Genomic DNA, 144,179 nt, shown 5'->3' on the forward strand with positions numbered 1-144,179 from the left:
GGCTACATCACAATCCTATATATTGTCTATAACCAAAAACAAGTAAAAAAAACAAAAACAAATTTATGCTGAAAGCATTTACACACATGGTAAACAAAAAGATATCTAGAGTCACACACAGATTGTGAAAAGCTTAGCGATAGGCAGGAGGATTTGGCCAACTGAAAAGTATGATGAAGAAGATCCCCAATACAGTCACATTCAATTCAATTCAATTTTATTTATATAGCGCCAAATCACAACAAAAGTCGCCTCAAGGCGCTTCATAGGTACAGAGAAAAACCCAACAGTCATATGACCCCCTATGAGCAAGCACTTTGGCGACAGTGGGAAGGAAAACCTCCCTTTTAACAGGAAGAAACCTCCGGCAGAACCAGGCTCAGGGAGCCAGTATATTCTTCCAAATGCCCAGTACTGGTCCACAGAGACCTAAAGCACAGAAATACCATTTGTCTTTTTACTCAGCACCATCTCTATTGAAAATATCTTTCTATCATTTCATATCATTAACAATATGTGACCAATGAATTCTGGTATTACTTTGCATTGATCAACTAAATCCAGACATTATATAGAACAGAGGGTGGATGCACACAGAAAGGAATATAATAGAAAAAAGTGAACCTCAGCACTTTAAATATGGATGTAGTCTATCATCAAAGATGATACTCACTCTTCATGCACATTTCCTTTTAACTATGACAGAGATTCTGTAACAGACACGGTCTGATCCCTGCAGTCAAGGACAAATTACAGTCACCCTTTTAAAGTTTCACTTCATTACTGTTTGGTGTCACTGACATTTCACTTTTTTAAAATGCCGGCTGTCTAATTTGAAATTAAAAGCTGTCAGAGTATTGCTCATTACTCCTGAATTAATTTACAAAACCAATTGCTGTTAGTCTGTTGGCACAGCTAAATTACAGACTCTGAACAACAGAAGAATTGTTAAAATGTTTTGCACGGTGCATACAAGTTTGGGAAGTGTTTAAATGTAAAACAGACAAACAAATAAAATTGATAAAGGGTCTGCAGGAGGTTATTGATGTGCAACTTAAACAAAATAAATCGATTGTTTAGGATTTTATAACAATATAACAACAATAATTAATTTAATAACATTTACTGACTTAGTTTGGCCTTGAGACGTAACAATGTTGGATTTCTGTGCCAATACAAACCCAATATTCCTATCCCGAATTGAGAACATGAACTTTGTGCACAACCCTGCTGACATGTAATACATTTTCTTTATGCCATAAGTCATCTGCGCAGGAAAAGCATGAATGGTTTGTGTGAGTAGAATTTAAAGAAGTAGTGATCAGAGTCCTGCTATAGATTCAATCAGCTCAGTGCTGTGGTGTGATATAAGAAGTGGCATTCAGATTGAAATGGTCCCATAGGTTTTATCTGTGTGTGTGTGTGTGTGTGTGTGTGTGTGTGTGTGTGTTTCATCTTCAGCGTACAATGACCTGATTACATAATCATATGTAAGTGAGCTAGTGGAGACTGATGCATGAATGTTCACTACAAAGTGACTGCAATCATGTGACAACACATACACACATGCATGCTTGCATACACAGCTGTCACGCACAATTCCAGTTAGATCACTGAAAAATTCCAGATGTTATTCAGGAATCAAGTATATAATTTCACACTGGATCACAAACAAAAATAAGTGAGAATAAAAATAACAGTAACATTAGTGATATTGGCACTACCGTTTCTGAAAAATGTTACAGATTGAATCACAAACTTGGTGTTCTGCTGTAAATTGAATCTCCCCAAACTGGCCTATGTTTTCTTTTTTTTCTTTCTAAACATAAGCCAAGCCAGTAAAGTTAGCTTATATCCCTTCACTGTATATTCTGTTAGGTACATATTGCTAGTACTGCCTTAAAGCCCCTTTTGCCTTCACAGCTGCTTTACTTCTCTGTGGCATAGATTCAACAAGGTGCTAAAAACATTTCTCTGAGATTGTGCTCCATATTGACATGGTAGCATCACACAGTTGCTCTAGATTTTTTAGCTGTACATCCATGATTAGAATCTTGCATTCATTCAGTCATCCGGAAGGTATTCACGATCAAGAAACTAGTTTGAGTTGATTTGAGCTATGTGATATTGCTCATTAGCCTGCTGAAAGCGACCTTCAGAAGATGTGTTCATGTAGTTATGAACATGCTGTGCAGCAATACAGAGATAGGCTTTGGCATTTAAACAACATTTATACAGCCAAAACTACTCTGAACTTTCAATAATAGCAGGGTGGATCCCAGTTTTCATGTTATTTCTGACCCTACCATCTGAATTTGGCATCAGATATCAAGCCTCATCAGGCCAGGCATCATCTTCCTGAAGTTCTTTTGTTGAATTTTGCGGAGCCCATATTCCATTTCTTAGTTAACAGAAGTGACATTCAGTGTGGTCATTTGATGCTGCAGTAGATGCACCAGTATGCAGAAGATCAGAGATGCTCTTCTGCCTACCACGTTTGTAACGAGGGGTTGCTTGAGTTACTGTTGCCTTCCTGTCAGATCAAAGCAGTCTGGACACTACCTTTGACATGAACAGGGCATGTTCACCCAGAGAACAGACGTTGTACTGGATATTTTCTTTTTATTCTGTAAACCCTAAATACTCACACCAGCCTGTCTGGCACCAACAACATTGCCACACTCAAAGTAATTTCTTAAATGACCTTTTCCCATCTTCACAATAGGTAACATAGGTGAAGTTTATACAGTAAAGAACTGCAAGAATGTATGGTTAAATATATATGTTATAAACTAGAACGTTCCAGCATGATGACCCTGAAATACCTGATGTGTTTCACTCTAGGTGAACAGCAACAGTGTAAGTGCAAGGTTCAAGGTTCAAGGTTCTTTATTTGTCACATGCATAGTTATACAAGTATAACACACAGTGAAATGTATCCTGACACGATCCTCGACATGTGCAAAAACATGGGGGGGGGGGGGTAGAGGAATAACATTATAAATATATATATATAGTATATACATTGGGTGAATGTGCAGTAGAAGCAGCAGCAGGTGAATTCTGTACATTAATATGAATAGACATCTGACTATTTTACAGAATGGACACTATAAACATATTTAAAGAGAGCTGCACTGTTCAATAGTGTGGTGTACATCAAACACTCTACATGCCTGGCTGCAGCCACTGATTCTATTTTTTTATTTTTTTATTTTTTTTGCTGTCAGAATAGACAGTAAATAAAAGGACTGAAAAATAATTTCTGCCAAACTTCCCTTAATTTCCCTTTAAAAGATTGCTGATTTGCACTCAGTGCATCTTTCTGTCTCTTGCAGTGGTTTTTATCTAAGGCAGTTGGATGCCAGCTGTCATTCACTTAGATAACTGGCCTGACCACAAGCACACAGACAAACACAGGACCACCCAGGGCCAATCTTTTAATGTGTGTGTGTTGGTGTCGGTGTGAGTGAGAGAGAGACAAGCCAGTTGTTTTCCATCCAGCTGAAGTCACTGGCCCTCACCCTGAGCCATCCATCACTAGACAGATAAAGATAGAGATCTAGCCAAACATAGAAAGAGACATAAAGAGAGTCAAGGGCTACTAAATGCTTGGACAGAAGGAGACAGTAAAGGAGGCAGAGGAGTGAGCCAGAATATGAGACAGAAACACAAAACCACCGAGTGAGAGTGAACTTACTCTACAGTTTAGCAAAGAAGACAATAAAAGAGGAGATAGCGAGACACATACCAAGAGAAAACTGTTTGTTTACACAACCCTTCTTCAGTTTGGGGCCATGCAACTGAGCATCAAAAATGTTTGTTTTATAATTAAGAAGTCAAATGCCAAGAATTCTTTCGAGGCCAAGCTGTAAAATGTCTCTCATTTGTGTGTCATGTTCCAGCTGGGGACTGCAAAAACAAAATCCACTGTTGTAGGGAAAGAAAGAAAGAAAGAAAGGAATAACCATCTATGGTATGTGACTGTATTACAGTTTCTTTTCTTTATATTTGTTTGTATTGATTAGTTCTGAGCACTAACAGTGTTATTAGTTACACGAGAAATTAAATTCTAAGGAAAAGAGAGAAAAATCTTTCAATGTGTAAATATGAGAGTGGTGATGATGTCAATCATTTCAGGATTTGAAAAGTTGATCCAAAAAGACAAACATCAGATTCAGTGTGACTGCTGACATTCTTTTAAGCAGTCATTGTACCCAGAATATCCCCACCTCAGTCCAGCCAAAAATATTCCTCACCTGATAAGCCAAGGATAGTCTGGGAAAGTGCCTTTGCTTTTATATATCTTGTTTCACTACATACATCTTTGACCACAATCAACACTGATCTCACTCACTAAATTTGACTTGTTTTCACATCTATCTATTCTACTTTTAAAAGGCAGACATAGTTCCTGGGCATAGAACAGGACGTCAAGGAAGCAATCAAATATTACCAGCTACACTGAAAAGTTTCAGGTGTGCAGAAGAAGATAACCTTGTAAGGGACACTCGCCAAATCTAAATTAAGTAACGTTTTTTGATTTTTACCATCCAAGTTCAGGAATTTTATAATCACCCTGTACTTTTACTGAAAACTACACTGGTCTGCACTTTGCTGTTTGTGCCCTCTCAGAGACCACTCATTGTAGCACCAAAGCCCTGGTACAGATATGTTACTTACAAACAACTGTGATATAATTTACTACTACAGATGAGGAACACTTTCAAACAAATATAATACTTTTCCCTGAAAAATAAGGTTAGAAAACGTGTGTGTATGTGTGTGTGTGTGTCGGGGGGGGGGAATCTTTATATGAGAAATAGACAATTACATTCTTACAACCTACAGAGAGTGCTGAATTATGTATTGTAGCCTTTTTGTTGCTAGGCAAACGAGTGCTTTCAAGTCCATTTACAGTGAGCCTTTCATAGTTAGTCAGCCATAGAAACATTTCATTAGCCTAGTTGAACCTCCAGGAGTTTCTGAAGGTCTAAAACGTTTTTTTTTGTTTTTTGTTTTTTTCCTGGAAATCAGTTCATGATGAATGCAAATTACTTTGTGCCGTCTTCTGTCATCTTTCCTGCAGAAAAGAAAAAAGGGTGAAATCAGTGAAACAGACGAGAATTACAGTTGTCACCTTTGGTGATCAGGAGGCAGAGCTGATACAAAAAATACAAATTTACAAAAAAATTTATTTCTCAAAAGTCATAAAATTGTCTTACAGACAGAAATCAAATGGCTCAATCTTTTTTCATTGTATATTATACAATGGGTTTTTTTGTTTGTTTGTTTGTTTGTTTGTTTTTTGTGGTTTTTTTTATCTTGGACACTTAATAAAATAACTAAAATATCTGTTAATAGAATATATTTGCCACAAGAAGTTTTTCTTGTTTTGTATCGTCCTAACATGTTTGATTAGGAAGCTTATCCAGAATAGGGGCATTTATCTCCTCGTTGCTATCAGCACTGGAGATACCAAAGTGCACAGCTTTATTTTAATGGTCTGGTATTTCGATGGTCTGCAAAACAATCAGCCCTACAATGGTTAGTAGTGAAAAACCCCTTTCTGTGCCCAAGATATTACATGTTAACAGTATGTTCTGAAATTTTTGTTTAATTATAGATTTTAATGAATAAAGAATAGCCTCCAAGTCCCTTTACTCCTGATGTTATATTTTAAATGACTGGGGCTTTGGCAGAGTAAGTGATGCAACTTTTCTGGGGCATTTTCTTCACTCATCTGTTGCTGGCGATACTGTTCTTGAGAAGCAGACAGCTATGGTTAAAGAAACATGTTTAAAAGTGCTTGCTGAAAAGACACACAAAGCTGTCTGACAGAAACACTTCAGGTAAATGGGAGACATGCACATTGCTGCTTCTATCACACCTCGTGGCACTTGAAAACAATATCAACTTCTGATTCGATTTTCCAATTGACACCCATGCAATTCTGGCATTTTTCCTTTAGCAGTGGCTGTCTGACATTTTCTCACAGTCACTGGGTGCAGCGAGAGGGATGAATGCTAATCATTTCAACACTGCACTGGGATAGTCTGCGTCTTACACAAAATGTCGACACAAAGATGAATTTTAATGGATGAAAATGAATAAAAATGGCTGATTTGCTCCTACAGCCCACGTTCTTTTTCTTTTTTTATACTTAAAGCTTTCTTGAGGGTCTGAGCTTTTGCACAGAGGCGTGCTCTAATGATTTCACATTGTCCTGTCATCTGATCAGTGGCCTGTGGCAGGCTCATGTACCCAACATGCCACTTTTATTTATATACTTATTTGTGGATATGTGTGTGTCAGACAGAGAGAGAGGGAGAGGGTGTGACTTCTTATGAGGTTCTACACGGCAGCTTCATAACTCAACCAATTCCAGTGGGTGGCTGTGTTATGCTATTGTGTTACAAACATGACAAATCGCTAACGCACTGCTCGCTAATTGTCCCTCGAGCCTGGAATACAAGCGCTTGTTGTGAGCTAATTGTCACCCAAAGGGAATGCACAAATCCGCTGAAGTGAGTTGAAACAATAAGCACATGGCTAAAACACTGTTATTAAAGGCAAATCTATAATAGATTACTTATAACCTGAAAACAAATTTGAACCATTAATACACAAGGGATCTAATAGATTTTTTAAAGCTCTTAATGTAATGCAGCTGGTTTGATTGTACTGACCCTCAAAAATTAATTGAAGTTGAGTTCAGCTGAACAGTTTCATCTAATTTGCACTCTCATTCTAGTCATCTAAAGTGGCAATTAAGTGCTGCCCATTGGGAGATGCCTCATTGGAAGTAGGAACGGTTGACTTCAATACTTTGTTCAAACAAAAGCATCTTATCTTTAACATAACCCATAATATGCTGGATTCCTGTATAAATCTACCTGCAGCATCATTTGGGGGGTATTCAATATAAATGGCATGTTTCTGAGGAATACCAACCAGTTCTAATTCTTCAAGATCAAATGGGTTATCGTGCGTAAAAGTGCAACTAATCTTTTAAATGTGACCTTTCAGACTTATTCTTTGTTCCCTTGCAGATTTGTATATTCACTTATTACATTTTAATTGTCTAATCTTTCCCTGGGGTGCATCAGTAAGTAGCTATTACATGTCCCCTCTTTTCTGGACAACAAATCCCACACAGCACAATGCATTAAAACACAGATAGAAACATGCTTACAGAGTATAACATAAGATAACTTAATACAAAAAAAGGTTTTTCTGTTACTTCTTCATTCCTCACTGTTTTAGGGTCAGTCTTTCTCACACTGACGTGGTCCTCTCTTCTTCTTCTTCTTTGTGTAAATGTTAGTTTTAACCCAGAGATGTCTACATCTTGCAGTTCTTAATAAGTGTGATTGTTTATGCGTGTGTGAGTGTGTTTGTACAGTTTGGTGGTGTCTTGCTGTTAGTTGCTCTAGATGTGAGCCTCAGAAGGTTCATGTTATACAACACTTCATTAATTATTCTTTGCTACAGCATCTCCCACAGATGTCTGCCGTGATAAAAGTGTAATTCTCAAATTAAAGAATGAAAGAAAACCACAGGATTAGATTCAGAAGATTTCTGTATGTTTATATGCCGAGGTTGCAGACAAAGCTTTCAGCGGATATCAGAATGAGTCATCATTCAATCACTTTATGTAGGGAGAACATTTTCTTAGTATAAAATCAATGCCATTTTATTATTCAGACACAAGACCTAAAAAACTTTGTCACATGGTCCCAGATAACCCTGACTACCAAGGCTCTGTTTCCACAGGTGGTGCCAGAATCATCAAATCTGCATTTTAGCTTATACGGTTAGGTCCATAACTTGATTGGTAAAGACAGAATATTTTAAATCAAACAAACAAATCAATGAATTAAATCAAAGTGCAGATTTCCAGTTTTAATTCAAGGACTTCTGCAAAAAAAATTAGCATTAACTATTTAGGAATTACAGACATTTTTCTATAGCCTCTCATTTTCAGAGCCTCAAAGTTAATTGAATAAGTTAACATAATTTTAAATATAAGAACTGATTTTAATATACTTGGATGGCAATCCTTCGTTGTCAGTGACTGCCTGAATTCAAATCCCACGGACGTCACCAAATGCTACGTTTCTTCCCTTGAGATTTTGTTCTGCAGCCACCTCCAGCTGCTGCTTGTTTGTGGATCTTGTACTGGAAAGCATGCCCTACTGGGCTGAAATCAAATGACTTTATTGGTCACTGAAGAGGAGTCATTTTTTTGCCCAAAGAAATTCACGGGTTACTCTTGGAGTACGCTGTTTTTCCTTAACCATGGAAAGAATTCTGTCATCACGTACTTTTGGTGTAGCTAAGCAGAAGTTTATTGATTTGGACACGCCTCAAGTTTATTTTTTCAGCCTAATGGCAACTGCTCAACAATCTAACTTCAAATCTAACTTCAAATAAAAATTATCATCTTACTTGGCCATGAAACTGTTTTCCAGTCAGTCAGTTATTTGGCAAATTAGTTAAAAGTTCAAATTGTTCATTCTGAGCTTCTGAAAACAGAGGTTTAAAAATTACTGTAAATCTTAAACCTGCAATTTTTTTTTTTAAAAACCCCTGCATTAAAATCTGCAGTTTAATCACATCTTGACTGTTTGATTTAAAATCCACTGTGGTCGTGTACACAAGCAAAACTGCAACACCGTTTCTTTAGCCAATAAATCAACAAACCTAACTGTATTATTTTCCACTGAGGCATGTTTAAGATATGACTTTTCTAGAGCTCATGCATAAATTGTGTGATTCAATGGGTCAGCATCTGTAGCTTCAAAGTGATATTTATCTACAGAGTTGAAATAACAGTCAGATGTTTTAGTTGGAGCAGTGGTCAGTGGCCAACAACACAGACCTGAACTCTTTTTAGGAGTTTCTTTATTTGTCTTTTAGCGGTAGGAGCTGTTTAAAGAATTCTGCTTGACCACAGGTATTAGAAGTTTCTGTCTGGGAAAAATGTGGGTGGGGAAAGTGAACAATTAACATCTAAGTGCATCTGAGCAAGGCAACACACCAGTGCAGTTGCTCAGAGGCCAGTAGGAGTGGGCGGTAGTTACACTGAGCAGTCCAAGGGGCAGTGATTTGCAACTTTACTCTTTGCCAGGAAAATAAACTGTGATGTAGAGAAGAAAGGGCATAAATGTGCTATAAACTAAGTGTTCATGAAGCGAGCTAGCCAGACAAACAGAGAAGCAGACAGTTTAAAGGAGGAAGTGTAGCAGCTCTGATGGATATTAGGAAGAGGGATCAAGGTGCCTGTGTTTACTCATTCATTTCTTTTTTTATCAGCTTCTCTCGCACATATGCAGGCATGCTCCACTCAGCCATCAGTGAGGGATAAGATAATGACAGGAGATGGACGAAGAGAGGAGTCCTGCTGTGAGAGGAGATGCAAGAAAAACACAGGAGTGTCTGTGTGAGTGTGTGTCCTGTTTGGCCTGTGCTCAGCAGGGGGCTACATCTAAAGAAAACAGAAGTGTTTTTCACACATTAGCTAGTAACATACAACACACACACACACACAAGGAAGCACAGGGCGCTTTCACACGTTAACTAGCCTAGTGGAAAATCAGATTTAAAGGAAGGTTTTTTTTTTTTGCTAGTTTGAGGGTTATATTTCTGATTAACCTCCAAGTTTAATCAAAGTTGGTTCTCAAATTCACTTTCCTGCTTTTAAAATACTCTAAACTCACAACCTGGTGAAAATCAAAACACACCTTTCACATCATCAAACTGAGTGACTGATCATGTGATAAAAGGACCTGTGAGTATTGTGACAGCTTAAAGGTGGGCCTTCTGTTTTTCAAAGCTAGCTCACCAGTGTTGGCAAACACTGAAGAGTTTGATTTTAGCTGCTTGTTATTTATTGATGAAGGCAAAGAAAATCTCCCCTAAAGGGAAGAGTGTCCAGGTCTTAGCATGAACCTCTTTGTCTCCAGGCTATTTGTGATGGTGGGATTCATAAATACTGACTTGCACTTATGTGTAGTGATTTACAGTGTCAGCTGAATGCCTGAAAAGCAAATTTGCTTACCATCAGCTTAAGTGCAACGCAGTCTTTGTAAGCAAAGCCTTGACTTGAGCAGTAAACTGCACTTCTGCCCTAAAAGTGGTAGATTGCAACAGATCCAACAAAAGTTAATGTAGCTCTTAACAGCACTTTATTATTATTTCTAACCACATAAAATGTTTTAATTATTTTATCTAACTGTGAACCAAATACCCTGTGGTGTTTTTATCACCTCCAATTTTCTCAAAGACCTCATCACAACAGGCTTAGACAAGAGCAATGTCTGTTGTATGTCACATATGCAGCACACACACAAACCCCTCATTATTTATGCTAAAGTGAGAAATAAGTTAGTATCCATGTTGACATTAAGCCACTGGCAAAAGTTTGTTTTTCAAGGTTATGCAGAGTATCAGCAGGAATGAGCACTTCCACAGGAATTAGGAGTTGGCAACTGTGGCTCGATCAATTTTGGAAAACATTTACATCTAGTTTGTTTTTGGATCCCCATTGACTTCCACTAGAAAAATGCCAGCCACCTGCTGAAAGCTGGTATCCTTTAAATAAGTTAACCTTTGTTGAAGAAATGGAACAACTGAAGAGAAACCAAAGAGTGTAAATGAAACAGCTTGCATGTGGCTTTGAGAGCGAAACACTTTGGTTCCCTATTGACAGTGACTACCAAATGCAAATTGACCACTGCTGCCAACTTCTCAAGCACAACAGCGTGAAAATATTTTGCATGTCTGGAAGAAAAGTGTGGTTTTAGTGAGGGGGGGGGATCATCATGGTAGGAATCTTTTCACGTGGACTTCTAAACATACCCCCAACCCGTTGCATAACTCCAGTGAGTATCAGCAGCGAGGCCCAGTCAATATTTTCTAATTGGGATGAATTGAGGTAGAAAATGGTAAAGGTCATGCTGTGTCTCTAAATGTGAGAGGAGCGAAGGGGGAGAAAAAGTCAAAGGGAGATAGACAGAGAGAATGACAGAGCAAGACAAGGAGAGAAGGGGGGGAGGCTGGATTAAGGAGAAGGGAAAGAGAGTTGCTATGCAGAGAATAATACTTAAACTGTGAAATCCAATTGTCAATATTTTGTCAGAAGCCTAATCTCCCATGTCTGGTGAACATATGAGAATCTCTTTTTTGTACGGTGTGGTGTGTTTCGTTTGGTTGTGTGTGTTTGAATGTGTGTTAAAGGAGTTTGTTTATTATGTCCCTGCTTCTTCTCTCCCTCTAGGATTTTAGTTTTATCTTGTAAGAAAGCCAGTTCTTGTTCTAACCCCTTGGATGGGTGAAACCTTGTAAGAAGTGTTATTTTTATAAATATTATACTGTGTTGTTTTTTTAACGACTCACATTAAAAGTGTGAGGTGAACACTCAACACCACATGTATATGTGCAAATGTGTTAGAATATATAAGTACACCATAGTGTTGTTTGCTGCTTTCTGCTTTAGGAAGCGCTAGCTTAATTCTCACACTGTCTAACCAGCCATTACAATAAGAAGACAAGAACAGAGAGAAACAGACAGACGAAGAAACGAGTGCACCCACTGACCGTCCAGAGCACAGATTGTTGTGCAGAACCAAGCAAGTTTTACTAGAAGAAAGAATAATTTAGTCTAAAAGTTAGGCACAAAAACTAAAGCTGAAATAAAGCATATGTGAAAGCACCTGAAATGCATTGCTGGAAAAAGCTGACAGCTTAATTGCACTGCTTAAAACAAACTATAAAACTTGCTGAGGTGCATGAGTTAAAGAATGCACTCCAGAGGGTTGAATAAAAGCTGAAATGCATGGAAACTGTTCGAGTTTCTTAGCAGTTGGACTGTAAATAAATGGATCTGGCTAAATCACATTCTCAGCAATAAGGTCAGAGCGACCTTGACCTTTGACCTCCAATATCCTGACAATTCATGCTTGAGTCCAAGTGAACATCTCTGCCTTTTTTGAAGAAAATTGTCCAAGGTGTTCAAGAGCGGGGTCTCCATACCTCTATAAGGGCTTAAATATTATACTGTTGTATATAGATTTAGAGTGGGTGACTTAAGCCGCGCAATGTGTGTTAAAACAGCTTTAAAGATTAGCTAGACTTACTGTATAGCGCTTAACAGTTGAAGAGACAGATATTTCTGTTAAAAGCTGGTGGAGACCAAAAACAGAGCTAAAAATAGTGAACACTGAGGTGGCCAAAAATGGACTGCATTTTAAAATCATTCACTCTAAAATCTCACTCACTCAACTTTGTCTATTTTAAGTGTCCTTTTTTCTCCAAGGTGAAGATCTGCCTTCATTTCCAAAAGCTGCTCCTTCTTCTATGTGTTATACTGAATGCTATCCTTTAAATGCATCATTTAACAGTTTTAATCTGTATTATGTATTAAATTTATTTGTTTCACACCATAAACCGTATTTAGAATTTGTGTTTAAGACTACCCATTATTGTAACCATTTATTTACTCGTACTTCACATCAGGTTAACTCCTTATTCAACTGGTAGGCATGTTTAGTAAAGAAGAGCAACAAGTCAAAAGCCTTTTTTCTCTCTGTCTGTTCCTTTCACTCTCTTTTTTAAAAATACATCTCTTTAAAGACCACTTCTCCCCTACACTTTCCATGAGGAAAAAGAGAAGACTTACACATAGTTAAAGTTCTTATTAAATGAGCTGAGAGTGTAGGAGGAGAGCTAATGTTTAGCGTTGTCTGTCTGATTAAAGCATAGCGAGCAAGTGATTGCTATGCAGCTCTGCTCCTCACTGCTAACTCATACACAAGGCTTCTCTCTGTTCTCTCTCTCCACATCTCTCCATCTCTTCATCTCTGTCTTTAATTCTCTATGTTTGCCCCTCTGCCTGACTGATTCTCTTTGTCACTCTGATTTGCTATCCCTAAAAAGAAAGCTTCATTTCCATCTCTCCATCCCTGTTTGCTTTTTCTGTTGTCTTTTTGGGTGGGTTGGGGGGTTGTAGTCTTTATAAACTTGATTACATTTTTTTTTTTTTAAATACACATAATATGAAGATATGAATCTTTTTTCCCCCTTGCCCTCTCTATTACTACTTCCTGGCTTCATGATCAATTCTTATGTGTCTTCCTTCTTTGTCTAGCTCCAAATGAAACTCCATCTCTCTCCATTGCTCTGTCCACTGACAGTCCCAGCTCCCTCAATTTCCTAAGCTCAGTTACCGTGCCGGCAGCCCAAATTCAATTACTGCAAACTGTGTGATAATCCCAGGCTACTGATTGGTCACTGCAGGCCTCCATTAAGTTAACACAGAAGGGAGGACAGAGGGGGATAGAGGGTTAAGTCAAAGAAATTGTAAGTAAAATGTGAAATTTGACAAAGAGGGAAGTAAGAAAGGACAGAAAAAGGGAAGGGGTAAGTTAAGGCATAGGTTAAAGGAATAAAACAAGATTTATGTTCCACTCTTTTGTTTTTATCCCCTAAATCTCCTGGTATCCTTCAGGCTCAAGCTTAAACAAACAACCTTGCCCTTAAAAGCCCAGTTCATAATCCTTGTGTAATCATTCATGCGGTCTCACCACATGTAACCAAAACATTAGACTAAAAACAGAGAAATACATATGTGTTTTTGTTTAGAATGAACTGGCTGGATTCCACATTAAAGACAGAAAAGCTGAAACATTATATTATCCTGAACATTGGTTAATTTGAAAGCTATAGTTTGTTTTTGCATGCAGCATTTGCAAAATATCAAAAAAGGGGAAAAAAGGAGGAAAAGGCTATTAAAACTACAAGTTGTAGGGAAAAAATCTGAAAGCTTCCATCTTATAGACCAACTGGGAGCACACCATTACTTCCCCCCACAATGCAGTCACCTGTATTAAGAGAAAGTTCAGTCTTTTTATAGAAACATATGTCTAAATGACATCTGTTTAGGTATCTGCAGAATAATAGGAGAACATTTTTTTTTCTTATATGGAAATATAAGCAAAGAGGTGGTGAAAAGGGTTAAAGACCACAATGGCAACATAATGCAAAGATGTTAACTTAGCAACAGATTGGTACACTAGTGCATGTGGGTTTTTAAATGATTTTTATATAACTATGGTTTCATTCATCAGACTGTTGTCTTCTTAAGAATCTGTCAAAAGAAAAGCTTTTAGGTTTGAAAGGTCCGGTAATGCCTTTTGCAACAAATATTATTCTTTTGTAATATTTATGTCCCATTTTAAGCACTTTGTGTCTAACAAACATATCAACTATAGTAAACTCAGCTTGCATAAAAAATAGACCTTTTAGGAAACCACTCAGCACTATATCGACTGAGCTTTTATTCAAATAAACTAAAGCCACATAAATAGGTTCGAATGTCATTTCAGCCCAAGACAAAAACAAAACAATGGGGAACACGAGCTAGTGTCTACGGTCTTTTGATCAACTATTCTGTTCCACAGGTTAAGGTGTTCAGGCACAAAAAGGTGAACATTTTAAAGTGCAACTTTAGACTTCAACAAAAATTTCCTTTATCTGTTTTTTTTTATCCATTTGTCAATTTTGAGATTTGGAGCAAATTTTATTGCGTAATATGTCTTTTTTTAGACCAGCTACATTTGGCTGCTCCCTTGTCACAGGGGATCTCCACAGTGGGTCACTCCATGTGTTTGAGTTTGAGTTTTATGCCGGATGCCCTTCCCAGCACAACTCATATTGTTTAAAAGTACTGAGCCATCCCTCATTCCCTCATACTTTCATCCTAGGGAGCATGTGATCAGTTCAGTTTGTTTGTTTGCATGCTTGTTGGCAGTCTATCATCCAGAGTTTTCAACATGTCATTTTCAAATGTTTTACGATGGCACATACCAAAAACAGTTCAAGCTGGTTTCATTTTGGAGGAAATCAGGTCAAGAACAAAGACAGCGATCAGTAAAAACTTTATATTACCCACGTTTTTTATGGATCATATTCAGATTGGAACATCATTACTGAAGCAGTGTGGAATCAGAACAAAAGGAAGCCCACATTCAAAGAATTCATTTTGAATGGAAAAAAAGAATCCTGAGAACTCTTCCTGAAGATTACTTAAAGAAATTACAATAAGGGATGTCTAAGTGAGTCTAACTGAGTTCAGGATGTGTTGAAGAATTAAGGCGGTCATACCAAATACTGACTTTCAGGTTCAAATGCACCCATTTCCCATTTTCCTAGTAAAATAAAAGAAATAAAAGGTGACTTGAGACTTTTACACAGTACTATATATGATTGTTTTCAGAGTTGGCAAACGTACAGACATTCTGTACTTAAGCAAAAGTATAATTACTACTGTTTAAAAATACTCCAGTAAAAGTTGAAGTACTGATTCAACTTCTTTACTCAAGTAAAAGTGAAAAGTAGCTCTTTGAGCAACAAACACCGGCCCACTTTAACCCCTGACTTTGGCACACGTCATCTCTTTTTATGCAGGATCCTCCGGTGATTAATAGACGAACAGGACTGCCATTCATATGTTACCATTTAGGATCAAATCGGTTTGATGTTTGAAGGCGGCTCAACGTGACAAAATAGCTACCCTCAAATGTGTTAAAGCAAAAGTAATGAGCCTGTTCTGAAAATCTAAGGAGTAGAAAGTACAGATCTTTGTTTAAAAATGTAGGGAGTAAAAGTAAAAAGTAGAGAGGAAAAAAAACTATTCAAGTAAAGTACAGATACCTCTTCTTAAGTACAGTAACAAAGTATTTGTACATTGTTGCTTCCCACCTCTGATTGTTTTCATTCCAGCTGTAAAGGGATTTCAGTAGTCATTCTCTGCAGCAGATCAATTAAAACTCACTTCTGCTTGCACCGTACAATGATCCATAAGTAAATGGCACATTTTTTTTAAACTTTGTCCAAAAGACTAGCAAGATGGTATTAGTGAATCCATCCATTCGCTTCCGCTTATCCTTTCCAGGGTCGCAGGGGGCGCTGGAGCCTATCCCAGCTGTCATAGGGCGAGAGGCGGGGTACACCCTGGACAGGTCGCCAGTCTGTCGCAGGGCCAACACACAGGGACAGACAACCATTCACACTCACATTCACACCTAGTGACAATTTGGATTATCCAATTAACCTATCCCCTCAAACTGCATGTCTTTGGACGGTGGGAGGAAGCCGGAGTACCCGGAGGGAACCCACGCAAACACGGGGAGAACATGCAAACTCCACACAGAAAGACCCCGGCCTGATGGTGGAATTGAACTCAGGACCTTCTTGCTGTGCGGCAACAGTGCTAACCACCGTGCCACCGTGCTATTAGTGAATCTGAAGCTTAAATATACAGACATGACAGGATTAGTTTCACATAAACATACAAACATATCACTGTTTATTACTTAATACCCCCTTTTTTTAAATATATCATGGATAAAATAAAATAAAATCTACATAGCTGCAGCCAAACACCCAAGCATACAAACATTTACTGGCTCTATTGATTCATCCATGGGTAACAAATTTAAATAAAATTCAGCATAAAGTGTTGGGCCAACATGTGCTGCAAGACTGCTTCAGTGCATCTTTTACTCGTCTGTGAAAGTCTACTAGAAGAATGACGCCTTAGTTTTCTTTTTGATATTCCCTCATTTTGCATTTCAAATGAGGGACCACAGCAGTTCACAGCGGTCCAAAATGTACTATAAGTGTTCAGCTGGTTGATATCAGGGACCTGTATCGAGTTCAGCATAACCAGGGCATGCAGAACACATTTCCTTACTAGGCTTCACTTACCCAAACATCACCAAACAGGTGAAGCTGTCACATAATGAATGCTATCACCTTGTCAAGTCAATCATGGTTTCATAATCCAGCTACGAGGGAATTCCCCTGAAAGGAAGATTTTTTTTTTCTTTTACTGGTGTCATCAAGAGAGATGAAAAAAGCAACTTCAGACTCTATTACTATCACTGTCCATATCTCATTTTCCAGGAACAGTGATGCTGTTTTTCCAGAGAAAAATTTTATCTGCTGATCTTTTATTTCAAACACAACCTGCTTTGGAGCAGGTTATGTTCTGGAGCAGGTTAGGTCTGTGGCATCAGTTACCATGATGATGAACCCCAGTAAGAAGTAACCAGTGTTGGGAAGGTTACTTTTAAAATGTATTCCATTACAGAATACTGAATACATGCCCCAAAATGTATTCCGTAACGTATTCCGTTACGTTACTCAATGAGAGTAACGTATTCTGAATACTTTGGATTACTTAATATATTATCATGCTGTTTACAACTACGTGAATGTACTATTGCTGTGATTTATTACTGTTACTGAAGGTCCGCGGCTCCGAACAGTAGTAAAGGGACCTCGGGCTAATACGTCGGGTTCCGTGTCGGGCTGGTAGCCGAAAACTAGCTTTACTTTGTTGTCTGGGTCAACTTTGCTTGCCAGAGACAGAGAGAGGCGTTGAAAGGCTCCAACGGAACTTATTTTTTCCGGAGGAAAACACGAACACAGCGTACAGTCGAGTCTTAATAGCTTACTTACAAATGGGCTCGTCAGGCACTCTTCTTGGCTGCAGTGGTTATTATTATATTTACATGCTTCCAGCTCCCGTTTTTGCTCCGTGACAGCTCGGACTTTTCCTTTCTCTCCCTCCCTCGCTCACAGACACATAACGTGTATGGCAGTCCATTCTCCCTGCAGCACGGACTACACTGCCCATCAGGCTACATGCTTTAGAGCTATGCCTGTAGCATTCTGCCTTTTAGCTTAGCACAACAACAACAACAAAAAAGCGCTCTCTCACCCAGGAAACACGCAGAGAGAGAGCGTCACCCTGTAACCATGGCAACCGTAACGCTGCCGCCTGGAACAACATTACGTAGCTGTCAAACAAACCCAAACAATCCTGACCCGCGAGAATATGAAACAGGGAAGTACCGCCGTGTAATCCATTTATTTCAACAAAGTAACTGTATTCTGAATACCACCTTTTTAAACGGTAACTGTAACGGAATACAGTTACTCATATTTTGTATTCTAAATACGTAACGGCGGTACATGTATTCCGTTACTCCCCAACACTGGAAGTAACCCACCATCATAACACTGAAAACCTAAGGTTAAGCATGAAGTTAGTCACCTTGCTAAATCCTAAGCCTGGTTACAGGGCTCTTGTGACTGCAAAGGCCATATGATATGTTTTACTTCATTTTCATACTCATTAAACCTCTCATGCCCTTTGAATTGGGGAACTTTCATCCTTGAAAGGGCCACTGCCATCATGATAGAAATGGTCCATAATAGGATAAAGGTGATAACTCAAAACAACTTTGTATTGATTTGCAGTGACCCCTTCGTAAAGAAACTACTGAACCCAAACCATGCCAGCAAAAGACCCCAAAAGTCCAAAGTATTGCCTTACTGTAGGGTCAAACACTCATGTTTTTCCATTTAACTTACCGGGCTGTAGCTTAGCGTGTCACCCTTTCACATCCTCTGTATTTATTTTGCCTGTTCTTGCACTATTTCCTTATGTCTATATTGATTTTTATCTTGTGTTTCTGTTATTTTCAGTAAGTCCTAGTGTCTGTTTATTTATATGCATCTTTGTATGCGTGTGTGTGTGTGTGTGTGTGTGTGTGTGTGTGTGCATCCTGTGGGTGGCCCAGCTCACGGTGAATAATCCCTTACTGTTTGGGGTTTGTGGGTCAGCATGTACAACAACACACATCTTTCGTCTCCAGACCTCTCAGAAGTGCTGCCTCAGCTGAATGCTTACAACACAACACTGCAGGCTCTCATTGTGGCCACTGCATATAGCATTACTGTTCTTATGAGCAATATGCTCACAGGTTTTAATTAAGCCCTCTTCATCACATACATTTAGCATAAGCACCATGTCTCCTTAGAGTCAGTGATCACGTAAAGAATTAACAAAAAAGCTTGGAGTCAATAGGTGGTATTGAATTTTCAGGGAGCATTGAAATACTATTTCATCTTTCTAGCCATCAGTCTGTTTTTTTTTTCCTTTTTTATTGAAAAGATGCTGATTAGAAAATCAGTTCTATCAGCAGTTCTGTTATTTTACAAAAATGCTTGCCATTGTCCATCACTCCATTATGAAAATCAGGTAAGCAGAGGCTCTAGAAAATCAAGCTCAAAGCCATTCATAGCAATTTGTTCCACACAATGACACTCTAATAAGTCAGGTTTCTATTTAATTTCGGTTTACCCCTGACACAGCAACCCTCACTATATATGGCATTATTTTACTCTGGGGTGCATGTTGATAGACACCAACAAGAAAACAAGTACATGTCAATGTCACACTGAATGTGGCATAAAACCTGAATGAAAAACACAGTTTTACATGCACATGCCATGATAGGGTGTGAGTGAGGGGTGAAAGATTATTTTTTATCAGAATCAGTAATTTTGATGGACATGGTTCAGAAAAGGAAATACAGGCCTACCTTCTGAAAGAACTTTTCTGAAATATTATAGCAAACATATATCCATAGTCTACAATAGGATGGCAATGGTACAAAAATGCATACATACATACTGACATCTCACTGACAGGAATTTATGTCTCATTTCGTACCATATTTGCTCTTTTGTTCCCTTTTCTTTTCTTTCATGTCGGTTAATTAAAATGTATTTATATAGCACTTTTCAAAGGCTACGTTCACACTGCAGGCAAAAGCGCATCAAATCCGATTTTTTTGACCCTATGCGACCCATATCCGATCATGGTATGACAGTGTGAACGGCACAAATCCGATATTTTCAAATCCGACCTGGGTCACTTTCGTATGTGGTACTGAATCCGATACATATCCGATGTTTTAGAAAGCGACTGCTGTTTGAACGGTCATGCCGCATTAATTCCGTCTTTTACGTCACTGACACAGGACAGACGCCAATTATCAGCGCCGGAGAAGCGCCCGAGAAGACTTCGCGAACGCTTCCTGGCCATCCAGTGTAGATGTCAGTGAAACTGTTGGGAAGACAACGTGAACATTTTATTTGTACTGTATAATCTGCAGATTCTGACAGAAATCTGCAACTATCCTTTGAAGCACCGCTCCTCTAAAACAGCAATAAGGATAATTATTAGGTTATCTACATTATTATGTAAATAACAAAATAACTTAAAGCAAAAATTGGGAAACGTAAAGTCCGAAGTCTTTACATTAAGGGCCATCACTCAAACAATATTGTTTGCTCTGGGTCTAAACAGAGCGAGTTGTGTGTGACGTCTTCTTTTGCGCATGCGGGCCGCTTTGAGCGTTCACACTAGAGCGCGTTTGCTGTCGCATTTTATTTGTAGTGTGAACAAGCAGACAAAAAAATCGGATTTGATCAAAAAATCGGAATTGAGCATTAAGACCTGCAGTGTGAACGTAGCCAAAGATAAAAATCACAAAGAGCTTCATGATAAAACCAGAAATATAAATAAAGTAATAATAGTTGAAAACAAGTTGAAAGTTGAAAACGTAAAACAACACATTACTTTAAAGCTTGATCAACAGCAACCCACAAAACTATAAGGAAAACATGTTCTATCCATCATTTTTTCCCCACTTCTCCAGTTCAGGTTTGCAGCAGGGGCTGGAGACTTTCCCAACTGTCACCCACTTTGTCAAGACAAAATTCTGACTTCTTCTAACCCCACTACATCCATATTGCACACTTTAAAAAACAGAGCATCCAATATTGCTGCAGTCAGGGCATTAAAGCTCAGATTTCAAAGGAAATTGGGTTTTCATTATTGTAACAGTAACGGCTTCTGACAGAATGGCAGTATTTGACACACCAGGATGAGAATGTGTTAGTTAAAATATACCATTTTACAGAGTTAAGCGCATGTTACAAAGTTTGTTTTCTGTTTCCAGAGTGACAAGTTCCTCCTCATCACACATTCTACAGTCACTTCTTCATGTGGTCACTGGAGGTCACTTCCCTTACATCTTCTATCATTTTCTTCAGCAAAAAGCACCTCACTGTAAATTTCTAATATGATCTTATCTCGGGGCATAGGATGATGAAGTCTCAGCAGATGTCACCTGCATCTCTCTGCTATGAGCAAGTTGTCCATTGGCATCTGTGCCTGGACACACCAGCCACAGACATATTGGCTGCTGAGAGATAATTGCCCTGCTTTAGAAACCTACAAAGTTCACATAACTAGACTGGAGGAGTGGTGCTGGCATAACTCACAGGTGGCAAAGGTCCCGGGTTTTTCAGCCAGGATAATGGCTTGCGCCCAGCTTGGGCCTATGTATGTTGCACTTGGTTTCTCTTTATTCCACTGTGTGTTTAGTCTTATTTTCACTGTCTTTTTACTTACCATCGTTGGTCTTTGAGCCTGCCCGAGTGAGGCTTTAGCCATCCATTTTGATCACCGGCTGATTCTGTAGCAGCAATTGTAGCAGCTGATGGTTGCCAGTGCGTCACCAACCAGTCTTCTAGGTTAAGCCCGTTTTCCATTGGTACCTTCTCATATCGACTGCCCACGGCTCACCACAACTCGACTTGGATCAACTGGTTTTCCATTACAGTTGAGTACCACCTAATGTATGTGGTCGATCATTATAGCAAAATGACAAAGCGTGCCATAACATAATTAGTATGCGACACGAACCCTACAACAAAGGCGGATGTTGAGATGATGATACACCTGCTGCTCGGTCTGTGGCTTTTTGTCTGACTCGGGGAACACAATGTTATCTTTTGTAGCCATTTCCCTCGTTGCCAGAATTCAAAAATGGTGGTTTTGATTTTCTTGAATGAGATGCTCTCATGACGCCACTGACCAGCCAATCAGTGGCATGCAGTCTGACGATGTCACATTTTAGGACCTACTTGGAACACTTGATCCCCTTTTCATTAGTAATGTCAAAGGATTTTAGGATTTTAGGAATTTTATTATGTTATGCTTAAAAGTACATTTCATCTAGATGTGTTTGCTCTTTCAGTGTTCAGCTTAAATAGAGAAGTTACGCTCTGTTCAACAGGAAGCCTGCATGCAGCACAGTTCTATTTTATCTCTTCCTGTACATGCTACACAAATATGCTTGGGGTATAAATAAAACCTGACAACTGTTCCAGGGCGCGAGTCTCCCTGAGTCTCACCCGTGTACACGTTAACCTGTCTGAGCATCTTTATTCTGACCTGAGTTGCAATACAGGAAATCTCCTGACAAGTACCTACTTGGATTGATTTGACATGGTTTTCAGGGTTTTCCATTAGGTCATAGTACCTGGTACCTGGTACTTTGGTTTCCAAGCGATCCAAGCAGGTACTAAAATGTGACGTTGGCAGACTGCATGAGACTGATTGGCTGATCAGTAGCGTCGCTCGATGAGTCATGAGAGCGTCTCGAAAATCAAAACTGAAACATTGAAACTCAGCAATGAGTGAAATGGCTACAAAAAACAACGCTGTGCTCCCCTGAGTCTGACAAACAACCACAGACCAAGCAGCAGGTATACATTTGCTTCGACATCCACCTTTGTTGTAGCATTTGTCTCCCATATTAATTATATCACAGAACGCGTAGACGACAAGCACGCAAATAAGATACTACTGGGTTGTAATGGAAAACCATACAGGAAAAGCAGATAACCCTTGAGTTACGGTTGGTTTACAAATCCTTCTCTACATCGAGCTGCTAAGTTAAGAATAGAAAGAAAAATATATGGAAGGATTAAGATGAACTGTAAGCATGGTTTGATTCCATGTTTTATTTTTAATTTTAAACAAACAAAGGGTTTGTATATATTTTTTTAATGTTATTTGATACAGTATCTTATATGAAGAAAAATCCAGCTACAAGCATTACCTTCAAAAACTATATATCAAAATTTAAAAATTTAACACCAATGCATTCTGGCCTCAATGTTTGCAGTGCTGAAAAATTCCAAAACCATTTTATCCTCACTCAGCAGCAGTGAGAAAGGTGAGTGTGCATATAACTCCCCAAAAAACATGAAACTTCTCTGTCTTTGAAGAAGAGAGAAAAGTCCATTTCTTTTGTAGCATCACCTCGCTGTCCCTTGCAGGCTGTTGGCATGGCAAAGACTGGGTTTTGAACCAGAAGTCAGTGTGCATTAAGAATTTCAAATACATTCAAAGGCTGACTTTTTTTTATTGAAACGAACTGTAATATGTCAGAGCACCAGACTCTATGAAATGAAAAATTGTGTGCAAAAGGCTGCAGTTGTTTACATTTTCACACATTATGGCCAAAAATACCCTGTAATTACATTTGACAACCTGCCCTTTATCTTAATCTAATTATGTCATTTTGCATCCAAAGTAATAAAGGCCTGCTGAATGCTATAATGAAAATATGCATTATCATCTACTGCTCCCCACTGAATGAGAACCCCTGCAAATGAGCCATGCTTGTAAGCCTTTTTTACCCCTGCCATAGCATCCAAAATACATACAGAAATTTACAAATGGGGGTGAGCAACTGGCAGCTGATACAGGCATTTATGAATGGCTCGATGTGGCACTTATGTGTCATCACTTGTGAAAGCTGTGGTTAAGATTTTGTTGGGACTGGCCAAATAAACAACTTGAGTAGGCTGAAAAGTCATGATGGGATTCAAGTAAAATGAATCTTCCGAGAAAGATAAAACTATTGGAAATGTATTGGTTTAAAGGCTTTAAATTATTGTTTTATGGGTTCTTGTGTGTGTCTATCTTGTGTGAAATCGCTTCATTTAAGCAGACTTTGAATGTTTCAAAATATCAAAACATTAACATCAAAAGTAACAATCATTGGGTTAGAGTAATAGATGCACACACTATCTATTTTTAGCTGAGACTAAGTGATCCATAATAGCAGATGTTTACAAGTCAAGCGTTGCTTTACCAAATACTCCTTCAAACCATTCATAATTTATTTTTCCAGGTGTGGGTTTTTTCAGCTTTTTTTCATGGCCAATTATATCGTTTACACTGGACTTTTGTAGGCGACACTCTCTGTGTATAGCAGGCCTGCCCTCCTCTCCTTTCATTGGCTCTCTGTGCAATTCTAAATCTCTGCTGGTAGCGGTTGGAAGCTCCTCTTAGCCAATGAGGAAATAGCAACTGTTGCATTCAGTTACCCTCCTGCAGGGCTTCTTCTGCTGTAACCTCTCAGGGTGGATTTTGATGTAGGAAGGGTGTACAGTGTTGCAGTACAGATAAAGCTATAATGTGGCCTAAACCTCATTAAACAACGTATCCTACTCGGCGCAAATGCTTTTTGCAACCACGGTCAAAAATAACTAAACAAATTATATTTCTACTGTAATAAAATCTGAAAAAGTTAATGTGTTTTGAGAGGTTTGCCCCACTTGAGTTTGTCATTTGAGGTGCCACTTATTTCATTCCGACGAATAACAAAATTACTACCGATACAGGAGAAAGTATGAGGAGAGAGAGGATTACCAGTTTCCTACGCCCTCCAACGGTAGCGACACCTCTCTCTCTCTCTCTCCCTCCCTCTCTCTCTTCTCTCGCTGCTGCTGCTGCGCGCCGTTCAGTTTCCCTCACATCGCTTCCGATGCTCCAGGAGGGAGGACGGATAAACGGCGCTGACGGTACCGGATTTGTTACCCGAAGGAGGGAGGGATGCTACGGTGATTTCCTCTCTTTTTCTCTTCCAACACCCACCTCCTCACCATCCCCTCCACTGCTCTCCATCACTTCAGTCTCGGAACCTCATCAAGACGCATGACTGCTCTTTCATTTTTGTCCTGTCTTTTCAGTTTATCTTTAAATTCGCTTGGTTGGTTGTTTTTTTTATTTTTTATTTTTTGCCACTGAGCTCCAGCGGGAAACCCACTTGGCTCGGCTTTGATTTCTACCCTCTCATCTCCAAGCGCACGTAAACATAGAAAAACTGGGCTTTTAATCAGAGGATGTGTTGGACATTTGGTAAAAGAAGCAATACTACTTAAGTCAAGTGGCCGATCTCTACTGGCTTGTATGTATTGAGGACACTTGGGTGAACGAGCTGCGCACGGAGTCTCACTTCCAAGGTAAGACCACTGGAGTTTAAGGACTGGGATTTTGCCGTAGTTACATCAACACAGTTCCATCGTATGTCTCTCTTCTCACTATCCGCGCATCTCTTCTGCAGAGGCTTTCCTGAGCGCAAAACACAGGAGAGCCAGCGAAGTTAAATGTTTAGGTTCCCGGGATGCTGGGGAGATTCTGGTTAGACTCTGGACTAAACCAAGCTGTCGCACAAACACTTCTTATACATTATAGAAAGATTACTCGGAGATGATATCGGACTTGATTGTATTTGATTAACTATGGAAAATCTCACAAAACCCAAAGATCCTTTGCGCATTAAAGACAGCACTTGGTTTTATTTGTTGTGCTGCTGCCAGTAACAGTGCAGACTTTATTCGGTCCTCCGGGCCACTGGATGACGGTTGGATCTGTGTGGTTTTCGAATAACAGAGCGTGGATTCACTAAAGTTTCTCTTGCAGTGTTTCTGCATATTTTCACTTATCTGGTGTGCGAGTGCATCCAACTGCGTTTGCGTATTTGTGAGTCTGCCCACGTAGCCTATAGTAGCTAATCTAGGAGTAAGCTCCCTTTCGCTGTCTCCGTGTCTCCCGGCGGCTCCGCGTAACGGCGACGCAGAACTTTTCCTTGGATCACCATCAACAGAGTCTGGATGTGTGAGGGGGAGGGGGGTTACGGTCACATAATTCGGTAAACAGATGAATTCACTGCGTCCCGTCACTCCAGGAAAGAAATATTTGTTAGTGTTACAGTTAATCTGCATTTATTTAACATATTTCTTCCTGTTTCTTCCAGAAAGCGTTTTCCCCAACTTATCCTCCTCCTGTAAAATCAAAACGACATATTTTAAATTCTCAATCCCCAATATTTTCCCCTTTTTTGCCTCTTTCCCTTCGTTCATTCTTTCTCGCTTCCTGGTTTTTGGGGGGGTCATTACTGATTTGGGAGCTAATTGAGATTTTGAAATGTGAATCCCTGAAGACTCCACGCAGCTTAGTATTCAGTCCGTTTGAATACTTGAAGCGGAGCGGCGTTCTTGCCCTTTTGGTGTGCGCCAGCGCCGGTGAAACTGCATAAAAAATGCATACAGATCACTTGCCCGTAGGCTCATTCAGGCTCATTCTGCACTCAATTAGGTCCGTGCGTTTGGCTTAGCATCCCTGTTGGGCCACATTAGATCATTTTGTAAATTGTTGCATAGACATCCAGTGAAATCTGCTCAGTAGAGTAGATTTGTCCGTACTGGTTGGGTCTGTGCGCATGCTGGTCTGATATGAATAATTACAGATGGATTTGGAACTGGGCTGCTGCTCAGCCGCTTTCAGCAGAGAGTAAAAGAGATATCGGTGTGTAGTTTTGGGCATCTGCAATTCCGCTGCGTTTTCAATAGGGGAGCAAAGAGAGCGAGAGAGGGGGGGGGGGGGCGTTAACTCCAGGGCTGTATCTTTGGTATTCATGGCACAACTCAAGATTGCTGCTCTCAAGCAGGCAATAATCTCTCTCTCCCTCTCCCCCTTCTGTCTCCCACACTGTTGCTGTATAAAATGTCTCCCCTCTCTCCCGTACCTTTGCTCTCCCCTTTGCATTTCAACCCCCACCCACTCACCTATCTCCAACTCACCCTTCTCTCGCTCCCCCTTCCTCTCTCTTCATTTCTCTGCACTGCAATCTCCCCGACTCTCTCTGTGCGCTTCAGTCTTGTGGGAGCCATTGAGAAAATCATTTGCTGCTGTTGTATTTATTCGACAGGGGGTTCCTAGCAGCCAGGCTTGGCTGGTTTGCAGAGATGTTTTCTTGTGTTGCCTTAAAAAAAGTCTGCAGACTACAATGGAGCAGGAAAGATGCAGAGAAATGGATCCAATAGATGCTCTAACTGCAGTTTAGTAAATAAGGGGGGAAAGGGTTTGGGACTTATTGTGTTATATTTTCCACAGGCAATTTTTTTTCTTCATTTTTTTAATTCCCTTCTTACAAGTGTTGTAACTGTGCTGTTGTGGTTCCCCCCACACTTCCTTATTATGTGGTTACTTTTCAGAGAGCGTTTCCCTGTTTATTTATTGTTTGCCAATTAGCCTACAGACCAGTCACTGCAGTGAAGAACAGCAGAATTCCCCCTTTTTTATATTTAGTTCTGAGACACTGTGGCTCACTGGCTACTTAAAAGACACATTACACACAAAAAAGGTCCCTAATTTTGTGGTTTTGAATTGCTGCTTCTTATGTTCACTTAATGACATAGCTCAACATCACAGCTGTCGCTCTCTGGCTCCACAAAGGGTTTTTGTAAGTAGCACAACAGTATCACTCAACTTGTGCTTTTGCATGTTTTCTTAATTCACCAATTAATTCTTCAAGCTCCCAATATTTCACTCAAAAAATAATACAATGTGGGCAGAGTAAAAGAGAGGAAAGGATCAAGAGGCAAAAAAAGAGGTGCAGGAAAGGAAATGAGGGGATGTGGTCTGCAGAGGAGATGAGGTGCAGGGCAGAGAGAAACAACGGGGCAGACAGTCGGAGGAGCAGCAGCTGAGCAGAAAAGAGCATGACTCCTATCAGGATGTGAAGACAAGGAGGAGGTGGTGGAGAAGAGAGGAGGGCAGCGTGACTTCTATCAGTAGAGTAGTCAGTCTCATTCCTTTTTGAGAGTTACTGCCGTATGAGCTGAAATGAGACCTGCAAGTAGAAACTGCCTGTCTTCACTTAGCCATTGCAGGAATGAACAGTTCCCGCAAAAATGTGGTTTTATGTCTGCAGAAGTGATTGTATACCTTAAAAGCAGGGCAGACACACATAATTCCCTTGTACCAGTACATCTTTGTGCTATTTAGGGTGAGCAGCATACAGAAACCTGGCTTGGATGACAGATGAAAGCGGGGTGGGAGAGGTATCAGATTTTTCCCTGATGTTCAGCCAAGAAATTGCACAGAAACTGACACAGAAATGTCGTCAGATTTGTTGGTTTTTACTGAAGTGGTTTCAGAACCTGGCACTAGAAATACTGTGCATCATAGCTGTGCTAGTTATAGTTAGTAAAGATAGAATTAAGCTTAACGAGCTTTAGCATTCCTTCTGCAATGTGTGATAGGACATGAGAAGGCCAGAAGATATTTAGGTTAAGTTCAAACTCTCTAACTCAGAATTCAATCTGTGGGAACTTTCTCATGACTTCCCTTAGACACTATGCACATTAGACACCATGTTTACCTATTATGTATCTATAGACTCAGTCCAAGTGTTTAGCAATAATTCCTGTTGATGTTATTTGACGTTCTTCAGGGTTTCACAATAGAAGGAAAAAGAAACAGCATTTGAAAATGTTCTTTAAATTAATGGAAAATGCAGAAAAATCAGACAATCTAAAATTTGCTTAACTGGTGCTTTTTACTTATAAGTATTAATTTTGATCAGCTTTGAGTGATTTTTAAAGATTTGATGGGACTAATTATGTTGATCTTTCCACATTCATGAAATGAGTAAGACTCAATCTTAAAAAGAGAAAGAAAAGAAAACAACCTTGCTTTCTGGATTGAGTTTAAAGGCATCTGCCTCCAAGCAGTGCTGATGTAGCACCCTAGGGAGGAAACAAAATAGAGGGATTAATTTATTACACTGTAATCATTATATTTATTTTTAATTAGGCACCAACTGCTGATCCTCGTAAGTTATGTGATCGTGAAGTAGTTTTTTTAAATAGTGAAAGAGAGGCTTAAAAGATAGAATAAAGTTGTGATCCTGCAGATAAAGAAAGGGACTCAAAAAGAAGACAGCAAAGGGGAAAATAAATGGAAGAGCTACTGGACCATTTCTAGGTGACGACAGAGGGAGCTATTGGGCTTTGCTGCAGTATTGGCTCCACTGCTCCTTTTCCTTCTTTCTGCTCTTTATTTCTAATTCTTTTTCCAATCTCTCTTCTTTCTCCTGCTCTGTCTGTCTCTCTCAGGGGGCCAGTCAGAGAGATGGAGAGGTAGTTAGGCTCCCCAGGGATACAGGATTCAATATGAACGCCCCTAACAGACAGACCCACATGCACGTGGACACGCGCTGGATAAGCCTGTCCACTGTGACTGGTTTCTCTTACCTTCACATTCACGTTACCTCCCAGTGAGAACGGGGCGGGGGAACATTGGTGGAGAATTGAGTTCTGCCTCCTGCTTCTGGACTTTTTTTTATTTTGTTTTCTTCCAGCCTCTTGCTCCATGGGCTCGATAGAAAGCAGAGTCAGCACACGCAACTGGTTAAACGTCAGCCTTTTTTCTCTCTTTCCCTTAGATCGATCTTCATCTATTTAAAACAGCAGAATGTGAGGCCAGATAGATGTTAGGCTGATATATAATTTCCTATGGCAGTGGAATGGGATTATAACTCTAATCTTTCATCTCAACCGGACTAAATGGCAGAGTCAGTAATTAGTGTCTTTGACCTCTAATCCCCATACCTGTTCTCTGGGGGGGGGGGGGGGGAAGCAAGTTAATTTGTCTGCATTTGATGATTTCCTGGGTATTGGTGCACGTGGGGAAGAGTGAGACAACACAGGTGGCTTAGTGGTGTTGACATAGTTCCCTTGCAGCATAACATACTGGGTTTAGTTTCTTTGGCCTTAAGCATGGCGTTTGTATGTTTTTTTTCTTTCTTGAGCTCATGTGGTTTCAATTACTCCTCAATTGGTCTACATGCCAGCGACTTTAAATTACAGTGCACCCGTTCCAGTTCATGCACTTTAGTCTGACTACTCTCTACGTTTTGGCCCGTTTCCCTTCCTTCAACATAGCGCATACTGTGTTTTGATTCCGTTCTCTATATCCCTAAAAAGGAAAAGAAAGCGAATAACTTAAATATCAAGTGAAAAATCACTAAATTGGAAAATGTTTTCAATTTTGTTGACCAGAAACAAACTAACAAGCAGCCTGATTCATGAGTGTGTCCCATGCTCTCATTATTTGATAAGCAAAGTCACATTGAAGTAATTTAGGCAGCGCAGAATAAAGCTGGATGGGATGCATGCAAGTACTCAGAGATGGGAAACTGCACCACAAGTAATACCACAAAACAACAAGGACACCAGTTAGAGCAAATAAACAAAAACATGTGGCAGCACAGAGGGACTACAGCATCAATTAGGTGTTCACTTTTGATTGCCCTCGCATCCTGTGCACCTAAAACCACATGCTGCAGGTGTGTTGGTTTCCAGTATTAAAGCTTTGTTAGCTGAATAGTGATCCTCGGCATGGTCGACCTTCTCACTCCTGCATAAAAGAGCTGAGCATTGGCAGAAAATGCTGCGTGGATTTACTGCTAGGCGATGAGGCTGCAGTGTAATTTCAAAAACAGTGGAGTCTGGATCAATGTTAATTCAGGATTAATGAGTGATTTCATGGATTTTACTATTGATGATCAGAATACAGGGTTGACACTGATATTGATTGTATTGCAATGGAAATTGATTATTCGAAACTGCGAGTTATATTGATCCGAGCACCTTGTATGGGCATATGTATAAGCACCTGAACTTTTCATCCAGAATATGCATTTGTGAAATCTAATTGATTGCAAATGTGATTTTTTTAAATGGTTTTGTGTGTATGTATGCTTTAGATAGATTGTATAGATGTAGGTGTATGCACATGTGTGACAGAGTGGGGCTGAAAAATAAGTGTAATTTGTTTTCTGTGACAGTCCTTGGGTCCAGTCAGGTGCTCTGCTGTCTCGTGGACACCAATCACATGAGAGAAAGAAAACCACATTTGTTATTTTTTTAAACAGCCAAATGTAACTATATTTCTGCTTTGGTAGACAGCATGTCACAGGCACAGACACTGAAAAAGAGTGAGGGAGCGAGGAAGAAAGGAAATATGGGATGAAGGTCGAGAACAAAGTTCATCTCAATTATGAATTTCAGGAGATTTTCTTTACATTTTGCAGTCGCTCTGGTACAAAAGTACTCGGGATTGGGGTCAAAGAGAAATTTGGGCTCTTTCTTTAATGCCAATTAATAATTCACAGCTGAAAAGGCGCCTGGTTTGACAAGTTTTGTATGAGGTACAGTAGAGTCAGTGAGAAAGAAAGAATGAGAGGAACAGTGGCTAGTTTCTGCGTGCGGGTCAAGGAGAGATTTAATGAGTCATTTGCTTCTCATTATTCAGGATAATAATTAACTCTCTCTGTGTGCGTGTGTGTGTGTGTGTGTGTGTGTGTGTGTGTGTGTGTGTGTGTGTGTCTGTACTTGTCCAGCTATCATAGTGAGCACCAGCTTGAGTTTTGGAGCATTGGCATGAGGACATTTTGGAAAGCAGAGGACCTTTTGGGTTGTTACCACATTGTGATAGTTGTTGAAAAGCATGTTTGATACTTAAGACTTTAGGTTTATGTTTATGTTAGTATTAGAGAACGCATTAAATCTATGTCTAAGAATATCCTCAGTAAGATAGCTGTTAAGTATTGTCATAAAGTCATTCATAGTGGGCTTGTCCACCTTTTTCCCCCAAACTGATTATGTTTTGTAAGTTACTACACTTGTCATCAATTAATATGTTGTGATACTACATGCAACAAGTCATGGAAAAAACTTCCATAGCCTAAAGCAGTGTCTAAAATTACTTTTAGGTATTTTTGTTTAACAAATAACTTAAACAGTTAATTGACTTTTAAACTTTATTTTATTTTAAATCACCTGTCAAACTCAAGCTATCAATCTCATTCCCCATCTTTCTTTCTTTGTCACTGCCATCATTTTCTCACTCCCTCTATCATTTATCTCCACTAAACTTGTCAAACACACACACGCGCAGACAGGTTTGAGCATGTACCTGCAGTGGGTGTGCTGTTGATTACCATAATTAACATGGTTATGTTAATTGTAGCAAGTTAATTTTGCTGATGGAACACATTTATAAAGGTGAACTTTATGGACAGTTAGCTATGGCTTCAAGGTACAGTGTGTGTGTCCAAGCGTTTCTGTTTGCAGCTTGTTTGCATCATACTTTATATATGTGAGAATATGTGCATTCTTTTGTGCACATTAGTGGCTGACAAATCAGTTCAAATAAGGTTTAAATTGTGGCAAATTATTTATTTTGCAGGGCACGTGCTAACAAAGACACAGCAAGTGATGCTGAAACCAGAAGCTGAACGTACACACAAACACACAAAGTGTCAGTGGCTGGCCAGAAAAGCAAATGTTGCATATAGCTTATCTGATTATAAGCAGGGTTAGATAGAGGACTCTGCATTAGAGGGGGGGTTGAAGAGACATGCAGATCAGACTGATAAATAGTTTAACTAAAAAGTGGCATTTCAGTAGCTCCGCAGTCTAAAAACCATGTTACTGTGACCTCCATCTGGCCAAGAACATTCATCATTTGTCCCTCCCTGCATATATTTCTGTTGTTTTTCTGCTGTTTAAGAAAATATGAACGTGAGAAATGAAACTGGATGACACAATTCACATGCGGGATAATGAGCTTTCCGAAGATGTAGCTCGAAGGCGGAATACACAAAAAAGTAGTTAAGTTTGCAGTCTTATGTCATCGTGAGAGGAAGGGCTCTGGCACCTATTTGCCTAAACAAGCTCTGTGAACATAAGTAGCGTAATAATCCTGTTGCATACATTCACTTATTTCTTATCTTTTTATTTATGTCACATTGTATGCCTTCATATTTGGCTTATTTATCAGTAAAATTGCTTTCAAGGTTGAATTATTTTAAAACAGTTTAAACAAACACGGTAATGGAAACCAGTTTTTCATGCAACAAATTGGCTCTTTGTCCTGTCTGCTGGCATATGGGGCTATTTATGGCGGAATTGTTTTGCTTGTATTGTGATGTGAATGATGTGGGTGTTCGGTAATGGGATTTTAAACCACGATTTACCTGTCTTTAAGGCACATTAAAGTCATTAGATGGAGACAATCAGAATGCATGTAACTGTTAACGGTTGGACAGCTACAAGACAATTAGATCTGACCATAGGTAGTTAAAATGTTTATCACTTTATAACGCATTAATCTCAATGTGTAAATCCCTATGAAGTGGACAAATATGAGGAGAAGCTTCTTAGCCACACATATTCTAATATTTCAAAGTGTTTCTTGCATTAACCAGTCAGCATGCTGGCAAGGCCTGCATTTGATGTCAAAGTAATGCTTTGATCACACTGAGACTTATCTACAGCTTCTCATCCAGTTCTGTCTCATCCTCTCTTGTCCTCTCATTCCTTCTTTCCTCAGTCCTCGTCTTTCTCCCCTTCCTTTCCCTCTTTACTTATCTCTCTTCTCCTGTCCTCCACGTTTCATTCTCCTCCTCTCCCCTTCAGTATACCTCAGCCCCCTCACCCCCACCTGTATTTATTCCCACTGTGCTTCAAATGAACACAAGTTACTCTGAAAAATTTCCAAAAATAAACCCGGCATGGAGAAATGTATTACATAGAGTTTTTTCTCACTTATATACAACATATAGCAGCTTTCTGTGTAATTTAACATGATTGCTAAATTATGCACCATATTAGAATGCATGAATGATGCTTTTTTCCTAGCTGCATAATTTGTGAGTTCACTAAATGAGCCAATCTCGCAAAACCCTGAATTTCTTTGGAATCCTTGCAGAGATACTGCGATCTGAGAGGCGAAGGTGTGTCTGTTTTCTGTGCACATCCACTCACACCGGTGCCACAGAAGAATCCATGAGATTAGATTAACTAGGTAAAATCTACATTTTACCAGCTTTGGTTTGATGGTGTCACGCCAGATGATGGCTCACTGACACGCACATAGAGAGACATGGGGGGAAAAAAGAGATAACAGTGTACATGTGATGCTGACACATATTGTTGTACTAAGCCCACAGAGAAAAACCCTGTTTTCTTTTCTACAAGACAGAGCATTACTGCAAGCTTGACCTCTTTAGCATAATAACCTCTCTTCATTTTCCTCCCTCTGTCACTTTCTGTTTTGCTTCTATTTCATTATTTTGTTTTATTTGCCTTTCTTTCTCTGTGTCATTACTTTTGGCTAAAACCCTGCATTCCTTCTTTGCATTTTTACTCATTTTTTTCTGTCCCTCTCCTTCTTTCTTAATGTCTTCCACCCCTTTGCTATACTTTCTCTCCTTTTTCGTCTCCCTTTCCCTAGCCATGCTTCATTGACCGTGACACGTATAATAGTGTAATATGATTGAATATGACTGCAGCTTCTTCATTGGACACTATTAATTTCACTTTTTTCCATTCGACTGGTTTGACTTCAGTATATTCCCTCCCCGCTCCGTGCCTTAATCCCTGACCATGGGTCAGTTTTATAGAGCAACATCATTTTTTTTTTCCTGTCATGTCTCCTTGTAAGTTTTTATTTTTATTCCTCTCTTCTTTTACCTGTCTCCCCTCATCTAAATAGTTTACATTCCTCATCCTCTCACTTTCGTTAAGTCTCTCTTATACTTTCTGTTTAGTTGTGCTGTGACTGCATTGACCTTTTCAGTGAAAAGAGAAGCGGTGAGGAAAATGTATTGCCTCTTCTAGGACTGACTAATTGTTATTGCGCTATAGAAGGCCATAGCTATATATAGGGAAAGGTACAAGGACTGATATGAGGCAGATTCTCTTCTATTCAGTCACTGACACTTTTTCTTCACACTTCCACTAATCCATGTGTGAAAAGTATTGCATAGGAGGATAATGAAAACAAGGTTCTATGGGTTCTTTAAAACATGAAGAGAATATAAGTGAATGTTTAATTTCTCTTAACTTTAACATTAGCCAAAGCGGTGCTGACAATAAAGTAGGATTAATGTGTCACTCTAGAATAATACACTATGACAGATTGTTTGGGCAGGTTGCAGATTTTTACATTTAACCCAATATTTACACTTCTAAATATTTAACATTTATTATTAGATGTTTAATATTCCTTGTATTTTTAAATGGACTTTCAAAATGGCAGTGGTCGTCATTACCACTACACCCAGTTGAGGTTATTTTTAAATCCAGTGAAGTAGCAGTTCCTTGGGGCCATTATCAACTATTGCGTTTTCAGTGTTTATGTGGAATGACATCACATTTGTCACAGCCATGTTTATTTGTATTGTGATATCATGAAAGCAAATGTCATCAACATTGTTTAGATTCTAGTGGCAAGGTTGAACAAACAAGGTCACCATGCATGTGTGTGCATGTGCATGCGTTAGTCCAATGTGTCCATGCATGTGAGTTTTTTTTCAGATATTATTGCTAAAGCTGACCACACAAGGTCACACACCCTCTGCACGTTCGTGTGCCCATGCCCTTGCACCTCAGCATCACCATCAGCAACAAATAAAAGTCATTTCAGGCAGTCTGTCTGCATGAGCCCATGTCATCTGAAGGTGCAAGGTCGCTCAGTGCTCAAACCTGTATGCGAGGCTCAGTGTGGGTGTAAGTCTAAGCAAGCATCTCGCTTTACTCTTATCTTTACAGGAACCAGATGACTCCAAAAGCACAGAAAGATTTAAAAAATCCAGACAAGGTTGAAGCTTTGAACAAAGTCTTCTGAGATTGTTGAAGTAATGTAGCATTAGGTTGAGTGGATACTGTGTGGATTAGGAGTCAAAGTGGATGTAGTCTGCATAAAAGTCCCTGCAAATATTCTGTAATAACAAATGGAGTGCGCGTGTGTGTGTGCTTGTGCTTGTTGGCAGGCATACAGCGGTATAGATCACTCAATGTATAGACAGATGTTTTGACCTTTGTATATAAGGAAATACTACTGATGTTTTATTCACTGAGCATGTTTATATTTTACTCAACCAGACGATGCACCAATCTTTAAGCACTTTTTAGCGCAATAAGAGCTGAATGTCATCTGGTTTCATTCTCAAGATGAAAAGAAGTATATCAATTGCTGTGACATTTTGAAGTGAAAAATAACCACCTTATTTATTAGGATTTCCATTTTCACTCGCTTTTTTTTCATATTTCAGGTGGAGTAACTTTAACACCTTCATTCAAAACAATTTACTTTAGCAAGTTCAGGTACTTAAGACACTTTTTGAGCTTCATAAAGGGGTTTTACAATCCTCAAGGATACAATGGAATTTCAAATATAATGTAGAATGAAGAAGAATGAATTGCTTAAGTTGTGTCCACAGAATTTATACAGTTATTTCAGTTCAGTTCATTTTTATTTCAAACATCTGCATTCACAATCATTACAAAATATAATTCCATTCTTTTGTTTGAAAAGGAGTAGGCAGAAGTATACACTTATTAGTCCCTACCCCCTCAAATTTTACCTCTCATTGATTTAATTTTCTTTTAGCCTTGAATTTGTTATGTTCTATGCAAATGCGTGTCTTACTTTATCTCTTTGCATCTCTACAAATGTTTGGCCATCAGTATAAATTTCAAAAAGATCAAATAAACCAATAAACATCAGTTTGGGGGAAATTTTGGAAAAGGGACAACTCTTGAGGAGTCGTCCAGATTGCTGTGATACGTATGGGTGTCTTTGCCTTGAGGGAACTTTGAGAACCAACAGTGTAGGCTTATGGAGGTATGTTGTTCTGAGCTGTTGTTCAGTTCAGAACAACAAAGGGCTCTCTGTGTTAACCTGAAGAAATAAGGGAGGGGACTTGGCTTCACCAACCATGTGGGAACGAAAAACAAAAAAGGGCTGGGGGTTACTGTCAAGTATTCAGCTTGTCCATGTGTTGGTCTGGAAAACAGAAACCGGGGAGGGAGATGAGAATAGAGGCAGAGAAAAGAGGGGATCTTTTAGCAGGGGAGGATGTTTTGGCACAATGACCCTTGTGTCTTCCAGTCTGTCACCGAGTCGAGTGGTTTGTGGGTAATGGGTGGGATATATGAATCAGAGGGGTAATAAGGGTCATTACACATGCATGGTAGATGTAATGGTCTGCAACACTGCTGATCAATTTCTACCGCTTACCTCCACCCTCAGTTTCTGTCTACTTGTTCATCTTTATAGAGTCGATTCCAAATTAAGTCATCATTTGAAAAATACGGGTGTAAATGGTATATATGTTCAAGCCAAGCAACTAGACTCTACTAATATGGTATGACTGATTGATGTCATGTTCAAATGAAGCCTTAAGGCCAAGTCGATCAGGAAGCGAACTATACTGCAAAATATACTCAGGCTTATTGTTCTAGAACTTGTTCTAGAAATTAGAAATTTTTCTAATTTCTAATTTTATTCAATGTTAAGCACACCCGACACTGAGCAGCTGACATGAGAGAATAACTGGCTATTAAATATTAATGAAGATTGTGGCTATCTCGAGGCCTTTACGAGTTTAATGATGCACATGCATCTTTGAAAATAAATCCATCTTCCCACATTATCATTATGAATAAAAACGGCTTCAAAGATCTAAACTCACTAATGACTTCTAGGTGAACAGATCATGACCTGCCTTTGAGGCAAAGTTTTCAGCCTGTAAGGTCTCCATGGGCTAATTTGAATGTAAACAGTGTGTGTCAGTTACTGGATAAATACGATGGGAGGAGTACATCCAAGGCTGAAGGGTGGTCTTTAAAGGCTTAGTGATATCCACTAAGACCTTATGTTCTGCCCCTTGCCTCCTCAATAGTGCAAAGCTAATCTGGGGCTGCTTAGGGCTGCTTTTTTCGTCTGTTGGGGTGACCATCTCCCTCCCTCTCCCTCGCTTTTCCACTTCAACCTAAGAGACTCAGCGTCTCGCTCAAGGACACTCCCGACTGGGCACATGCTTGCTGATGCACATGTATTGCAGTGAAAGAAGTGTTCACCTTTGAGCCAGGAATTCATCTGTCAAACCACTTGGCAAAAGCCTGCTGTTAGTGCACAGAGGTCTGTTTATTCTGTCATGTCTACCTCTCTGTGCACACTGTGGAATACAGGTAATGTCACCCAATTACTACACTGAATCTTTTTAAATTACTGAGTCAGAAAGTACCAAGGCACTACAACAATACTCTTTCATTTGATTTGAGAATGATCCAAGAATATGTTATTCCAATGAAAATATTCCTTCTTATCCCCCCTCACTGGTTCATCGGGGTCACGGTGTCAGATGTTGGACAATAGGACAGCTGTATCCAGATCAGCTAAAGAGCCACAAACCCCTGGGGGTGGGATTAAGCCAATTAGTAGCTGTCAATCACTATGGCGTATCATGGACAGCTAAATCAATACTTGGATGAATGGGGAGAAGGAGGGTGTGGGAGAAGGTGGGACAGACACATGCATGGAGGCTGACGGTGAGAGATGCTGGGTGCGTGGATAAACTAAGCAGCAAATGTGGTAGGATGGAGGTATAAAAAGGTGGAGAAAGAAAAGAGAGGGATAATAAAGATTGGAAGCATTGGTGGACTGAAAAAGGATGGATATAGTGTTGGGAAGGAAACATAACTCTGGAACACTAGTGTTCATTTTTTGAACTGATTTACAATGCAGAAAATTAAAGAAACTCGGAGACAGCGTAAGATATTGTTACTCATGAAATCACTGGGATAAAACACTGGAAATGATTGCTGTAGTACAGATAAATGTATATATGAAACAAAAAGATGGATCCACGAAAGAAAACTGCAAAAACGATTGTTGTTGAAATGAAAGGGGCTAATGCAGAGAATATCCAGAGAGATAAACAAAGACATGCGCCACAATAAAGCTTAGTCTCCACTCAAAACCCCAAGAGATGCAAAAAAAAGAGAAAAGAATAGGTGTGCAAATCAGTACCGCCTCCCGTTTTCCATCTTTTCTGATCATCACTCTGTGTCCCATCTGTTTTGATTTCACCTATTTGTGGGTGTGTGCTCTGTATTCCAAAGAGGTTTGCAGGAGACACAGAATTTGTTTATCATGGCTGGGGACATCAGAAGATCCCATCTCCTTCTGACAGCTGAAAGACAGGGGAAAAGGCCCCAGCAGAGAATCAATAGACCTCAGAGAAAGAATGACAGGCAGAGAGAGAGGAGGTGGAGGATGTGACGGGAATATGGGGGAAGGGGTGGGGGGGGCAAGAAATGATGCAAAAAATGAGAGGAAATGAGAAAAGGGAGGAAATGGAGATGCAGATGGTTAATAAAAAAAACATGCCATGATATTCAAGCAAGGTTTGGGAATGATGTGAAGGATGCATCTATGCAGTCTAAAGCCTGTTCAGTCAATTAAGTCAAGAGAGACCAAAGAATCAAGAAAATAATGATAGACTAGCATAAAGGACGAGACATGAAGAGGAGTGGAAAAGGAAGGATGACGATGTTAATAAAAACTTTTTTTTCTTTTTGCACATCTGTCAGATCCAGAATATAATGAAATAATTGTGAATGGGTATGCTTTCACTAGTAAAAAGCTGCTGTTCCTTTTTAAAATTTCAGCTGATTGAGCGAAAAGTGAATGGACTGTAGAGTTAGACTATAGGGCTGCATTGATAGAAAAGGGATGGGGCGGAAGAGGAGAGGAACTGAAGAGGAGATGGATAGGGAAGGGGAAGAGAGACAGAATAAAGGGAAGGATGAGAAGATGGTTTACAAACAACCAAACAAATTGAAGACGGGGGAGCAAAAGAGGGGTAAGAGTGGAGTATGCCAGAGATACAATGATAACAAAAACACAAATGGAACAAAAATGAAGAAAATGGAGTGAAGAGGAGGCTTTTAAAAGCAATAACCATGAATACAAGGATGGGAAAGGAAAACTGCAAGACTAGGAGAGGGGTTAGAGGAGGTTCTATAAAAGAAAACAAATGAATAAAAGGCCAGATGAGTGAGAAAGGGGGAAGGGGAAACGAGAAAACGAGATAAAGGAAACATGGAAGGAAAACAAGAAGAAGAGGATGTTGTTGCATGAATATGGAGCTCGGAACATCTGGTGTGACTCTCAAAAAGTTCTACGGCCTTTTGAATGTTTGTATGTGTGTGTGTGTGTGTGTGTGTGTGTGTGTGTGTGTGTGTGTGTGAGAGAGACAGAAGTAGAAGTATATTAGGTGGGGGGGTTGTTAGTCTAAAGCAGCCATGCACATAGAGGCACACCGAGCAAGCCTGCCATACTCACTCATATACGCCTGGATGGATACAGAAAGAGAGATCAAAGCTTTAAGAAAGGAGAGGGCTGGCTAGGAGACAAAAGAGATGCTAGATGGGACGAGAGATGGATGGAAAGAAGGGACAGAAATAAGGAGAAGGACAGATGGAGGGGAGGAGTGGGGGAGAGATGGGGAGGGAAGGGGTTTTGGTAGAGAATTTATTTATTTTTTTTGATTGATTTACCTTAGTCTCCAAGGCCACCGAGTCATGTAATCATCGGAAGAAGTTTTGATCGTTTGTCTTTATGGAAGAGATGTGTCATTTCATCATTTCATTCATGTGTCTGCTTGGAGGTGACACACAGGCTGTATTTTCCTTCTCTGACATTTAAAAAATAGTACTCATCACAATCTCATAGAAATACCCTCTTTTTATAATAACGTTGAAACATTTTAAACAATTTAATGCTCTCTGGTCTTAATTTTCCTGTTTTTGGTTGTTGTTGTTGTTTAGATTTTTAATAACCCTTGAGAGTTGGCATTATGTGTTCTTTTCGTCATTCATTTTGTCCTTTAGTAAATTATATATTTAATTATCTTGAATTCAAAAACTTGACAAGTGATATTTTTCCGCCTGTTTTCACTCTTACGGAAGCACTGAATAATTCATTTAGCATATTGTTCTAACTTTTGAAGGACAAAATACTCATCGTTTGTTGCTTTCACTTTGAAACCTTGTCCATCTGTTGTAAATCTTAAAACCAAAAACTATCTTTGATAAAAACCAAAACATTTCTTAGTTTTTGAAAATTTCTACCCTTTTTTTTACCCTTCTTCAAAAGTGTATTCTCCCTGGTCCTTGACATCTTAACAAGCATATTTTCCGCCTGTTTTAACCCTTAAGGATGCGCTGAATAATTCATTGGGTACTGCTCCCTCTAGTTTTGCTAACGGGTCAGTCACAAAGCCATACATTTGTAAATGAGGGTAATCCACCTCTATGAAGCTGTGTGCATGTGTATGTGTATGTGTGAGTGTTGTGTGTTGTGTGTTTAGACGGGTCAGGCTTTAAGACAAGGAACGTTTTGTCCGATAAGAATTGTGTGTGGGGGTGTGTGTTTGTGTGTAAGTGTGTGTTAGCTGTTGAGTGCTGAGGGCTGCTGGGATTTGTAGCTATGCTACCACAATGTCCCTTTCATCCGAAGAACCATCTGATTGTGTGTGTACGTGCTCGTGCGTGTGTCCATGTGTGAGGGAGTGATTTTTGTAGGCCTCTTTTCTGTGTGACCCAATCTCTTTATTTGTCCAGAACAATAAAAGATGGAAGCCTGAAGGCACAGACACTAATAGAGAAAGGAAAGACACATACACACAGCAGGAGGAGAGGCAGACAGACAGAAGCATGACTTAGATATACTGAGGTGTGTAATTCAGGTCACTGGCATGGCCTAAACACACATAATTTTAATCGCAATATGTCAATACATAATTTTAATTATGTATTTTAACTCTGCTCCATTATCTCACCTTAAACTCAGCTGTCTTTAAATGAAAGTGTTACATTGTGTGAAAGATCTCATATCAAAGCTTTTCTATTCATCGGAGGAACTACACAATCTTTGAGAATGCTCTGGGAAAAAAACAAAAAATCTTGTCCAGAGTGTGTGTTTTACACAGAACTGACACTCACAGCAATAACAAAATATTGTAAAATTCATAGATTACAAACATCAGCAGCATTGAGTACTGAGAAGTGTAGTGAGTCAGAGCCACAGGAGGGAAATGAGAGCAACGCAGTGAAGTAGAAAAGCTTTTAGCTGCAAGATAAGAGCATATTAGGGCAAATACAGGTGGGAAAAGACGGGGCTGAAACGCTTTATTAGTTCTTGATGAGGCGGGTTTTCAACCAACAAGAATGAGTGACGAATGAAATGAATGACTGGAGATGTGACTGGAAAGGTTATTTCCACATCCGTGAAGCTAAAGAAAGATTGGACTTAAACCGCATCTACTCAAAATTATATATGGCTTTTTTAATAGCTACTAATCAGAATTTTCCATATAATTTTGGAACAGGAATGGAAGAAATATACGTAAGGGGAAGAGGAGGAGAGAGAAACAAAAATACATAAAATGAGGAAGGAAATGGTGGACTACAGAAATGGAAAAGAGAAGAGACAAAGAATAGAATGATGCAAAAAGGGAACAAAGTGCAGGCATTGCTTGATCACTGGGCATCTGAGTGTGGTGTGTGTTCCAAGTTTCCAAGTTACCAACAGCTCTGTTGAGGCAAACCAAGCCTGACAGCAATCACACACTCCTACTACCTGCTTTGAGCTTTGAGGGGATGCCATTTTGACTTTTTTTTTCTTTCCTTTTCTTTTTTCTTTCCTGCAGACGTGTTTTTTGGCCCTCTCATACTCTAATTTGATGAGTTTTCCATGGCTGGGGCCTCCAGTTCTTCAACTTGCATGAGCGTGTGTGTGGTTTTGGATAACAATCAAGCTATTTTTGGCATTCCTGATTGGTTGGACATGCTAAGCAAAGTCTGGGTTTATTCACCACCACTGTTTCTCATATTTCATACAGTCTCTTGATTTCTTGAAATCTTACCTCTCCACTTACCTACTTTTAGACTCAAAATATAACCATACACAGTGCGGTGAAAGAAGTGGCATTTGCTTTTAATAAATGATAGATGGAACCCATTTGAAGCACATACAATATAGTATGAAAAAAATAATACTTTTAGACCTTAACTAATACCTTAAAGATAACGGAGCACTGTCCTCATCTTCATTCAGTCACTGGTGTGCAAAGTGTATCATGTGCACCACCACTCGGATGTGAACACAAGTCCAGAATCCTCAAGATTTCAGCAATACAGAGGCAAACTTCAAACTGACGAATAGAGTCAGGGAAAGCCTTTATGAGAAGTTTTTAAATGCCAAATCTAATGTCACCAAATTAGATTTTTGCTCTCAGCAGATCATTTGCCTTTTCAACACGCCTTAAAGAAACAATGAAGGTTTGTGCATGACTGACCTATTGGTAACCTTGGCTGCTATACAATAAGAACAATATAATCGATGCTCCTCCAGATTTCACAATAGCAGTACAACAAAACGCAGAGAAATTAGAATGTAACTAAACTTTAGAAAAACAAAAACCTTTGAGTTCACCTGGCCAAAGAGCTGGAACTTACTGGACACTGAAATGCATTATGTCAGTAGTAACAGGAGAGTGTGGGTGGTCTTGCAGGAGGAGGGCTATCGTTATGGAAACAGTGGTTGGTTAAGACTTCCTACCAATTCATATTAGTGAAGGATTGCTATTAAAGACAAAGCTGTAAAGTAGGAAAGAGCTTGGTGTGTGAGAGATGTCACTCATTTACATAACACTACTGCAGTCAAAGGGACACTTATTTTAATAGTATGTCTGTGTGTGGGGGTGGGTGTGTGCCAGACCCGCAGGGAGACACAGTAGGAGGTTAGAGAATACGACACACACACAAATAGTAAATGGGTAACAAATGAGTTGACTGTTATGTAAATGGTTGTCCTTTTCATGGCCTTTTTTAATGTCTGTTTGTTCCTGTTGAACAGTCAGCAGCAGCTCACCCTGTTCCCCCTGTCATTCAACCTTTTCACCCTAAACTTTTACCTCCACAGTGACAGAGAAGAAGCCAGACTGTCTGCATTACAAAGCATGTGAATGTGTGTCTAAATATGAACAGTCTTTTCTATTTGAATTCTTTGTTTGGTCACCTAGTGTATTGCAACACATCAGGAAAGGGAACTTCTTGTTGTATCGCAATACAATGGGATGCGGATTTGAACAGAGGTTGACTGTTTGGAGAAAGCCCTACTGTCCTGCACCTGTACAACCAAAGTCTGAATAAAAGATTAGCCATAGATGTGACAAGTCTAGAAAACTGATGCTTTCATTGCTGTGTTGGCAAATTATTTGAGAACTGCAGCTGCTCTTGTAGAATTACGCTGAAGTTTGGGCTTTTTAATGAAACAGCAAATCAATTTATAGAATTATAAACTCATCTTTTCAATGCAAACAATCAGCTACTGGCTCATTTTAAGGTAGCGTTTGCAGCATATTGTACATCAGTATTTGGTGTAGATATAGGAGATCAGGCAGAGATGTGAATAGATAGGTATTACATATGGATGTCATCATACCTACTTGCGCTCACAGGTAATGATGCTTCTCCCCTTATCTTTGTCTTTGTGTGTGTCAGAAAAGTACGACACAGTAGACAAAGTAGCCTTGTTCTACACATATAAAACATTTCAAAACCGTTTGTACACTCACCACAAAGGGACCAGAGAAAACAGTAAGGTGTGAGTGTGTGTGTGTGTGTGTGTGTGTGGGAGTGTGGAGGTGTATGAGTAGCACAGACAGAGAGCTGAAGATTTGAGTCACATTAAAAAAGCCAGCGTTTGTAATTATAGTGTCCTTGGAGGAGATATTGGATGGCTCTATGCTGCTTTTTCCTTTAATTGTTTCACTTTTCCTATACTTGCGTCACATCTACTTCACACACACACACAAACAGCAAGTTAACTGTGAGGCCATGTTATTCATCATCACAAGGCCAGAAAAATGGCAACTAAAAATAACTGCCAGTTATTGCTGTGATGTTCTGCAACCACTTTGATTGACTCTTCCTTGGGTGGTTACATCATTCTGATCTGCAGTTCAGCAACTTTAATCCAAAAAGAGTGCATAACCTGGGTGTTTGAGCACATCAGTATGGATACAATACTACTAGGCAGATTTTTTTATTTCACTTTGTCCATGTTTCAGTCTCTGTTTTTAAACATGACACACAACTAACACTGTCTCAGCTCTTGGCATGTCCTCCAGGTGTTGGCTATTATCATGGCTACAAGCTGTCCACTGGCTGGATTGATTAGAGTGGAAGACGACTGCCCTAGGCTCTTGTTTTAAGACTACAGTGGAGCAAGAACAGCTTGAGGGATTTAAAATACCTCAAGCTCTGTAATAGCTCAAAAACAATTGGCAGGTCCCCAGAAAATTACGTGGGATTGGGAAAATATGGAGTGAATTTCCTTTAATTCTCTACAACTACAGGTGGAAAACTCTTCATGCTCTAACACATTGTAAAAGAAAACTTTTCTCCAAATTAATTTCATTTATTAAATGTTTTACAGCATTTTTCATCTGTCTAGGTGAGAATTTTTCAGTCGTCTATTGTGAGGCAATTTCTTTCCTAAGCGAACATTATTCCAACTACATTTCACTTGCCTAAAGCAGCCATATCAAATAAAATATTTGGCTACCTTACTATTAGAGATTACATTCTAATGAGCTATATAGGTCTATGTAAAACCACTGAGGTAGAGCAGGGAGAAAATTAGTTTCTTTGTGTGTCTCCGTGACTCCTCATCTGAATTCAGTGTCACTTCCTAACTGACACAGATAAATAACAGCCTTAATATCAGTATCTTCCTTGAAAATGCTTGGACATGTAGGAGTGCGAACCTCCGTTAGATTGGTTTGATCTCTGGTCCTGTCCCTCCATAATCAACCTCTAATACTTCACGCTCAATCAGTTCCTGGAAGGGCTTCATTTCAAAAGGCTGTAGATCAGCACAAACTATAAGAAATCCTAGAGGCCACCGCTAAATCGCTAATAATCTCACCAATGTCTCTTAGCAAAGGTATAGATCCAAACATGCACAATTATTTTGTAGGAAGGAAACTGGCATGTTAATCATGCACTTTTTTATGATAACAGGCTGCCAGATAATGTCACAATTACCCCTAAGATCTGGTCTAATGGCCCACTAAAAATAGATAGTTTTGCTTGAAAACGTAGGAGTGGGAGGAACAGGTGTTTACCCTCCTAGTGTGTTTTGTCCTGATTTTCATTTCCATAGCACAACCTCTCTGTGCTTATCTACAGCCCAGGACACACCCAGGATCTCTGCTCTCTCTTCCCCCTCTTTATCTTTCACTCTCTTCCTGGATCCCCTGAGGCTGTTTAGAAGGGATCTGTGACAGATTCTGCTGTGTGTGTGCGTGTAGCACTAGTAGCTCTAGTAGTAATGACAAGCAGATGGGGTTATTCATCACCAGCCAAGTCTCTGCAAGCAAAGCAACCATCCCTCTCTCTCTCTCCATCTATTTATCTATCTAACTGATGTGTCTGAATAATGACAGATAAAAGAAAATCCTCTTTACTTTACTCCTAAGCTCTTTATATTCTTTGTTCGTCTTACACGACCTTCTGCGGTCGCAGGAGTATTCTCAGTCCACTGCAGTTCTTAACATTACTTTTTTTGTGTGCTGTTTAAAATCAATTATAAGCTTAGTCAATTCCACAGTCACGTGGTTGTAAACTGTAAATTAGGTTTATTATATGCAAAATCCATATGGGACAATTTAAGAAATAATTGTGAAGCATATTTTGTATGTGTGTACATCCAAATCACAGCTCACACACCCTCTCGCGCTGTCCATCTCAAACACACATAAGCACAACTGTCCTTGCAAATAGGTCAACTGCTTTCGTTGACCACAACCATTTATTGCATCACGGCTGTAAAACTACAAAATTGCACATTTTCTCACACAAATGCACGCGCACACACACACACACACACACACACTCAGTTACGCACATTCATAAGTTTAAAAAAAAAACCTCCCACACATAGCAATGTACACTTACATGCTTCAGGGCTGCCACAGCTCCATTATTTTTCTGAAGTGCTTTTCAATTCCATGGCTGGTGCTTGGGGGAGTGTGTGCATGTTTGTATGTGTGTGAGATTGTATGATACTGTGATGGGTGCTGGGTGTGTGTGCGGTGCTTGACAAAGATTGTGACATAAACCATTTATAGTGCTGCCCTAGTGTTTGAGTGCAGGCAGTGCGTGTGTGATTGCTATTGACATTAAATCCTGTGTTCAGGTTAGTTTGGCACGGGGCACATGGAATGATGAGATTTTTTTTTAATGGGAGAAGAGAGGAGAGAAACTATGATTAGAGTTGGGCAGAGGGCTTTAGGACACAAAACAATTTCCTGTATTTTGCTTTGAAGTGAGAAAAAAAAATGACGTTCCCCATGTGTAAACTATGCATTTGCAAAAGACTTCCTACTTGCCACGGTGCATTTAAAAGAGACGATGAAACATATTTACTTGTTTAAGCAAAGGTAGGCTCACACCTGCTGTGTCACCATGTGTAGATAGCTTCAGGTTCCCATTGACACTACAGATGGATAACTGGCAGTTAAACTTCCAGACAGATGAGAAACATGACAAAGTGTTGATGTGAGGCAGCATAATAGCAGCCAATTAAGTGGAAAAATATTTGACACTTGCAGGGTGTTTGGACCTGGCCTGTAGCCTTTTGATCAGGCAAATAAGAAAGAAAAAGAATTAAAAGCAGTGCAGGATAAAGCTGAAGGACACACGCAAACTGAAAGCAAATCTACCTCATACACAAAGTCTTGATTTGGGCTGCATGGTGCAGCAAAATGAGTCTTTGACTTCAAATTGCCCTGCTGTTATCTGTTTTATTCCAACAGAAAACATGTCAGCTGGATATTTGGGAGCAATGAAAGTTGGGGCCTAAAATTTAAAAATTAAAGAGGGTCTTTTATAGCTTTTCTATATATAGCTACAATACTCAGTGTCCATATTAAACACTGCCAAAGTTGTAACCACGACCCATCTGCTGTGTAAATGTTTTTATTTCCGAAGAGGGGCAGTCATATCAGAAGAAATTTGGCTTAAAGGAAAGATGGCCCTAAAGCGTGAAGAGCTGAAATGGCTTGTTTCGGATGATGAACTGAGATATCCCAAGTTCTCACTCGATACAATAAACTATTCATTGTATGTGAATAAGTTTGGGCATAAGTCAGTGATATCGCAGTGGTTTAAATGTAATTTTTTTTTCTGGCGATCTCTTTATATTTAAGCAGCGTTTTCAAAATGAAAAAAATTTCATATGTGGCCGGAGATGCTCCAGTGGCTGATGTTTTATCATTCCAGCAGCAGTTAAGGTTCTAATTGATTACGACGACCCCTATTTTCTAACTTCAGTCTCTTCATTGATCCAGTTACTGCTGCTGCTCAGCTCTCTCCGAGTGATTCTCCGAGTCATTACTGCCAAGAAGACAACAGCTTCAGTGTGGCTCCAAAACCGACTTTAATGCAAAACCACAGTCAAGTCCTCAGCAATTCTTAGGTGGAGTAAAACAGGTCGATCAAAACCCGATGACCTGTTGGTGGTTCATCAAATTAAACACATTCAATTAACTAAAGCTATTTCTTTTAATAATGCCTATAATGTGCAAATGAATTCATTGAGGATGAAAACGTTTTCCTCTTTTGTGGTACATCAAGTAGCCAAAGTTTATCAATTAGTTTGCAGGGAGAAATGTGTAGATAACATGAATTGCATTAATGATTTTCTAGGGCAGATTATATGTGCAGTTTATATAATAATTGGAGAATAGAATACAAAGGTGTGAGATCGCAGTCACATATTCCCCCGGCATTAGCATTATGTTCTCATGTTCTGATACTTTACCTTGAAATCAATTTCATGTTCGGTTACAGTGTGTGTGTGTGTCCTCTAACAGAGGTTATAACCTCTACCTGCTGACTGCATCTCCTTTCCTAAATTAAAAGACTGCATCATATTACATGCAGATCCCCAACACACATACGCAAGTTGAAAACTAAGTGCACACACCACATCGTATTACCTGTATAAGGACAGAACTATTGCAGCCAGCGCAAAGAAACTCAATAGGCTTTTAACAATCATTCAGCCTGGACAGGAGGGCTTACTATAGGTATACCAACTAGATCTGATAGCACATACAGAATGAGAGAGGCAAGAGAGATGGATCACAACTGACTTTATGGTTCAGCCTTCTGACAGGAGCTTATAGAGAATGGGGATGGGAAAAATGACTAAAAATGTACCAACATGCTAAAAAAAGAGAGATACCTGAGAAGCAATGTTGTGTTGGGGTGTAGATCTATTCAGTGCATACTCAAAAAGCCAATAAAAGTAACAGCAAACAGCCTGACGAAGTAGATTTGTTTCCACATTTACTGCACTGGAACACAGTAAACTGTCCTGTTTTAGGCTTTGATGCCTGCAGTGTGGGCAGACTAGCCAGTTTTTCTCACAGCCTCTTTAGTATCTCTCAGTGCATCCTCGCCTACAATGGGTGAACATGATTTCTGTGTTCATCATTGTGTTTTTGAATTTGTCTGATTCTAATATGCTGATTTCTGTCTTTGAGGAACTAGCTAGTCGTGTTATAGCTCTCACTGCAACTTCCAAGTTGCTTCAGTGGCACAGACATCATTATAGGAAAAGATCTGGAGGAGCAATGAAAATACTGGCATTTGCTTCCAGCACTATATTCGACAGCAGTTTGAGAACATGCCAAATTCAATTTAGTTAGGAGTTTACTGCCTGCCTCAGGTTAGAAGAAAGAGAGGGAGACAGAGGAGAAGTATTGCCAGAGATGCAGAGAAAAGCAGGTAAAGTAAAGAGAAGATTGAAAGTAATCAGGAGAGATAAATGAACATCTATAAACGCCGTCCTACTCAGCTGTGCTGCAGTGAGCAGCTGAATTATAGAACAAACATCTATGCATCTAATGGTCCTTTCTCATTTCTACTACTTCTCCAGATTAGGACCAAACATAACTCAAAAATAGTGCGGGTGTGTGTATGTGTCTCTTTGAATGTATATTAGTGTCTACGTGTAGCGTTAGATATCAGTTCCACTCTACATCAGCTCGTTTTCATGTGTATGACTTAGAAGAGGAGATTAAAAATGGAGGGTAGGGGTGGATGGCGGTGAATAGTATAAACTGTGTGTGTGTGCACACTGTGTTGAAGCGTAGTATAATATGAAGTGTAAATATGTATGTTTAGGACATTGAGCTCAACGTTCAGCATGATTGATAACATAATCCATATGGAAAAGAAATAGTAAAGACTTATAAAAGACTTGCATAAGATGTGGCCTTCTTCATATAGTGAATCATATAAGGCTTATATGATTTACTCATGAAAGTGGCCACTTTCTCATTACATTCATATATTGTTTTAGTAAGTATCCAAAACATACAAGTTTCATTTATATAATTTTTCAAGGGATCTTATATCTGTTTTCACTCTTGTATGCTTTTCATAGAAGTTTCACACAAGACAGATACAAACTTTATAAGATTTATATATATCTTTTCCATATGGGAAGAATAAAGTTTTTGTTTACATGATAGAAACTGACAGGAAACAATAAAAGCTCTGATGCCACCATAAAACTCCATAAACATTCAAGAGAACACAATTTGTCAGAGTGTAGCTCATGACGTTCCAGTTTCACCTTTCTCAGAATATTATGGTCGGGATAGTTCAATTATACGTTTTGTTGCACATTTAAAATTGGCACACGCCCAGTTACACACCTACATCTGCAACCTCTGTTTCTTTACATGCTAGACTATTACACTTTTTACAGATGCCTGCAAAATGAAAATTACCAATGAAAACAGGATTATGCAAGCAGGCCATCTGGTTCTGCTTGACATTATGATCAGCAGCTATTTTGAGAAATGACTGACAAAGTTTTCCCTTTCAACAGTCACAAATATTAACACAGGGTGCGACGAGTAAGAGAGAGAAAAAAAAGATGTCATAAAAATACTTATGCTTATCTTTGGTGGTAAATTAAACATGACTAAATTGACCTTAAGAAAAACAACACTGCTGCAAAATGAGTGAGGACTTATTTATGGCATCAAAATGACAAAAGATACAAAAGGCACAAATTCCTTCTTGCATTGATAAGCATTAATGCTGCTCATGGTTGTTCAGCTTAGCTTTCCATTACTCGGGCACGGGGTGGATATTTTTGCTGATTTATCAATGCCACAGGCTTTCAGCAGATCTTAAAATAAATGGCTAAGACGCTGTGAGCCTGGAAAATCACCAGATGTACACTAACTTTCATATCAAGCTACTTATTAAGTCTGCATGTTTTCCATGGTCTCAGCTTAGAACAGAAATCCATAAAACGTTTTGCAGCAGCTCTCTTTTCCCCTTTCGCTCCCTTGCTCTCCTTTTCTCTCCTCTCCCTAGATGCCTTTTAGAGTTGTCATTGGAGAGTGACCTGTATTATCTATCTCTGACTCTCTCTCCCCAGCTCTGTCTCTTTCTCAGTCTGAATGGAGATTTAGATAAGAGAGTCTGAGCTGCAAGAGAGTGGTCGCTGCATACCAAGAGACAGACCAAAAGAACAAGAGAGAGGCCAGAGTGGAGCCGGCAGTGAGAGCCAGATTTACTGAGCCATTTGCACCTTGTTTCAAACTCATCCTGCGGCTAGAAAGCTTCAGGCTTCTGCATCTTGCCTTAGTGGGGAAATGTCATTGTTGTTTGTGTGTCTGTTGGCAAGCCTGTACAAAAACTACCAAGCTGAATTTCATAAAATTTGGGTAAAAGATGAAGCACGGGCAAAGGAAGAACCTACATAATCAGATCAAAATCTAAAGCTTCAAAAATTGCAAACAGGGGATTGGCATCAGAGGAGGATGCGCTCTCCCATCGCTCTCAAAGTGCTGCTTGACTATCATCTGCAGATCACATTCCTTGCCATGAGTTAGATGCACCTTTATCTTTCATTTGCATGCATGGAAAAATTTTGCAAACAACAGCAGAATATATGATCAGAGTGATTGTGTATTCAGCTGCATGTACAAAGTTTGAGCCACTTTGCGACGTGTGGAAATTTCTCCGTATCCTAAGAGGAGTATGTGCGAATAGGTATGAAAAATTAAGACAAATCTGTGGCACATACACATCAGGGTCACGGTAGCAATCTCAAATTTCCGTATCTTCTTTGCACCCATATCTGTCACAATGCGTGCGTGTGTTTAGTAGGGGCACACTTCTTAAACGGTCTGATTCTGCATATCACACACACACACAAAGACGCACACACGGGCCACAATTTAAAACGTCCCCTAGGTGATCGATGAGGTGGTGATGGAAATGTCATCTGGTGCTAATACATTTATCATCGCTCATCCAGGCTCATGAATTTCTCCTTTTGGTATTCAATCATTTTTGCTCTTTTACCATGAGATTATTTGAATGCAGTGATTCACAGGGCTGTCTGCGGTTTTCTCTGAGGAGGCAGAATACGCGTGCAGGCATCCAGCACTCTGACTGGACTCATTAATTAGTGGGCAGGACAATGATAGCCTGTGTTTACATGAACCCATGTGATGGGGCGGTAAATAAAAAGCTGGGTTAGGGCTGGGTACATCAGACCAGCAATCATCATAAAGAAAACAAATACCTACATGATCACAAGTTAATTATGTATTTGCACACTACACAATTTCTGTGAGAAACATTTCAGGGAACAAAAAACACAGTGATTGAATAACATGTTACGTTCAAGTGTTTGCTACTTTTGCTTACTTTAAAAGTTAGTGAGGCATAAATACTTATGGGTTTGAAACTGATGGAAAAGCTGACAGGCTTTTGTTGCTGTTCTGGGAGCAGTGTTCTTATTCTTCAGGGCACTGTATTGGCTACCTGAATATTTGGCGCATGACCCACAAAGTGTCACATATTCTTATTTATGTTATTTACTAGTTGATTAAGTCAAAATATACTGAATATTACACCTATAACCACCAAAGTAGACTGACTACTAAACTATGCAGCCTTTCTTGGATGCACTTAGGAGTGGCTACTGGAGGATTTTTTGATGCTTGCCATTTTCAAGGCACACCGTATCTTTGTCCCGTCTTCCTCCATTTAACCCATGGGGTGGGGTGAGGCACACGGTCGCCCCTCCTTGAGCCTGGTTCTGTTAGAGGTTTCTTCTTGTTAAAAGGGAGTTTTTCCTTCCCACTGTTGCCAGATATCTGTGGATGTCATGTTGCCATATGTTCACACGTGTGATGCTGTGTCAGCCGAAGCTATATGATTGTGGACTTTCATTTTTAAGTCAGATTTGAGGTTGGCTGATCGTTTTATATGCCACAAACAGACTTTAACGAGTAACTGCACACTGCCGAGCTGGTTTTGTGAGAGATTATCATATATTCATGCGAGTACATATTTGTGTGTGCATGTGCGTGAACTTGTGCCTGAACTGCTATATGAGTAAGAGAGCGTGTCATACAATAACAAACTATCTAAATGAAAATCATTGACAAGTGAGGCAAGTCATAACTGGGTGTGCACATACATACATAAGTGGTCCAGCCATGCAGAACTGAATATGTAAAAGCATTTTTTTCCCTCCTGGGTTCTTCTCCTCTTCTCTCTTGAGTTCTCTTTATCCATCACCTCTCTCTTTCTTCGCTCTTCATCCCTCCTTCTCAGCGTGTCAGTTAAATGACTGTTGCTCATTTCTCTCTGTCTCTCTAAGTCAGCAAGTCACCTGCCATGTATCTCTCCCTTCACTCATATTGTCACTATTACACATCTTCATTAATTGCTTGTGTTAGTACTCGCTGCATGTACATTGCGGTCTTTGTACATAAATGCAGAGTAAAGTTGAGTGTAACTTTTGAACGTCACTGGTACCGATAATGGAATCAATAATGATGTGACCACATGGTTGGTCATTTGTTCCACCTACTGAGTCTGTATCTGTTACTAGAGAGTGTCACTAACACACAAGATGAATCTGAGAAACTTGTGTCTGTGGTTGAAATTTTAAAAAAGGCCAACTTGATGGTGGGCGTTGTCAGCTCTGTGACTACTGAGTAGTTGTTTAAGAATGAACTGAAAGCCTCACAAGGATACTTTATTATGCATGTATTATTATTTTTAATACACTGCCAAAAACGACAGCACAAAATAAACCAAAATATATGTGAATTAATTACTCACTGCTTAATTTTACTAATTTTAACTTTAATCCTGTTCAGTTTTTTACAGACATCTTACTATAATATAAAAAATCTTTGTCTGTGTTTGAGCTTCTTTGTCTGCCAACTTCTCCTACACGATCAAGAGTTGAGAAACCAAACTTGGCACACATGCACATCTTAGGCCCCTCAGAGCTCTCATCTATATCAGATATCTAAAAGATGATGACAGCATGTTGCCAAGCAAACTGTTAGTAATGGGCTAAAATAACCTTAACCTTTCTATAAAAGCAGCAACACTATAACACCTTATAAAAATAACATATTTCTATCATAGATAATAACTTCTCATTTATATCCACAAAACTTCAACTATGCAAAACTCTAGCCATCAAGGCAACCACCTAGCAACAGACCACGATAAACTGTTTTCTGCCTTTATGCACCTAGAACATGTAATGAAAGCCTTGTATTGTCTTAGTGTTATATTGTTGCTTAGGAAACAATAAGCAATGTGCCAATATTATTTAAAAAAAATCACATGATTTCAGATATTTGGTGACCTAAAAATCCAATATATCGGCCATTTTTTTCTCTCCGACACATGAAACAAACAGATTTCCTTGATATTAGTTATGTGCTGATATTTTTTAAGTTTTTCCTAAAGCAATATGGCAAGAAAGGTTAAAGATATTCTTCTTTTAATGCTACAAGTCTTGCATTACTTATCTACACTCTACCTGACTCTGCTTAGATCAGTTGCTTTTAATTTTTGTCGTGTTCCAAACATGTTGCCCTCTTGCGTTGATAAAACTATTATTATCAGCACTCATAATATCAAGGATGTTTCCCTTGTCTCTACTTTACCTTTTCTGATTTTCATTTGTTGGCTGTTATAAATGCCAAAACCAACATATCAGCAAATAGCTAGCCAATAAACCAGTCACACTGACATACTGGTCAGGCTATAGTAATAATATATTCTAGTAGCACAATACAAAATTAGAATACAGAAAAAACTAGAGGTCTATCATAAACAGCATTACCAAATGAAACTTTCTTCGAACTGCTTGGTGTCCCACTTTCATATATCCTCCACTCCACATTTACACATAATTATCTTTGAATAGTAAAATGAGAGATTCCTTATTGTAATTAATCTGTGATATAAATGGAAAGGAGGAAATACTAATCCAAGGAAACCTGCAGAAACAACAATTTTGTCCAAATACGAATGTGCAGTTGCTCATTAAGGCTCTGTACATTAATGAAAATGAAGAAGCATTGAAATGCTGAGTGTGAGGAACACAATGACTTTAAAACGGGTTTTTGTACTTTCTCAAAGGTACAAAATCAAATAGGAGGGCAGAATCAATGTAGCATCTCCGAAGACAATACTGAGAGCTCAGGTTTCAGCATAATCGCCCATCAACAGTATGTTGCCATCAAATTGCGAGTGCTCCATGGACTTGAAATGTAATTACAAAGTCTAGGCAATAAAATCAGCTCACAGGACAAGTGTCCTTGTAGACTTTCCATGTCACGTAACAAACCTGCAGTGTCATTAAGACACAGTGACAATTTGCTTGTGCAGTTTGGTAGAGCAGCACATTTTTACGGACAGGGATGAGCAGTTTGCCCACTTTGGTGGAAAACTAATGCATTTTGTGAACTTGTAATTGTGCATGCAATGTACAGTGTTTGAGAAAAAAGTCGTTACAGGTGTTGTACTTGGTCCTAATGGTTTTTATTATTATTTCTTCAGTATTACTGAAGAAAAGATTTGCTACATACCTTAAGAATGTAAAAATAAATCAATTAGAGGCTCTGAAGGGAAAAAAAATCAGTACTCTTGAAACTACACAGTTCTCCATCTTGTCATGACTGTTAAGATCAAACTCTCCTTTTAAAAGCAGACGGCATCAACATGTCTGACAGTGACCTTACACCTGCGCCTGCTGTTCACACCTTCTGCAGATTTAGTGTTAGCACTGAGTTAAGCTTTCCAGTGATTTTAGATTTGTTCAGCAGCTGAATTTTAAATATGCATTTAATTGTATGCACTCTAACATGTACTTGTATTGTGTGCTAAATGAAATTTAAAGCTCTGATATTCTGCAGCATGGCATATAAATTAGTGCTAACAACTAAAGAGTCAAAAGATTGATTTGCTGTGAATTAGCTCAGTATAACTTTAAGCCAGTGAAAATCTAAATTCTGAACATAGGACACGTTCTTGCTGTTGGACATGGAGAAAATATATTGACTAAAGTCTTTCTGGCTTATCTAACCACAGAGATAATTCAGAGTAGCTGACAAAGAAACAAGTGTTTTCAGAGAAGTGGAAAATGCACAACTGTCTAGAGCAAGTGTTGTAGGAGTTGCACTAAAGTAGGAGCAGGCCGTCTGAGCTCAAAGATAAAAAATAGACCTATAGTTACCAACCAATCCCCTGCAAAATGACTGCCGCCACTTGCACCTGCATCTCCTGTGCAGCGTTTTATTTTAGACTCAGTAATGAGTCAGAGTGGAGGTGTGAGGAAGTGGAGGAGGTAGAGGCGAGCTGGAGGAGGATACCTGCCTGAAGATAAAATTTATTAAAAGGAACTGTGCACCAAAAATAAGTTGAAAGAGTGTATATAAAGAAGGGCATCATAGTTTAAACAAAAGCGTGTATTTATTTTACAACAGGATGCCAGATATGGACAGGCATCTAGCCCGTCTGACCCTTTGCTTCAGCAAACGAACATGCGTGTATGTTTAGGTGTGCGCTGACCACTATATGATAATGCATCATCAACTTTTATGCACTCATACAATGTCATGAGTTTATGTGGGCCTGCCTGTGTCCTCATGCACCTGTGAATGCACACTGGTGCATGTATAATACTGACACAGCTGGGATCCACCAGTCCTTGCCAATGTGTGTGGGTATATGTGTGTGTGTGTGTGTGTGTGTGTGCACGATGACCAGCTGCGTCCACTGTGCTGATCCTCAAAGCCGCTATCACATTCTGCTTGCATCATTTCACTGCAGTCATCCTGACAGCATCAAACTTGTGAACACATGCAGTTACAAGGCCATGTTCACTCACATTCATGCATATCACTGTCTCACACAAACCCATTTGCTGACATGAGATATGATTATTACATTTCATTGGTGTTTTAAGCTGTTTTAATGAGTGCTAGAGGGGGGGAAAAGGTTTGTATTTCAGGGCAGTTTGAAATGACAACCCCTTCCCAATAAATCCATTACTGTCAAAATGCTTCTTAAACTTTGAGTCAGGAATATCTTCAGGCTCCTCAGCTGTAGCAGAGTTTCCCCATGTAAAGGTCATCTGTTACACTGCCCTATAAAGCCGGAGAGCAATAGCTATGTGAAGAGTCAGACAGTAAAAAATACTACCTTCAAAGTGTATCTCCTGGCCAGACAAAATATCAAAAATTGTTGGTTGCTTTTATACGACTACATAAAATTGGTCTTTCCTCCACTTTTGTAATGCTAAGATTCCAGTTGGCTGCTATCATGGAATAAATCCTAACATCTTGATTTAGAAACCACATGAAACACCAGATTTTAATCTGGGGGAGTATAATGTGTTTGGATAGAGCTCAGCTAGAGGACTATAATCAGAATAATTATTCTGGTTTCACTCCAGCTTGAGGCCTTTTAGCTAATGACAGACACAACACTGATGACTCGATTTTAAGCTGTCTGCATTTGTACATGACACGTGTGTGTGCACATATTGTTTGTGTCTATTTGAGCAGTTTGACAGGGCTACAGTATTTGCAGACCAGTTTAAAAAACACACACACACACACACATTAAAATACACTTGTGGTTATTTTCTGCAGTAATGGGGAACTGAGAAATGTCTTTATCCTTAAATAATGTCTCTCCTGCTGACAGCTGCAGTCCACGCTGTTTTTTTTTTCTGTTTTAACTAAAGAGAACAGGAATCATGCGGCAACATCACAACCACATTCCTAAAAATGTGTTCGGAGCAAACAAGTAGCTTAGATCGTCATAGAGGCACTGAGCGGTCCTAATAGGAAGCATGCAGACCATGTAGTTTGCATTAATTAAGATCAAAATACACAATCTGTACATCAAAGAAGATGTTGGAGTGTAGTCGTCATCATATCATCTTTCAAAGTTTTTTTTCTTGGGTATTATTTATTGCCGAACTAAAACGTTGCATTCTTAGATCCCCCTTGTGTTTATCTTCAGAAAAATCACTTTTCAGAAATGAATGCAATTCATCAAAATAAATCAATACAAACTATTATCACATTCTAGAGGTTGTGTGCATGCACTGAAACATGTACACAACAGAGTTGCTGGCAGTGGCCTACCAATCAATAGGCCGTTATTCAAGCATTTCACATTTCACACAAGAACCAATTCAAAATGTGACAGTATTGATAGTATTGTCTCGGGGTCCCTAGCAATACCACAACATGGTAAAATTCATGTTCCCTCACATAACGAGCTGTCATTTTACGGTTGGACTGAACTCAATCGTCTCTGCATATAAAGCAGGCAGATTTAGCTGGAGAATGATAACAATAGCACAATTGCCATTGGTATAAATTTCCACCATGACATCACACAATAGTGATTAGTGCAAAGCTTCAGAAACCATGCCTCATTTTAAAGGTACCCCTGGTGTTGTTAACAATGTAGTCCATTGTTGCTTATAAGTACATGTGCAGTGTCAGCACGTGTTGCTCATAATACTCTGACAAAAATCCGTTTTTCTTTAACAAGGTGAAAGGAGCAGGTTCTGTGCATACGAAGCAGGTCGATCAGCTACATGATTCTAATGATATCACAATAATGATTTATGCAGGAGGAATATTACCAACACTGAATAATGATGATTTGTTATGTTCTGCTGATGATGGTGTTTGTGGCATGTCAGTTATGCTGTGATGCTGAGGGTGTTGATGGTGCTGTAACTTTTGATAGCGCCGCTGCTGTCACTTTCACGTAATGCAAACAAGAAAATCCGATGTTTAGCGACAAATGATTGACATATGAGCAGCGGTGTTATGTTATTAAAGTATTTTTGCATTTTGAAGTGTTTGAGCGACTTATTCAACAGTCTTGAAGAAAAAAGAATAAAATTTGCCCCAAAAACAGAATTTTCCATTATGTAATTATTGTGATCAAACCACATTGAGCACGCCATTGTGCATTACTGGTCCCCAAAGTATAAAGTGATATCCTTTATGGTTACACGGGTCATTGTGTAAGCTCAAACCACCGGTACCTTTCAAGGCACCAACATTTTGTCTGTGTGTCTACTTTACAAAAAAATGTTAAGCTGAAAACATCATTAAACAGGTGCACTACATTTCTTGTACACATTTTCTTCCTAAGCTACATGTACTGATCTTTTGTTCCTGTGAAAAAAATATGAAGGAGCAGTTAATTATTGCAGTGTCTCGGTCCTTAGAGCTGTGTGATCTCTCACTGCACATTTATTAAGATGTGGATAAAAGAAATGTGGCACTGAAGATAAAGGCAGTTTTGGCCTTTTGATATTTAGCTATTACGTTATAAAATATCTCCCTCGCAGTATTTTTCTTCATCTCTTAACCCATGTGCCATCACACCCACATAATTACTAGATGGAAAGGAAGAAATTTAATGTTGCTGGACTGCTTTCTACTGGCTTTCACCCTTATTCACCCATGAAGGCTTGCACAAATCACTAATTTTCATTTTCAGCAACACTCTGCTTCACACTCATGCTGGGGAATTGCACTGTACAGCCACTCAGCACCAGCACAGGCCCCGAGCAGCTCCACTGGGACCGACCAGGGTTAAGTAGTTTGCTCAAGGGCTTCTCAGTGCTGGTTACTGACAGAGGCAAGAGCACCTCCCATTCAATTCCCTGCTCAGATAACATTTCAGGTGATGTGGGAATGCAATGGATGCATAAAGGCATTTCCTTAAAACCATTCATTACCAGTTCTGGATTTCAACCTTGCTACCTTTTGGCCCAAAACTCAAAGAGACATCGCATATTGTGACTTGCTGCTCTACACTCACTTCATGACTTTTTGTTTGTCATACAAATATTAGAGCACCTGTGGCTCAGTAGGTGGAGCAGGTCATCTATTGATTGAAAGGTTTGTTCGATCCTGAGCTCCTCTTGTCTGCATGTCAAAGTAGGCAGGAGTTGCCCCTGATGCTTCCATTGGAGTGTGTCTGCATTAAAACATGACATAAAAGAGATAAGGGATAGAAAAAAGAGGGGGCGGAACAGTAGCGGGTGGTTAGAACTGTTGCTTTACAGCATGAAGGTCCTGGGTTTGAATCCACTGACCGGGTGAGGCTCTTCTGTGTGGAGTTTAAATGTTCTCACTGTGATCGTGTGGGTTCTCTCCCAGCCTGTGTGGTGATTTTTCCAAGTAATCAAGACATGCATGTTAGATTAAGGTGGTTTTGAATTAGCCATGTGTGTGAATGTGAGCGTGAATTGTTGTCTGTCTCTCTGTGTTAGCTATATAGATAGATTGCCAAGCTATCCAGGGTGTGCCCCATCTCTTGTCCAGTGACAGCTGGGATAGGCTCCAGCCCAACTATGAACATGAATTGGATAAGTGGAGGAGGACTGATGCACAAATGGATGGAAGCTACAATGATGTTTACACATCATCATACCAGCATTATAGCAATCAATATGTCAAACAGTTATCGGTTAATGTTCTGAGGAGGAAAACTGTTAGAGAAACACGCCCATAATAAAGGGTCTTAGTTGCCTGTAGCAACAACACTGAGCAACAACCAGGCTAAACGAGCTTATGGCTACAAAAAAAGACTTAAAAGTACAGTTATAATAAAGTCATTACTAGTTTGGGGGTTTTTTTCAGTTAGTGAATCATAGTAATCTTTTTTGTATATTTTAAAAAGCAAATCAAAGTGAACCTTTACCATAAACACAAATGAAAGCAGAACTAAATTTGTCCACCCCACGGGCTTGGAGACCTCTAGTCTGGTTATATAGTAACGAAGACACCCCCCTATCTCAATGTGTTTTCATCGCAGGGTGTCAAATATTGCTGCCGTGTAAGAAGCTGCGAGAGTCACAAAGATTCGGTGTCGGTGCTTTGGATTCAGCAATACTGAATGCAGGGAGCTAACAGTGTTGTTTGAAAGCGCAACAAATTCTGCATAAAAGGGCAGGGCAGTTGGCAGTGGCATAAATCACTAGTTTGTCACATTTAGAAGCTTAGTGCTTTGCATTCTGTTTCTCTTTGTTTTCACTTGCTGTGGTCTGGTTTAAATGAACCGTCTTTACAAAATGATCCATGTAGTTGGAAAAATTACCTGAAAGCAGTGCATTTAAATGTCACAGGTCTTGAACAAAAACCCATATGTAACAAATTGGGAATGGGACCAGGCTCACCATTTGCCGCAGGGGATGTTTAATGGCACAACAGCAAAGGACACCTCGCAAGCTTCCTTGTTTTGTTTTGGAGGGTTTTTTGGGGGGTGGAGTTTTCTGTTTTGGGTTTTTTTTTTTTTTAGAGTATTTGATGACTTTAAAATGAGATTGGGCTGTCCAACCATGTTTCGGGGGTTCCCCCCCCTTTTCCCCCTTGGCATATAAACTGCAATAATTCATGAACACAACTGTAAAACCTGAACTGAGTGATCTTGGTTACTCGTGTGTAATGTTAAGGATGTGCAGTCTGTCTGCTCTGTGCTCATACATCACACTTTATGGTCAAAGTGTTAGGAATACTAACCCTAACGCATAGACCAGCTGCAGGCTGGTGCACTGTACATACAGGAAATGGTTTAGAACAGAAGTGGCTAAGTCAGCAACTGAATTAAATGTTTAATTTACGCTTACTCGCTCCATCCATGTGTAGCCACAAGTTGCAGTATATTTCAGAATATATCAAGGGCAACAGCAATAAACTCCCTGCATGTAAGGATTATGAGCAGTTTGTTTGTGGATTCGCTAGCGCTTAAATTAATAACGACTATTTCGGGTTATGCGTCATCAAAAGGCACATTTTAACTTCAGTTCAACATCTTACTTCTGTTTTTCTTCTCTGCCTTTTTTCTCATCAGTATTCTGACATGCGTCCTCTTTTTCTTTTTCCTGAGCTATACGTTGATGCACAATGTGATGAAATATGCAGCAGAGCTAATGAAAACATATCTAATTACATCATGGCAATATAATAAGTAATGTCTTTGAGCTCCTTTCTCTCCGGTAAATGGCGGGTCTTACATCTTAATAATGTAAATTTTCTCTCTCTCTTCTTTGGCAGATCTCTGTCACTTAACGGGAAACAAAGCCTTTGTATTCAACACAGTGATGAGCTAAAGGTGCGTCCTGACATTTATTTCTCTATTGTGTATGTCTGTGTGTTTGTGTGTTAAAACAAAGGGCCTGTAGAGTGCCATTAAGACATCAGCCCCACTAGCCTGTTTAGCATTACATTTAACTGGCGCTCTTCCATTAATTTTCCACCCTTCCCATCTTCTTTTCTTTCTTTCATTTAGACATTTTGCAGTTTTGCCTCCATCTCTTTCAGTAATGAGCCCCATCCTTCAAGATTAGTAGAAAATTATTCAAAAATGTTTAGCTTGTATTTGCCTTCAGCAGCTTGTTAAAGAGGACTTGTAAAAATTCATATTTAATGTGATCTCATGCCTGAAAATGTAGCTTACAATGCATTTGCCCTTTGGGCACATGTTCTGAAAGTCACTGTATCGCACACCTCACATCTTCCATACTAAGCATTTTTCTATTTGCCTGGAAAAAGTTGAATAGATTAAAGGCAGATCTAATCGATCGTGAGTGTGCTTATCTGTGGCTAGCAGGCTGACAAGCCGATTCCAGAATGGCACAGTCTAATCATTCAATTGCAGGCTCCAGACGGGAAAAAGAGAAATATGCAGAAAGATCCAAATACAATAAAAAACAAATGCTTGAATTATTTGATGAAGCCTAAAAGAACTGAGATGCCATGGATGATGAAGGGCAAGCAATTTGAGAAGCCTGATGGCTTAAAAACGTTTACATATTCAGGGTGAAAAAGGCCTATTTGGAGTGTTTTGAAGGAAAACTATACATTTCAAAAGTTGAATTTGACAAACCAATTGTTCTGTTATTACTGGACCACAGGGTCTGTATGGGTTTTAAAACTGGACATAAAGTTTTTCCTTCATCTCAATCTGCTTTGTGGCTTCCTATGAACTGTGTCTCCAGTCACAACTATTGATTATGCTCGTAACTCAGCCTTGGTTTCAAAAGGTTTTAGTGCGCTGATTGGATGTTTAACCTTTTGACCTCTAAATCGGCATCTGAGCACACTTCCTATAATAGAAGGCATATATCCAGATGACCTCTTCTGTCACTATGACAATTTAGTGACAGGGTTCTCACAATGTGTGTCTCAGCATTATAAAAATAAACTGAAATTGCACTAAAAGATGTATCTGAAAGATTCTCAGGTCACACTCAGGTCTCTTTTACTCGCTCTCTCTCTCTCTCTCTCTCGGCCTATTCCTACTAAAAGAAAAAAACAAATTTATTCTGTTTTTATATGGCTATATGTCCACGCATCTGGCTGCCCTGGGCTATTTTTTTCAGTTGCTTTTTTTTTTCTCATACCAGTTTCACACAGAGAGAAAGCAGGAGGACATTAGGACTAGCATTCATTTTCCCTCTTCACTCGTTTTGCTTTTTTATGATACGGGGAGATAGTTTCTAAATTACACTCTATTTCAGCTTACCGCCAGTGCAGCCACAGAGCTTTGCCTCATCCAAAGGCTTGAGGCTTGAGAGAATTAATCTTGTCAGGCAGCAGAGCTGCAAACTTCTGCTGCACAATCGTCAGCACAACTGTTTTAGGTTCAATGAGACACGTTGTAGTTTCAAGTATTAGTTGGGATTTCTCATGAGAGTCTCTGCTGTTGATGTATGCTTTGGCTTTGTTTACGCGCAGCACATTCTTTGACTCAAATGCATATTTTTCAAGCAGAAACTAACAAACTATAATGCTTACAACAGCATCATTGCAGATGAGGTCCAGTGACAGTGTAACAATACCAAAATGAAATATTGAAGTGGGAATTCCTTCAAAACAATAGTGTAATTTTGCCAAACTTCTACACCGCTCTGTATGTACAAAGTTTTCTGATCAAGTAATGATCTGATTTGCTGTGTACAATACACAAAGTGCACCAGTGGGCTCATGATTGCTCCTCTCAGCATTTTTGCTATACGAGTTGTGCATTTGTGTATAACAGACATTTTATCTGGAGGATCTTAAAAGCCATGAGCTCATGATCATTCAACGAGATTTATGTCACCCAACAAATACAAGGATCTACCACCCAAAAACAACCTGAAGCTGTACATTGGACATCTGATTAATTCAATTATTATTATATATTATTTCCCTTTTTCCTCAAAAGAGCTCAAATGTGTGATTGAAGGAAAGTCTTAACATATTGCTTTTAAAAGAAGACATACAAGTTAGACAAATTATGCTCTTAACAGAGAAAAATATAAATGTTAACACAGTGAGCAGAAAAAGTACAAAATGCTGCAGTTTCCCATAGAGAATTAACACATAGAGTCAGCGGTAGGTGTAACCCAGTACTGATAAGCCATTCCCGGGAGTGTAAAGTAGAGCTGCAAAATGCTGTTAAAACTCATTAACTATCAGGCTCATATATCTTTAAAATGTGACACTGATGGGGGTCTGGGAGGACAGATAAGGACCAGGAATTAGGGACGAGAAGATTTCTTTCCAGGGATTTACACAAACACACACACGCAGAGTTTTAATGTCCTCTACCAGTATTGATTATCCAGCTGTCTGACTGATTGAGAACCAGATATAGAAAAGCACACATCAATAAAATACTAAACCTGAAGAGTTTAAAGGCACTCCCTTATTCCAGCCCGCAGAAAAACACAAACAGCTAGCGTGGAAATAAATTATTCCCGAGATCTACTGAGCTGCAACAGTGACAGTTTGAGATGTGAGTAAGTAGTGAGTAAACACCTGAAATCTACTTTTGACTGGTACTAAGAACTAAAAGTTCAAAAGCAGACAAATCAAATATCCATATCCGAGCTGCTCCATATTGCACAGTACTGCAGTGGATTTGTTTGGTTTGAGTTCTGTGGAAACTGTTGGTGAGTGTTCTGAATAACACTATCAGCTTAATGGCTGAAAACGAGCTTGATGAAGATGTATCAGAAGTCCTGGAGACAGACTTTCTCAGCTTTAGAACAGAGTGAGAGGGCTTTTTATCCCCTTCAGATGACACAACAAGTGACAAATGATGAAACGAGTGTGTGAATTGATTTATTCAGCAAATGGCATAATTGCTCATTTCATTTTGTGAAATTTCTGCCCACTTACACTTTTTCCCAGTGACACAGCTGACTTGTTATGTGATTTCTGCAGTTTCAGCCACTAAGCATTTTCAGCGATAAAGAAAAATAAGCTTAAATGTTCCTTAAAATATGAATCTTGCTTGTCTATAATCTTGTGAAATAATAATGGCTGTGTGAGAGCTTTCTGAGACACAAAGACAGAAAGAGTTTTGTTGGTCAAATAATGCGTGCCTACTAATTCCTACTGAGGAGCTGGGAGGTGTTCCTCTTTGTTGCAGCGTGATTTTGTGAGAAAAATCAGACAACTGATGATTGCTTGTAAAATAGTGACACGGGTGATGATGCAATCATCAAAGCTTTGGGAACACTGCATCAGGTAACAATGTTTAATTTTGAAGCTTAACGGATCTAATATCAGGAGAAAATGGCATTTCAGAAGAGAGGGAAATTGCTTTTAGGTGCTCAAAGGATGCAAGAAATGGAGTTATCCTTCAATATGAGATTACAGGCTCGGCTTGATCAACCAAGCCTTCCATCACAAAGCCACCTGCACTGGATTTCCGCAAGAACTAGAAAAAAAAACAATACCTTATGACCCAAATGTCGTGGTTTTGGTTTTTTTTTTTATTGCTTTTAAAACATAGATCGCCCATTACGTGTGGCTCAAATGGGATGGGCAGATGGACAGAGGCATAGTTTTATGATTTAGATTTTAAATGACAGATAAATAGATTTTTCCCGATCCCTTACATACAGACCTTAGATGGCTTTTCATTTTAATTCCGCTCTACTCCACTTTGGCATTTATCTGTGTTATTGTGCCCTGAATTTGTATTCACTGCTCTGTTTCAACTGTTTCAACTTGCACAGCTCTTCATTGAGCTGTTCAGCTCTGCATTTCATTGCTCGGTTTCTTTCTCTTGTTCTGTCACTACATTTCACTGCACACCATGCAGAGATCGAATGTAAATATCCTATAAGCATCATCACACATCTCAAAACACCACTGAGCAAAAAGAAAGAAAAAAAGAGTGAGAAGAAACAGAAAGAATGAGCAGATAAATGTGTTTGCGGTAAGATTACCGTGCATCATAAACCCATAAACCCCGCACGGAATCAGAGAGATGGAAGGGAAGAGAGAAGGATGAGAGAGAGAAAAAGACAGGGATCCAGGGAAATGGGGAATTCAACAACAGAAGAATATAGAAGATTGGAAGAAGAGATGCAAATATGGATGATTGTTAACAGAGACAGAGCTGAGAACTACAAGCAGAGAATGAGATTGAGGCAAAGTGAAAATCAGGAGGGAGCAAAGAAAATGTCAGGAGGCAGAGATACAGAAATACAGAGAGATAGAGAGGAAAAAAACAAATGTAAGCCCCCGAGGATTAACTCTCTCATTTCTCTTTGGGGAAGAATGGAAAAAAAGAGGATTTCCACCTTCTATCCTCTCAGGCTCCCTTTGATATCTCTCTCTTTCTGTCTCATATTCTAATATCTTTAGTCTCTATTCATCATGCTGGAACACTCGTTGAGCTTGCCAAAGCACGAGCACACATGGCTAACCTAGCTGGACACAAATCCCTCTCAGTTGCTCTCTTTCTTCCTCTTTTTTTTCCTCCCTACTGCTTGGCAATTTCCGTTGATCTCTTCATTTCTCTCTCTTACCATTATGCATTATTTGTTTCCTCATAATGCTACTTGATTCTTGTGGACTTGAAGCCGGTATTAGTTCTTTTCACCTGCCTCTTTGTTCTCCATCTGCGACTGTTTGGCAGCTGTGTAACTGTTGCACGGGGCCAATAACACACAACAGCACTCATTGCTGTGGTCGCTTTAACGAGCATTGTTAATAAGATAAATTAGCTTCCTGCTGATCCGTTAATGGCGGCTTCAGTAGTCCTCTGCAGTGTACCGATTTACAGCTTCAACTGTATACATATAAAATTAAGGTTGATTTATAATGCAGTATCACTAAAAACACACATTCAAAAAATTATAAAGATTTACCAGTCGAACTCAATGATTGTGTTATTCATGATTAATGATTATCCAAACTACTAAAAAGCAGATTGTCCTTACTTACTAGTAAGGTATTTTTAAGCCAGATACCGGTATTTGTTTCTTTCAACATACAAAACAAACATATTTCCCTAAAATGATTATGTGCATTAATTTATTTACTCAGTTATGATCTGGCCAGCTCTGCTCGGATCAGCTGATGGCTGTGTTTGTGTCATTCAAAACATGTATCAATAGGGCAGAGTGCCCTCTAGTGGATGAAATAAACTCACTGCATGATTGAAGGGTGTTTCTCTTGTCTCCTCTTTATTTATTTTTTAATTTGATTTATTACCCGTTATAAATACCAATGTAAAGAGGTCACCAAATAGCTAAATTCGGATGATAAATTGATCAAGCTTTACTGCCGATTACTAACTGAAAAATTCAAAAGAAATATAGGACCAGAAACTATGAAATTATGCATTATAGCTACTCAAAGTAATATTGCAGAGTAGTTATTGCAAAGACATGTTATCTTTAAGATTACCTTAAATCTCATCATTATTGTTTATTATTTTCCATTTTGCATTGTCACCTGTTCAGCTCGGTTTGTATCCTCCTGTCACAAAACAAACCTCAGCATGTGTGGGGATCACAGAAGCTGTCACAGTAAAGAGCTGGATGCTTACACACTGCTGTTGAAATTGGATAGAAAATAAACAGTTTTACAGCTGTAGTGTGAAATGGGTTTTAAAGTGAATCTCATGGCACTGCAGCAATGTCTCAGGTTACTCGCAGTCTCTCCCATTCAACCTTCACCCTCACTCCCTTCACACAAGTTATATACGGTGTCCTAAACATGTGTGTGCATATAAAATATTTCCTCTTCTGTTTCCTTAATATCGGAAGCAATTTTACCCTTTAATGTTTCTTTCTCAGCTGCGGGAGTCTGTGACAGACCCTAGGACATACCCATTCTTTTCGACTCGCTCGCACTCTATCACTACCACCAACTTGTCAAAGTTGGAGATTTGTTGAAGAAGTCACTTGGAAGAGTTCTTTCACTGAACAGAATCAACTTTTTGGGAGGCATGAGTGTAAATCACAGTTCTCCAAATGTCTTGTATAACTCTTTGTGTTGTTGTGCACAATACAAGTTTTTCCTCCAGTATACTCATGGTGGTGAGCTCACAGATCTTTTGCAGTGGTCTAGATCCTTTATGCTAGCTTTGTATCGCCTTATTTTATGTTGGGTTTTTTTTTTAAACTTGTGGTTATGTGGCCTCTTCTCTCTCTCCTACCTTTCTTCATTTCTTTGCGGTCATCTGTCCCTGCTCCTCAAGCCTTTAAGAATCCAAAGTATTTTATTTTTCCTTTAGCCTCAAATCGATTCCAGACGCCACCGTTTCCTGCCCTGTCTCTCTTTCTCCTCCTCATTTAGTGGGGGGGAGAAAAGAAACCACACACACACAAAGAAAGAGTCAGATAGAGCGAGAGGCACAAAGTTTCAGTTTTGCTTGGTTTTTTTTTACGCATTCCTCAAAGTTTACTCCCTTTTCCATTTCTATTCCAGCAGCTGTGTAATTCTGTATTTCTATTCTGACAATGAGTAGAATCTTTTCTTGACTAGTCCCTTTTTCTTTCTGTGTTAGTCTTGACATGACCCCACCCCACCCCCACCCCGCCATTATACTCATCTGTCTTATCTTTGCCCAGCTCTCTGATTAAAGGATACAGTGACAGTGTCATGAATCTCTTGTGATGTAGATTGTGTCTGACTGTGAACTCTAAACCTCTACAGATGTCCTCAATGACTTGTTTTTGAAGTACTTCAATCTTTTAAACCATATGTGAGCGTGTACATAGCAAACAATAATGGGGCTGTTTGATAGCAGTGTGAGAGAAATATCTGGCTGCATCTGAGGAGCCATTTTCCCGAGCGAGAGATATAAGAAAAAATTGGATAAACAAGAATGAAAATGAAGCAAACCTGTGAGGCTCTGCTCATGTTTTGTGGTTGAGTACATTTTTAAGTCTACTGCAGTAATTACAGTGTCATTCTGGAGCTGTATTGCAAAGCTATATTTTGCTACAATGGATCCTACTGGACTGTGACAGAAAATTGAAACGGGAAAGGAATAAAAGGGACAGATGTAGCGAGCCGAAGCAGAGGAGAATATAGAAAGAAAAACAATAAGAAACAATAGCAGAGCGAAAGAAGGACAGGGCGAGATAGAGAGGAAGAATTTGATTGTTGTTTAATTAAAGATGAATTTCTCAACCACATTCATAAGGATTTATGTTTAAGTGATTAACAAGACAATTGGAACACAGTTGTCACTGCAAGGTATTTACAGACAGTCCCACTGTCAGAAATAAAGGGACGCGGACACAAAGTTAAAGCCTGAAGAGGGCATTCCCATGCAAACCAATAGCCAATAAACAGTGGTCAACAGGCTAATTGGAACTGCATTGTGTTGCCTCGAGCTTAACTGCATCTCATCAGCTCGCCCGTTGTTTTACTGTCTATTCTGGTTGCTCATTTGGAAGAGCAGAGAGAGTTGATTGGTTGAGTCATTAACTTCTTTTCACCCTGAAGGATTTCCTTATGAAATTAAAGGCCAAATCAGGAACAACAGAGTGACGCACCCTGCTGAAACATTCACCCCATTATCGCCTTTGTTTATGTTGCCGTTATGATTTCTTCTTCTATAAATTTGTTGTCTTGTTTTATAAAAGCAAGATGTCAGCAGCAGCAGCAGCAGCAGCTGTTGTTACACTGTGCCCAAAAACTATGAATTCAGTATTTAAAGTAAAAGAATGTTTCTAACTAAATAAAAAATAGAATTGTATTGGTATCACAATCAGCTCTTTGGGAGAGAAATTCTGGTTTTATGTTGCAATCAGTTTATCTCTTGATGAATACAGGTTATGAAATTACAAGGCAGCTGTGGTGATAGGGATGAATTAAGTGATTTAAAGCAGCAGAGAACAGAGTATGTTTAAATGCACAGAACATGACGTCTAAGATGTAAAACGCAACCTTTCGCTCATCACAAAAAACATGTTGTGATTGCACATGATTTATAATCATTTTCAGCACAAATCAACACGATAAGGAGTAAACGAGGATGCTAATCAAAACAAAAATGTCTTCATGTAAACTGAGTGTTATCTTTATGAATTAAAATACTTTTGACAGAATAAATTAGCTGTGGATGTGAATCAGACTTAATTAGATGCTAGCTAGCTGAATGCAAAATTTAAAAAAAATTATAAATGTCAGAGCTGTCAGCACATTGTTTTTCTTCTTCATTTTCAGCTTTGTTCATTTCGTTCTTGAAATTAACACCATGACTTAGCTGTTGTGCCAGTTGTATAGCTTCCAAAGTATTCCTCTAAGTTCAGTTAATTGTATTAATTAAATAAACATAACTGTGCTACTGCTAACTGTCAAAACACAGAGTATGCCTACAAAGTAAGTGGATCCATGTCTTTCTATATTATGAGCTCTCTACAGCTTTAAAGCTAAACAGACACAGACAAGATGAAACAACAACAACCTACCGTTCAGAAGTCTGCACATCGAAAATGTTTCTCTATAATTGGTCTAAACTAAGATATGACTCAGCTGTACCCCTATAAACCTGTTACTGACATCCGGTGCAGAAGTGTTATTGGGAGCCATAAAGCAATGATGGGACACTTTGGCTGCTGTATCTTCAAATGATGATGAAGATTGGTAACAGGTTTCTCTCTGCCTGTGGTTGGATTTATGGTCCTGCTCTGGTGTCGTTTGCATGGCTTTCTGACTACGCAGACACAAGGATCGTGGGAAGAGTTCACAAAAAATAAAGATGAAGCCAAAGCACGGCTGCAAGAACAAGAAATGGCAGAAGTGGAAAGTTTACAAGGCTTTTTAATCACTCTGGTACAAAGAAGTGATTGCATATTATAACTTCTTGCTTCCTGGACCAATACCAGAGCAAACAAGAACAAGAAAAACCCATATTACTAATCTTTTCCTCAGATCATTGACCTTTTCTTACAAGCTGCTCCCTAAGTGCCACACTGTTTAATTCCTTCAAAGCAAAATGAGCCCATATTCATTCACAGTGACTCAGCTCTTTCCCAACGATGGCATCAGTGTCCTTGCGGAAGATGTTTTTGTCTTCCAAGACGAAACAGATCTGCTTCACTGTGGAAATTGAACCTCTGCAGACTGTTCTCTCCATCAAAAACCTATCAAAGCTCCATGACATGAAGCACATTAGCTTCAGAGAGATGGATACCAGGTGACAGGATTTGGTTGAGACTAATGTTTATCCTTACCAAATCTACTAGCGGTGCATTGATGCTTGTTTTTCCGCTGTATCACGCACCTCTAACTGTGGAATTATCAGCGTCAGGGATTGTGGTCTGTGCAGCATTCCATGCGTCTTACGCTCTGTCTTTGTGTTGTGTGCCGCTCGCTCGTTAAAAGCCACACAAGATCAAATCCAAATTGTCGCTCTTTGATTGATGTCTTTCATTCTCTTCCCAGTCTTTTCTGTTAAAGCCAAATGTCTCATGAAGCAGAAGCGTTAAGAAAGCATCACATAAACGGCACCATAACACCATTACATAATGATTCAATTAGCTAATGCATATAATTTAGAAATCCACGTTGTGGATCTTAAATAGGGCCGGGACAGTCATTACTTCATTCTTTTCCAAGTAATTTGATATTAATGATGTTGAAATGTGGTTGATTAAAGATTTTAAAGATCTGTACATAAAGCAAGTGTGTGCGTGTGCACACGTGTGAAAATGGCAAACGTGGGCTCTTGTGAGTGGTAATTAGCACTTGAATCTCACTAATGGCTCAATGGAAATCAGCAGCTTCTACACATACACATGCACAAGCAGACACACACTCAAAGCGAAGTGAGAGAGAGAGTTGTTAGCCTCTCATTAATACCTATTTTCGTGAATGCTGAGAAAGCTTTGGAGCTCTTTCTTTGTAATTGCCTCACCACACACATACACACACATGCACACCTATTAGTTCCTCTAATTGAAAGGCAATTAAGCCTCAGGTTTCGTGGTGTGAGCTAAACGCTGGGTGTCTGTTTTCAGCACCGCTCTGTTTTTAAGCTTTTAACAGACCACAAAGACCCGGTAACCGAAATAAGATCCTCGAAGTGAACTTTAATACACTGACTCTCTATCTTTGTACCTTTTAGCTTTCTGTGCGCTCACCTCTTTGGCTCTCACTCAGTAATCCGCAGTTTCCATATAATCACACTTTGTAGTCTAAGTAATGTATTGCACATTTTCAGGGAAAATAATAATAACAGGGTTAAATATTTGCAGCATCTCAAAAGTTTGTGTAAAATTCAAACCCAAACACAAACCCTGTTTATTTCTGTTAGCTGTTTTTCTCTCTCCGTCTCCCTCCTCCCTCCTGCTCTGTCCTGTTTCATCTCATCTATACCTCGTCTTATCAAATCTCTCCTTGTTGAATATGTCACTTCAAGGAGCCAGAGTTTACAACAAAAAAAGAAAGAAAAAGGAAAAAAAAACAGTCCAAAGCTTTATGTCTGCCACAGCACAGTGAAGGGATTGATTTGTATGGGAGAGTAGGAGTGGATTTTTACAGTAAGAGAAAATCTCTTTTTAAACCTCCCTTGACCCCTTTTCACATCCCAGCATATATGTGGAAAAAAATGTATCACATCTGGTTCGAATAGCTTGCAGGGTTACAGAGGGGTCCAGCGGTTATAGTTCGGTTTTGGCAACAGTCAACTGTTGTATTTTTGTGGTGTCCTTGAGTGGACCTCCTCAGGCAAAACCTTAAATGTTAATATACATGGTGCAATGATGACACATCGGGGTAAAGTTGCATTGCTAGTCATATCTATAGCACAGATGTCACAGTTAACTATCCAATCAGACGAGGCAAAAACTGTGTGAACCTAAAATGATTCAAATGTAAAACAATTCAGACACGTCGGTTTGACATTATAAAAAAATATTCTAGTTTAAAGCAATGAGGTGACACAGTTTTCTGCTGTGACGCCACCTTGTTTTCTGTCAGGAGGCTAAACACCATGGCGAATGACACCAACAAGGCAAGAACTAACAATGACACAGTATCTGTGAGAACACAAAAGGGACAAATGTCGCCTTCGGGCTGTGATGTGGGAGCAAGCAGCACATTCTGCATCCACTTCTGTTTCATGCCGGCTACTTAGCTAATTCAGACATAATCCTTTAGTGTCATAGCTCGGGGATGGCCGCTGTTGACCGAGGTCAGTCCAAAACAGTAACCACAACTTTACGAATGCGTGTCTGCATCTGGATTACATAGAAGTTGCACAAGTCATTGCAGCTAAAATGTGCTAAAACTTTAAACATCATGCCAACAGAGTTTGTCACAGTCAACATCCATTGTCTTTACATGCAAAGATAATAATTAAAAAATGTCTGACTGTGCGTCTTTTCTTTTTTCTTTCTTCGATGATTCAGACGGCTTTTGATTTTCAAAACCACGCTGAAAGGCTTCGTCCAATGTGAAAAGGGAAGCTGGCACAAAGGGGAAAAAATACAGCACATATAAACCTATCTCATTCCTTCTCCTTTATTCCTCATGTATGTCTTACTCTTTTTGTTCACGTTTTTCACACGAGGCACAGTGAGACCATTGTTTGCCTACACCTTCCCAGCACAGGCAATATGTGGAGACACGGAGGAAAAGGCGAGAAAAGACCCACACTATCAGCTACATGCACAATCACAAACCATGCACTACGCTAGAGAGAGGTGTATATACACGTTTATACATGAATGAATCACCTTTATTATTACTGACCCTTAAAGAGAAAGGGAGTGAGGAAAAGTTTGAGAAGACAGAGGAGAAAAAAAGTGGGGTCAAGACTATTTTTTTCCCCTCACTATACTTCACAGACTTTTTCTAATGTTCTTTTAATGGCTGCTGTCGAGGTTTGGCTTACAAAAGAGGGAAAGCATTAGAAGCACAACGCAGAGAAACAATGACACAGGGAGTGTGAGGAGAAAGGAAGAGGCAGTGACAGAGAGAAAGAGAGGTGCATATTCTGTTTTTATTTAATGCTGGCATTACAAAGGCAAGTCTCCGGTGTCTAACACAGCAATACAATGATTAATTACAGCGGCTGAAAGGTTTGTTTTGGGGAAATGTTTAATGAAAATGTGTATTTGTCCTGGTTTATGTTTCCATTTTTACTTATCAATGTCCAACAGAGGAGTAAAGCTTTCCAATGACTCAATAAAGTAATGAGCTTTCATTTATTTATTTACTTAGTTACTAAAGATTTCAGCATTAACTGCAGAATGTTAAAGTACTGCTTTACGTTTATTACTGTGGAGTAATTGTCTCCCTTCAGCTGTTTACTTGGTGGAAATCTCTTTTGTGCCTCGCTTCAGTTCTGGAGGTACTAGCTGTGATTCCAGTAGGGCAGCCATTACAGCTACTCTGACTAAAGAGACACAGCATGAGAAACAACCAGTGAGCACGGCAATAGAGAGCGAGAGGGAAAAAACACTTTTTATTCAACATCTACTTCTACAAAAGACCCAAATTCTCAGTCTTAAAGAATTTGACTCCTAATCGTCATACAGTGTGCTCCATATTATAATGAATTCTGGTTAAAAGCAAAGAAATATAAATATTAATGAACCAAGTCAAATTTCAAAAAGTCAATATCAGAAGAGTAAAATCTAAGCAGACTGCTGAACTTATTCTGTTTGTCTTGGCGCTCACTTTAGTCACTATAAGAAAAGAAATGGTAAACACACTTTGGGGTTTTCAGTCATAACGGCCCACATGAATAAGATTGCATAATCACAGACAGTCACATACACAGATGCACATTCACAGCACACCATTAGATATAAATACAAACATTCTTAAAGACATATTCAGACCGTTAAACAGGCAAAAAAAATTTTTCCTCCTTGTTGAGTGAGGACATGTCTACCCGGGGCATGTCACATTGATTTATTTTAACCCTATGCTCTGACCTCTGTGTGACACATTCAACACACTCACACAAACACACACACATACACACACAGTGTGTGGAGCTACGCTCTCATGTTAGCCAATGAATCACAGTAGCCTACTCAAACACTTGACTCATGGATTAACAGCATCTCTACAAACCCCGAGGGAACGGCGCATATGCATTCACACACACACATATACAAACACACACAAACTCAAGTATGCTGTTCACTATTCTAATGTGACTCTTGAGTCATGTATTCTAGACATAGGAAACGGTCTGGCCAAAAGGCATGCTTGCCCTGGGGAGTCATTATCACTGTCTGTTTCAGCGCTGCGTTTTCTGCTTCTCTCGCTTTCTCTCTGTGTCTCGCTCCGTCAGCCATTTGAGATATCAGAAAACTTAAGAAAACAGCAAAAGAATATGAGTCATAGAAGGTACGGCCATGCAGTATTATATAAATCCAATAAATTGTGAAGTTGATCTAATTTTTAAATAAAGGTTTGGGTTTTATTTTAAGAAATAGTATTATTTTAAACAGAAAAAAATTATTCCCAATAAAAAATTACTAAAAATCAATAGTGAGAGAATTTTGTTTTCAGGAAAATGAGTGAGAGTAACAGTTTGGTACACTTTTGAGTGCACCTCTACAGGATTGTTTCACATCTGTTAACTTCCTGATGAAGGTGGTTTGCATATGGAGCAGCTTTTGTAAACACTGTTCAGAGGATTTCTGTGTCCAGACTTTCCTGCAAACAATGTGGATTTAAAATCCTGAACAAGTAAGCAAGGAGCGTGTTCTTTTCTCATGCATTTCTCTTCTGTTTTGTACTGTTTCTACCAATGTGTGGCCTTATAACCATGCAACATATTTTCAGTACCAGCTCATCCTTCCAACTGCTTCAGTTTCTCTAACACTGAGCTGATTTTCCCTATGCTGTCTGTCCCTGATACTGTAGCTGGGCTTCATTGGTTAAACACTACTACTACTACTAATTATAACTTCATTTATAAAGCACTTCTTTCCAAGAACAAAGTGCTTCACATTTCAACAAAAGCACACATTTAAAATAAAACGTTTTCAGCTGTCATTTAAAGCAAACCACTCATTTAGCCGACCTACTAGTCTAAGTGGTTGTTCCAAAGTTTAGGTTCTACAACCTCAAAAGCGGGAGAACTTCTGGTTTTAAAATAAGATCATGGAACAATTAAGAGACCTTGATGAGCTCTTCTGAGAGGCCAACTGCTGTTATAAGGGTTCAGTAGCCCGTATTTGTATCCCAGGCCCATCCACATAGAGCTTTATATGTTATTAATATAATTTTAAAAAGGATTGTGAATTTTACAGAAAGCCATTAAAGCACACCGGGAAGAGGTGTAATATGTGCACACTGGCTAATTTTTGTTAGCAGTCTGTCCATTCTGGACTAACTGAAAATGGTCAATGGATGACTGAAAGATACATTAAAATAACCAAGCGGGAGAGATACTTAATTGAATACTACTGAATCAAAGTAAAGGTTTGATTTTTGCAAAGTTTCTTAAAAGAAAGAAACAATACTTGATGAGTTTTCAAATTTCAGGTTCAAATTTCAAATACTGCTCAAAAATAACATAAAGTCTTAGCTGATGACTTGACAATGGACGTGAGGGCGTAACAGTACTGACTGACCTCCTTAGAAACTGTCTGGGTCAAAGAAAGAGCTTCAGTTTTCCCAGAATTACAATGAAGGGCAATTAAAGATGTCCAGTTAGTAATGGCAGAGAGCACATTCATTAAGGTAGGGAAGGCTGTTGAGGTTATTAGGCTCAACTGAAAATTACAGCCATGTATCATTAGCATAGCAATAGTATGCCTTTGAAACTATCAAGCAGGTGGCTCAGGGATAACGTATATAGTGAGAACAGAACTGGTCCAAGGATAGATCCCTGGGGGACTCCACATACAAGGGGTGCAGAGGAGGACATACATGGGTTTATATGAATTTCTAAGTGTCTGTAAGATAAGTATGATGACAGCAATATGAGACCAGTGCCATTCGTAATTTAATAATGCTGTTTCAGTGCAGACTGGAATTTGTCAAAGATATTGTTTCTTTCTACCACTAGCTAATGGCTAAGAAGGAGAGTAACAATCTGATCTCAACGTATCTGAATAGATGGAGAGAACGTTTTAGTAAGGTAAGAACCTACTTTATGAAGCTCCACAGCTTTGCAAGATATCGATATGATTTTTCACTTAATTTGAAGGGGTGCTCCAACAAACTCATCTGAACTCACTATATAAATAAAAACTAAATAAACAGAGAGAAAAGTTGCAAAAAAAATATGTATTTTTAAAGGTGCTTTGTTTGAATTTGACAGTGGGGTCACTTATTTGTCACCAAGCAAACCACACAATATCATGCTTGCATACACACTGATCATTTCTGAGCTGTCACTCTGTCTGCTGCTATCAATCTAGTCTGTTATTTTTTTCTTGTGTTTGACCTGACACGCATCTGACAGTTATTCAGAAAAATAACAGAGGACTTGTAGCAGGGAACCGGGATACTGGGGAAAGCAATTTATTTTGGACTTGATTTATTTTTACTTGTTAAATAAAGCTGACACTTAATTTGACACATCAATGACAGTTTGAGGTCCTGTTAATAGATTCTGCATAGCAGGTGTCAGCTCGTTGCACAACAAGTGCAAACGAGAGTTCATAATTTACGGGGTTTTTGTTGTTGTTGTTGTTTTGCTGTTTTTAAAATCACTTTAAAGTTTTAACTTATTCTCTTTTAAATAGAAGATGTCAACAACCATTATTTATTTCGATTTTACAGCTATTTATTACTATAACTGTACAATTAAGAATTTTTTTCAGGCAATTATCAGGCAACCTTTCAGCTTAAAGAATTTTCCGAAAAATTATTCCTTATTTTCACAGGTTTAGTCACAGATATGTTTTTATCAAGGCACCATTTTTTGCAGCTGTGAAAGAAAAACAGCTCTGAGGCTTTTACAAATAAATGAAAGACAGGCACAAACACACATACATACACACCCACACACAGATATGTGCATCAATCAGAGGACTCAAGGATAATTAGCCAGATGATGAGCCGGTATGGGATTAACTGTCAACACTTCCTGGTTGGCTGGTCATGTGATCAACATGAGCCAATGAGCCCTGGGGGAATTTTCTCATCTACTGATCTATTGAATATTAAACACCCACACACAAACACATTCACATATGCATATACAAATTTTGCTCAATTGGTCCATGCCAAGAAAAATAAGAAGCACAGTACGGAATTTACAATTAGAATTAAAAGATTACTAGCACCTCTAGTTCAGTTACTTTAGAGTCTAACTGGTACTGGTACTGCACTGTTACAGTAGTAGGCAGTAGTAGGCGTACGTGCATCGTTGCACGGACGATGTGCAATTGCATCACAAATCACCTCTCAAGTGTGCCAGGTGGCTCACTCATGTTGGTGCAAATGGCGCATCAATATATAACCACTGGCCGGGAAAATAGCAGTGTTACTGTGGTTCAGTTCAGTGATATTATTTTCTTAAGTGAAGAATAATTAGACACACTTGTTTGCACATTTGCACTTGAGTAATGCGGTAAACTTTGTTTTCTTTTGTTTAACCTTTTTTTTTTCCTGACCTGCTCTGCCACCTGAGCTGCAGCCACCCCGTAAATGTATCTGTTTGGGAATCATGATTTTTAATAAACCATCAAACCATATTTGCCTGCACATATTTTTGTTTGTTTTTTTTGTTTTTGTGTCACTGACCAAACCTGCTTTTTTTGATTCGCTCTCTTTCAGGCTGCTTGACAAGAAGAATAAGAAAACACAAATTGTGAAAGGAGAAAAAGAAGGCAGAAAAGCTAAACGAAGAAAGGCAGTGAGGTGGCAAGCTGGTGATGAGTATCTACAACAGGTCCCATTTCGGCTAATGAACTAGGAACCTCATCAACAACATTTTGGTTAAAAAAAGCAAGATACCACCTCAGTGGGAGCAGAGCTCCACTGAGAGGAATCAGAAAGTAGTGGGCGGAGCAAAGTGTATAGTTTCAAAGGTTCGGCAAGATGGCGATGCTGATGATGAAGCGGCAGGGCCTCGGGCTACTGAGGGCCTTCCTGGTGTTGCTGGGAGTTTCTGCACTTTGTAGCGTTGCATTAGGAACTCGGAAAGGAAATGCTTCCTTGGATCAAAGGGGACACAGACACAGACATCCAGGTATGACAAAGCAATGCTTCAAAGTAATCTTGCAGCATAAATTCATAACTGTGAACATCCGAAAAACAACATTTTGCTTATCTTTTCAGAGGTTGTGTTAGTTTCATATTTTAAAATGATCAATTAGATCTGTCAGATTTTTACATTTTGTGGATTTCTTCATGCGGCATTGCAAAGTCTTGGCAGTCTTGGTACAGCAGTTGTTACAGAAATAATTCCTTTTTATAAATGTAACTCTTAAAATCACATGAGGGATTTGAGAACTCACTACATTTAAAGTTTGCACTGAGCTTCTTCCGAAGTCATCCAGCGAGATGATCCTCAGTAGATTCATCCCAAAATATGTGATCTATCAAGTTATGCCTTGTTGTTAATGTATCATTAAATATCATATTAAACCCATTTCATCAACCTAATATATGACACATTACCCCCCAAAACATTTTGTGTTTCAGCTCAGAATATAAACCAATTAGGTATTCTGTCAAGTGAGTACATACCTGATTTCAGCCTTATTCCAAATTAACAGTTTCAGAGTCTGTAGCTTTAAATGCAAATTTAGTACTGCTGTCCCTTCCACAACAAGGCAGGACCACATGGCAGCTGATGTAGACATGAAAGAGTGTCTGAGGAGGAGAAAAAAAGGAAAAAAGAAAGACATTTTGATGCTTCTAACATTCAATCTGAGTAACTTATGTTACATGTAAGTTCCTCCTAAATCACAGCACACAGTAGTTATTGTCTTAAACTGATGTGCCTGGTGAATCTGTCAAATGATAAGGTTGTTATAAAATCAGCATTCTAGCAGTGCAGAACAGCAGCTTGGAAATAGCTTAGTTATAATGGGGTGCATTTCAGTCGCTATTTCATACTTGCTCTGTTATCTGTCAACAGAATCTGAAAAATATGCAAATAGGATCGGGTTTATTTGAATTCAGCTGTATTAAATATGAGTAAAGGTAAGCAGAGAAAGTAAGAAGAGAATAAAAATGTAAGGCCTATAAAGTCAGCTGAGTTTCATTATCTAAAAATTTGCAATTCTGACTCAACTTTACAATAATCAGAAGGCCCTGGCCTTGAGCGCAAACATAAACCTAACGGTCAGATTATCGACACTAACCAAAACATCCTTAAGCGTATTATCCTATTGTTTTGGTTATATATCACCATCTCAGGTGCTGGAAGTGTGTGCAGATATATGCTGAGCATTACAGACAACAGATGAAAACTGCAAGGAAACTCACAAGAGCCTGAAAAAATGAAAAGTTCTTTTGGACACATTCTTTATTTTTCCCTCTCTAGACACACTGCCAACATGCAATTATGTTCAAAAACACATTTTTTTCATTATTTTCCCTTTAAGATTTAAATATTAATGGTAATTCTTCCACATGTTCAAACATTGCTAATGCTCAGTGCAACCACAGACTGCTCCTTCTAGCCACTGTGGAGTTTCACTACAACAAAAAGAGGTTAAGTGACTTGCGAAGATTCCACATAAAAATCGACCCATTAAAGCGTGTGTTCTTCATACAATCCACCCACATTTTTCAGCTGGGATTTGAACCAATGATCCACACTTCTAAAACAGGCCACTCTGTTTACTCCCTCTCACACATTTTTAAGCTTACTAAAAAATACTGGAAAAACAACAAAAACAAAACAAACAAAAATATCCAAAATATAACATAACAGCTGTTGTGGTGATAATTCATTCAACATAACATACAGAATGTGGCCTTCTATTTAACGTTTAACCATGAAATGACAGTTCATAATAAACATGTTGTGGACTATAATTAAATTAACTAAAAGGTTTTGGTTATAACTGGATAAATATAGATGTGGTTTATATATATATATATACACACTGGTGTTTTTGTATTTGTAGGTCACTTGTCGCTACATAGACACAGACAAAAGGTTGGGAAGGAGGGCCAAGTACTCCACAGGTCCAAACGAGGATGGGTCTGGAATCAGTTCTTTGTCATTGAGGAGTACACTGGACCTGACCCAGTGCTGGTGGGCAGGGTGAGTATAACAGTGCAAGTTAAAAAGAGAATCCTTCTTCAAACAAAATTAGCCTCTGAATAACTGTTTAATTAATAGCCACATTGCCCTCCAGTGGCAGTCACGGTGTGCAAGCTGACAGCAGGATTTAAATGTGGTTTTAGCATTTATCAAAGAGAGAGTGGGAGAAAGATAGAAAAATGAAAGAGGTCATGTTCTCACTCAAGGGTGAAGATGATTGGTGGTACTCCTCCAGAACAACACCATCGCTCAAACTGAGCAGCGGCTCTCATAACAAACAACAAATGATGTTTACAGAGCCCCATATTTCAAAGTCTAGGAGCTATAAAGGAAGAACAAGAGTTTAATTGAATGTTGAACATTCTTCATTTTTATAATAATATTTTAAGTCAGTAATTTATTAGTGTGTGCCCATCTAACATAGAACATTTCTAGCCTGTCTATCCCAGTCACCCGCTCCCTTTAGTTTGTAGACTTGGGAAATTGCAACCTCATCTGGCATCTGCCAGGCAGCCAAGCTAGTCTGTGTCTTCCAAATTTGCCTTTTGACCAGACTTTCTGCCTTTATGTGGAACTGTCTAAGTTTCACGTATATTGAAATATGTGCATGTAATTCAAGCTAAACTCAGTTTTGTCTCCATTTTATCAGCTCCACTCAGATGTAGACTCAGGCGATGGAAATATCAAGTACATCCTGTCCGGTGAAGGTGCAGGAACAATCTTTGTCATTGATGACAAGACAGGCAACATCCACGCTACAAAAACTCTGGACCGTGAGGAGCAGGCCCAATACACGTTAACAGCCCAGGCTGTGGCGAGAGACACTAATAAGCCTCTGGAGCCTCCATCAGAGTTCATAGTGAAAGTTCAGGACATCAACGATAACCCTCCTGAGTTTCCACATGGGCCGTACTATGCCAGGGTGCCTGAGATGTCCAATGTTGGTAAGTAGCAAAAGAAACATTAAGAGAAATGTGGGGAAAGCAAGATTTTGTATTCAGACAGAGTCAAAGAAAACAGGGAAGGGATACAGTAAAGAATGCTTAAAAGTCTAAGAAATCTACAGCTGGTAAGAAGAAAGTTATATTAGACACAGAAATGCTTCAGAAAAGTTTGGTACGACTGGCAACCATACAATTTGGGGGACTTTAAATTGTATTCACGCAATATTGGGAAAATATTTGTAGCATCATCAAGGAGTGAGGGATGGTGACAAACAAAGATAATGGATAAACATAAAGAAACACAATTAGTCCCAATTTTAAGTTTTCCCAGACTGGAGACTTTCTCTAAAAATAAGACTTTTTCAACATTTTGTTGGTTTATCTGTAAGCCTATCAAATGGCATTGTCCCTATTTCAAGTCACGTCTTCTTACTTTTGTTAAGATTCAAGATTTTTTATTTGTCACGTGCATGGTTATACAGGTATAACACGCAGTGAAATGTGACCTGATATGCTCCACGACTGTGCAAAGAAAAGAAGAGAGAGACAGACAGAACTTTATATACAGCAAATGAGTATATACAAAGAGAACATTATGTACAGCAAGTGGGTGAGTTATGTACATTATATAAATAGAAATAAAATAAAACAATCTGGAAATTTACAGCTTATAATATAGCTAATATAGCACATTTAAACAAAACCAGAGATGACCCAAACTACTGTTCAGTTGAGGCAAACATATCATAGTCTTCACAATAAAAAAAACCCACAAAAACAACCACAAATGAATTTTGACATAAATTAAATACAAAGTGATAAATAAATATAATATAGAATTTCACTGTCATTGTTTTCATTTATTAATGTTGAATGAGAACTGGGCTACAGAAATATGTTCTTGTCTGAGAATAGCTAATTAATTAAATAATAACAACCTTAATGCATAAATATTAAAAAGGTTAATCCTGGTTTTGACATTGATTACCAGAGCAATGGTTTCAAATCATATATCAGAAATGTCAACCTTGCATTTTTAACAGGTATTTTCTTGGAAAATGCAGATATCCTTTTGCTAAACTAACTAAAAAGTTTAGTTTTAATTTAGTAGTAGTTTTGGTAGTTGAACTGAAAATTTGTCTGCATATTATTTTTCTGCTAAACAACACCATTGCCATATTAATCACTGAATGCGAACACAGGAAATGTGACAGAGAAGTGCATATCAGACAGCACTGTTAGCTGAAAAGTTCAACTCATGAGAAATCCTCTTTTTTTCTTATATGAAGGGCTAAACCACAAGCAGAATTGTGGAATTATTTAGCACCATTTGGCACAGGCAAGAGTTTCTACCACCCCCTTAAGAGTCTCCCTATTTAGAGCTTCTGATCTTGGAAGATTTTCTTTCCAAAAATTATGTGGTATTGGAGTGTTCAGCCCCTAGATACTGACCTGAAATGAACCACACTGGCAGCGGTAAAGCCTGAAACAGTGGAAGCATAAGAAATCCCTTCCCTGAATGGACTGGACTTCCAAAGAAAGAAGTCTGAAAGAGTTCTGTTTAGGCTATTTTTCACCCATCCGCTACATAATCTGAAACCTGAATGCAGAAGTCTGGCAAAGAGAGATCACCAGTTGCCATGAGCCACAACCACAGAAGTGGAACAGAAATAAAAGCTGTAATTTGACTAATTAGGTCTATGTAGCCTGATGGATATCAGACTTAGAATGGATAGAAAAGCCAATTTCTTTCACATTATCATTCTTGGTAATTTATCACGGTGTACTTATAACCACATTCAGAGCCAGGCTGAATAAAATTTCATTGCAGGTTTCTGTTATGCAGAACCTGGTTAATTTTGCGTGGAGCACGATGGTGGTGCTCACATGGCTGCAGCTGGAAAGGTAAATATTAAAATAGAAGATGTAGTGGAAAAAAGGCTGTAAAGAAGCCAAATGAACAATTCAATAACACATGATTGATGTGAAGCACCCAAAACCCAGCCAAATTCATGCTGTTGCAAGAACTTAGTAACAGCCATGTTGAGCTTTTAGTCCCTGAAAGAAACAGTTTCTACATTTACTAGGGTTGGTTGGTTATGGGGAAAAACAAATGAAACAAAAAAACATTTCACCTATGTAACCGTTTGCAACTTTCACTTTTTCTAGATTGATCTTGCTAACCAAAAGCTTTTACTTCTGTCCTCCGGGCTCAAGATGAACTGTGTGAGTTTGAGCTTTAGTTGGTTTTGAGTTTTTTTTTCCCCTTGAAGATTAGAAATAATACAAAGCTCTTAAACATATTTGAGTCCTTGTGTGGGCCCTCATGGTTACTTCATGCAAAATAAAGGAGGTTGTAATCAGATTCATCATGGATATTGAAGCTCATGAAAGAAGTTACTGATTTATCACAGGAGCAGATTACGGTTGGAGTTTGATGCCTAGGCTCCGAGTTTATCACTACCCACAAATAGAACATAGAAATTGGAGAGGGATGATTGAACATCCCCCCCGGGGCCTACAGGTGGATGCTGGGGTGGTGGAGGGGTTGAAACAGCAGGGGGTAATGAAGGGAAGTATTGGCACTGAAATGCCAGAGGGAAAGATGAAACATATTGGAGTTTGAATACAGCACCAAATTGGGAAGTTGTGCTTGGTTTGTGACAAGTGTGGTGTATTGGGGTGTACGTGCAGTACAGCTCCAGTTGCTTGACTAATCTCACAGGCTACACTCCATTGAAGAAGGACAGAAAGAGAAAAAGATATAAAAATTAAATAAAGATAAAACCTACAAAAGTAAAAGTAAGAAGTTAGTCTTTTCCTGATTTATTAGTGTAAAAAAAGTTAAAAATATTATAACTTTATAGTCACAAGCTAAGCTAATTTTGACTTGGGTGGTGACAAAAAAACCCCACTTTATTTGCCTGTTTTTATTTTATTTATTTTTTTATTTATTTTAACAGAGCTGGTAATGATACACGTCTAAACCACTTTTAATACTATGTTTCTTTAGCGAGCAGCGCAGGTCTAGCGAAAAGAAACACCTTTCTGAGTTACATCGGAAAAGCAAAACTTCAATAATAATGCAAAGTTAATAGAATGTATTTCACACTTCTGCAAATTTAATTTACTTGGCCTATTTGCTCAGCATAACTGTGTCTGCTGAGTTAACAGGGATTTACTGGATGCAGATGCTTTGGGTGAAAACATATCTGTGAAATGTCCATTTTTGGGGGGGGAACTAAGATAAACTGTCATGTTTCGGGCTCAACAACCATGAATTTTTCAGATTATCCAAAGAGTTTTGAAAGGTTTGCATAAATCCATGGGGTTGTTGAACTCTGTCAGAGCACGGAGGAAATGCTGTTTTATTTAAAACATGAAAATCACCAAAATTGGAGACTGGATGTTTCCACCAGACAATGATGAAATGTAGAGAAATAATAGTGGAGACCAGCCCCACAGGAGCCCGTTCAGCCGCAGTGTCTGAGAGACAGGAGAGTGTTTTTCATTCCCTTTCCCATCCGGCTGGTGCAGGCAGGTGAATCGGCGCACATTTTTGTGACAAGCTTGTTTGTCAAACCATTCCTGAACCGAATCACTAAGGTAGAGCTATCTCTTCCTGACTTCTTTGTCATGTCTGTGTTTCTGTCCTGTAGGTACGTCAGTGTTGCAGGTGACAGCTACAGATGCTGATGACCCCACCTACGGCAACAGTGCCAGACTGGTGTACAGCATACTGGAAGGACAACCCTATTTTTCTGTGGAGCCTCAGACAGGTAAGGCTGCAAACAAAACCCTGAACTAGGCTTATAATCGTCTGCAACACAACAAAACACAATGGCTCAAAGGCCTTGATGTTACAGTGATGTAGTATACATGCAGGTCTAAGATCGACTACAAAAAAGGCTTGTCATGAACGATACAACAATGCGTTTCCCGTTTCTGCACGGTGTCTTTGTATCACCTGGAGTTAGGACGTGGGGAAGGCACAACTGCTAAATCAAAAGGAATTAAGACCGCTACAAACAGTGAACAAATTTTAACCGTCACAAAATTTTAAAGTGAATATAATTAATTAGGAAAAATAATCAATGCAATTGACTTTAAACTCTACTATTGTAGTGCCTTCTGCCAGGCATCTCATAAAAACTGGTTGCTGCAAAGAGCAAACTCAAAACCTCTTTTTAATTCTTCCACATTGCCATCTTCTACTGCTCTTAATGTAAAAAAGCCAAGAACTCTGTGCTAGAGGGATCGTGTAACAACACATCCTTTCCAATGAAATTGGTGAGGAAAAGAAGGCAAGCTGTAGAAAGAGGTCCCCAGCGGACATTGAGCTTTGGTCCCTGCAGAGCTGAGGCCTAATATTTGGGTTTGCATTAAAAGAAGAAATTGGATGTAAGGAAAGAGGTTAGGGCAAACACTGAGCTGTGCTAGGTCAGAGAGAGTGAAGAAGAACTGAAAGTGAGAGGTTAGGGTAGAGAAGGAAAGAGAAATTGGTTTACAGAGAGATAGTTCATGGAAAGAGAGTGGTTAGGGCACAGAGAGGCAGAGAGATTTGGGCAGAGTAAATCTGGCTAATCAAACCAGTGTTGGGTATTTGACTGGCTCAAATCCATAGCTCACATTTCTAATTGGTTTGGAGATTATCAGCTTTCCATGCTGTCACAGACATACGCACACACTTTTGGCATAATATGACAGCAGAAAGCCTCTCTGACACTGCAGCTAGACATGTGCAGAAAGAAAGAGAGAGATGGAAAGAGAGTAGTGGGTGATGAATTAAACAGAGAAAAATCACTGGGGCTTGAAATAGATAAAAATAAGACTTCACAAATGTTCTACTAGAGTTCTTATTTATTTAAATGATGAGTGATGATGCGTTCTCTTACAAAATGAAGTATCTTGAAATAAATGCATTGTAAATTGGTAGTTTTTACTTAGCAACTGATAGTGTTTTCAAAGTGGGATTTGTTTAATGTTTTCATTTATTAATTTCAACGGGTATAGAATTCCTTATTGTAATTCTTAATAATTTGTAATGACATCATGTAAAATGCACATGATGTACATGGTGTGACAAAACACGAGTACAGTAGCATATACAACACAAGAGTAGATATGCAGACATCTGCTGTTTTTTTCATCATTCAAAAATCCATAAAACCTCACCCACAAGCTTCCAGTGGTTTTGTTTTCCAGAAAGGCTAAAAGAAGGCATTATTTTAGCATTAATTTCATGTTACCGCTCTGTCTGCTCAGGTATAATTCGTACTGCCTTGCCAAACATGGACCGTGAGGCCCGCCAGGAGTACGATGTCGTCATCCAGGCCAAAGACATGGGTGGTCACATGGGAGGGCTGTCAGGGACCACAGAAGTTAAAATCACCCTCACAGATGTCAACGACAACCCTCCAAAATTTCCACAGAGTGAGTAAACGCCTACGTTTTCTAGTTATCCGTCTATAATATGTACTGTATTTTGTAGCTGTACGTCATTTTCCTCGGGTTAGGCATTTCCATTAGAGGTGTGAAAGTGTCAGACCTTTTACCAAATGACACCAGAGCTATTACACTGTATCTGAACTTCCAGTCTGCATCTTCCTAGCCTTTTCTGCACCATGCAATAATCACCAAAGGTCAGTGCAAGGGCTTTCAATACACTGGTTGTTGTGCATAGTGTCATATCCTGGAGTACCCCCGGTATGTATGACTGTCTTTGGATACTAGCTAGAAATTCCGTAGGGCATTGGTTGAATTACATATTAGCAGCACAATGAAAAAAGCGGATCTCTGGATTTGTGAAGAACGGTAGAAGGAGACAGAGGCACAAAATTTGAATATTTTTTTATTCTATTTTTTTTTTTACATTTTTCATGAGAAGTTTATATTTTTATCTAAATCTATTTCTCTGTATGACAGATGATACAGAACTGCCAATGATTCTATTAATAATCTATTAATAAAAATTCTTTTCTTTTCTTTTCTTTTCTTTTTTGGCTCCTCGGTGACAAAATAAACAACCAGTACAATGATAGTGATTTCTCTAGTTCCATTTAATACTGTACAAAGTCAAAAAATGCCCATCTGCTGTAAATCCATTCTATATGATTTGGAAGTTTTGGAAATGGGCTTCTAAAACTCAGCAACCTTACCTCATTTGGATAATGATGATCTCCCATTCAGGTTTTGCGAAAGTCTGTACCATTTCCAGCACGGTTGCCATGTCCTGTCAGGTTACCTTTTGCTTGTGCCTCTGAGTGGCCTGCTGGATCCTCCAATGTGATTTAAATCTCCAGAAGTGGATGAAATCATGGCAAGGTAAATATGGAGAGCAGGGGCAAGCGGTGAGCAAATATTGTGTGGTAAGTCCAAAGAACTCCTGCATTTTCAATGTGCTCTGTGCTGGCACATAATGGCACACTGACATGCACGACAGTTCAGATCATTTCCTCTGAATGTTTCCCCCAGATGCCTCAGGACAATACAGTAAAACTCTGTGTTGACAGTCTCACCCCGAGGAACCAATTATTGGTGCACAACTCTGTGAATGCTGAAAAAATGATAAGCATTCTCTGGGTCTTGTTCCACACCCAACGTGCTTCCTTCAGGCTTGGGAACTCTAGACTTTTTCACTGAAACCCTTTGGAGACCCAGCTCTCATCAGCAGCAATGATCTTCCATAAAAATTCAGATCAGTTTGGAAACAAAAGATAATGTTTGCTATCTGTGTAAGTTTGGGGTCCACAGTGCAACAGCAGAGTGCACAGTGCTAGTTGTCAAAACGGGACCTAGAGAGTGCAATATATATTTAAAAATGGCAGCCATGCTGGAAGTTTTCTTTGATGCCTGCGAAGTTGTTGAAAGAGAGATTGATCAAATTTATGCCAGGTAAGGTTTTTGAACTTTCTGATCACATCTCGCGCACGGCCAAATAGCAAATATTCAGAGAACGATTTAACCTCTCTGGTTCTCCTCAAAGAGAAACATCCTAAACCTCAGCAAGGATTCACACCAATGCATTTTTTCTTTGCAACCACTTCCCAGTGGACCTTCATGTCCACCTTTCATTCATCTTATACTCCACTTCTTTGCCATTTTGTGTTATGGCTCTTTTTTCCTTCATCATTCTGTCCTCCCCTCCTATAGCGCTGAGCAGAAGGACTCCTGGCAGAGATTCTGCAGAATAGCTTCAGGAATGGATGGAGAGAAGAAATGGGGAGAAAACAAGAGATGAGGGATCAGGATTTAGCCTGTGGAGAAGCTGAATAGGCAAGAAAAGGGAGAGACATGAGCAGAAGCAGTGAGGGAGATAATGTAAAAGACAGGGAGAGAGAAAGTCAAAACCACCACTCCGGTTCCTGTATATTATAACAAGCTGACAGCTGTGTTGCAATGCAAAGCTGAAATGTGATGCTGTAGGCCACAACAAAAGGACATTTGAGGGAGTTTAGATGGAGAGTTTTATGAGCAGTGAAAAACTCCTCAAAAGGCAAGACTTCTTCTCCAGCACGTCTTCTTCAGTGAGCACGAGAAGCATATATAGAAGTTTCCATACTGGCATATGCATGTTTCTTTAATAATGCCACATGTTCTTACACAGTGACAGATGGTGTAAAAAAGGAAGGGAGAGCCTAAAACCTTAAGTGGCTGATTTACTAACGCAAATTTTGTGGAAAACTTTAAACAAAAAACTAGTAACTGACCTAAAAAAAAAAAAAAGTAGCCCACTTCATAATCTCCTTTAAGCCAGCATATGTGCTTTACCAACCATGGAACGCTTTGCAATTCACTTTTCTTCATGAGCCAGGTGAAAAATATTCAAGAGACAGGATCAAGTCACACACATAGCCACATTATGTCTAAATAACCACATTACTTACTGCATCACTGGCAGTTTTACATCTGTAATGTAAGACAACGTACCAAATAACAATATGTTGTGGAACTCGGTACCCTTGTCAAAAAATAAATAAATAAAAAGTAAAAGCAGGACAACCACCTGCAAGAATATTCTCCCAGATGGTGTGAATGAGGACAGTGATTACTTATTTAGTAGTTGGGCAGAGTGAGAGAGAGGAGAGGAAGAAAAAAAATTGGAAAATGAGATAAGAGTCACGAAAGAAAAACGGAGTCTGAGAGACAGCAAAAATAAAACAGATACAAAGATGGAATAAAAATAAAAAAGATAAAAACACACCGAAAAATAATGCATATATATGGCACAGCTAGACTCCCTCTTGTGTTCTAGCAGCTTTTCAGCTTCCATTCAAGCTGCTGTATTTTTTTCCTTTCACTCCAAGGCTTGATGTCTCTTTCTCTCAGAGACTTTCTGTCCCTGCAATTCTCTCTCTTTTCACCTCATTATCAAGCGTCATTCGTTTGCAGCCTCAAAAAATCCATCACAGCACAGACAGGAGTAGGAGCAGAAAAACAAAGGCAAATAGCAATTGATTGTTCTTTAACTCTCTCTGACTTCAGTCTTTATTAGGCTGACATGACAGAGATGGTTTTGTTAAATACTGTTAATATATGTCAGCCGCAGCGCTTCTCTCTCATTCTTGTTTGAACAGGAACAATGGAGAACAAAGCAGATAATAAAAAGGCGTTTGAAGTGGTGAAAGATCTTTTGGGCGATATCTATTTGCACATCATTTACCTTCAGTGACTTCTATTACAGAACTGTCTATTCTCATAAATCTTGGAAAAATTAAACTCATCTTGGAACTTTAGTTTTAGCTCTTCTCTCTGATTTAGGTAGAATGGAATGCATAACTTCTTTTAACCGCTTTTCCAATGTTGGGTTGCAGGGGGCTGAAGCCTATGTCAGCTAAGACGAGTCAAAGTGTGCAGAACATTTTAAACACGAATGCTATGAAGACTTTGAGCGAGTTTAGTCAGGAAACAGCTGCATTGCATCACACAGCTATAGTGATGTTCCCCACTCTCATCATGTCCTATCCAAATGTGGTGGCCTGTTTAAGCTGCAGAGTTTCCCTTCTCTCCCTCTGCCATGTCAGCACCATTGCTGCCCACTATTAAACCCCTCCACAGTCCCAGCAGCCACCTGTAGGCTCCAGGGGATAATATTGTGTTACCATTCCCCAATTATATGTAGATTCCAAACGCCAACTGTATTCTGCTGCTCTAATAAATCAGTAATTTCAAATGCAAGTTGTTTAAATGAAATAAAGGGTCCAAACACTAATAAAAATATCAGGAGTGACAATATTTTTGAGTAGAAATCTCTTCAAACATGTGCATAGGTGGAATTACTGTTGATAGTTTAAACAAATATGCTGTTATGCAATTTGGTTAATGTTTAAACCGAGGCTTTATGTGCTCTTTAGGCAAAGAGTATTTAATTGCAAACTCAGTCCACGCCCACCACAATATAATTAACCACACCACAGGCATATTAGTTCTTCAGACATCAAACTTGGCTTCTGAGTTTAAATTCCATATATCACAACACATCAAAATCACAAGTCTGACTAGGAAATTACTGAGTAATAAAAGACATCATTGTTCTAAAGTCAGTAATCAGATAAAACTCCCGACCCAAGAGATTGTGGTCATTACACAAATTACTCTTATTAGACGTTTCATTAGTGTTTATATCTGAACATGGCCGATTTATGAGCTTATAGTCTGTGGGAGTAATGACAGTAGCCGAAATCTCTCTCGCTCTCCCTGGTATGGGAGACTAACCTGTGCCTGACTTTTTGCAGTAATGAACTCAGTGAATTCATATTTGCTTCCACTGTCATCTTTAAATGTAAATGTACATTTCCTGTATGTGACGCGCTTCATTTTAGCCTGCAGCCAGGTATGCCAAGCTGCCTGTGTGTTCTGTCATACAATGTTTAACTCAGCCGCCACAAGCCATTGATGTTAAGCTACTTAGCAAAAGCAAGAATAGAATGACAGGAGAAGAGAGAGGAAAAGGGGCAAAGTGGGGGGATAGGGATGAAATGAGCTTTTAACCAAAATGGTACATAAAAAGAGGAGGAGAAGAGGAGAGACAGGGATGCAAGAAATAGAACGATGAGGGAGGAGAGGTGAGGATGAATGACGAGATTTGGGAGGATGGAAAAGGGAGAAGCACAGGAGAGATAAAGAGGGCAAAGATCTTAGCAAATAGAGTCAAACAGCACAGAGGAGTTTAAAAGGCAGGGACAGAGATGAAGACGAAAGATGGAGAAGAGGGATTTGGTGAAGATCGATGGAGATGTGAGGAAAAAGTAACAGGCCTGAGGGTGGCAGGAGGGATTTAGCCTGAATGGATCAAGTCCTGTGAATCGCTCAGAAGCCACATGACAGACTGAATTTCATGATTCACAGGGCTGCCACACCTGGACAAGCAGGATAAACACGCTAACGGTGTACAGCCCATAAATGTAGAGTTTACTTTGTGTTCCATGCCCAAATCTTGGTGTAGGAAGAGGCAAAGAAGAGGCGAGGAGGAATTGAGGAAAGACAAACAAGAATAGGAAAATGTGGAAAAGATAGAGGAAGAAAGACTTGGGAAAAGAAAATAAATAAAATGATAGCGCTGAGAGGAGAGCGGGGTTTTTTTATGAAAAAATAAGCAGAGAAAAATTAGATGAAATGGGGAGGAGTGGTTCAGGTAGAACTGAGGGGAGAGATAATAAGAGCACAAAAAAGGGAAAGGAAAAAAAAAAACAGGGGAGCGAGTAGACATATGGTCATACTGTTCTCATTCTGAAAACCAGGTGTCTGCTTCTTCACATACCCACACACACAAACACACACACACACCTGACACTACAGGGGATATTAATATCCTTTGGGCCATATGAGACAGATGGTATAGTTCATGTTAATCCCTCACTGCCCTCCAAAACTGACCCTGCCTCAGATAGTAAACACAGTGGCAACCAGCCAAGGATTGAACAGTGTTGAATACAAAAGCAAGCTGTGACCAAAAGTCATCACTATCATCACCAAGAAGCCGACACACATATTTTTATATTCCAGGTGTGTACTCGATGTCTGTGTCAGAGGATAAAGTCGCAGGAGAGGAGGTGGGCCGTCTTAAAGCTAAAGACCCCGACCTTGGAGACAACGGACTGGTGAATTACCGCTTAATAGATGGAGACGGAATCAACATGTTTGAACTGACCACTGACTCCGAAACCAGAGAAGCTGTCATTAAACTGAAGAAGGTAAGAAAAGAAAGAAAAAAACTTAGCAAGTTAAAACTACACCTCCTCCCTTGGGTTTGGTTCACCAGATGGAAGTCACTCTCTTATCTTAACTATGTAGCCATCTCTTTGGACCCCAACTAATTCTTAAAATATTTAGCCCTTTAGCTATGCTAACAGTATTTGCTGATTATGACAGTTTACAGTGGGACAGTTTACTTTTTCAAAGGAGTAACGCATTGGTCTGGACAACCAAACAATAGGGTGAAACTCATTTTGAAGCTCCCTTTGTTCTTAATTGATTCACATGGGTTTATGAGTAAACCCCTTTTACTTTATTAGATTGTTTCATTTTATCACTTGATAAACCACAAAGTTGGGGCAAAGCAATAGACATGATTGGCAACAATTCTCGAGTAGGGTGTGTCATTCAAGTTATAATCAGTTGGTACTAAGAGGCAAATGTGCGAGGAAATAATTCCTCCACATCGCCATTTTACATCACCATCACCAGTCTGAGCCAGTAGATACAAGGCTGGATGCTTTCATGTTGCTTATGCCAAATTCTGCCACTACCTTGGTAATGATAAATCTTTTTTTGGACTGCTTTACCCAGTCTGGCAGTCTGGCCATTTGCCTGTGACTTCTGACATCAACAAGCATCTTAACCCAGAAACTGACGCACACTGGATATTTTCTTCTTTTTCGACTATTGTCTATAAACCCCAGAGATGGTTGTGTGGGAAAATCCCAGTAGATCAGCAGTTTCTCAAGTACTCAGACCAGCCTGTCTGACACCATCAGCCATGCCACATTCAAAGTCACTTAAATCAACTTTCTTCCCTCTATTGTGAATTTTAGTTTGAACTTTAGCTGGTAGTCTTGACAACATGCTGTAGTGCCCAAATGCACAGAGTTGCTCTCATGTAACTAGCCAGTTTGCTTTTACACGCAGCTGAAAAGGTATACCAAATAAAAAATGGCTGATAAATGCTTATTTGATGTAAGCAGTGAATTGCAATGCATCTTATCAGTATCAGTTTGATACTGTCGTGCTGAAAAAAAGGAAATTTCCGATGAAATACATCATTTTTTGGTTCTCTAAAGCCTGATTTAATTAGACAGTAATAATGGTGCCTTCACAGGAGGGCTGTGGTTAACCAAAGAAAATATAAATTGACTGAACTCATTCACATTCTACCAGCTGTTCTAGGGGAGGAGTGGGAGAACTGGAGTCAGCATAGTTTTGGCATTTTTACTTCCATCTTACCGGCTGTTGAACTATGTTATGCAAACTACTGCAGAATTTACACAAGTAAATGTACATGCGAAAGTTAGGCTAAGCACTTTCTGTTTGGGTAGTTGGTAGTAGGTTAGGTTTTGGTATGTCCTTCCTTCAGTACAGAGTTACCATGTGTCCTAATGCACTAATCCAGAACTATCACCGGTGCTGGCTTTAGAAACGGGTGCGGATAACAAGCCCAAATATCCCTGTCCTTCTGCTCTGTAGTCCAGAGTAAGTCTCCTCCATGATCTCTAAAAACAATTTCAGCTTTTATTTTTACAGTTGGATAGTTTCTCACTTCACCCGAGTTCATCTTCAATGTGCTTCAGGATATAGGAGCAGCTTTTCTGGACATTATTTATAAATGGTTTCTTTGGATGGTTGAGTTTTAACTTACATTTGTGGATGTAACATTAAACTGTTTGCTGACAGTGAGATTCTGAAGAGTTCCTGAGCCCATGCAGTGATTTCCATTACTGAGCAGTGCCTGTTTTTAATGCAGTGCCACCCAAGGGCCTGTAGATTATGGCCATTCATTATTGGTTTTTGACGTTATCTTTCCCTACAGAGATTTGTCTTGATTCTTTGAATCCTTTAATCAAATTATATAGTTTAGATGATGAAATCCCTAAACTTACTGCCATTGTTAGATTATTACATGTTCATCTGAAACTATTTACCCATGCAGTCTTTTACATAGATTTTAAGCATTTTTAAGCAATGAACATTTTGGAAAAGGAGAATGCCATTTCTCCTTTTCAACATTTTATTTGTTCTATTTCCAATTAAATATAAATGTCTAAAGGATTAGAAAGTTATTTAATTCTGTTTTGCTTGCATTTTAAACTGCAGGTTATAGTTATATGACTTTCTGGTAATGAACGTTTTGTCAAAGGTCTGTTATTTGACAGTGGCTGTTTCAACAGCTAGCTCTTATGGAAACTATGCGTGCGTCATTGCACACTTTTCAATTTGCCAGCCGAGAAATGCAGTTGAGGCAGCACTTTTTCTATAGAAAAGGCAATTTAATGTTAGCCTCAGCCAAGCCAGACTTAAACCACTGTCCATATTTGTGTGTTGAAGTACTGCATTAGGAAATAAGTGAAGCCAAGTAAAGGGAAAAAAAGAAATAAAAATATCAAGCAAGGGTTGAAGCAGCTCAAAAATGTTGTTCTATTCCCTTCCCTGAACCTTCACAGTTTCATATTGTTTGATATGACCACCAAAGTCCATGGTTGTGTCTGTGAGAGTGAGAGTGCATTAACTTTCATGCTTCCCTAGGCCACAGAGCTCATCTTCTGCACTGTTACTGTAACCCACACATGCACACACATACACACAGTACAACTGTGGCTTTCAGTGATCCAGCTCAGCACACACAATTACTTTTTCTCAGTCTCTCTGTCTTTCTAATGCCTGCACACAACCAGTCCCTTATTCTCTCAACTGTACCCCGTCGATCCCGCCATCAGAAATGCATACAATGCTCTGTCAGACACGCAGAATTTCACTCATTTCTTCTTTTTTTCTCTCTCTTTGACGAACAAACACACACACACAAATACACACAGACAGAAGCATTGTTGTATATGTAGCTTCAGGTCAGGATTATGAGTTGAATCTTCCACTGAGCTGCACTAGTCTGCTTCTCCCTCCCAGGACATCCGACCCCTGAATCTCTCAGTTAAAAAAAAAAAGCCTTTATGGTCATATTGTTAATGTGTCAGGAAAAATAGGAATGAAATGTACACTCAAATCTCTCTTTGTTCAGAATGGGACAGAAAGACTTTTTTTCTTCCTAAATTCCAAACCAAGTCCAATTTAGTAAAAGACTTGATATTGAAATATGTAATTATATGCTTGGATGATTTATGATGTCATTTGTGGTAAGTTGCATTCCCTATCCAGACAGCAATGACGTTACTTAAAAGAACAGCCACCCTTAACCCACAGTTCGCTTTTACTGATGCTGTGGGAAAATCTCTGTGTGAATAAATCGATACAAGTCAGTTTCATGTTTTTTTTTTCCTCCCTCACAATCGTCTGCATGAGTGAATCCTTTCCAAGTCAGAACTCTAGGATGGCATTAAGACTGCCAGGGTTAGGAGTACTCTTCCCACTGGTGTCACTAAGACTAAGCATAGAAATGAGTGAGTGATAATTCTGCTCTCCTCTCTTGATAGCTACCATTTGCGTTCCCTGAAGCAAGGCAGTGAACTCACAATTTAGGCATAACCTAATAGTATACAAGTATGGTTATGCCTGAAAGCTCTCAGGAGAGAATTATTAGATTTGAAGAGAAACTGAAATACAGACTGGAACAGTCAAAATACTGACACTTTTATCCTTGATTCCCCTGAAGAAGTTGTTAGAAACCACTGGCTGAGTGGACAGATTAGGAAAAAAGCAAGGGATTCCAATCAAAGAAATGAGATCAAATGATTACACTAAAGTGGTGCACTATGTTTGTGTGGGTGCACTTTTGTGTGCACATATGTTTGGCTTTATCCAACAACAAGTGCAAAAAAGCCCTCTCTGCTTGTGAAATGCTAAAAGCGATGGTAAACATCTTACTCAACACAGCTGAAAGTACAGACAAGTGACCTCATTGTAACAGGAGTGTTAGACACATATGCACATGTGCATGCATGTGTGCAAGAACGGAAAAAGACACAGACATTCAGAATTTAATCTTTGTGACACAAAATTAGAATCATTTAAATACATGAATTTGTTTAAACAATGACTGAATATAAATAAGTTGAAACATTTGAAGGGTTTGCTCATATTTCCATCCATCACTTATCCAAAATAGGTCTACAGTGCCTGCGTGCTAGGCACAATGTCTTTCCACTCAGCAACACTTTTCAGCTACTCCAGTGAGATAAGATATATAATCTCTACAGTGAGTTCATCGGTCCCATCCGAGTTAGGCACGTCCATAGAACTTCCAAAATCCTGAAAAGATTCCCAAACCAGATATTCTTTTACTTTATTTTTTTATAAACCAAAACAGAAGTGTCAAATACTTCAGTTCCTAGATGCAGAGTGGCTGCTTGAAGCTGGCTCCAAAAATACACAAGCTGCTCTGTCATTGAGTTTGACAGACAGATCCTCCCTTTGCTCATCATGTCGAAACACCAGGATAGCAAACAACAAAAATGCTCAGCTTGAGAGTTCACAATGGGACTTCCCAAACCAGTGGGTGATGTCATGGTGACCGTCTTTTATCTACAGTCTGTGGTTAAAATGTCCAACTAAACTAAAAGCAGATTTCAAAGCCTGCTGCTAAAATGATTTTTGGCCTCCATGGATATTTTCCCCCTTTATAACAACTGCGCACATACATATTGTTTTAACTATGAAACTTAGAAGTGTGTCCACTTTGACTGACAGGTGTGAAGACATAGGTAGCTATCATCGATGGCTGTCAAGGTCTTGTCAATGCTAATGCCAGTAACTGCCGTATTTGTATAATTTGTGGAATTATCCCACAAATAACATGGTGCAGACCATATAACCAGTTTATGTTTATGTTTTGGTGAGTGAAATTCTTCTACTTTATTTTGTTACTTAGCACTAATTAGTGGTTGCATGTGTCTGTGAGTTCGACCCACACAGTTTATGGAGCAGCAAGCTGCTAACTTAGCACCCGACCCTGTGATCAAAATTTGGTCACTTCTGGTTCCAACAGCCAATGCAGTGGCAGCCAGACTGCTAATGTTGAGACTTCAAAATGTGGAGTCACTGTAGCTATGCCAATCTCTTATATGCAGTTTATGGCCTTGAGCTGATCACAGTTCCATGCCCATTTAAATGCTGTTTGTGTGCAAGGCCACTGACTGACATGAGCATCCTTTGTCACAGATCCCTGTGTCTCTTGGAATAACAGCTTAATAGCCTGATGGTGATTTAAACTGAGCATTAGGACAAATGAGAGGTGCTCTCACCTTGCTAGCCTCACTTACACTCCTCTCAATCTGATGATGGCATCTCAGCTCAGGGTTTGTGTAGTAATTTTGTGTACGTGCACGTGCACGTTTGAGATTATTGGGTCTTGATGCCTCTCGGGGGAAATCAATGCCTTTTGCCCCCCAAAGGCAGTGCCACGCAAAATTAAAGGCACTCATTTGCACACACAAGAGCACGCGTGCAGACTCACATGTCAAGAGTAGCCTTCGCTAATCTCTATTCTCTCACTTTCTTCACAGACACACACACACACACACACACACACACACACACACACACAGGGATGAGCTTTAATCAGCTATTCTCTTTCAACTGTGTCCTGACGAAACCAGTCCACAGAATATTAAGAAGCTGTGTGTTTGCTTGTGTTTTCAAGAAGGCAATGGGAAGGGGGGACATTATTGTGAAAATTATTTTTATTATCATCTCACACTGATAACAAAAGTAGGAAGAGAATGAAAATGCTGGATCTGGGGTATAGGAAAAAGAGAGTGCACAAACGAGACAGAGAGTGTGACGCAAAAGGGAAAATGAAAGAACTGGGTCACATCTATTCTACTACTATTGTACCTATCATCACACTAAACACCTTCACTGACAACAGCAGTGGAATAGTGCTGCAACTGAATGAGTGTGGAAGAATCCACTGAGAGAAGGTATTATCTACCTGCCTCCATGTTGGATCACAGACCGCACTTTGGATTTTATCCCTTCAGTGTGATATTAGATTCGGCAATGTACCAGTGATAAGTTGGACTGCTGTGTGTTGAAGGCAGGCAAAGGATAATCATTTCGATCAGCAGCTTAAATCCGTAATATTTACTTTCGGTAGACTTGCTTAGCATCCAGTTTGTCAACCTCATAAATCTCTAGTAGCTTCTCTCTGCTTTTAACCGTTCACACTGTGCTTATGAGCCCTCTCTCCCACTGGGATTTCATTAAGTGTTGGTAGCCTGAAAATGAAAAGATCAAACTTGCTCCTGGGACTTTGCCAGTTTAACATCCCCATACCAGCTGGAAAAATAGTAGCGAGGGAAAGTGGTTATTATCTGGGTTTATAATACAGCAATGATACCCAGAAGAGTGTTACTACTATGATTATGGCTACGACGGGGCTGCAGATGAAGTCACAGCCAAGTGCTGTTGGCAACACACGAGTCCTCGTAATCATAGCGGCGAAAACCTCTTGGGTATTACAGCTTTTATACAGTGCTTGCCAACACATTTGTTGACTCCAAAGTTTCCCCTGCAGTAGCATATAGCCTGTACATCAGAAAAGGAGTCAGTAGGATGGAGACGAAAATTCATTAGATGCATACCATGAGGCAGACTGTTTGGATGAGGGTCATGGCTTTATAATTGATGTGCTAATTTTTTAATGACTGAATGGAAATGTGATGAGAGGAAAATGTACGCTTTTGACATTGAGCATAATACCTCAAAGCACACACTCAAATCAATTCAAAATCGAGGCTATTAAAAGTGAGTGGGTTTTCTACCAATACTCAGTAAGTGAGCTGAAGCTGAGTTCAGTAAGAGCGTATTAAATCTAAGGGTTTTACATCGACTTGCCGCTGGTATAGTAAATCTATGACAGTGACTTTAAATGGTAAGGTAAGGCTTAATTTACCGCTCTCTATCTGAAGGACAGATATTTAGATGATATTATTATAGATAAAATAATCTAACTGTCACCAGCCTGCTGTTCTTTTCGTCTTAGATTGAAGCTTCATCTCCCGCTTTCCATTCCCTTTTATCATGTGGTGTCCCAAACTCCCAAACCTAATCCCAGCTCATTAAAGGCAGACAGGTAATGTTTTCATCTGGCGATAAAAAAAAAAAAAGCCAGAAAAGAAACAACCCAATGATTCATTCTGGTCCCAAAATAATCATATCATATCATGCTATATCATGGAGTACAAACCATCTGGAAATTAAAGTTGGTATTTGGATTACTTTTACTTTTGTTGGTCTGTGATACTTGTAGCACTGGAACTAACTGCTGTTATTCGTGTAGCAACAGCTCCCCCTATCACAAGGCCTTATAAGTGCACAGTACTGGGCATGCATACGCTTCACAAAGCAAATGATGTAATGTTTGTTTTCCTGCTGATAAAACTAATTAAAAGACAAAAAACAGAAAGGAAGGTTTCAAGTGTTTACAGTTAAAAACAGGAAGGGACTGTTTTAACAGCTTCTATTTCTTTCCCTTTTCTCAGATGGTGGACTTTGAGACGAAAAGGTCATACACTCTGAAGGTGGAAGGATCCAACCCTCACATTGATCCCCAGTTCCTTGCCTGGGGCCCTTACAAAGATGAAGCCACAATAAAGGTACAGATAAAGACAACAAATATATGACACGAGTTTGAGACTTTTTTTTTTTTTTTTTTTAAATAAGACAAATACCAGAGAAACTTCCTTATAGCTTTTTCCTTCTGTGTATTTATGCTCGTAGATATCAGTGGAGGATGCAGATGAGCCTCCTGTCTTTATAGCTCCAAGTTACACTTTTGAGGTAGAGGAGAATGCCCCTCCAGGCACTCAGGTGGGGCGAGTTCATGCTAAGGACACTGATGTTGCCAACAATCCTGTCAGGTAACAGAGATGTTCATGCTATAAACTCACACAAATACGTTAATTAAGACAGGCTTGTAGCAGTGAAAGAAACTGTCTTTTCATACTGTGGAACATCACAAAAACAAAAACTTTTAGCCTTCATTCAGCTACACTGAGCAAACAATATGACTCAGAGATGTGAGGCTGTAGAATATTTTATTCAATATTATGTATTAAAGACGTTTTCAACAGAGCAAGGATGCAAAATAAGATAACAAAGGCATAACAAGACTCATTTTGTAAAAATGGACTTAAACTTTTACCATTTTTTTTTTTTTACAAGCGGTCTCTCAAAATAGTACAAAATGAAAACACTGCATGCTATATGTATTGCATATTGTAGTATATATGTATTGTTTTTTTTTTTTTTAATCTATTAGTTCTTATGTGTAATGCCAATAACGCACGAGTGCTAACTTTCTGTGTAGGTACATGATCCCTCGGTATACAGATGTAGAGCAGTTCTTCAGTATAAATGCAGAAGATGGCATGATTACCACAACCAAACCACTGGACAGAGAAACACAGCCCTGGCATAATATATCTGTGTCAGCTACAGAGATTGGTATGTATGCACTCTGAAATACAAGACAACTGGGACTGATTCTGATGTGTAAATGAGTCCCTATAGATCTGTTAAATATTGCCTACACACACACACTTATACAACAATTATCATTGTATGCATAGCAAAAGTTAATGTATATACAGTTTGGACTCAGACACTCTTATGATACATTTAAATGTGAAGTGAAACAACATCTAAGTGCAAATTTGATTTTATTTTCAGCCAGTCTGGGAGTTAATGAGCTTCTCCCTGTGTTTGATCTTAGCCTTTGTGTCATTTCTGTTACTGAAACCACACACGCTGATGTAGTATGAGAAGAAAAAGTCAAACAAGAACAAACAGATGGAAATTTCCCAGATAGCCACCAGGCTGTACATTTGCTGGCATCCGAAGCCCGGGCTGTCGTCCTGTGGTGCTGGATACACTCCATGACATCTTATGTACAGACTTTAAGTGGATTCAAGCTGCGGGCTGTAATTTTTTTCTCCTCTTGGTGGGACTAAAGTTAACCCTTTTGCTATGTTTGTCAGCAGCAAAAAGCCTAAATCTTGATGAACTAATTACATGTCTGTAATCAGAGGGGGTGAACTGACTTCATGCTTTACAGCTGAGACTTAGTGGTGTCATTCTGATAAGTGTACCCATCTGTAACTCAGTGGAAGGTGTCTAATCTTAGTTTTCATTTCTGGCTAGTTGCATACTCTAAGATGTGCTGCACTGAGCTGGCTTTTGATAAATGTTAATTGTATAAGGGGGCAAAGAACAAGTAGAGAAAAAAGGCAACAACAAGACTTTAACTATTATTATACCTGAACTGTTTTCCTTAATTTTAATAGTTTTTTTTAAATTAGCTTATTTTTTAGTTTACTTTATATGAAAGTTAGATTTTTGGTGAAAACTCCACAGCAATGAAAAGAGAAGTAAATACAGTTAAAGCACCACTATAACTTTTAATTATGAGCTCCACCCCAACAGTCTACTGTAGTGCATACGTGGGGAAGAAACAGGGGAGATGCCAGTCAACCCACAGGCCCTCCGGAGCTTTCCCTCCCTGGCTTTAGCCCCAACAACCCTCCCTCAAGCCACAGAGGCCCCACCCTGGTATTCTGTGGTTGGGGCTCAAACTAGCAGAGTGCTGCGTGGTTTCCCTGTGGTGTGCTAGACGCCAGACGGACAGATGGAAACGGACTTGCCGCCCACAATGCTAGGACCATTGCAGGCTATGCTAACCACATACAGACCCTGGGAAGCTAAATAAATGCCTAGTAATGACAGGGTAGTGGAAAATCACACTGACTAGAATTGCAAATATGCAAGGCAGTACAGCACTGAAATGGATGGGTTTTCTTTTTTAAAGATGAAAAGCAAGAAAAGTGCACTCCATCTTTCTGAGTTAATAATTTGGATGTCGTATTTTTTGTGTCTATTTTGACTGTTTAGACATCATTCTGTCTGCATCACTTTTTTTTTCTTCATTTAATCTTCAGCAGGCATAACTTGACATTTGTGGGAGCTGCAACTAAATGAGTGGCATTCTGTTTGACTGTATTTTTTTTCTTGATGTCTCAGAAACTCGTCTATAATTTTTGCAAATCAAAATAATAAATAGCTGGCTGAGTGGCTGACTGATTGACAGGCAATTTTGATGAAAAATATTCACAGTCTTTCCATTCACTCGATGCCAAATGTGGATTACAATACAGACACACGGGCAATCACAAATAATTCACATAAAAATGACATTCTGGCTTTAATAACTTTAACACTGCTTTGAATTTTTATATGGAGCAGAATACTGATGATTTTGCACTGTACTGTGTGTACTATACATTCAGGGGGCCATCACCAAGACACCAAAGTGCGGGTCAACATCAAAGTGAAAGATGTTAATGACAACCCCCCAGAGTTCGCGACCAACAATGAGGTCCTCATGTGTGAAACTGTCGCACCGGGGAAGGTAAGGCTGTCTGTGTGAGACGATAAAAAAAAAAAATAAATAATAATTCATGTCTTTAGTGGGATGATGGTGAAGCTAAATGTATGCAGAAACAGTATTTACAGCATTTGTTCCCTTCCGATTGCCTTTCAATTTGTTTGTATTAGGTTATCGAAACAGTGACCGCAGTGGACAAGGATGAGATGGCTTACAGACAACACTTCACATTCAACCTTGCTCCAGAAGTTGCTCATAACCATAACTTCTCCCTCAAAGACAACAGAGGTAGATGACCTTTAAAATATTTTCTCCATCCCTTCCACGTCTTCGCTTTTTTCCCCCTGCTTTTTGATTTTTTCCCCTTTCTCTTTCCACCCTTTTCTTTAGCCAGCCTTACCGTTTCTTCATCTGCTGTCTCCTTCTCTCTCTCTCTCTCCCCCTTTCACTCAGATTAGATCAAAGCATAACCAGATGGAGGCTTACAGTACCTTGTAGAAATCAGCAGGTGCTCTGAATTTCACACGCACATGAATGCACACATGTCCTGCGGGCTGTATTAATTGCAGTGGGGTCTCTGTCCGTCTGTACATACATCTTCGGGGGCCAGCTGATTGAATTAAGTTTTGTTAGTTCTGGGAGCAAGATGGAAAAAAGGAAAAGAGAACGAGGTAATCCGGAGAACACTACTATAGATTTGAGCTGCATGATACTGGAAAAAAAGATTGTTTCAATACACTGTAAGATGGAAAATACAGGAATTTTAAGTGGATGAGTAAAATTAAATTTTAAGAATAAATCACTCCAAAATAATTGGAGAGACTATATAGTATGTATGTAAAGACCTTTATTCAATCCCATAACAACCTTTATTATATTAAACACTGGAGAAATTCCAGTGTTTCTTCAATTCAATTCAATTCAATTCATAAAGCACCAAATCACAACAGCAGCCACCAGAAGGTGCTTTATAGGGTAAGGTAGGAGACCCTAGAATAATACAGAAAACTCCAACCATCAAATGGCCCCCTGTAAGCAAGCACTTGATGACAGTGGGAAGGAAAAAGTCCCTTTTAACAGGAAGGAACACAGGTAGAACCAGGCTCAGAAAGAGGCGGCCATCTGCTGCGACCTGTAGGGGGTCATGGAAAGAAGACGGGACAAAAAGAAATACACACTGTGGAAGAGATTGATAATAACTAATAATTTAATGCAGAGTGGTGTATGAACACACAATTAGTGAAAAAGGTGAGTGGACAAGAAACATTGCAGCTAAGAGAGAATTCAGGGTCACCTGATCCAACCTTAACTATGTAAAGTAGAGTCTCCCGAATCCAGACTGCGAGCTGATTCCAAAGAAGCGGGGGCTGAAAGATGAAGGCTCTGCCTCCCATTCTACTTTTAAATATCTCAGGAACCACTAGTAAACCACCAGTTTATTTTTCATTTGAGGTATCAGTCTCATTTCCTCAGGAAAGGGGCTGTTTCTTCCTTCAGCACTGCTTTATGTAGCTTTAGCAGTGCGTAGAATTCCACTGTAAGGTGGAGGCTCACCGCAGACCTGTAATGTGTAGCCTTTAATCAGCCTCCTGACTGAATAGAGTAGGGGTGGGATGCAGAAACCGACCCACTCTGAATGGCTGTGAGAAAGCAGAAAGAGTGGAGAAGAGAGAGGACAGGCGAAATGCACCCCGTGCATTGTGAGAATGCAAGAACTGAGCCCGAGTCCAATCTAGACTCACCTCACAGGCCCATAACATTTCTTTTCAACTAAATGTTCCTTTTCTATGATTTTCTCCTGTTCTTCACTCATTTCGCCAGCTGCACAAAGAAAGCAAAAGTCATAGCATGCATTTTAGTTTTCCTTCCTTTTCACTGCTGAAATTACATATTGACCAGTCCTATTATTTATAGAAGAAGCTGTGAAATACTGAAGTACAAAGCAATAACAAGTGGAAATGTGATATGTGTTGAACTAAGTGTTATATTATCAGAAGTCTAGGTGTGTTTTTAAAATGAGCAGCTTGAAATGTGTGCGACTTCTATCATTGAAGAACACTACAAAAGGGTGACCTTTTCAGTACCACAAGGTAACAGACACGCAGACAGACAGAGAAGAGTCCAGAGCCTCTCAGAGGACTCAGAAGCACACACTGCATCACACATACAACTTTCAGACAGTAGCTGTGTTGGCAGGAGGCGACAAATGACAGTAGCATCAGTAACAGAAAGATGTTTCCGTCAGGGAGTGGAGTTTGGAGTAACTTTCATAGCTTTCGGCTAGAAGTTATGAACCCTTCTGAGTTTTTTTTTTTTATCTTCCTTTTCTTTATCCTTTAATGTACTTGTGGAAGTGACATGTAACATATTTTTTGCACGACTCAAAGTTTTTGTATTGTAAATGCTACAGTAAAGCTTACAGTGAGTTACCATTAGACTTCTCTGTAAACTCTCTGGAAATGTTAAGAGATTTCGCGGAAGTATAATTATTAGATTATTGTCACACCTGATCACATGTAAAGAACAACTGAGGAATATGAAAAGAGAAAAAAAAGAATGATGAATTCAGGAACAATCAGTATAAGATTTTTAGGAGAAACAAAGCAAGATGGAAAAATGAAGGTGGATTATTAAAAATGACATGAGGTGATTAAAATAAAAAAAAAGAACAGAGCTTGAAAAAAAAATTGCTGTCTGTCCTAAAACTTATAGGTTTTTGGGTTAAATTGATACTAAATTTATCCTCCAGGAGGAGATCTGTCAGCATTTTTATTATACACTTATTATTGTGCAACAGTAGTTTGTACATGCTTAACCTGTATGGCTTTGTTATGCATTTTAATGTATAAGTTAGACACTGTTTTTCCTGCGATATAGCCTCTGAAATGCCTCATATAGTGTAATCCTCTGTTGGTAATAAAATATACATGTGAAAGAATGGCATGGGAGGGATGGAAAAAAGGTAGAAAAAAGAGGGTACTACAAAGGCAGAGCCAGCAAGTTGGTGTCGTAACAGCAATAACTGGTCTTTGATTACTTTTGAACTGATGAATGGACCCACTATTAAATATAAATCTAATGTCATCAAAGTCACACCTCATTGGCTGCTGTGTTCAGGCAGCAATGGTTGTGTGTGCGGACAATGCTAAAGAAGAAAAATGTGTGCAAAGGTGGATTGTGTGAGTTTTTGCACATAAAAGCCAAAACATTCAGCAGCATGTGTTTTTTATAGTCCTTTGGAAGTTGAACAACCTTCCATCATTTCATCATATTCACCATCTTATTTCTCTCTCCATCTACAGAAAAAACAGCCAGCATTTATGTGCTCCGTAAAGGATTCAGTCGTCTCACCCAGGATGTTTACTACCTTCCCATCGAGATAAACGACAACGGTATTCCCGCTATGAGCAGCACCAACACCCTGACCATCAGAGTCTGCTCCTGTGACAGCAAAGAGACAATTCTGTCTTGTAATGTGGAGCCCTACGTCCTTCCTGCTGGTCTTAGCACTGGAGCCCTGATAGCTATCCTGGCTTGTATTGTCATTCTGCTTGGTAAGGAACAAAACTCTTAATTGTTAGTTTGAGGGGGGAGAAATTACTAAAATATATGACATTTATTCATTCCTGGATCAAACTTTAGGGAGGCCCCTCTAAAATTGCATAGGGTATGTTTATAGACTCAGCCATTAAACCGCAAACTTTCCTAGTAATACCAAAAAGGTTGACATTTACTTTACACTGAGGTGAAACATCAGCAATTGACTCAGGCCGCCTCCTATTTTTGACTCCTCATTCGAACTGTGCTGCATCGTTTGATCTTCTTAAGAGTAGAGGTCAAGGAATCACTTATGTATAAGCACTTACAGAATCACTCTCATACCCCATCCATGCATAATCACTTAGTGCGGGTTCGCACATTGTACTTGGAAATGTTGCAGTAGCAGGGCTTGACATTTACTTTCATGTCCAAGGACCACAGGTGCTTCAGTGGTGAAGTAAAAAATAAAAATGTATCCATTAAAGTAAGATCAATTATTTACGGCCAAATTATTACATTAATTTGAACTATTTATTCAAAATGTATTCAAACTGCATTTTTAATATGTAATTATTTATTTTAAAAAACCAGTACAAAAAAATCAATATTTGACTTTTAATGTTTTTTAGCCTTTTCCAGAGGTTTCTGGAGAGTTTAGGAGGCAAAGCCACAGGGGTGGGTTTGTGGGGGGTTTTCATAGTCGGGGTGTACCTATTAACTGGATGGAAGACCTTGAAAGTACCACTTTTGTCAGTGTTTAAGCCTGCTGAAAAGGTAGTTTGGTGAAGGCTTTTTTAGCCGCTAAGGTTTTGATTGTGCTTACAAGTAACAAGCCTAGCTGTCAACTAAAAAAAAAACATAGTATCTTTCACTTCAATTGGTCTCCATTGCCGCCTCTTTGCTGCCTACTGTGTGTGTCAGACAGAAAAGCTGCAGCTCAATCATAAGAGAGCAGTGATAGTCGCTGTTGTATTGTTATCCTTTATGCACAGGAAAAAAAAAAAATATATATATATATATATATGTAACATACACACGCTGTCTGCTTGGGTTGAAATTTTTTTATTACAACACACATGCACACAAGACAGTTCTTTAGAGTACACACACAGAAACATCTATTTTTAGCCTTATATGTCATCATAAATATGCTTTCAAAACAGAAAACCTTTCACAAGCCATTAGCTGATTCTTCAACCTTAATTTACACTGCATTTTACACAGAGTACAACACATTTGAAAACCTTTGGCGAGATTGACATGTTGATGACATTTTAAAATTAAAATGGTGTGCGTGTATAACATAATACAATAATGATATGAATTAAAATGTCCAAGGTGTAACCTCCCACAGTGCACACTAATTATCCACGATTAACTTGTCTACTACCTGTAATCATGAAGGTTTTTATAATGTGTTTATTAAATGGAAAAAAACTTGCATTTTTGTTTTCTATTTGGCAGCAATAGTAGTGTTGTTTGTTGCACTGAGGCGTCAGAAGAAAGAGCCACTGATAGTTTTTGAGGAGGAAGACATCCGGGAGAATATTATCACTTATGACGACGAGGGAGGCGGTGAGGAGGACACAGAGGCTTTCGACATTGCCACACTGCAGGTAAGGGTGAGAGGACGAGTGGCAATAACCATCTTGGTATTAAAGATAAAAGTCTATGGGGAAAAGAGGAAATTGAGGGTCTGCTGCTTCAGCCTCAGGCAGGTCAAAAGCAATCTGTAACTGTCAGTTTCTGCTTATGCATATAAACAATACACTAAAAACCTACAAGTACTTAAATCTAGTTAATATTCCACCTTATCTGCCAGCAGATAAATACAATTCTTAAGTTTGTTCATTCTCTGCAATCTTTAAGCTTATAATTGACGGTAGTGTCCTTTCTCTCTTTCTCCGACTTTTCAGAACCCAGATGGTGCCAACGGTTTCCTGCCAAGAAAGGACATCAAACCAGAACTTCAGTATCCCATCAGGCCCGGCATTGGCCGTCCCGCAGCCAACAGCGTTGATGTGGATGACTTCATCAAGACTCGAATTGCAGAAGCTGACAGTGACCCGACTGCACCTCCTTACGACTCCATTCAGATCTACGGCTATGAAGGCAGAGGATCATTGGCCGGGTCATTGAGTTCCCTCGAGTCTGTCACAACAGAGTCCGACTTGGATTATGACTATCTGCAGAGTTGGGGGCCGAGGTTTAAGAAGCTGGCAGATTTGTATGGGACCAAAGACTGCTCCATTAATGATGCTGATGATGGTGAAGACTCTTAACAGTGGTCTCACTGAGTGGACGCCTCCCCGATTTCTGATTTCTTGATTCCATGAGGATTTGTTAACTGAGGGTTAACACTCCCCAGTTCCCAACTGTTACCAACTACCAACTGATCAGTTCATGCCAATTAGTCAACAAACATTAACAGCTCCCCCTTCCATGGCAACGCTCCAGTCCTCCAAGATGATTTGTTAATGGACACATTATGAACACCTGGACATGAAACACTCCCGGTTTTCCCAAATCTTCCTTGTCCTTTCTGTGTCTCTTTCCCTCCTTCTATTTCTACAGACTTGAACATTGCAGTTCTGGGAGATTTGCTATGTCAGCAATTTGTCTGTTTGGGAGTAATTTGATGGAAAAAACGTTGCTGTATGGTCAAAATGACTTGCTTTTAGCAAAATGTTTAGTTTATTAGAGGTTCTATATACTTTTGTGGACTGGATTCACATTCTTCTTTTATGGTTATTGAGGGAAATTTTATTCCCTTGAAAGGTTTCTGCGTGGAGTACATCCCCTTTGTTGATCTCTCAAAGACAAAGAGGAAGGGAGAGAAATAAATTAATTAAAGAAAGAGCTTGTTTGGATTCCAGCAACTGCCTGATGTTATTAAATAGAAATAAAATGTACAGATGTGTTAGTAGGGTCAAAAATCAAATGGAATGATTTTGCTGACGTGTCGTGTGTGTGCCGAATTCAGCAGGTACTGTCGTTTTGATGGCATGACCGACTCTGGGTTGTTGATACTGTGAAGATGCTCGCAGCATCTTCACAGTATGGTGGCCTTATAATAAATAAACAACAACTCCAGGGGTAAAAACACAACAAGAGTAAGGAGTAAGAGAATGCTATCTTCAGTAGCTATACAAAGACAAAGGAACACACAAGGACTGAAAATGCTACACAGATACAATTTTTCTACTCTCAAAAAGAGACAGACTCAACAAGGATTCAATTTTCAAACTGTGGATGATTCTTTGTTTTCATTCTTCACTGCAGAGAAGACCTGAAAAGAAAAAGCTGCCCTTCTCCATGCCCTCGCCCCGTGTCCCTATTCCTCACGACAACAATCACTTCCCATACCGAGTCTACCAACGAATGATCACTTCCTCATTTGGAGTCCACTGATGATGATCAGTCACAATGAGTACAAACCTGTGAGCTCTAAAAATCGCCTTAAACTTAATAGACACTCTTGCAACGCAGTGCATTCTCTTTTTTTCTCCTTTTGTTTCTTTTTGTAACTTGAGACGTATATTCAGAAAGCAAACTATTCTCCATGTTAGGTGTGTACAGAGCAACGTGCTGACGTGATATATCACTTTGAGGATCCAACCTGCGCCCCGCACAGTCTTTAGATGGGATGTACTGAGTCTGCCAGCACAGTAAATGTAGATTGGTAAAATGTGCATTGTGTCTTTTTCCAGTACCATGCACGGCATGTTGGCAGCAACATCTGTTGTATCAACATGTGTTGCTATTTAGAGATAACAACACTGGAAAATAACATAAGTATGTTTTTAGAACCACATTTTCTGAGGCTGAAACCAGAACATCCTTTTTAAATGTGTAGGTTCTTGTTCAATCTCTTTTTTTAATGTTATTATATTATTATGATTATTATTGTTGTTTTCTATTATTATTGTTATCATTATTATAACTGTTCTTTTACTGGCTGCAGCTACATGGGAAGAAATTCATGTTTAACTCTTTGCAGCTCAGATTTAATATCTGTACAGTTGCCTAAACGTGGAGGGACTACGCAGTATTCTAGTTTCATTTTTAGGCCGCCGTAAGAAATTCACTGCTTAAAGTTAAACAGACTTGGTTTATGCCTGTGTCAATACAACCTCTCATTTCTTTCATTTTTGTTTCTCTTTTCATTGTTTGGCATTTCTTTGTTCTTTCTCCCTGTTCAAGAGGACAACTAGCAATCTGTGTTTGTTGCAGTGAGAGAACGCCTCGTTTTTATTCTCTGTCAAGTTTTATGGTACCAATTTGTACAATTTTAAAAGTTCTTATTTTAGTATACATGCAGAATATTCCAGTATTACAACAAAAACGTGTTAAGAAGATAAAGATTAAAAAAAAATGTTACAGCATCACACTTATATTTTCTGAACATTGTACTGTTGCTTTACTATGTGCTTCAATCTCCGAAGCGAAAAAAAAAGAAAAAAAACCTTTGAAATAAATGCTCTTTTTATAAAATGATACTAGACTGTGTTCGGGAGTCAACTTTGTGTTCACTTTGGAAACTGCAGTCCTTTCTTTTTTAACATTAGGGACATGTATTATCTAGGGTGGAAGTAAGGTAGTCTTCTAAATATGTATATATAAAAACAAAATCACATTTCATATGTGGACCCGGTTTGCATCAAATGCACAAAACTCATTATTTTTATGCTTAAAAGAAAAAAAATCAAGTCATAGTTGTCAGCTACTCACTATATTTTAAACATAACATATCAAAAAATGCATTTAAGCACTATGGTGCTTGGAGCCCAACACTTGGACCTCATTCATTATTATCAGGAATTGATTAGTATCACCCATTGGTTACTGAACCCCATCCTAACTTCAAGCAGTGCATTCTAGCCTTTGCCAGATTAAGGCCAGAATTACTAAACATAGCAAATTAGCATGAAGTCCCAAACACACTAATGGGAGTGTAAAGTCCTGTCGTGGGACCTACTAACAATGCACTAATTTATAAACCCAGACACGGCCAGCTCATTTCAAAAACGACCAGTGCAGACAACCAAGAGCATCCCTGATTAGCGGGTCAAAACTGACTTGACCAAGGAACGAGCAATCTGCTTATCAAAACAACATAGTACAAGTATAGATTTTGTATGCATGGCAATACAGATCAATGTGACGCCACTGAAGGGAACTGATATGTTTTGATAAAAGCCAATGTCTTCAATTGGACAATGAGGGATACTGTCTGGGGCCTTGGACCATGGGGTGCTGTTCTCTGGATAACTCTGACAGCTCAGTATTTTTCCAAAGAAAGGTAAACATTTAAGGTCTTATCATGACCAATGTTCAATGTAATGAAGTTACTGCTACCATCCCACATGCACACTGTGCACATTGTTCTCTCTTTTTTATTTTTGTTTTTCTCCTACAGCAGTTTACGGGCACAGATACTCATTTATGTCAACAAGAAGAATTTGAATCACAGCCATTTTAATGGGGAACTATTCTCCCTCACCCAGCAACACTCCACATAAACTTTTGTTCTCTTATGACACTGAGGACTAGAAATATGCAAGGCACAGCTCTAATCATTTAGGCTTAGGACTCAGTAAAGAGCTACAGGACAAAGACAAAATTATGGCACCACACTAAGAGCTCTGAGCCATCCACCCACTGCAGTTATGGGCTCATTCTGATAACTTCTTGCTCCAGGAATTATCACAGTTACAACAGGCACAAAATAACATGCTTTAGCACACACTGTGTAATGTGTTACCACGAACCTTAAAAAAAATCTAATTTGTATGTTTCATTTAAAAACTCACCTTCTTAACAAACACATGTGCATTCTTCTCAGCAAAGTTAACTGTGACCAAACCTTTCAGTTCAAGTTTAGTGTGCACACAGACAGCAAATCTGGCCCTTCGTCTTTTAAAACTACATGTGATACGTGCAGGACAGATCGGAGCATGGAACAGAGTTCATACAATAGTGAATAGTCGCTTGCCCTAAAAGATGCTTGCACTCAACTCGTTTTATCTACCTTTTTTACTCTAATAGGAAACATAAATTACAAGATGAACTTTATTTTAAATCAAACACAACCTTTGGAAAGACAGTACAGTATTCATTCACAATCAAAAATAAATGGCAAGCACACATGCAAACACATACACTCAAAATATACAGACAAACATAGAGAGAATTCATTCACCAGCTCCAAAGGGAGCACCACTGGGAAAGGTCAGGCAGCACTTTGGATGAGCAACAATGGAGAGGGCATACTGTGAAAACAGGGAGAGGCACAAGGATGACACAAAGGAAGATGAGAATTAAAAGCAAGGAAATGGATCAGGGAATGAGAGGGGTGGAACGGAAAGGTCTGGTGCAGAAATGTTATACCTTAGTTGTTGCAGATGCAGTTTTGTTATCGATAGCTGTTTAGACTAGACGAAGAGAAAGCATTTACATTTAGAAAACCAATAAGAGATGTTCTCATATTTTGTAGAAAAATACTAAAAATATTGATTCGTTATAACTGATGGATACTGAGCTGAGGGCGCATAGGGAGCTCCATGCATGAAGGCAACTGCTTAAAATTTTTTTCCAGAAGAGAGACAAACCCAAATATAAGGACTATCAAGTTTGGCTGGTTAAAGCAAGAAAGAACAGCAAACGAGCTAAATGTGCCCTTTGTCACGCATGTATTCAGATATGTTAGAAGTTTAAACAACCATAAGAAGAACAGCAGATCATTGCCCTATGTAGCTTCATACACAAATAAATTTAGTAGTATGTGTGCAGTATGATGATGATTAAGAGTACTGACCTTGACTTTGAGGTTGAGGTTACTAAGATTCAAACTCATCTGAAATTTTTAGTGGATGTACAAATAATAACATGAAATTTTAAAATGAATTTCAAATTCCTGCGTCGCCTGATTCTTGAGTTATTGCTTTGACACACCTGGATGTAGAGCAGTCATTTGCCTTCATCTGTGAAGTCCTATACTGTGAAAACTAAACATGCTGGCATTAGTCAGTACCCCTTGTTTCCACCAAGCTGATGTACTAAGGAATGGTCAATGGACATTGAAGCTCTGCTAGCAGAATTGCACAGCCACACACTTTGGGCAAAAGACAGAAGCAGCAGTCAAAACAGAGTGATTGATTGAGATAAAGCAGAGTTATACGTTATTTTTATGATATAAAGATTGGTAATATCCTCCAAGGCTCTGCTCTGCATTTTTGTAGACTGTCCAGCCACCTGTGTACATTATTAAATATGAGTCTCTTCCTGTAAAAATGTTGGCCAATCTCACTTTTATAAGATAGAATTGAAAAAAATATATATATCTTTTTTATTCTGCTTAGTCTCTATTGTTGCTCTGCTTTGGTCTCAGTTTCGCCGTCTTTGTGTGCATGTTCCACTGCTCCGCTCAGTGTGCACATAGAGTGGAGCAGTGGGAAGCAGAGCAGAGATCTGAATCCAAGATAGTGTTGCTCAAGGTGACAAAATGTTGCATCCATTCAACATATTTTATAATTCTAGAATTAGCTCATTTCTCGCAGAGTGTTTTTTCCTTTTTTTTGCCTTTTAAATATTTATTTATTTATTTAATGGCGATTATCTATGCAACTTGGTTAGGCTGTAAATGAAACATGAAAGACAGGAAAGGAGAAGGTGTTCTGAAATGCTGGTACTTCAGTACTATTCATGGTTATAAATCACCACTTTTTGTTACTCCAACTTCTTTACATGCACAGGACTAAATGTGATATGTATCAGACTTGTACATTATGTTACTTCTCACAGAAAAAATGCATTCTAAAGATGTCATAATGTCTATAAAATAGGCAAATTCATTAAACTCAAAATACATATGGATAAAATGGAAAATGGTGCTGTATACAAAAACAAAACTGAACGTAATTGATTTGGTAAATCATCTGACTCACAATCTATCACAATTCACAGGTTAATATAATGTATGAAATACAAAAGAAATCAATGTTTTCTTATCATGACTTGGCTGTATTGCACAAACAAATGAGCACTAAAATCAGTGAGAAACACAAATGTGACCTTCAGCACAGTTTGAGTGAAGATAATTATTGTGTGTAAGTTTAATTACATTTTGATCAATAATATAGTGGGAGTCGCAATTCTTGTATATTGCAAACATACAGACATCAGCTGCCTCTCAGTGGCATTAGCTCATTGGTCCAATGCCTGGATGAGCTAAAAATTACAGTTATTTAGAATTTCAGACTGTGTGCATTATTGACTCGACTGACACGTTTCGCTTTTAAATACTAGCATTAGCGTTATGGTAAATACACAGTTATTGTGACACCCCTAGAAATAAAAACAAGTGACAAAGGGATGAGTAACTTGTGTAAAAAATATTTCTAATTTTGATTTCAAGTGGTTATCCTTGTTGTTTAGTTTGTCTCCACACAGCAGGCCTTGTGCTGTAATACCCTGGTCATTTGAACACTGTGGGAAGAAACAACAAAAAGGATGATTCAGCAGCTTCAGTGACAGAAGAGTGAAAAAATAACTGCAAATCACTGAATGTGGTAGTCCTAGTTCACAGGCTTTCAAATAATCTTTTTCCTTTCATCCCATTTACCATTAAACTTCTTAGGTGAGCTTTTGACCTACATGTGTAATTTTAAAAATATCTGATGGAAACATGTTTGAGCTGAGTTTCAATCTGCAGCTTAACCAAACATAAAGTTGCAATCTTGCACAAGCTTAACACAGTGTGGCTAAACGCTGGAGCTAAGGTGAGAAGATATGCGTTATCACAATAATTAACAGCTTTTAATTGTAGGCATTGCACACTTTTACTCTGTTTACCTCCCTTTATCTTGCTTTTATGAACTTCTGGCATCTGACACAACCCCTGCTTTATCTCAGTTTCTTTATTATTTTGGCTCAGACTACTCACCTTCTCCTCACAGTTATGTTTTTATCCTCTTCTTTATTCTCTTTCATCCCCCTTCTCTTTCTATCCATGTCTCCCTGCCTCTCACTTCTTACTCCACAGTTAAGATAATTACAGTTCATTCTGTCAGTGTGTAGGGGGATCCCAGCCTGGCTGAAGCCTGATTAGTTTTTAATCATGAAGTGGCACTTGAGTAAACAGGGAAATATTCTTCCCGTCACTCCAGAGAGGAGAGATGTCTGTGAGTGAAATAGTTTGTGTACAAGCTGGATGGATGTCCTTGGGTACACTACAAACAGACAGACAGTAAGTTAATTAACCAGTCACGCAGCCAGTCAGTAATGTAGTTATTCATTCAGTTTGCCAGGGCGTCTGTAAGTTGGTTAGGTGCATGGGGAGTGTTTTCTATCAGCTGGATGTCCTTGAATGCACTGAAAACAAGCACACAGTAAGCAACCATTCACATGTAAAATGAACCCATCAGCCAGTCAGTAAGGTAATAAGTGAAATTCTAATTTAGTTAGTTATTTAGGTAGGCCACCAGTTCCCTGATAATTAAGACAGCTTCTACATATTCAGTTAAACTGTTTGAATAGTCGTTCAGCATAAACTTTCATTCATGCTGAAAAACTGGTCCAACAACCAAACCTTACCCCCCTCATTAAAATAAACAACAAAACTCTACCATGGTGAATGGGATTTTCTAGGAACTATGTTGGCAATTTTCCTCTGGTACTGCAGGGTTACCTATACCCAACTGGTCCTGAGTGAGGACAGCTTATGGGCCAACAACAGCTCTCCCTTCCAAGCCTTTTTGTCCTAATTTGGGAATTTCATTGCCCACGTGTTGTTCTATTGTTGGACTGCACCATTCACAGATTGTCCACAAAAGACAGCCATTTTCAAGCATAAAATTGTGCATTTGGTACCAGGACACCCTAGACCATAGGTTGATTTTGTAATTCCATCATTAGACCTATAATAATAATAATAATAATAATAATAATAATAAATTTTATTTGAGGGCGCCTTTCAGAAACCCAAGGTCACCTTACAAAAAAAACACAATTAATAAAAGGAACAGTAGTCATAAAATACATAAAATAAGTTAAAATTACAAAACAGAGAGTGACAACAGATAAAATCAGCATTAAAGCGAATAAGCCAGTTTAAACAGATGTGTTTTGAGCTGTGTCTTAAATACGGAGAGGGAGTCAATATTTCTTAGTGCAGGGGGAAGAGAGTTCCAGAGCCGGGGAGCAGAGCGACTGAAAGCTCTGTTCCCCATAGTAATAAGGTGTGAGGACGGAACAGTAAGATGAATAGCAGATGATGATCTGAGAGGGCGGGAAACAGTGGTGATATGGAGCAGGTCACACAAATATGAAGGAGCAGATTTATGGATACACTTGTATGTAAGGAGTAAGATTTTAAAATTTATCCTGGCTTCTATGGGCAACCAGCTTCACTGGTTGCCCATAGAACTATCACTCTAGTACTGGACCCTCGGGTGCTGCGCTGTCTACTGATCAACTCCTAATGATGAGTTGTATCAAGACGAGGATCACAAAGTGCTTCACAACAAAATAACAGTGCATAAAAAAGGTCCTGATGCACTTTTGCACAGCATAACAGACTATAGTCATGTAAAACACAGCAGACCATATGCAAGATCCACTAAGTGATTTAAAAGAACGTGTCTCTCAATCTTGTTTTCTTTTGCAAGTATCCCACTGTGCCAAGCTGAAATTTATGCTGTGAAAATGGCCTTTAGTGCTCCAGCTACCGAAGTGATTTTATGCAAACCTGAAAGGAATTGGTAATAAATAATCATTCGAACGTTATTTCCAGGGGCCCACTGTCACATTAACTGCCATAATCAACAGCAGCTACACAAGCAGTGTTGTAACATCATGACATAAATTCAGACAGAAATAAAGAATTAAAGCACATTTCTGAGTACATTTAAAGCATTGTGCTGCTTTTTGTTACATTTATACTTATATCTACAGGAACTACACATATTAGAAAATCAATTCAGTGTTGCTAACCACAACCCTGGGATCCCAATTTCTCAGCATAGTCTTGATCTTAAAAGATCAAAATACAAGCCTGTGCTACAGGTAGTAACAACACCAGCTAAATTAACCTAACTAAAATGTTGTGTAACTAAATCAAATCAGCATATGTATTAAAGTCTGGTAACTACGCAGTTAGAGAGAATTATTATAATCTCATTTATTATTATTGCTCCAAGAAGGCAGCACATATAATAATAATAATAATAATAATAATAATAATAATAATAATAATAATAATAACGATAATAATAATAATAATAATAATAATAACAATAATAATAATAACAACAACAACAACAATGATGATGATCATGTTTCCTTATTTAATCTATTTAACCAGAGGTGTGCAGGCTCAAAGCTAATTCAACTGATATTCAATAGCCTCAGTTGTATGGTTGTGAGTTTCAGCCACATCACTCTGGCTTCTAGTGAGATATTAAACCTTCTAGTGACTCCTATACACTAAGCCTTTTAGCTCAGAGCTTTAGCTAGCTCATTTCTGTCAGTTAATAGGAGAGTTTACAATAAGCGAACCATAAGTTGACCATTATAGTTGTTCCCAGTTATAACAGTAATATAGCAGTTATATTATTTTTTCAAAAACCTCCAATGTTAGCTATTTATGACAGCTACTAACAAAATAAACATCCTTAAAGCAAGTTCACTAGCTGAGCCCACGCCCTCATTTTACGTTTTATAGTGTTTTTATTAGATAAAGGTGAATGGCTTAAACACGAATTGAGCGGGGAAAGGCCTCAGAGGGGACTGGTGGCGGCTCCTGGGTCTAGCAGATCCCCATGTACTAATGAGAAGTGAATAAGTGAAAGAACTGAAAATGGGGATTGAGGGTGGGGCACAAAAACAAGAACGAAGAGCTTGTAGAACTGGGGGATCAGATATAGATATGAACTGGAGGGGGCATGTTTGGAGGTGTGGTCCCGCTCCTGAAATTCAGATACTTTAGCTCAATATATAGAAATCAACCGTGGTCTGTCCATCTGAGCCTGCCTAGCATCGGCACAATCACCGCTATCAGCCAACTAATATCATACTTGAATACTAAGTAACACACCACCTGGTTGTACATATTGAGTGTGAGTGAAAGCCTTAGAGACTGAGCTCAGGGTTAATGAACTCTTGATTTATAGACAACTCACACACATTTTGCACATATTTGTGGGTCCGCTACAGCAGTAGTGTAGCAAACTTATGTGTAGAAAGAGAGCCAGTTAATGACTGACTTTGAGCAAAACGTTAAGACTTTTCAGCCATTACTACCTATACATGCTTACAGATTTATTTACACATTTATAAATCTGATTAAACACACATTCTAAACACACATTTGCAGATTCCTGTACACGTTCACAAAGCTCTTTACAGATTTATTCACACATTTAAAATCTGACTACACACACACAGATCCCAGTACACACATGGATTAGAATACACAGAGATCTGAATACATATTCAGATTGAGAACAACACACACACACACACACACACACACACACACACACACACACACACACACACACACACACACACACACACACACACAGTTCTTCTACAATAACAATCCCATAATCTCCTCAATCCCACTTACACAGATTCTAGGCTATTTGGTCCCTTGGAGTCGTAATAAGACTGTTGAATTGTTAGCATTAGGTTCATTTCTGGGTGTAGGACCCAGTCAGAATGAAAGATTCTGCTCATGATTTTTATGTATTGAATTTCAGGGAACAGCCAATGGGTGGGGGGGTGTCATATTAGCAGGTCTAACGGTCAGCTTTTTGCAGATGATGTGGTCCTATTGCCTTTATTAAAATGTTTCTTCCCTACAGTCAGTATGAAATTAACAATCAGTTATGCTAATTATTTATATTTTATCAGCGTCCAACACCAGTAAACCAAGTTGTTACAATGCCTCTCTCCACTAGCCAAGGTTATGCATGAACAATAGAAATTAACAGTCTTATGTAGGCTATGTCAACAATAAACTCGCAAATTTGTTACCACAAACAAACATTTTCAGTATATGTTTGCAATTCAACATACAGATAATACTTCTATAATAACAAAAAATCAAATTCAATTGATCATTCAATAAGCAAAAATATGTCTTTGTGGGGTATATGAAAGTCTGAGGCAGTCATTTTCTGTCTCAAACTTTGCATGCATGGCCAATCACAATTTCTATTAAAAATATTTTATTAGAATAAAAATAAATGCAGTAAACTGCTTGTGCCAGTACATGTGCAAACTCTCATTATGTTGCTTTTTTCTGAAAGTGTTCCTTCTATTTAATGAGTTTGGATCAGCACATTCAGACATTTGATGAAGATGGCAACCGCTTCTTGTTGTGGAGACAACAGTCAGTATTGTTGGCAGTCACGTATTACATGAAAACATGTTGGTGCCATGGATACATGGTTACAATTTTTCTATCTTTTAGGCATTTAGATCTCAAAGGTGGCACCTGTCTCTCTCCTGAATGTTGCGGAGTTTGCAGTTGGTTTGTTTGAAGAGAAAGGCTGTTAAACCTACAAATAATGTTTTGGAAAACTGGAGGCAGAACAATTTTCTGTTATTATGTTGTTAAGAAAAAAAACGTAAATGCTTTTGTTTTAGTTTGTTTGCCTGTGTCAGATCAATATTTGTTTTATTTCTGGGTATTATGTACACATATTTATGAAATCCTATTGGGTTAGCCCATGGATGAAGAAAAATTTCTGCCTCTTTAGCCATCTGATTTTCCACCATCTTCTCCAGCTTGTTAATGAATTAAGTCTAATTAATCTGCTGATGTTAACCTCTTATAGTACTGTTTCAAGGATGAAAAAACATTTAAATAATGTTTGTGACTGATAAAAAAAATTAACTGAATGGTTTATATGCAATCTCATTGTGCAGTGAAAATGAAAGTATCACATATTCTCTGTGAAAAATGTCTAAAGTCACATTTTATTAAAACAGACAACACGCACTTAAAAATTGCTTGTTAAATCGACTTAATAGTAAAGGAGTATCTTTGGTCATTTAAAATGATTTTTACACTTTGTTTTCATACTCACTGCCAGATTAACAAACTAAACAGCAATGACAAAACTATCCAGGTTAACATGTGAGTCTAGCAGTTGAATATTTCAGCTTCTTCAGTGGCAGGTAAGCATGAACATCAGAATTACAGTTTTTCTATTCAAATAACTAGATGTTATTAACAACTACTGTGTGTGTGTGTCAGTCTGTATGTGTCTCTCTTATTCAGTTTTGTCAGAACATAAAAGTGAGCAAAACATAACTTTTTATTACTGACTGCAATGATGTCCCCATGCAGTAAAAGTTCTACCAGATGAGGTCCATGTATAGTACTTATAGTGACAGAAGATTCTAATCATCTTTCTTCAAAGATAAACAGAGACAAAAAAAATATCACCAGGCAACACATCCCATCCTTGAAAAAGAACTTCTGTTTGTTTTATAAATTTGTTGATGCTGAAAGGGAAAACTCTTTGTTGATAATGATGTTGACTGTCAGGCATAGCCTCAGGTGGGAAACTTTTTATTCGCAAGGATCAACACAGCAGCCAATTCTGCCCCGGTTGTAACATCTGTGTGATGCACCTGCTTCATGTCCTGAGGAGAAAAAAAAGGGGGATCTCATACAATTATAGAAAAATTGAAGGTTGTGTTGGCAATTAGTTGAGCAAAAAGCTTATCACTGTTTGAAGCCACCAGATGGACTATTGTGTGTCAGAATCGGGGTTTGTACTCAAAGCCGTATCACGGGAAGATTTAAAGAGGTCCCCAACCAGTTTGAGGTCCAGCTAGAATTCAAAGCCTATTGGCAGAAAAATTTTAGAAATGTAACATTGAACGATGCAGCATGCAGGAAAGTATTTGTTTGTCAAATAAGTTAAACATGTGCAGTCTTTATAAATTCTATAGGCAAGAGCAACAGACTTTATACAAAAGAGGGATGCCAACCATTTACTAACCGTGGGTTAGTAAAATCCCAATGTGAAATGTCAAGCTTGCTGGAATCTGACTGAAAAAGTGATGGACACTGCATTCTCAAGTGCTTGTGACTGTACCCCTGCTTTATCATCCTGGTGGCCATATTTTGGAAAATAAACATAGCAAAGTATTCAATAACACATAAAACTATTAATTGAAAATATTAACTGTAAACAGGAAATTGTTTTTTTTATGCCATCAGTCATTTCCCCAAAGACAACTACCCTTCTTTTTGCACCCCTTACTGGCCATTAGAAACAATGCTGCTTAATGCATTTCTATATTGGCTTTGCTTTTCTATGACCATCTGTTATCAAGTCTATATCAGGAACTTATGACATTAAGTACAATCAATCTTTTTATTTATGGATTTACAGTACTGTCCTCTTTAATGAGACACATTTATTGGTGGGTGAAGTCACAGTGGAAACCTCCACCCACACATTTTCTCTGTTGTCTTCTTGGTCTTTTGAAACTGGATGTGACAAGCAAGGGGTGGATCTGACTGAGAAAACAAGCATCAATGCAAAATTTGCTGAAGACTTGTAACAAACAAATCATCATTAAGTAAGAATAGCCAGAATGTCCTTAATGTTCTATTCAATATCACCTCAAACTAGTGATTGAGCACATAAAATAATCAGGAAAGTACTTACTAAAGTTACTGGGAAAGGAACCTGACAGACATTTTCCCTAGACACATTCAAACTATTAAGAAAGTCTATTTGCAATGATGAGTCATTCCCAGCTGCCCCTTAAATTTTTACAAAATGACAAATTTAAACACATGTTTTTTGGATTCAGTTTCAAACCTATACCATAGACAGAACAGAAGAGGGACTATTCGTTTATGTTATCCATAAAGTACATAACATCAAAACATGCATGCAACATTATAAGGGACATGTCTCTTAATTAAAGTAGTTTGTAACTCATTCTTCCTTTTTGTTGCACTAATGCACTTTTACCAAGATAAACCTTCAGGCACGCATGCCCTGTGCTGAGTGCCTGGCGCTGTGGGGCCCAAGTGGCATTTGCCATATATAATATATATAATACCAGAATTGTCATATGTGATATATATAATACCAGAATTGGCAGGTCCACCACTGGTACCCTGTGCTTTTACACATGAGAGCAAGTTGACCCAGAGCTCATGTGACACACTTAAAAGGGTCTGGACAAGCCCAGGAGAACATTATGCTACATGTAACATAATTCACTGTGACCGGTTTGGTGGTGGGTCGGTGATAGTCTTGTGAGGTATATCCATGAACGGGAGCACAGCCCAGTGCAGGCTAGGCTGACTGCCATTAGGCATTGGGATGAAGTATGCAGGCAGTTCCTGTAACATGAAGGAATTGATACCATTACCCCACCCCCATGGCCACCTGACCAAAATCCAATAGCACGGATCTGGGACATTATTTTACCAAGTTGCACCTCAGACTGTCCAGGAGTTCAGTGATGCCCTGGTCCAGGTCTGGGCGGAGATCCTGCAGGACATCATCCATTAATTTATCAGAATCAGGTCCTGACATTGTCAGGTTTGCATAAAAGCAGGGTGGGCTGTACAAACTAATGAACTAGCCCTGCCACTATTTCACTTTACATTAAACATGAAATGTAAGTACATACCATCTCGGGAACTTTGAAGCTATTATGTGTCCCAGAGAAGTTGTTTGCTAACAATGACTAAATGAGACTAAAGAGGCTGTTGAGGATATTAAACCTCATCAAGGCAAATACAACAGTTTAGCTGAAGTGATCCTGAAGTCATATAATTTAAGTATACTTGGTTTATAGCCTAAAGTAATCATTTCACCTGGAGAGATTGTATCCAAATGAAAATGAGCTTGCTGAACAAATTGTGTAAATATCACCAACTGATTTCTCATAGAACTATTTTTTTTCCAACAAAACAAAAGTCTGGAAAAGTTCCAATGACTGGCGCCAGGGTGATGATAACTTCTGAGCTGGCCTACAAAAACGCATATCCTCTCTAGGGCATGCTATAGAAACAACAGCATTACACCCGTGCAAAATTATGCACACAGAGAATTGACAGCAGGCTCTCTTATGGAGCAGTATGACCTCTGGGGTCTGATGACTCAATCTGCAGCTGTCCGTGCTGTGTGTATATGGCAGTGTTTTGTTGTGTGTCTAAAGCTCGATACAACAAAGGAGAGGTTGGAAAGAGGGCACTTTTACACAGGAGAGACGACACACAATGCACCGAGAAAGGCAGAAAATGTGTGTGTGTGTGTGTGTGAGAGAGAGAGAGAGGGAGAGTGACAGAGCAAGCCTGTGTGTCTGTGAATGAAGGTTATGTAAAAGCAATCAGTGGCCTGTTTAATCTTTCAGAAAGAGAGCTTGCTCATTTCCATAATCATCATCTCTCTTTCTCTGATCCCCCACACTTCTTTGCCGAAAAGCCAACAGCCCAAGACAGAGAAACAAGTCTATGTGGAATCTAGTGGGACCACCTTTTCCTCATCTCTGGACCTCTTCTTACAATTTCTGATACATTAAAACTTTCAGTGGTTTCAATTTTAAAAATCACAACAGTGACAACATTTGTGTATATATACAGATATGTAATTTTTTATGAAATGTCTTGACATCGTGCTTGCCTACAAGTGCATGTCCAAAATATACTTTGGATTTGTGAACCACTGGACCTGCATGAACCATTCAAATGAAGATTTGTTTTTCTTACAATGTAACAGCTCAGTGTGCAGCAGTTTATTTGCAACTCTATGCAATGTTCTACCCTTGTCTCCCACTGTCACCGACACAAAGATAACAATAGTTATGCAGAGACCTTGCAGATCTTGCATTCCTTGTCTTTTTCTCACATAATTCAGCTCACAAATTACCTTCCTGTCTCCTAAGGAAACAGCTGTCTGTTTTCTAGTCTGCAGTTACATTTTTCCTTTAACTTTGACGATCATCCCATCACACCAGCATGGATGAGGTGACAGGTCATCTTTTTTTTCTTTTTTCCCCCCCTTTCACCTCACACTGTTATTGGATTTCCAGAACAATATATCCAAGAACCCTGTTAGCATTGTGATAAGCAAGTCTTGGTACGTTTGTCTGAAAGCAAGCCAAAATGATTTAAAAAAGCACGGACACAGACTTGAAGACATACTGCCAATACCATTTTGGCAAAATGAGGGCATACACCAATGATTTCTGCACTTTAGACCAACATACCAAAAGTGTATCTGCAGTCAGATACACCTTTAAAATGCAAAAAGCTGGTATTTTATTTTGTTTTTTAGCTCTCTGTAATATGAATGAACAAACAAGACGTCTCCTTCATCTGACTGGAACAATTGGACCTTTGTTGTTTAATTTACCAAATTCAAAGCATCCTGATTGGACCAACTCTTGTGGGTGACTAGCTGTTTGTACCCAAAGCCTTCTGATCAACAACTGGACAAATTATTGTATTCAATGAGTGAACAGGCTCAAAGGATACCTCTGCATAGTTATGGCTGCATATGACGCTAATTCAGATATAAATGAAGACTCGCAGCCATTTGACGTGTCATCATGCTGGAACCAGAAATGTCGAGAAGGCAGGAGCAAAGGGGAGGGAATGTAAATGAAGAGGAAAAAAAGCTAGATTAACACCCCCCGTCACCGTCATCATGACCACACATACACACACACACACACACACACACACACACACACACACACACACACACACACACACACACAATATTTAATGCATTTTTAATGAACTGATTTTTCAATGCAAATCTAAAGCTAATTCGGTGTGTTATGAATCCGCTGGTTAGCCAATGTGCTAAAGCTGACAGTTTCTATGGTATGTGTGCGTGAGCCTACGTGTATATGCCAGTGGTTATGGTGTGTGTATTAATATGGCCTCGGTTATGTCTGCGTGTGGCTCACAGATGGCTTGGATATGCAGACTGGGCACAGAGTGTCTGGCTGAGCTACAAGCCATATCAGCCAATAGCGTCATTACTCACAATTAGATACTAAATAGATTAAAGAATAGGGTGACAACCAGTGAGCCAGGCAGTCACATGGAAAGAAAGAAATTGTATCATTATTGGCGCTGTTTTAGTTTGTCTTTTGTGTCGCTCCTTCCATCTGATCCCAGAACCACGAAGTGCTTCCTTGTTCTTATTTATTATGATGCTTTTAAGTCATATTCACTGTATCTGCCTTCATAACATCGACTTCACCTCTAGACCTTGGAGTTATTTTAGTTCTAATGGTTACACACAAATGCAGACTGAAACTCTCTCTTAATATTAGTATTATCAAGGGAAGCTAGTAATTTGGTTTTGCCTGTGCACACCGGTAATTTTAATCAGTCATCCAGATGGTAAAATAATTTAATGAAGGTTTATTGATAACCAGGGACGCTGCACACCACAATGCCAACACTACAGCTAAAAAGCAAAACTGTAATGACTGTTGCTGCTCAAATCAGCCACCAGTTTTATTGTACCATGTTGTAACTTGTATTATGCGAGCCAAAGAAGGCAGTAAAAGAGTAAAACACAACACCACAGGTCAGATTCCCCCCTTGAATGTGTCCAATGGGGAGGATTTATACACCTATGAACTCAACTTCAAGTCTTAGGCTATCCTGTTCAGATTTTGAGTTGCCATTCTTCCTATATGTCTATCTGTCCTGTTCTCTTTTCCTTGTTTCCAATTGCTACCATTAACCTTTCTGGGTTTGGGTTTCCACCCAATATTTATATGGAATTTTTGTTTCTTGTTATTAACACACAATTAACAGCCAGTGAAAATCTTATCAGTGCACTTTTTTCACCTCACAAAGAAAGAATTGTCCAATTTTGCTTCTTCATTCATGAGGTTTCTCCCTTTTGGCCAGGGTTGTACAGACTAATTACTGGTAACCTAAAACTCCTGGATGTTTAAAAAGGTAGAGGTCTTTCAAAATAAACTTTCGTGTACAGTCATGTAGTCATTATCCTATTCATTCCTCACTTTACGCAACTCGTCCTCGACAGGGAAAGAACAACCTCTAACATTAACAGGCTCAGGCTTCAATCTATGAAGTGGTTGAAGTGTTATATACTATTTTGATGTGGTGTATATTTATAGTGCATACAAATAGTGGATAAGCTGTCATGCCAGAACAGCATACCTATTCCATCACTCCCTTGCATTTCCTTTTCATTTGACAACTCTCTACACATGTTTGTTTCTTTAATAAAGTTTGTACTCATATATAATTAGTATTTTTAAAAAGTCAAATTTTTCAATTTTTTAACTAATAAATATTATTATTATTATTTACATTTTTGTAGACATAAAAAGGTGCTGCTCTGCAGTACTAAAATCCAGATTTTATAACCACCAGTTGGTAAGACAAAAATTGCCCCCAAAGTAGAGACAGTTCATGACAACAGCTGTGCTGCCTTACACTATACTTACATGTAATATGATCACTCGAGTTCATACTCTTCACTCATGGCTCTTTGCTAATTTCTGGACAAGTCACTTTTAACTAATTTTCGATGGCTCTGTGAGAATTTAGCAAAGCTTCTTTATTAATCTCTTACACTGACACATAAATGTGGAGCTGCCAGGCAGAGGAAGACCAAAGTGAAGATTAATGGCTGTAGTAAAAGAGGACATGCGGAGGGCTGATGTGACCGAGGAGAATGTTGGGGATGTGGCGACCCCTAAAAGGACCAGCTGAAGAAGACGACGACAACATGCAAAAACATAACCTATAAATCACCTTAGTTCTGCACATTATATCCAGTAAAAGTAAGGGAAATGCATTCAGTCGGAGAGATTAATTGAGAACACACAATGTCTCTAGAGGTTGTGGTGTGACAGGCTATACTGACATCCATAATTGAACCTTCAGGCACAGAGTACCTGCAGTTAAGACATTCCTAATTGATTTGTCATAAAAACTGCAGAATGAATAAAAATTGGTCAGAATGGGGTAAATGACAGAGGACTGCTTTATGTGTGACACTGCATTAATAAGTCAGTTTGGATTTTTTTTACAGTCACTTTTTCACAAGTCTCTAGGTTCAGCCAAATTCCCTGTCAGAACCCAGATATTCACTTTTTCCTTCAGGTAAAATGAAAAGAGACAGAGGCACAGCAAAGTTAGTATTTAAAAGTATCTAAGGATATTTATTTTGGTATTGTAGACATGATTGAAGTTGGGTTTTTCAAATGGGTGAGTAAATTTTAAAAACATATACATAAAGGTCAAGGACTACCATTCAGATTTTCAAGTGGACCGACTGTCTGACTTTGCTTTTTTAGCTTTCGCAGTGACTTTGAAAGCAGGACATGTATGGAAATTACCTACTGCTGTTTAACAGTTATCTATCATTTCAGTCAAGGACCTTAAGACACAGAAAAACTATTTAGCACTGCCTCTGGGAACATGATTAGGCACTGTTTAGCTTATGCTGTTTGATAATAGATTTTCCAATGCCCTTTGAGAGCTCTGATTCATTTCCACTGTAACATCTGGCATAAATGTCAAATTGCACTGTGCAAAACTGTATTTTCCAGTTCGTCTTGAGCCACCCTCATTTCCCTGAATTTTGTTTCCAGGGAACCACAATTTCTTGTAATGTTTAATGATATCTTGAGCAAAAGAAAATTCCAGGATGTCTAACTGTCTTTCAGACTCTGCCTGTCGTTCAGGTCTTGTATCTGAGCAAAGCAGACAACTTAGCAAAGAACCAATTTTAAATTAGCATTTTGTTACTAGAAGCCTGTCATAAAAACACATCATTTGCTCCATTTTCTTTCAGTAATTCAACAGAGTAATTCAACAAAGTGACCCCAATGAGCTATTAGCTGAAAACCTGGCAAATGTCAATATGATGTTTGGTGTGTCCTTATAAGACAAAAAAAAGGGAAAATTAGACAAATGGAAGAAAAAGGAATGATAGACCTAAAAAAAAGGGCACTGTATCTGAAAAACACGTCTTTAAGAAACCGGGGGGGAATCCAGCAAAGACCTGACACACGACCTTGTCACGCCAAAATTAATGGAATAATTAATGCAGAAAAGTTATATTTGCACATGCTTCAATGAATCGAGGCACCCATTTTCCCCAAAAAAATAATCAGAAATGGGTAGTAGCTCAAGACTTTTGCAAAGTACAGTAAAAAAGATTACAAAGTCTTTGGAATCTCTGTGGTACATGTTAGTCTCACTTGTGAATTGGGGATGCCTGCTGAAATCCGCTACACATGCAAAAACCACAAACTGATCTTTACTCACTCGCTTCACACAGAAGTGAACAGGTAAACACATTTTTCCAGTTAGTTTGCAAAATTAAGGCAGCCCAACAGAAACTAATAATTTAAAAATATGAGGAAACTGAGGATGGAGAAGGTATCAGTTCACCTAATTTCTTTTCTTTTTTTGAGTCCTTATTCCTTTTTTCCCTGTTACTTTATTTTTCTGTAATTTCTCTAATTTTCCTTTTTCCATTTTAATTTCTCCTCTTCTCATTTTCTCCTTTTTCATCTCTACTGTTAGCCCATCCACCCTCCTTTCCTCTCCTCTCTATCTCATCCTGTTCCCTCTCCTTCATCGTCTGTCCTCAACATTTCCCCTCTCCTCTTCTCATTCTCTCCTCTTCCTCTCCTCCTCCTCTCCTGACAGAGCTATGAATAACAATTAGAGGATATACAAGTCACAGAGAAACCGTTTAAAAGTTTGAAATCACTTCTCTGTAAAGTATCAGCCTGTTTCAGCCGGAGGGAGGGAGGGAGGACGGGGGTTATGGCTAAACCAGGCCCATTGCTGGGGATACTGCGAGGGGGGGGGGGAAATTATTATTTCTCCTTCGCCTTGCTGTCTGCCAGTCCTCAGTAAAGAGGAGATTATTTATCAGCCGTTCCTGTCTGGTGCCCAAAGAGTTCTAGTTATCATGTGAGAGGCGCTTGAACAGCAACACAAAGAAACTCCTTTGATTGTTGTCGTCATGCCGCTACAGCTTTAATAACAAGCTGGTAACAAAGAAACGTCTTTGGCTTGCTGCTTATTAAACAAGCAGTCTTGACAATGCACATAAAGTCGAGGTGAAGGCGGTTTTATTTTAGTTTGGGATGGGATCTTTGGAGCAGCTGCCCACCTTTCAATCTGTGAGCAGAGTATATAATCAGCGCTGAGAAAATAACCAACTGCTGAGCTGCTTTGTATTTTTAACCTTACATAATCTTAGGGGATTACTCTAATTTAGCAACAATTAGATTTGTTTTTATCTTGAATTAATACAGAATTGAATTATCATTGCATGTGGCAGACTAAACATACAGCAATGTGAAGATTAACATTTTATTTTAATAATGCCCTATAAGGTTATTGAACATCAGTATCATTCAATCCAAAAACCCTGCAGTTAAAAGTGGTGACTGATTAATTATTTACTTGTTAAGACACAAATTAATATGCTACTTATATTTTCTGAGAATGTTCTTTGGCATGCATCTGTCATGGTTCTCCTCCAGTAACTGCTGTAATACACAACTGAAAACACTGAGGTCCATGTGAAACTTGATGACAGGAAATACGTTTGACCTCTATGTATCAGCTTTTAAAATCACCACAGCAACATTTTCTAAATATTTTAGAATGAGTTCACAAGAATTCATAGACGTGGGCCAACCACTTAATCCTGGTTTGGCATCCCTAACAAGACTTGAGATGATCTATTAACAGTGGAAACCTTATGGATTCTTCCCCGCAGTCATTTCCAGAATTTCCTCCCTTCAACTTTGCTTTGTTGTTTTCATCTCTGGGTTGCTCAAGCTTTTTAACTCCTCCCAAATAAGTTCGATCATCACATTTCATCTCATCTCTCCAAGTCCTTTATTGTGTTAATGGCTCTGAAGCTTCCAACAGTCTCCCACTGAAACCTCGTCACACTTTAGAACTGCTACATCTCAGGTCACACAAGACCACAAGTATATTTTTTTTCCATTATGCTTTAGTATTAATGAGTATTAAGTTTAAACAAATTACAACTTTAATGTTTTCTGAACTGCTTTTCCTAAGCATTTTATCCATGGAGTGAATAAAAAAGATGGTCAGAGCACTGCGACATCTCTAATTGTTTTGCATTTCTTTTCTTGAGGCATTTTTGAAGCCTCAGATGGAGTGTTTTGACTTTTCAAAGCTGGACATCATGAGCACCAGGGCAAAGCTGACTATTAAATCGAGGGACACTGCACACTCGTGCAGTAGCAGCTTGTCAATCTTATTGTAGCCCCACCTAAAATCATACAATAGCCTGCTTCTGGTCATCCACAGGAACCATAATTCACAAAAATGTTATATGTAATAAAACTTAAAACACAAAACCTATACCCACAAAGCAGCACAATCTTCTGATATTGACTAACAGTATACTTCCAAAGCAATTTATTACAGCATTTAAAAGGGGACTGAAAACAGCTGAAGTTGGAATTAAGCACAAAAGCAACATCTTTTCAGAACTGTTCTGCTTCCCAAACACCACACAATGCCCCCGCCCTTTCTTCCCACCACCACCCCTATTTTTGAAACCCCCTTGACTAACCAATTTCCACCACAGTCACCTCTGTCCCTTGCACTGCCTCGCGCTGGCTAATTGAAATTGGCACATTTAATTTTGCCCCACAGCGAGCTTCATTCCAGTGATGGATGGCAGTGGATGAATGTAATTGAACTTTGGAGAAAAGAGGAAGGAAGCAAAGGAGGAGACATCAATTAGCATAACCTGACTGGCCACTTCATTTATCAATGGGGACTGAGGGCTTGGAATAGAATAGAATAGAATAGAATAGAATAGAATAGAATAGAATAGAATAGAAACTTCTTGGGTTTTTGTAAAGCTACAAAGAAAGACAATTCTTAAAGGTCATAATTTGACGCTTAATATTTCTGAATTACATTTCATCTCAGCAGTGGAGAGGGGACACTGTGCAGTTCTCTTCTATTAGCTCCTTTTAAAGGCAGTAGTTTTTGGAGTTTGGAGATTCTGTCAAGCCACTGCTTTCTTTATGTATGCATTTAAATGGTATCATTTGTTTTTATTTGTGTTTCATCTCTTTTCCCCCCTTTATTATACAATCTATTACTGCTAATCATCACACACTGTACACCAGAGCATCTAAAGTGTGTAATTATCTGTCCCGACACACCCTGTTCCCTTATTTTATCATTTATACATGCCTCAGCTAAAAGATTAAAACCACTGACAGTTTAAGTGAATAACAATTATTACCTCCTTACAAAAGCTCTTAATTTAATATATGAGGCACCAAGAGTAAAACATGGAGGCATGGAAGTATGCAAACATAAGGATCTGCTTTGGGCAACAATATAATAACGTCATCTTTTACGCTGTAAAACTTGGTGTGGACTGGTATGAGAAACATGAGAGTTCAAGGTGTTGACTTGCCTCCAAATGAGCTCAATCTGCTTTTAAGGATCCGCAGCTAGAATTTTATCACTTTAAACCACCTTTAGCAGTCTTAGTAGCGTCCATGGCAGGTCAGAACAGCTTCACTGGAACAAGTTGGTTGAGGTACCTTGGGTTAAATGTTGTATTTTATCTGGCTGCTTTATTTAACTCAAATTAACAACAGCGTATTTTCCTTGTATTTACTATTGAGCTATGTTTTTTTTCATATACTGTTTTTTAATTGAAAGCACAGAGTCTGTGTCAGGGTTTTGGTGCAGTAAGTCAATTTGCATTTTCTTTATATTATGCATAGGTTTATTGTGAGTTACTAACTTAATATTATAGACTACTGTAGGTACCAGTCATTTTATTAGTTATACCTTTACCGGGTTTTGCACCCTTTTACCTACAGAACTGCCTTAATTTTTAATTATTATTTTTCACAGTATAAATTCAACAAGGTGCTGGAAACACCTAGGTGCAAAATGACATGTTAGAATCACACAGTTTCTGTTACAGTTAACTACAGTGAATTAATTTCCATGTTCACTAAACTAGTCTGAGATCATTTGAGCTTTATACTATTATGCCACCACTACCTACGCGAACCACTGATGAAAGGAGAATGGATGACTAAATGACAGAAATCTATCAGACAACATAATTTTGCTGAGCCCAAGCAAATTATAGCATCAATTTCCAATTCTCAGCAGCTAGAATGGCGCCTAGTATGGTCTTCTGCTACTGTAGCTCATCTCCTTCAAGGTCAGATGTGTTGTGTGTTCAGAGATGCTCTTCTTCATTCCTTGGTTGTAATGACTACCTATTTGAGTTATTGTGTTCCTATCAGCTCTAAGTAGTCTGGGCATTCTACTTGGCCCTCTAACATCAACAAGCCATTTTCACCCAGAGAACTGCTGCTCACTGGATATTTTGTCTTTTTAAAACCACTCTCTTTAGAGATAGATGTGTGGGAAAATCCCAGTGGATCAGCAAAACCAACCCATGTGGTATCAATGACAACACCACATTCAAAATCACTTAAATCACCTTTCTTCCCTTTCTGATGCTCAGTTTGAACATCAGCAGGTCACCTTGACTATGTGTATATATCTAAATATATATTAGCTGATAGTTGTATTCGGACTATGTTTAGGAACAAATGTACCTAACAAAGAGGCCATAAATGTAGGTAATGTATTGATTGCATTTTTGACAACAGAATGTATAGGAACAAGTAACTATAACATCTGCATTTGCTTTCATATTAACCAGAGACGTAGCCTGTGTAAATGAATGTGCGGATGTACACACCACATAAAATGGGAATCACGCAGAGAAAATTCCATACACTCAGGAAGTACTTTACAACAAACACTGTTTGAAGTGTGCTTACAAAGCTTCCAGGCAAAACATGACTTCCACACTTCTGTTCCTTCCCTTTCTTGATAACATTCTTGTTTCACCCTCCTTTTTCCTGCATCTCTCTCTTTCCTGCTGTTCTCCTTTCCCTTTTTCATCGCTCCATCCTTTTTTTTTTTTCCCTCTTCCTCTCACTACGTCTGTCCTCTGGCTAATTAGATCAAGACATATAGTGGCTGTGTGACAGTATTCTCCATAGAGTGCAGGGGCAATATGAATAATTGAGAAGCTATTATCCCCTGCTATTACACGTTGAACAGTGCAACAGGGTTAGCTGACATGGACAATACCACAACCGCCATCATTTGTCATCATTTGTGTCCACTGCTAACTAATGAAAGGACATGTGTTTTCTTTCTTTTATCCACATTATTATTTTTGGAGACACTGGTATTCGTGTCAGCACTCATGTTTTTCTGTTTGTTCCTGTCATTATCCCAAATAGAAGTACTCGCCTGCTATTATTTTGAAATTATATGAGTTCCTGTTCCCATGTTGACGGATATGTATAGCCTCCAAACAAACAAGTGTAAAAAAATTTATAAAAGATATATATCAGTATAACTGCTCCCAAGATCACGGACTTACTTTGTAATTGTTTTTGACATTCCATCAGAGAGCAAATTAATTATTTCAGCTCACATGAACATTTGTTAAGGTGCCTGCTAGGCTGGAGTAATTTATTAAAAATGTAAACTAATAAAAATACACAAAGAGACTGCACCCAGTAAGGTCTAATATAGAAGATGGCAACAAGTATTATAATATATTGCATATCAGTATATCATTTCACTCCCATCAGGCTCACCCTCATGAACATTTGTAAAAGAGTGAATCATGAAACAAACAGCATGGAACAAAATGGGTGTCTTCTTAACAGCATGATGGTGTTGTGTTGGTTTGATATATTTATGTGGGAGATTTAAGCCAATTGCTGGAAATTTGATTGAATCATTCAAAAGAAGATTGGATCAGGGAGTATGGTAGTATGATAAGGGCCGTAGAGCTAGTGCGTAGCGGCCAAAAGAATATCAACCAAAATTAAATCTTAAACACTTGATCCATGATTTCTCTAACATGTTGTAAAACATAAACTCTGATGGTCAATTATGATTAAATTGTAACAAAACCATATAATATGCACATGAATCCCACATGTCCAAAAAGTTTACAGGCTATGTAAAATATACATATGACAGAAAGCATCCATCCTTCTCCTTAACTGTATTTAGTTCAAGGTTATGTGGGGACCAGAGCCTATCCTAACACAAACTGAGCAAGAGGAGAGGTACGAGTAGTGATGCAAATCATTATTATCATTATTATTATTATTTAAAAAAAGATAATATATATATAAATTTTTGAAACTGGGAATTTTCCTTGTCACTTGAAAACTATGGTCCCTGTTAATCATTTTTACCAACAATATGTTCAGAAAAGTTGAGACAAGGTCATGTATAACACTTGTTGGCATTAACTCTGCTGAGACCAATATCTGTACTTTTCAAAGCCAAATGTTTTCCCGTTCCATCTGAGGATTTCAGCTGTTCCACACTTCAGGGCTCGCTTTGTCATGTTTTCCCTTTCATTATGTTCCAAATGGTTTTAATGGGCCACAAGTCTGGACTGCACACTGGCCAGTTTTGCACTCATACTGTACACTGCAGCATATGGCTGAGAGGTGATAATATCAATTTAACTGGCCAGAACAAAAGAAAGTGAGACAGAGTATGTGCATATGCGTGTGTGCTTCTGTGGGTGAATGAGACAATGAAACGGGTCTCCAGAACCCATCAAATCCACAGCACTCCCTCTTAAAGAGAAGCCATGCATAGCCAAACAATTCTTTGCCTATAGACAGAATCAGACACACATGCACACAACCAAGCCAGTTTATACACAAGTAACACCAACCTATGTGTGGTCACAAACACAGAGAGACAGAAAAACTATCTTCTTGAATGAAACAGAGTCAGTGAGTTCCATATGCACCTTCATAAATGGCTGTTGAGAAAAACTGCAAAATGCAGTGCATCAGATGACTGGATATAGCATCTCTACTCAGGTACAAATTTAAAGATGGTGATCTCAGTATCTTTTTTTCAAGATGCAAATAATTTGGGATAGTCAGTATAGGCGAAAATCATCTGTTTTCAATATACCATTGCCTGGTGATTTGTATGTTAACTGGGTTTCTTTAAACTTCCTCAAAATTTCAAGGTCAAAAGCATTTCTTTTCCAAGGCTACATTAAACAGCTTAGTCTGAGGGGATCACGTGGGAGGCAGTATTTTATATTTATTTATTTATTTCCATAAAATGACCCTTTTATGCTTTTAAATGAGTAAACCTTGGCAGGACCTGAGGTACATGTATGTAATGGTCTGATAAACAATTCAGTTCCAGGTTAAAGTGATATATGCTCCATTACACATAACTCTAGCCATAGTGCACGAAACAAAAGACCTGGCTGCTCTTTTCAGTAGCATATATGCAAAGTGTTTTTTGTGTCATGTTTTCAGTTGCTAGAATTTCTCCTCTAGTACATTCAAAGATTTACATGTTGTTATAAAAAAAATACAAGAAATTTAAACAATAACAAAATAATTGTGACAGGCTGCTAAATTTACCGAGAGCTGACAGAAACCCCCTCATGAATAAATGTGCAGGAGTCAGTAGTATCATTTACAGAGTTGTTAAATACATCGTATGGAACATAATACATCATGTGAAGTAGTGCAGGCTGCATTAGTAATCCTGAATCCTTTTTGTGCCGGTGTTTTATTCTCCACTTAGTTTTTTGGGACATTTTTGCAAAAGTATTTTTTGGAGATCACAAAACCATACAGTGTGCACAAAATATCTTACCTCAGTGCTAATAGTTTTTACATAGTTGAAAATGTCAGCTTACTATTGACTAGCTAACTAAAAGATTTCTTTTTTTGTTTTTTAAATACATGAGAGGTTTAATTTGCAACTCAGTAAAAACTTTGTAAATATGTAGCTGTACTTAGGGATCAAGGATTATTATAATACAGTGAAAGACAATTTGATATTTTGGGAAATTGCCTCAGGCTGTTACATACACAATGTTTTTTTTTTTGTTGTTGTTGTTCCTGTGAATATCAAAACAGGATGCAACAGTTTTGCAGTTCTAAAGAATAAAGTTGTATATACACCTGCTGAAACCCACAGGTCACTTGGGAGCGGATAAAAGTAGGGCAAGCAGCGCTAGTTGTACCTAACTCTCACTACGGAAATGTAGAAGGTAAAAAAAAAAAACGATGTGCCATGTGAAAGGATTATTTCTGTCATGCCACATGAGAACTGCAGTATGAAAACAATTAGTCTCATTTCTGCAGGTTTGATTAACAGTGTACCTAATGTTTAAACCCTTAGGCCTCAAGGCCACAGGAGACGACACTAATTAAAACATATATCCTCAGTCTTTCATGGCTGGCTAATTAAAACATATAGCACCTTCAATCGTCAAAAATAGCTAGCTTAATCATAAAATGTTTTCTGTGTTGGTTGCTGCCTAATTAGATTATATTACCTTCAGTCATCATTGCCGGCTAATTAAAATATACACCTCTGTTCTTTATATGTGGGTGTTCTTATGGAATAGAGATGTCTGTATCTTATAATCTGTGTCTGAACGTTAAAAAATATGTATCTGTGTAGCGCAAAGGCTGAACCAAAGGCAGAAGGACGTAACGCTTTGAGTCTTTTCCCAGTTACAGACAATCAAATTATCAAGTGCAGAAGTTAAAAAGCAGTATCTGCTGTCACTGACTTGATGCAGGTGTTTTAAGATATGCATTCTGTGTGAAATGTTCTGTGTGAACTTTATACAGTGAAATCCAGGGGGCCGAAGTTGTGCAACGAACATGTTGCGGCTGCTGACAAAAGTAAAATTAGATTTAAAAGTGAACTGATCTAAGCTGCAGCTGTTGTTGCTACTTCCTAGTGAGGGACATAGCTGATGGTTGGTGATTGGATGTTTCTTGCCAAAATGTATTTTGGGAGTCTTGGTTAATTCTTTTCTGTAAGGTTTTAGGTATAAAAGCTTGAAACTAACCAGCTATCTTCATGAGCTGGAGATATTTTGTCAAGTAATGCAAATCACCACGAAGGTTAAAAAATAATGTTGTAACAAACAAGGAATGCAGATGGGTGAATGTGACATAATGATGTGGATTTTTGTCCTTCTTATTTAAACTTTAACTTACAAACTCACAGATAAAACAGTTTACTCCGACAAGCTGATCCCATATCATAATATCCCTTAAACTTTAATAACACTAATTGTTCATTTTCTGCAAATAAATATTGAAAAGAAATGTTATAGAACACTTAGGGCTGTGCTGGTGGTCAGTGATCTTCTCACCAGTTTGTTTTTCCCACTAATGAATTCAATAAAGATTGTCATTGTCATTATTAGATTCCCATTTAAATGTATTCACCTTACTTTTGCTATATTTCAGAATCCCTGCATAAAAGTGACACTTGAGACACAGACGTGTCAGTAAGTTCATGCTCACGTCGCTACCATCTTGAAATGAATTTGCATCATCTCAAAATATGAGAAGACAGAAGTCTGTAGGTTCAGCAGCTGGTTTCGTGTGAAAGACATCTCTTTGTGTGAGGATGACACGGATAAAAGTGGAGGAGAAACAGGTGAGCCATTTAACACATAAAAAAAGACTGAATGAGATACAGGAAATATAAAAGTATAAGTTTAAAATACAACTTAAATCATTCATCAGTCTATGTAAACAAGACAACCCTGCTGATCCTGCACATGTTCATTCTTTCCTGGAAGTGGGAAAAACTATCCAGAGGTTTTTCTCTCTTATGCAGCAGCATAAGTGCTGTTAGGACTGTTAGCCACACCATCTATGTTATGAAGGGGGGGGAAGTATTGCATACACAGTGCATTAGTGGTGCGTGGATCGATACGGAAATATTGATTCTTCCGATACTAGATATTTGTGCTTTAGAATCAGAGCTCAGATTAAAATATCCACATTTTAGTAATTTGGAGTTAAATTGTAGTTTATGATCATCAGGAACACAGTGGAAAGTAACGCCATTATTGGGATAGTTTAAATGACTGGTAGGAACTACTTGTTCTTCCACCTGTCATAGTGATATGTGAAATACGGCTGTATAAATGCATTACAGCTCACATGTGTTTGCTCACTCAGTTGATGATCGTAAACTGAGTCATGTGTGGAGCCATTTCAGCCAAGACGCGATTTGTGACACATCTGGCAAGGACACAAACCCTGTCAAACACAAGCAAAAGTAAATCGTAAACAGATTATGATGATGAGTTTATGATGAGGCAAACTAAAGGAGAAGGAGAGGGACAGATGTTGCTAGGGCTCGCGGTGTCCTTTGGTGCTGCAGGCACTATCCAGGTACAGAGGGAGAAAATGTCAAGCTATTGGTGTAGCACTGTTGCTGAATTTTGGAAAGTGACTTACGTCTAAGTTTAGGCTTTTGTGTCTATGTTTAAATGACGGAAAATCACTGCATCCTTAAAACTACAGAATCTCATTCAAAATGTAGAGCATTTAAATTGGATTACATAGGTATGACTAAAATATACAGCGTACTATTATTATTGAATATTTTAAAATGTAGGTATTGACTTTTCAGGTTTTTTTAATTTCTTGTATGATAATTTTTCATAATTAAACAATAAGAACAGTTGTGTCTTGTATTCATTATGAAGGTATAATCTGAAATACGCTACTTTTGATTTTTATTTTCCAAACACATTAAATTTTTGTACAAAGTATCAGTATTACTTGGTATCGGATCCAAAAGGAAAAATGAATGACAGTTCTACTAGCACCCTAACTCCCACCAACTGGAAATCTATGGAAAGTGCATCTATGGGGACAGACAAATCCTATAAATATTAGGATATCAGGAATACTTAACAAAAAAGCTAGACTACTAAGTAGAGGATCAGTGTACTTATGATTGGGTGGATTTTGTAAGGATGCTATTATTTTATACAGGTGTTCCATTCGACATCATGCACATATTGCTTAAAAACTGTCCGCCATATTAGACGTGATAACCGGTAGTGTTCTCGTCCTCAAGTTTCATAGAAATATATCTGCTATTTTTCCTATATTCTGCTGCACTGTTGTGTTTAGCAATCATCAAGACAGCAACAGCAACAACAGAAAGAATATTTTTTTTATCATTTGGATGGAAGAAGACCAAAAACACAATTTATCTGATCCAGCAGATAAATAGTAATATCAGTTATAAGTTACTTGAATTTAAAATGACCAGTGTGTGTTTTCAAGTAATATTTGACCATTTAACATCTTTGCATTTACTATTTTCATTTTCTCTTTTTTTCCTTTCTCCTCTTCTTCATCTGCCTCCTCCACCCCTACTCTACTGCTCATCATCGCATCCTCTTCCTCCTCACTTGCAGCCTCACTCCTGAACTGAAGTTACGGTTGTAACATAAGAAATCCAACAGGAACATATTTAGTTATTCTTAATATTGTCGCAATTAGTTATCATCAGCAGATCAGACAATTGACCCTCTCATTGGTGTAAAGCTGACAAGAGCTGACTGATCAAGAACACGTTTTAAGCCAACTTTAGTATTCTAAAACTCTAAAACTACTTTTTATTCTGATCAACAGTTTGATTACTTTCTCAAATCACAGAGTTTATTTTCTCTGTGCAAGTTTGCCCACTTTAAACAAAAGTTTAACAGATGAAAACAGCAGCACTTAATGATGGAAAATTATGGACATCCTCAATAATTCACCTCAGTATCACTCTCAGCAATCACAAATTAGTTACGCTGACTTGTTGACAGTGTGAGGGGTAATAGGCAGAAACGTGTCAATATGAAAATGCAATAAAAAAAAAATCATGTAAATACCTTAGCAGTGACCAGTGCCTGTGGTCCATGTGAATCAGTGGCTTCAGTTCCAGGCAATGACTGAGGTTTGTTACTGATCTTGACACAAAATACTAATAAACATCAACACTTTTGTAGGCCTTTAGATGTCCTCCTCGAAGGATTGTTGATCACTTAATGATATAAATCGTGTGGGGTGAAGTCAGAGTTGCACTTCACAGTATCAGTAAACACGAGGGAGTTGACATCCATCTTGAGCCCCCACCTTGCCCAAGTTCTCCTCACAACGAGCAAGATACTTGACATTAAAGTGTTTTACTTCTTACACCCTTGTTTGTTTACTCATAGTCGTCATATTTTCTCTCTTCTATATAATGTTTAGAAGGTTTTTCACTCACTCGACGTGTCAGGATTGTTAACGTCCAAATTAGCTGACAAATTAATGCCATGTGGTAAGCGGTCACATGTCTGCAAAAGCTCTATTGCTTGCTGCACAGAACACCTCTCCTAAATTTATTCTTGAAATTAAAAAAATGTAAACTTTAATTTACTTCTCTTTAAAGTCCTGTCTATAGTCATTTGGAATCCTCTAAAAACTGCACCCGATCACCCTCGTGAAGTAATCTTGTGTGCACAGTTTTTGAAGGCTCTGTGCCGAAGCATTCATTTGTACTGTGATATGAGTAAAGTAAACAAGTGAAATTTATATATTGTATCCACTTTGACTTGAAATTTTGTGCTGCCTCTCTTACATTTTGTGCTAGAATACTGAAATTGGATTTCAAGTTCCCTTTCATTTCACTTTTGGGCACATAATGCCGAAATCAAACATCTGGCACTCGGCTAATTTTAAATGATCTCCTTGTTCCTCTGTAATGTTAATACTCCACCTATCAACAAAAAGGTATTTTAAAGACAATCAGTGTTAGGTTTTACATTTGGACATTAGAGCCTTCTAATTTTATGAATGTTCAAATGTAATGTATGTTCACAATAGAACAGCCGGAAATGTGCCTAATATTGTTTGACTGCTTCAATCATGGAGTTATTGGGGTTTCCCCCAAGAGCAGACACCTTTAATTATTTAGCTCATTCGTACATGTAGTGCCTCTAATGGTATTTCTGCCCTCGATGAATCATTTCTGTTTGTTTTTCAGGATAAGGAAATTCATATCCACAGTATTGATATTAAATAGCTGAGCATATGCGATTATCTTGACTATTCCAGTTGGCTGGAGGGCTTTTAGTTCTGCGACTGTGCTTCCCATTCATCAGCTAATCATAGCCTGCAAATCACAGCCATTCATTCTAATATCACCACTATCCTTATGGAAAATAGAGAAACCATGTTTATTCAGAAGCTCTAATGCCCTTGGAAGTTATGAATCTCTCTTATGAAGGTTCATCCATATCCAGTTCTTCCAGATTTTTCTTAGCACTGGCATACTGCTTATATATTTATTCACTTTAGTCATCTCGTATGCTAAAATCATTGTCTAACTTCCTAAGCTCAGGCAAAACTGGGAGCAGAGCGTTTTCTTCCATGCCAACTTGGTGTTTTGAAAAAGAGATGAAACAAGCTGAAGCTGAAATGCATTGCATGCTTAGTGGCAAACAACTTTTGACCAACCAATATAACTGACATTATAATCACTTCTTTACCACTCTGGCAAGTAGTTGTTAGCAATTTGTCCTTCTTCTATTTTTGTTGATTAATGGCAGTTGTCAAATAGTTACTGGTAACTTTTTGTCATGGTTCTAGGCCTGTGACCCAGGGTTTATGTGTTTGGACTTTTGTTTCTGGTTTATTTAATATGCTGAGGTTAAGATTATGTTAGGGTGACCAACTGTCCTCTTTTTCCCGGACATGTCCACTTTTCACGTTCTGTCTGGGGTGTCCGGGGGGATTTTCGAGATTGATAAAAATGCCCGGGTTTTCCTATATTCCGACAGAGGACCCATGTGTGAGACGTCATCCCCCAACTGCTGCTTTGTGAGCGCTTGTTCTGCGCTCACAGACCAGACTGACAGCGTGCAGCAACGCGCCTAATGATGTTTAAAAGATCCCAAAGTGCAAGTGCTTCTTTTCAGACAAACTGCAAAAGAAATTTCCCTCGTACCGACCATAGCTGGACTGGCCATCAGGCATACCCATATTGTGACTGACTGACTTTTTACAGTCAGTCACAATAACTCATAATGCGTACTAGCTAGCATGACGGAGTTTCTATACAGCTGGGCGGGTGCTATGATGTTACTGATAGTGATATGATATCGGTTTGGATATGTGGTGAGAGGGAAACATGAAGATGAAACCAGGAGATGTCCTTACTGAATCATCAGAGCTGAACAGGTGATGGAGAAACAGGTTTACCTTTTAGGTAAATGGCCTGTATTTATATAGCGCTTTAATAGTCCCTAAGGACCCCAAAACGCTTTACATATCCAGTCATCCACCCATTCACTCACCCATTCACACACTGGTGATGGCAAGCTACATTGTAGCCACAGCCACCCTGGGGCGCACTGACAGAGGCGAGGCTGCCAGACACTGGCGCCACCGGGCCCTCTGACCACAACGGGTGAAGTGTCTTGCCCAAGGACACAACGACCGAGACTGTCCAAGCCGGGGCTCGAACCGGCAACCTTCCGATTACAAGGCGAACTCCCAACTCTTGAGCCACGATCGCCCCATCA

At 38.8% G+C, this 144,179-nt stretch overlaps 1 protein-coding gene across 2 annotated transcripts; it reads left to right on the top strand.

Moving 5' to 3' along the window:
- Window positions 1-24,525: 24,525 nt before the first annotated feature.
- On the top strand, window positions 24,526-112,160 carry cdh11 (cadherin 11, type 2, OB-cadherin (osteoblast)). 2 transcript variants are annotated; one of them, XM_005473687.4, is made up of 16 exons: window positions 24,526-25,026; window positions 62,235-62,292; window positions 79,182-79,596; window positions 81,488-81,627; window positions 82,277-82,571; window positions 86,231-86,350; window positions 87,837-88,004; window positions 93,576-93,763; window positions 101,219-101,332; window positions 101,457-101,596; window positions 102,046-102,182; window positions 104,021-104,142; window positions 104,289-104,406; window positions 107,421-107,672; window positions 109,123-109,274; window positions 109,575-112,160. In XM_005473687.4, the coding sequence occupies exons 3-16, from the start codon at window positions 79,446-79,448 to the stop codon at window positions 109,938-109,940; spliced, it is 2,463 nt and encodes an 820-aa protein (XP_005473744.1). In that variant the 5' UTR covers window positions 24,526-25,026; window positions 62,235-62,292; window positions 79,182-79,445; the 3' UTR covers window positions 109,941-112,160. The 2 variants fall into 2 exon arrangements, with proteins under 2 accessions (XP_005473744.1, XP_019222550.1); XM_019367005.2 differs by lacking the exon at window positions 62,235-62,292.
- Window positions 112,161-144,179: the final 32,019 nt, after the last annotated feature.

The sequence above is a fragment of the Oreochromis niloticus genome, linkage group LG13, assembly GCF_001858045.2.
Source record: "Oreochromis niloticus isolate F11D_XX linkage group LG13, O_niloticus_UMD_NMBU, whole genome shotgun sequence".
NCBI lineage: Eukaryota > Metazoa > Chordata > Actinopteri > Cichliformes > Cichlidae > Oreochromis > Oreochromis niloticus.

Coding starts and splice junctions, on each gene's coding strand:
- cdh11 (XM_005473687.4), top strand. CDS start 79,446: ATGGCGATGCTGATGATGAAGCGGCAGGGCCTCGGGCTACTGAGGGCC. Junction 86,351..87,836: donor TTCTGTGGAGCCTCAGACAG/GTAAGGCTGCAA, acceptor CTGTCTGCTCAG/GTATAATTCGTACTGCCTTG. Junction 101,597..102,045: donor GTTGCCAACAATCCTGTCAG/GTAACAGAGATG, acceptor CTTTCTGTGTAG/GTACATGATCCCTCGGTATA.